The 144,179-nt window shown below is 38.2% G+C and overlaps 6 protein-coding genes across 11 annotated transcripts in view; 3 read left to right on the forward strand and 3 right to left on the reverse strand.

Annotated features, from left to right (window-relative positions):
• Positions 1 to 23,857: 23,857 nt before the first annotated feature.
• LOC106084886 (uncharacterized) lies at positions 23,858 to 24,658 on the reverse strand. The gene has a single exon (XM_013248833.2). It carries the CDS (start codon positions 24,569 to 24,571, stop codon positions 24,203 to 24,205), a length of 369 nt encoding a protein of 122 aa, XP_013104287.1. The 5' UTR covers positions 24,572 to 24,658; the 3' UTR covers positions 23,858 to 24,202.
• Positions 24,659 to 30,352: 5,694 nt separating this feature from the next.
• LOC106084899 (pyruvate kinase-like) lies at positions 30,353 to 35,851 on the forward strand. The gene is made up of 2 exons (XM_013248861.2): positions 30,353 to 31,793; positions 35,432 to 35,851. The coding sequence occupies exons 1-2, from the start codon at positions 30,425 to 30,427 to the stop codon at positions 35,677 to 35,679; spliced, it is 1,617 nt and encodes a 538-aa protein (XP_013104315.2). The 5' UTR covers positions 30,353 to 30,424; the 3' UTR covers positions 35,680 to 35,851.
• LOC106084898 (probable phosphorylase b kinase regulatory subunit beta) lies at positions 35,791 to 67,997 on the reverse strand. Of its 6 annotated transcripts, XM_059364850.1 has the most exons (19): positions 67,765 to 67,997; positions 67,569 to 67,700; positions 67,474 to 67,502; positions 65,546 to 65,964; positions 65,357 to 65,486; positions 65,139 to 65,290; positions 62,809 to 62,981; positions 62,371 to 62,746; positions 62,008 to 62,034; positions 59,433 to 59,447; positions 51,588 to 51,623; positions 51,187 to 51,291; positions 45,120 to 45,549; positions 44,913 to 45,055; positions 44,388 to 44,855; positions 42,346 to 42,494; positions 41,675 to 41,947; positions 41,526 to 41,601; positions 35,791 to 36,439 (listed from the first exon to the last, which is right to left on the reverse strand). In XM_059364850.1, exons 1-19 carry the CDS (start codon positions 67,782 to 67,784, stop codon positions 36,257 to 36,259), a joined length of 3,336 nt encoding a protein of 1,111 aa, XP_059220833.1. In that variant the 5' UTR covers positions 67,785 to 67,997; the 3' UTR covers positions 35,791 to 36,256. The 6 variants fall into 6 exon arrangements, with proteins under 6 accessions (XP_059220833.1, XP_013104311.1, XP_059220834.1 ...); XM_013248857.2 differs by lacking the exon at positions 62,008 to 62,034; XM_059364851.1 differs by lacking the exon at positions 51,588 to 51,623.
• A 1,361-nt stretch (positions 67,998 to 69,358) lies between these two features.
• LOC106084903 (EGF domain-specific O-linked N-acetylglucosamine transferase) lies at positions 69,359 to 75,474 on the forward strand. The gene is made up of 3 exons (XM_013248869.2): positions 69,359 to 71,323; positions 71,385 to 71,599; positions 74,928 to 75,474. The coding sequence occupies exons 1-3, from the start codon at positions 70,313 to 70,315 to the stop codon at positions 75,316 to 75,318; spliced, it is 1,617 nt and encodes a 538-aa protein (XP_013104323.2). The 5' UTR covers positions 69,359 to 70,312; the 3' UTR covers positions 75,319 to 75,474.
• Positions 75,475 to 76,695: 1,221 nt separating this feature from the next.
• LOC106084904 (uncharacterized) lies at positions 76,696 to 102,521 on the forward strand. Its single transcript, XM_013248873.2, has 2 exons — positions 76,696 to 77,875; positions 101,615 to 102,521. The coding sequence occupies exons 1-2, from the start codon at positions 76,939 to 76,941 to the stop codon at positions 102,310 to 102,312; spliced, it is 1,635 nt and encodes a 544-aa protein (XP_013104327.2). The 5' UTR covers positions 76,696 to 76,938; the 3' UTR covers positions 102,313 to 102,521.
• A 41,506-nt stretch (positions 102,522 to 144,027) lies between these two features.
• Positions 144,028 to 144,179, reverse strand: part of LOC106084880 (uncharacterized) — a 673-nt gene continuing 521 nt past the window's right edge. Inside the window, exon 3 of the mRNA XM_013248827.2 lies at positions 144,028 to 144,179. This exon is cut by the window's right edge and continues 10 nt beyond it. Within this exon, the coding sequence (XP_013104281.2) occupies positions 144,028 to 144,179 (152 nt within the window).

The following is a 144,179-nucleotide window of genomic DNA, read 5'->3' on the forward strand; positions in this document are numbered from 1 at the left end:
AATTACATATCAATGTCATTAATAAAAAATATTCTTAATGAAAAGTGATGCTCCGTATAAATTTGATCCAGCATATATGGTCCAATTCGTGTTGAGAAGTCCTCAAAGTTGGGGAAAAATGCATAAAAAAATTTTGACACCGATATGGATCCAGCGTTTTTGTGTCAAATCAAGGAAATGTAGTCCCTAAAAAAGAAACGGAAAAGTCATTTGAATTTTTAACAAAAATTGTGAAATGTCCCCAATCATTGACATCTTTTTTTTGGGATGTTTGGACACTTTTACATTTTCATTGAAATGCAATTTCATTCGAGTGCCATTGAGAAGAATGTCCCCAAATAAAAATGAGTCCATGATCAAGTAAACGAAGAAAACGGTAAAATTATTTTTTTTTCTAAAAATGTCCTCAAACATTTTCACTTTAAATGTTTGAGGACATTCTACATTTTGTGTTAAAATGTATAAAATTTTTTCTACATTAAGTGTTGCTCTTCCCCACTTAATTTGTTGGGCATTGTGCACTTTTGTTTGAGGCTAATTTTTCGCGGACCCCAAATGCTGCAGTACCTGTAAACAACTGTTCATGTAGTTGCCCATCAGTGGTCTTACAACATGGCTGCGCACACATGACCGTATAGCATCTCATGGCATTCCCTGTCTAAACCACATCAATATATATTCAAGGAGAGTCTATTATATGGTGCTTAGGTTAGGTTAGAGTGTGAGTCTGTTTTTTAAACAAACACACAATATTGAAGCGGCAGACTGGGTCTCTGGCAGAAATCGAACACAGCGCACTGGTAATCCGAGCACACAACCAACTCACCTACGCTACCAATTCGTCTCAATCCCATGGCAGCCGGTTATACGTACCTTCCTTCATCGCCAAGGGCTGCCCCATCAGTGTACAATACACTGCTACAAAAACAACAACCAAATCGGCTACACGCAATACATATTCAAATCAGCGATTAGTGCAAACTCTGATTTTGAATATGTTACTTGTTCACGCTACTTTTTGTTGTTTGTATGTTTCTAACTGAAATGTACATACACAACCAAAACTCGTTGAATTCGCTAGAAAAAATTGTTCTCCACTGTTTGTTATACACTACCTGGGTTAATGTCTTGGCTACATTTATGAGTATCAACCTCAAAATATGTATGTGTAGTATTTCGGCGCCCTAAAGTATGCAACTTATGTTATTTTTCTTAACCCATTTCCATTTTTGCACACACAGTGTTTTTTCAAAAAAGAAACTCGAAATTGAAATCATACGAAAAATACCAATAAGAATCAAAGAAAATTATATGCATAATTAATTATATATAAATGTAATAAAAATGTGAACTCATATTCAGGGATTTTTAAGCATTTTTTTGATACAAAACAAAAAAAACAATAAAATCAAAAAAACAAAATAAATGCAAAGAACATGTTTAAGTAGAAAACATTTATAAAATAATACAAACAAACATTAGTTAAACAAATTTGAAATTGTTTAAATAGGCAAGGCTTGTTTTCTGTATTCCACCTAGTCAAAGTTTTTAAATATCGCTTAGGAAAATCGAAGGAAAACTAATATTGAGATAAACTAAACCACTTTGTTTACACAATATGTAGAAAAGGTTAAGAGTGTTCGATAAAAAAAGTTTTGCCACAAAACTTTGGGAAGTGTATATACAAAAAATACAGGCTGACAGCTGACACGGCTCAGAGCAATAGTCAAGGGAAAAGGTGGTCATATGGAGCAAAACTGAATGAATTCTGAAATTTAGATTACTTCCACACATTTTTCCCATTTGAAGCAATAACAACTATTTTCATTTGAATTGCTAACACTTCGTATCAACTACCCTGTATGATTTTTTCAGATAGAATATTTTGTTCCTACTAAAGTAATAACCCAAATCACGAAGTCTTACATTCTCAAGTTCTAATCCATAGCAACTTTAAGACAATGGGTTTTGGGTATTGAAAATAAATCTCATCCATTGTCTTGGTAAATAAAAACGTTTAACCTTAGTTGGAATAATGAAAACATAGCTCTTAGATATTCAAATAAAACAATACGATTTTTTTATTTATATTTTTCTTTAAAAATATTTTTTTAATATTTTTATTTGAGTTTACAACTATTAAGCGTCAAATACTATATGTTACAAGTCACTTAAACTATACTAATTGTACGTAGAGAAGAGAGATTTATCTGAAATCTCTTAAAACGATCTAACTATCCTATCCATCAGTTGAATGTAACAATAATTTACAAATAAAATTTTTATACTGAATTCTCGCTTGCTTCCATGAACCGTCGAAAAACATACAAAACAAAAAGTAAATACAACATTGTACACTTAATGGGGAACAGTTTGCTTGTGGAAACGAAAAGAGTTGGTATAATGAAACTGTTTGAAGAAAATTTATTAATAATATTTTGCTCGTCTCTTTTTCGAAAGTCCAAGATAATGCTCAAAAAATTTATTTTGAGCAAACTTATTTTGCTAACTTGAATGTACACACGCAACCAAAACTCGTTGACAGATAGTGCAATTCGCTAGAAAAAATTGTACTCAGCAGTTTGTTATACAATACCTGGGTTAATGTCTTGGCTACATTTAAGAGTATTAACCTCAAAATATGTATGTGCAGTATTTCAGCGCCCTAAAGTATGCAACTTATGATATTTTTCTTAACCCATTTCCATTTCTGCACGAAAATGTAATAAAAAAATATATTATCAACTGTTTACATATGACTGTTACCTTATTAAGTGTACTCTGTAAATGCAGAAGCAAAATCAAATACACTCACATTTAATTCAGCTTACCGTATTTCGAATTTTTCCTGAAGATGAGCGTTTAACTTAAGCCATATTTTGGATTCTGCAAATATTTTTGGGAAACCACTTGGAAGATAAGATTCGCCTATCATGTAGAATGGTCATCACTTCTAAATGCAGGTAGTAAATAAGCGGATTTATAAGTAGGCGCAAAATCTAATAAGCTTTATGAAACTTTGGGCAAATGCCTGAGCCGGCAACAAGCTTGTTGTGTGCTCTAAATCCAAACGGTATCCATGTAAAGATCTAAGTCAGGAATGGCATGCTGCTCAAAAAATCCCAATCGAGCAAATGCAAATTTTGCCAATGAACATTCTACTAAGGAACAGTTCCTACACCGTTGAATTCGTGAAGAAAATCTCTTTCCTGAAAGGTGGTGGATGAAGCAATACTGAAAAGTGTTCTGTGAAAAACATTGCTAAAACCAAATTTTTTTTGGACGTAAAAATTCAAGGTCGTTTTCAAGACCAAAAACGCTGTAACTCCTTAATTTTTTCGAATTTCGAAAAATTTCCAGCATTCCGCAATTCGAAATTCGAAGAAGATTCGAACAATTAACAAAATTACTGAAAATTTCACATTTTATTTTTTTGCAATTTTTTTGGCAAAGGCTAACCCCTTATGAAAATTTGCAATTTTTGATGCGAAAAAATTTTTCGAGTTGAGTGTACAGTATTGAAGATTATGGCAAAAAATTCGGATTAGTGCAACTCCTATGTTTTTTCTTCAAAAAACAAGCTCAAAATCGCATAATTAATAACCGAGAAATGCAAAAAAAATCAAGGTGAGTTTGAAATTGCTGTAACATCTTTAGTTTTGCGAATTTCAAAATTCTGAGGACACCGTTGGATTCGTGAAGAAAATTTCTTTCCGTAATGGTGCTGGACGAAGCAATACTCTTTTCTGTTTCCTTAAAAAGAGTATTGCTTCAAAAACGCATAATTCATATCCAGAAAATATAAAAAAACCAACGTGAGTTTGCAAGTGCTGTAATTTCATTAGTTTTGCAATCTTCACAATTTTTCAGACACCGTTGGATTCGTGAGGAAAAACTCTTTCCGTAGAGGTGCTGGTAAAGCAATACATTAAAGTTTTCTGGGACAAGCATCGCAAAAACCAATTTTTATTGGGCGTAAAAAGTCAAGGTCGTTTTCCAGGCCGAAAACGCTGTATCTGTTTAATTTTTTCGAATTTCGAAAATTTTCCAGAACTTCGCAATTTATAATTCGAAGAAGATTCGTACAATTAACAAAATTACTTAAAATTTCACATTTTAATTTTTTGCATTTTTTTTAGCAAGGGCTAACCCCTTATGAAAATTTGCAATTTTTGATGCGAAAAAATTTTTCGAGTTGAGTATACAGTATTGAAGATTATGGCAAAAAATTCGGATAAGCGCAACTCCTATGTTTTTTCTTCAAAAAACAAGCTCAAAATCGCATAGTAAATATCCGAAAAATGCTAAAAAAAATTAGGGTGAGATTGAAACTGCTATAACATCCTTTGTTTTGTGAATTTGAAGATTCTGAAGCCACCGTTGGATTCGTAAAGAAAATCTCTTTCCGTAATGGTGCTGGACGAAGCAATACTCTTTTCTGTTTCCATGACAACTTTAGACTATTGTTTCAAAATCGCATAATTCATATCCAAAAACTTCAAAAAAAAAAAAAAAAAAAATACCAACGCGAGTTTGCAGTTGCTGTAACTTCCTTACTTTTGCAAACTTCAGAATTTTTCAGACACCGTTGGTTTCGTGACGAAAATCGCTTTCCGTAGTGGTGCTGAATGAAGCAATACTTTAAAATTATCTGAGAAAAACATCGCTAAAACCAATATTTTTCGATGTAAAAATTCAAGGTCGTTTTCAAGGCCAAAAACGCTGTAACTCCTTCATATTTTCGAGTTTCGAAAATTTTCCTGAAAATTCTGAGGACACCGTTGGATTCGTGAGGAAAAACTCTTTCCGCATCACGTAACAATTCAAGGTCGTTTTCAGGACCAAAAACGCTGTAACTCCTTAATTTTTTCGAATTTCGAAAATTTTCCAGCATTCCGCAATTCGAAATTCGAAGAAGATTCGAACAATTAACAAAATTACTGAAAATTTCACATTTTTATGCCTGAGCCGGCAACAAGCTTGTTGTGTGCTCTAAATCCAAACGGTATCCATGTAAAGATCTAAGTCAGGAATGGCATGCTGCTCAAAAAATCCCAATCGAGCAAATGCAAATTTTGCCAATGAACATTCTACTAAGGAACAGTTCCTACACCGTTGAATTCGTGAAGAAAATCTCTTTCCTGAAAGGTGGTGGATGAAGCAATACTGAAAAGTGTTCTGTGAAAAACATTGCTAAAACCAAATTTTTTTTGGACGTAAAAATTCAAGGTCGTTTTCAAGACCAAAAACGCTGTAACTCCTTAATTTTTTCGAATTTCGAAAAATTTCCAGCATTCCGCAATTCGAAATTCGAAGAAGATTCGAACAATTAACAAAATTACTGAAAATTTCACATTTTATTTTTTTGCAATTTTTTTGGCAAAGGCTAACCCCTTATGAAAATTTGCAATTTTTGATGCGAAAAAATTTTTCGAGTTGAGTGTACAGTATTGAAGATTATGGCAAAAAATTCGGATTAGTGCAACTCCTATGTTTTTTCTTCAAAAAACAAGCTCAAAATCGCATAATTAATAACCGAGAAATGCAAAAAAAATCAAGGTGAGTTTGAAATTGCTGTAACATCTTTAGTTTTGCGAATTTCAAAATTCTGAGGACACCGTTGGATTCGTGAAGAAAATTTCTTTCCGTAATGGTGCTGGACGAAGCAATACTCTTTTCTGTTTCCTTAAAAAGAGTATTGCTTCAAAAACGCATAATTCATATCCAGAAAATATAAAAAAACCAACGTGAGTTTGCAAGTGCTGTAATTTCATTAGTTTTGCAATCTTCACAATTTTTCAGACACCGTTGGATTTGTGAGGAAAAACTCTTTCCGTAGAGGTGCTGGTAAAGCAATACATTAAAGTTTTCTGGGACAAGCATCGCAAAAACCAATTTTTATTGGGCGTAAAAAGTCAAGGTCGTTTTCCAGGCCGAAAACGCTGTAACTGTTTAATTTTTTCGAATTTCGAAAATTTTCCAGCACTTCGCAATTTATAATTCGAAGAAGATTCGTACAATTAACAAAATTACTTAAAATTTCACATTTTAATTTTTTGCATTTTTTTTAGCAAGGGCTAACAGTTTTAGATACAAACTTCTCTTGTGTAAGTTTCAAGTCTAACTGAATCTTTATTTCAAATTTTCCTTAACGCTAGCTTAATAAATAAATGTTTACAATTAGCTGATGAATTCTTCATAGTATATGTTTTCATTATGGCTCGCTATGGGTGGTCAAATGATATTTGCATTGATCTCTGTTTCTCTGTGGCTGGTTGGGGTAAATGGATTTTGTATATACAAAATCCATTTGCGACAATTTCGTTGATCATGGATTTTTGCTAATGCTGCAAAAATCCATAGTCATAATGAATTAAAATTCTGCGGACAGCGTGGGTGGCCCTGTAACTCCCCCAACGCTTGTTTCGGGCTCCGTCCTCGGAGTCGATGATAGATTTAACTTAAATCTTTTTACACTTTGATATGAAATAAGTATAATTATAATTGATATTAACAAATACAGACATGTATAATGGTAATTTGACACTTTTTGATGTTTTTCAATTTTGTTTCTATTTTGGACATTTTTTGTGTCCAATATTTCCATAGTAAGTTCTTCTTTGGTTGTATTTGTAAATGGTATAGCTTTAATAAACTCAGGGTTTAAATAATGGTGTTTAATAGTGTTTTCGACATTTGTAAAAGATTGATTTTTAAGGTATAAAGTACAATTTTTGTATTTAATCCATTTTGTTCCTTCTACAAAAATATTATGACCACAAGTAGTTTTCATTTTGGTTTTATGAAATTTCTGTATTACAATAGAGCCTGGCGTTATAATTTTTATTGTTTCTTCTGCTTTTTTCTTAATTCTAATGCAATTTTTTATTATGGATTTTGTAAAAATATCGATAATACATTCATCATTTAATTTTACAAGATTGCTTGCTTTTTCCGATTTCTCATTAAATTCGTAAACAATACCGTCTTTTAACAATATTTCTTTGTGCTTAAAACTAATTGTTTCATTTTTATCATCCAAAATTTCAAAAAGACGATATTTTTCATATTTTTCTTTTCCGTATTTAGGAATTAATAGAGTAAATATAATAATATTATGCTTATATAGTAATGACACTAAATCAATATTTTTAAATTCTTCGTCAGATTCTATCAGTTTTGTTTCTTGGTCTGTCAAAATATTTCTTGTGAGGATACCTAATCGGCTGGTCAAAATAACGTCCTCTATTGTGTCGATAAAATGAAGTAAAGAATTAATGTCATTGTGTATTTGAAAACATACTTTCAAATAGTAATAATGTTCCCTAATCTGAGTATTTAATACAAGACTTTTTATTTGGCTGGAAATATATCTTTCAATATTCAAAATATTTTTGTTTAGAATTTCTATCTGTTCCTGTAATTCCTTGTTTATTTTAATTTGTTTGTTATTTTCATTAATAAGTTCGGTATTTTCTGTATCTAAATTATGTAATGCATTATAGATTGCTTTTTCATCCTCACTGTCCATGGTTCCTGCAATAACTTTTAATGTTTTCCCTAATAAGTCAATTAATCCTCTTTTATTTCTTATTTTTGGTGTTAAAGCTTTAAGTTTTGTATCCAGTTCCCTAAAATTCCTAAGCAACGTCCTATGTATATAGTCATTTTTTGTGTCACTTGGTAGCGTTTCATTTAACATCTTAATATTAACTTCTATTTGGTTTCTAGCAACTTCTAGTTCTGTTATATTAATTATGTGTAATACTTTCATATTATACTCAATAAGCCGCACTTCATCCACTTTGATTGGTAAATAACCATTGTTGTTGTCTAAATCGATTATTTCGATATTCTCCGCATGAATTCCATATATCAAAATTATTAGTACCAACAAAGTTGTCATTGTGATCTAATAGAATATAAGATCAAGGGAGACCAATTTAGACAATTATAATAATTATTTGTTATTTAGATATATATATATATATATATGTATAAAATTAATGCAGTAATCTTTAAAATTCGATTTTATGCTCCTGTATTGTTGCTACTAATTATTTCGTTTAACAGCATTACCCCTTCTAGTGGTTTGTTGCACTGGGAATCTTACGTTCTGTGCGTTTTGGAATTTCTTTTTCTTTTTAACATGTGTTTTATAATAAATTTGTTTTGAATTTTGGTCTTTTAAATGAGAGTCGTCAATTTTCCTTCCTTCTATTTTCCTGAATTTCTGATAATTTTTGCCTCCTCTAGTCTCTTTGATATAATTGATGCCGTCTTCTAGAATTTTTTTCTCCTATCCTTGATTCATTCAGTTTATTAATTACTTGTTCCTTTTTCTTTAGCATCCTATCATATATATCCGGGTATTGAGATTCATTAATCTTCCCTTGAATAAAATCAATTGGTTTTATATTTGTTGTACTATGTATAGTATGGTTGTAGAAACCATTTATTTGAATCATCTGTTCTTCTATAGAAATGTCAATTTTGCTTTGCTTGAGAATTCTTAAATGTTCATTGATAGTATTATGTAGCCTTTCAATATCGCTATTGCTATTATGATTTAAACTTGATGTAAAGTTAATTTCAATATTCTTTTCTTTTAAGAACTCCATCATTCCATGTGATTTCATTCCGAGTTCGTTATCTGTTACAATTTTTTCAATATTTCCATAAGAGCTTAAATATCTTAAGATGCATTTCCTAAATTCGGGGTCTGATCTATTGGTAACACGAGTTATAAGTGCTACTTTACTAAATTTGTCTATCATGGTAACAAATATACTTTTATTTATGGAATAAAATACATCCATATGGATAATTTCATGTGGTCTTCTAGGGGTTTCAGATATTTTATAAGGAACTAGATCTGGATTCCTTTCGTATTTTGACAGCATACAAACTTCACAATTGTTTATAAATTCCGATACTTTCTTATACAAATATGGGTAATAATATTTATCTTTAATTTCTTTGTAGTTTTCATTGCATCCTCTATGGTTATTTTTCAAATGTTCATTAGAGATTATCTCTTCTAAATACTCCTCGTCGAGGATATCAATTAATTTCTTGAGACATCTGACAATTTTTAGATTACTATAATCTTTAAATAAGATTGATTTTAATTTATTAAATATGTCATCATCTACAAATAGTGCGTTTGTTTTTTCGTGATCAAAATGATTTTCTATAATTGTTTTCAGGAAATCATCGTCAAATTCCTTTGCCTTTATTACTTTTCTTTTGTGGTTATGTATGACTGAGTTTCTAATTGATACAGCGCCTGATATTATTTTTTGAAATATAACTTGATTGTCATAAATATTTATTGGTTTTTGCAATTCCTTAATTGAATTTAGATTTTCATTATTGTTAAAATTTTGATTTGATGATATGGTATTATTAATTTCAATTCTACTAAGACAGTCTGCCACCTTATTTAGGTGTCCTTCTTTATAGTTTATTTCATAATCATACTCTCCTATTTGAAGTCTCCACCGCATTAATTTCGAATTTGGCTCTTTTAAGTTATTTAACCATATTAGTGGTTTGTGGTCAGTAAAAAGTTCAATTTTCCTGCCATAGACATATGGCCTAAATTGTTTTAAACACCATACAATTCCAAGACATTCTTTCTCAATGGTGGAATAGTTTATTTCGTGTTCATTCAAAGTTCGAGATACGTATGCAATCGGTTTATCGTTCTGCGATAGAACTCCTCCAATAGCAACATTGCTCGCATCCGTAGTAATTTCAAAAGGTAAACTGAAGTCGGGATAAACTAATATTGGAGCATGAACCAACTTTTCCTTCAAAATGTTAAATGCATCGATGTAATTTATATCTTTTATATCTAAAATCGAGTCCTTTTTCAAGTATTTAGTCATGGGTTTAGTAATGTGTGCATAATTTTTTATGAATCTTCTATAATAGCCCGTCATTCCCAAGAATCTTTTTATTTCCTTTTCAGTTCTAGGAATTTGTAATTTTCTTATAACTTCAATTTTAGCTTGGTTCGGGGACACGCCTTCTTCATTTACTGTATGACCCAAAAATTCGACTTCTTTCCTGAAAAATTCACATTTATCTAATTGAATTTTGAGCCTTGCATTTCTTAATTTGTTAAGCACTGATTTCAAATTTTTTACATGTTCTTCTAGTCCATTGGAAAATACAATAATATCATCCATATAAACCATACACTCCCTTTTCGAAACATTTTCCCTTAAAATATTATCTACCAATCGTTGAAAAGTGCTCGGTGCATTTTTCAACCCGAATGGCATTCTATTAAATTCATAATGGCCGTTATCTACTGAAAATGCAGTTTTTTGTCTGTCCTTTTCATGGACTTCGATTTGGTGAAAACCGCTTTTGAGGTCAAGAATAGAAAAATAATTCGATTTTCCTAACTTGTCTAATATATCTGTTATATTTGGAATCGGATAATTATCCTCAATGGTTTTATCATTTAATTTTCGATAGTCAATGACTAATCTAAATTTCTTCATGCCCGATGCATCTGATTTCTTTGGTACAACCCAAACAGGACTGTTGTATGGACTACTGCTCGGTGCAATAATTCCATTACTTAACATTTCCAAAATCTGTTTTTGGATTTCATCTTTGTATATATAGGGGTACCGATAAATTTTACTTCTTATTGGTATTTCATCAGTGGTATCTATAGTATGCTTAATTTCGTGGGTAAAAGTCAATTTTCCATTATCAGAAAGTAAAACCTTAAAATCCCTAATTAGTTTCTCCAATTCTAATCTCTCCTTAGAATTAAGGTGTTCGGTTCTAATTTTCTTTAGAACTGAATCAACATCTATAATTTCGCTATTGATTTTTCCACTAATATCATTAATATTATGAATTTCCGAAATTTCTTCATACGTCAAAATCACTCCTGTATCTAAAACAATAGGTTTATTTGATTTATTATTAATCTTTACACACACTTCTCCATTTTCACATTTATAAAGACCTTCATTGAGAATTATTCCATTACCCTGCATAATATTATTAATTAATACGTCTCCATTTTCTAAAGGAAGACATATTTTACAATCTTGCTCTCCCGGTGGAATAGTTATCTTTACTTTCGTCGTTATTTTCTCAGAAAGTAATGGCAGTTTTGAACCATTTAGAAGTAAATACATCCCTTCGTAATTTATAATCGCTTTATTTTTCAATAAAATGTCGTTGCCTATTAATCCTTCAAAATTATTATTAAAATTGTAAACATAAAATTCAAACATTTGATTTGGCAAATTAAATTCCCTGAAAGCCTTCACCACGGCTTTATGTGTAACTATATGTGAATTTTTTAAAGCTAACATTTCCTTTGGTCCTTTTAATTGTACTATTTTACTTTGATGAAAAACATTTGGATTCACTAAGGAGTTTGTGGCTCCTGTATCAATCAAAAATTTGCACTTGTTAATTACTATGTAGGTGAGTTCATTGGAGCTGTCTGACAAAAATTTCCAATATCCATTGGTGTTGGTCTATCACTATCATTTATTGGCTGATTAGTTGAATCACTGCTAACGGTGTTATTTTGAAACGGGTTGTTTCGATTATTACTATCATTCTGTCTCGGAATATAATTTTGATATTGATCCTGATATCTGGTATAATTTTGATTCTGATGTTGATTTTGTCTGTGTCTTTGATTTTGATATTTATAGTTTTGATTTTTATTAAAGTTCGTATTTTGATTCACGCTTTTATTTCTATTGTCATGAGTAGAATTTGTTTCGTTTTTATTTGGAATTGGATTAGGATTATAGAAAGCATAATTCGTATCGTAAAGTATTTTCATCGCATTCTCGATATTATTTGGATTTCTACAAATTATAATGGAACGCATTGGTTCAATTAATTTGTTTTTAAATACGTCCAATGCTACCCTTTTATTAGCTGCAATGAGAGCATTGTAGCCCGCTTCGTTTTGATGTAATGATCGAGTTTTCATGTTAAGTCTTCTGAGATAAGTTATTATCTCGTCATAAAAATTCTTTGCATTAGTTTTAAATTTAACTGATCTTAATTTATCATATAACTGTTCATCTGTTAATCTATCGCCAAAGTTGTTAATAAGGGTTTCTTTTAGCTCTGTCCATCTTGTAAGGTGATTGTTTATTTCGGAAATGTCCTTAGCCGGTCCACTTAGTTTTGACTTAATTATGTCTAAAAATATTCCCTTCGACAAGTCATCATAGGTTTCTAAAATTTGCGTAATTCTGTCAACTAAGTCAATAAAGGTGTAGAGTTCGCTAAAACTACCGTTATAAACCGGTAATTTTGATAAATACTTTATAGGGTCAACCGTGACTGCGTTAAGTGCCATTTTACTATTATTTAAATTTTTTTTGTCTAAATTAAAACTTTTTTCTTTGCTGATTTTTTTTTATCAGAAACAATTTTTTTTTTAGCGTAAAATTTTCACAATTTTTTTTTTCACAATTTCTTAATATTCACTATTATTTTCTTATTAGTTACCATAAATTAGAGTTATCAGAAACAATTTTTTTTTTAGCGTAAATTTTTCACAATTTTTTTTTTTTCACAATTTCTTAATATTCAATATTATTTTCTTATTAGTTACCATAAATTAGAGCTGGTATGTTTCTCCCTCTTTCTTCCTTTATCCGTCGTATGGTTTTTCCTGCTGCCCGGACAAAACCTTTTCCTGGATTCCGAAAGTAAATCCTTTTCGAGGATTTATGTTTTCATCCTTTTTCTTCCTTTATCCGTCGTATGGTTTTTCCTGTTGCCCGGACAAAACCTTTTCCTGGATTCCGAAAGTAAATCCTTTTCGAGGATTTATGTTTTCATCCTTTTCCTGGATGGTGTTGAGTCGTGGATACCTTGTAGGATCCTACCGACTGCGCCAGTTTTAGATACAAACTTCTCTTGTGTAAGTTTCAAGTCTAACTGAATCTTTATTTCAAATTTTCCTTAACGCTAGCTTAATAAATAAATGTTTACAATTAGCTGATGAATTCTTCATAGTATATGTTTTCATTATGGCTCGCTATGGGTGGTCAAATGATATTTGCATTGATCTCTGTTTCTCTGTGGCTGGTTGGGGTAAATGGATTTTGTATATACAAAATCCATTTGCGACAATTTCGTTGATCATGGATTTTTGCTAATGCTGCAAAAATCCATAGTCATAATGAATTAAAATTCTGCGGACAGCGTGGGTGGCCCTGTAACTGCTAACCCCTTATGAAAATTTGCAATTTTTGATGCGAAAAAATTTTTCGAGTTGAGTATACAGTATTGAAGATTATGGCAAAAAATTCGGATTAGCGCAACTCCTATGTTTTTTCTTCAAAAAACAAGCTCAAAATCGCATAGTAAATATCCGAAAAATGCTAAAAAAAATTAGGGTGAGTTTGAAATTGCTGTAACATCTTTAGTTTTGTGAATTTGAAGATTCTGAAGCCACCGTTGGATTCGTAAAGAAAATCTCTTTCCGTAATGGTGCTGGACGAAGCAATACTCTTTTCTGTTTCCATGACAACTTTAGACTATTGTTTCAAAATCGCATGATTCATATCCAAAAACTTCAAAAAAAAAAAAAAAAATACCAACGCGAGTTTGCAGTTGCTGTAACTTCCTTACTTTTGCAAACTTCAGAATTCTTCAGACACCGTTGGTTTCGTGACGAAATCGCTTTCGGTAGTGGTGCTGAATGAAGCAATACTTTAAAATTATCTGAGAAAAACATCGCTAAAACCAATTTTTTTCGATGTAAAAATTCAAGGTCGATTTCAAACGCTGTAACTCCTTCATATTTTCGAATATCGAAAATGTTCCTACTTTCCGCAGTTCGAAATTCGAAGAAGATTCGTACAATAAACAGAATTACTCAAAATATCACATTTTATTTTTTTGCATTTTTTTAGCAAAAATTTGCAATTTTTGATGCAAAAAAATTTTTCGAGTTGAATATACAGTATTGAAGATTATGGCAAAAAATTCGGATTAGTCCAACTCCTACGTTTTTTCTTCAAAAAACCAACTCAAAATCGCATAATTAATATCCAAAAAATTCAAAAAAATCAACATAAGTTTGAAATTGCTGTACCAACTTTTGTTTAACGAATTTCAAATTTCTGAGGACACCGTTGGATTCGTGAGGAAAATCGCTTTCCGTAGTGGAGCTAGATGAAGCAATACCGTAAAGTTTTCTGGGAAAAGCATCGAAATTGCTGTAACTTTCTTAGTTTTCGAACTTCACAATATTTCAGACACCGTTAGATTCGTGAGGAAAATCGCGGTCCGTAGTGGAGCTAGATGAAGCAATACTGTAAAGTTTTCTGTGAAAAACATCGCTTAAACCAAGGTCGTTTTCAAGGCCAACAGCGCTGTAACTCCTTCATATTTTCGGATTTCGAAAATTTGACAGCATTCCGCAGTTGCAAATTCGAAGAAGATTCGTAAAATGAGCAGAATTACTTAAAATTTCACATTTTATTTTTTTGCATTTTTTCAGCAAAGGCAAAAAAATTTTTCGAGTTGAGTATGCAATATTGAAGACTATGTCAAAAAATTCGGATTAGTGCAACTTCTACGTTTTTTCTTCAAAAAAACAAGCTCAAAATCGCATAATTAATACCCGAAAAATGCTACAAAAATCAAGATGAGTTTGAAATTGCTGTAACATCTTTCAGTTTGCGAATTTCAAAAATCTGAGTACACCGTTGGATTCCGTAATGGTGTTGGACAAATCAATACACTTTTCTGTTTCCTTGAAAACTTTTGAGTATTGCTTCAAAATCGCATAATTCATAATAATTCCAAAAAAATTAAAAAAAAACCAACGTGAGTTTGCAATTCCTATAACTTTCTTAGTTTCCGAACTTCACAATATTTCAAACACCGTTGGATTCGTGAGGAAAATCGCGTTCCGTAGTGGAGCTAGATAAAGCAATACTGTAAAGTTTTCTGTGAGAAACATCGCTAAAACTAAGGTCGTTTTCAAGGTCAACAGCGCTGTAACTCCTTCATTTTTTCGAATTTCGAAAATTTGACAGCATTTCACAGTTGCAAATTCGAAGAAGATTCGTAAAATGAGCAGAATTACTTAAAATTTCACATTTTATTTTTTTGCATTTTTTCAGCAAAGGCTAACCCCTTATGAAATTTTGGAATTTTTGATGCCAACAAATTTAATACCCGAAAAATGCTACAAAAACCAAGATGAGTTTCAAATTGCTGTAACATCTTTCAGTTTGCGAATTTCAAAAATTTGAGGACACCGTTGGATTCCGTAATGGTGTTGCACAAATCAATACACTTTTCTGTTTCCTAGAAAACTTTTGAGTATTGCTTCAAAATCGCATAATTTATATCAAAAAAATTAAACCAAATAAACCCGATTTAATGGCTGAATAATCGATAAAAGTACCAAAATATGCAACTGTTTTCAATAATTTTATATGGATATGTGTGATATGCACATTCATGTATACGCATTTACGCTTGTGTATATCATTTGAATCCCCAAAACGCAGTGTAAACGGACAGGATTTGTTTTTGGATTTTGATAAATCCAGATCATAAAAATTTCAATGTAAACGTGATATTTACTAGGCTTTCATTTTCGATACCCTTAACTCGAGCTCCAAATAAATCTGTAGGTCTACGGGTCGGATATCTAGAATAGTCTTTAGTGCCCTAATAGGTGGGTTTTTTTGCTTATATTGGACTGTTTCTAGAGCTGGGAGACTTTCGATAATCACAATATTTGATATTTTCGATATTTCTTATTATAAATGTCGATAGTATCGATATTATCGTAAAATTAAATTAAAGATCGATTTATATAGAAGCAATGTCAATGAACAGACTGAATAAAACCAAATTTAATAAGTCAGTTGGAAATCAGCAGAGAAATCATTGTACAAAATTTTAGCCCAATCAAATGAATATTGCGCCCTCTATAGGCGCAATTTATCTAATAGGCTACATTCAGCGTAGGTTTTGTAAAATTTTCCCAAAAAAAAAAATAACTTTGCAGATAGTATTGATAGGAAAAATATCATTCGATATTTAGGCAAGAAATAAAATACCGATGTTCTTCTTCGATGTCTTCACAGATTCTGCAAAAGTCAGTGCAAGCAACCTTCAGTCTATTAGCATGTTTTCCGATTAGATTAGTGACCCGTCATAACGGACACAATGACTGAGACGTCTGTTCTAGCCAATGACAGCAAAGCAGTAGACCTTTCAAGTCTAGATTAGGCCACATAGTTTTGGTATGCTCACAGCCCCCTCTTTGTGACCATCTATCATTCGTTGTTCTTCGGGCCTGATCCTAAAAACTAAGCTTACATGTCGCTGCAGGCATACCCACAGATTCCAGTGTGCCTGGAATGTGTGGGGTAGTTCCCAGTCTCGCAAGCTCATTCGCTTTACATTTTCCTGGGATATCTCTGTGGCCCGGCACCCAGAACAGGTGAATTTTGAACTGTTCAGACATCTCATTGAGAGATCTGCGACAGTCCGAGGGCGTTTTTTTGTGCAGAAATACGTTCTCCAGGGATTTAATGGCTACCTGGCTGTCTGAGAAGATATTTATGTCAATAGTCGTAATGACATTATATTATAGCCTTTCCACAACTTCCTTAATTGCAAGGATCTCTGATTGATACACACTGCAGTGGTCGGGTAACCTTTTCGATATGACCAGTTCTTGATCTTTAGAGTCCACCCCAAAGCCCACCTAGTTGTTTAGTTTGGAACCATCCGTATAGAAGTCTATATAACTTCTGTTACCAGGGATATCGTAGTTCCAATCGGTTCTATCAGGAATAGTGGTACAGTAATTTTTATCAAAAAGTGGCTCAGGTAGGATGTAATTCACACTGCTTGGAACATTGGATATTGTATCAAGGATAACACAGTGTCCGATGCCATCGAAATTTTGCTAGGTCTCACCTTTAATCCATCGCTGTCCACCATCACACCTGTTAGCGTATCCGTCACGCTCCAGTGTAGCCAGTGGCTTATCCTCGGATTCAGGCCCCATTTTGAGCATAGTTCCTTTGATATTTTGCCAGGTCTAACTTTTCGCCGTCTACCATCCCACCTGTTATCGTATCCGTCACGCTTCAGTATAGCCAGTGGCTTATCCTCGAATTCAGGCCCCATTTTGAGCATAGTGCCATCGATATTTTGCCAGGTCTAACTTTTTCGCCGTCTACCATCTCACCTGTTATCGTATCCGTCACGCTTCAGTATAGCCAGTGGCTTATTCTCGGATTCAGGCCCCATTTTGAGCATAGTGCCATCGATATTTTGCCAGGTCTAACTTTTTCGTTATCGCCGTCTACCATCTCACCTGTTATCGTATCCGTCACGCTCTAGTAGAGCCAGTGACTTATCCTCGAATTCAGGCCGCCTTTTGAGCCTAGTGTCATCGATATTTTGTCAGGTCCTTTTCTTCATCGCCGTCTACCATCACGTTTCTGTAAAGCCATTGAATTATCCTCGGACTCAGACCCTATTTCGAACCTACGGACCCTTTACCTAGTACCCAACATCTATGTGCCTTCTCAATACGCCCCTGGATGTGGCAGTTCCAGTTCAATTTCCAATCCAAGAACTCTCCCAAGTATTTGATCTTGTCGGATATCGAAATCGTTCTATTGAGACAACGTGGCGCCTCAAAATGGCCCACCATCATCTTCCTCCCATACTGGTAGCCTTTAATTGCTGTAAAATCTTCTTTGAAACTCAAGCTTAAGTTAAAAACTCACTTCACCTATGGAAATTCCACAAAAATGACACATTTACTTAAATCGTTAAGCATTTTCATTCTAATTTCCAAAAAAAAAAAATCAAAATCGAAGCCAAAATATTTATTATAAATGCCTTAAATGTTGTAATTTATTAAATAAATGAAAAACCAAAAAAAAATGGAGACACAATAATATACATGCAGTATATAAAAAAATTCAGCTTACACCACAAATCGTTCATTGAAAATAAAAAAAAATAGATAAAAAAATATAAAAAAAATAAAAAATGTCAGTTGCTGAGAGTTGGAGTAAATAAAGTCCTATTCAAATCGGAATTTTATTTTTAATAATAAAATAAGCGCTGAGCAACCATAGCCAATAACATAAAGAAATTCATATCAAAAATTAAAAAAAAAATGCTTTTCCAAACTTGTCGCCACAACCCAATATTAAAAAATTGGCATTTTCAAATTAGATAGACCAAAGCAAAAAAAGAAAAGAAACTGAAATTCAAAATTCAATGTAAATTTGCTACAACACAAAATCAAAAATTTTATTAAAAAAAAGAGCTAAAAAAACAAAAAAAATGTCATATCGCCAATTTAAAACAGCGCAAGATCATAAAATCTCATACCATTTCATACATCTTAACATATTTTTCTAATTGGAATTGAAATTTTTTTCAAAAAAAAATAATTTTTTAAAAACAACAAAATATTTATATACAAGAATAGTAAAATTAAGCAAAATAAAAAAATGAAAAAATTAAGAAAAAAACACAAAAAATTATCCTATTACAAATAAATAATTTTTTGCTTAGTTTTTATGTATTTTTTATATAAAGGAACAATTTTTTATACTTACAAAAAAACAAACAAAATACCAACCAACAAAAATACAAAAATAACTAATAACAAAATACATACATATATAAATTTAAAAAAAAAGGAATTGTTTAAATTAGCAAAAGAGTATAAAAAACGAAACTACGAAAAGAACACAAGAGAACTAAGATTAAATAATAATAATAATAATTATAATAACAATACATGTTTTTTTACCTTTATTAAATTATATTATTAATTACTAAATATAAATCTAAAAAGAAAAGAAAAAACAAATATATATATATAAAAGAAAGGTACCTATTTTAATGTTTAAAATTTAGTGAATTTAAAACAAAGAAAGTAAAACAAAACCTACTACAACCAATAATACAATTTAGATTTGTATTTAATTAATGTAAAATGTAATAAAATATAAAGAAATGTTTGTATTTTTTCAAATAAAATAAAATTTTATTTGTTTTTGATGGAAATGAACGCTTTATAGTATTTTTCATAGGCAAGTATTTTGAGCAAAATGGGGTTATGGGGCTACCATAGTTGGGGCGGCAGCTCGTTAACTATTGGCTGCCGCCTCAGTTTACTTCTTTTGTTCCTTTCTCTCATAAGAAAGACATAATACGGGTGCCTACTTCATATACAACTGATGCGTGCCGGGATTGAAAAGAACTCCGAATCCTTCGATTTATATCGAGCTTTCTCAGAGATCGCACTATACGAGTTGTTGTTATATGGGTTCTCATCATATGGGTATACATCGACCGCAGGTGTGCCACAAGGCTCTGTCCTTTCCCCTTCCCTTTTTATACCCACCACCGAAGGATGGGGTTACATTCAACACATCGAAATATCCATTTCCGACCCTATAAAGTATATATATTCTTGATCAGCGTAAAAATCTAAGACGATCTAGACATATCCGCCCGTCTGTCTGTTGAAATCACGCTACAGTCTTTAAAAAGAGAGATATTGAGCTGAAGCTTTGCCCAGATTCTTTTTTACCCTCCACCATAGGATGGGGGGTATACTAATTTCGTCATTCTGTTTGTAACTACTCGAAATATTCGTCTGAGACCCCATAAAGAATATATATATTCTTGATCATCGTGACATTTTATGTCGATCTAGCCTTGTCCGTCAGAAGGAGTAAAGCTAGCCGCTTGAAATTTTGCACAAATAAAAATACTTATTAGTGTAGGTCGGTTGGTATTGTAAATGGGCCATATCGGTCCATGTTTTGATATAGCTGCCATATAAACCGATCTTGGGTCTTGACTTCTTAAGCCTCTAGAGTGCGCAGTTCTTATCCGATTGAAATGAAATTTTGCACGACGTATTTTGTTATGATACTTAACAACGGTGCCAAGTATGGTGCAAATCGGTCCACAACCTGATATATCTATCATATAAACCGATCTTGGGGCTTGACTTCTTGAGCTTCTAGTGGGCGCAATTCTTATCCGATTTGAATGAATTTTGACACGTAGTATTTTGTTATGATATCCAACAACTGTGCCAAGTATGGTTCAAATCGGTGCATAAACTGATATAGCTGTCATATAAACAGATATGGTACTTGACTTCTTGAGCTTCTAGAGGGCGTAATTCCTATCTGATTTGGCTGAAATTTTACGTGACGTATTTTATTCTTACTTTCAACTACTGTGTCAAATAAGGTTCAAATGGGTTCATAACCTGATATAGCTGTCATATTGGGTTGCCCAAAAAGTAATTGCGGATTTTTTAAAAGAAAGTAAATGCATTTTTAATGAAGCTTAGAATGAACTTTAATCAAATATACAATTGCCATTTTGTTCGATAACCTTTTGTCATCTTCCTGGCAAATTTAGTATTCCACGCTCATAGAACTTCTGCCCTTTATCTGCAAAAAACTGAACCAAGTGCGATTTTATCGCCTCATCATTGACGAAAGTTTTACCATTTAAGGAGTTCTGCAAAGATCAAAATAAATGGTGGTCTGATGGTGCAAGGTCAGGGCTATATGGTGGATGCATCAAAAGTTCCCAGCCAAGCTCACTCAGTTTTTGGCGAGTGACCAAAGATGTGTGCGGTCTAGCGTTGTCCTGGTGAAATATGACACCTTTACGATTGACCAATTCTGGTCGCTTCTCCTTGATGGCTGTATTCAATTTGTCCATTTGTTGACAGTAAACATCCGAATTAACCGTTTGGTTCCTTGGAAGCAGCTCAAAATATACCACACCCTTCCAATCCCACCAAACAGACAGCATAACATTCTTTTGGTGGATATCAGCCTTTGAAGTGGTTTGAGCTGGTTCACCATGCTTGGACCATGATCGTTTTCGACTAACGTTGTTGTAAACAATCCATTTTTCACCTCCAGTTATGATTCGTTTTAAAAACGGATCGAATTCATTGCGTTTAAGGTGCATATCACAAGCGTTGATTCGGTTTGTTAAATGAATTTCTTGCAATACATGTGGTACCCATATTAAAATTGACGCCAAACAAGCAAATGTAATGCAATTACAGAGACACAAGCCGTTGAAAAAATTTGTCAACGCCGACTATATTACTAATATATTACCGACAATTACTTTTTGGGCATCCCAATATGAGAATAGAGCACGTTGCTGATATATTTTCCGGGCTTAGTGATTGGGGGACCACCGCACTCCCCAAAACACCCCTAAATCTGGTATATTTACCGACCATGTCAATGTGGAGCTTAAATGAAAGGAATTGGGGGGTAGAGCAAGAATTGATACCCATTTTCGGGATCAATTTTCTGGGGTCTACCCCTTTCCCAAAATACCCCCCATCGCAATATGGGGCTCAAATAAAGGTATTTGGGAGTAGAAAACGTTTTTAATATCCAAATTTAGGACCATGTATTTAGGGCATCACCCCTTTCCCAAAACACCCCCAAAGGAAAAAAAATTTTCGACCATGTCAATATGTGGCTCAAATGAAAGGTATTTGAGATTAGAAAACGAATTTGATAACCTATTTTGGGGCCATGTTTTTGGGGGACGCCTCATCCTGTAAACTCCTCTTAAGCCAATGGCAATATGGGGTTTAAATTAATGGTATTTGAGAGAAGAGCAATATGCTGTTATTTTTTCAGGGCCAAGTATCTGGGGGACCACCTCTCCCCCGAAAACACCACTAAATCAGACATCATGAGAATATCGGCCTGAAATGAAGTATTTTAAGAATGGAGTACACCTTACATCCAAACTTAAATTCGTAGACCAATAAAGATTATATGGGATTCAGATAAAGGCACTTATATTGTTAAACTGTTTTTGAAGTTTGCATGGTATTTCACTAAAAGATCTTTAATTGTCGAAAATAAATATTGCAAGGAAACTTTTGTTCCACATAAAGAAGGCGCAGCGGAGCGGGCCCGGGTCAGCTATCGTTAATAAAAAAAGAGATATTAAGACAAAACTTTGCGCAGATTTTTCCTTTATACACACCACCATAGGATAGCGCGTATATTCATTTAGTCATTCCGATTTAACGAACGATGTCCGATGTTTAACGATGATGTGTCTGTCCGTCCGTGTTTCCGTCAATTGTAATCACTCTACAGTCTTAAAAAATTGAGATACTCGTATTGAGTTGAAATTTTGAACAGACTCGTATTATTTCTATACGCAAATTAAGTTCTTGGATGGGCCAAATCGGACTATATTTGTAAACGCCACATTTATTGTCCAATTTCGCCGAAATGTGGAACAGTGAGTCGTGTTAGCCCCTTTGACATCATTCTTCAATGGACCAGATCAGCCTATCTCTCGATTTAAGGTCTTTGCCCCATAAAAGACGCATTTATTGAAATTTGGGACAGTGAGTTGTGTTAAGCCACTGGACATCCTACTTAAATTTGGCCCGAGAGGTCCAGATTTGGATATAGCTGTCATATAAACCGATCTCTCGACTTAAGGTCTTGAGCCGTAAATGTGAATTTTCTGGCCGATTTCGCTGAAATTAAGCACAGTGATGTGCCAGTGAAGATGACCCAGATCGGTTCAGATTTGGATATAGGTACCATATAGACCGATGTCTCGATTTAAGTTCTTGGCCCTATAAAAGGTGAATTTATTAACCGATTTTGAAATTTGGCACAGTGACTTATGTACGGCTTTTCGACATTCGTGTCATATATAGCTCAGATCGGCTTATATTTGGATATAGCTGACAAAAGATCAATATTGAACCAAATTGCACAGTGACTTTTATTTAGTATACCACTCAATGTCCGTGCTGAAATTGGTACAAATCGAACCATATTTGGATAAAGCTGCTATGGGTGCATTTTCACTTGTTTGACTTCCAATCTGTATTACTTTTAATCGAATTATAGGAGAGCAAAACCACCGTTGAAAATTTTTTCTGATGGTCTCGCCAGGATTCGAACCCAGGCGTTCAGCGTCATAGGCGGACATGCTAACCTCTGTTCTACGGTGGCCTCCCTAACCTTGGCTGACATTATATCTTCAATCAAAATCTCTTTTTGAAAACTTCACTGTGAACGCCTCGGTTCGAATCCTGTTTGAGTGGTGTTTAGCCATTCACAAATGCTGGAGACATTTGTGTGGTATTTTGCCATGGAAAATTTCTCTCTCAGCGGCACGCCGTTTGGACTCGGCTAAGAAAAGCAGATCCCTTATAATTGAACTTAACTTAAAATCACACAGCACTCATTGATATTGATAATAGACGCTTTTGAAACTCAAAGACTAGAAGAAATTATTAAAGCAATTTTGTCAGTCAGTTGGATATGATGTAGAAGTTGGTATGCCTGCATCCTATCAACGTCCAGTATCCATGATTTTATAGATTTCACATTTATCACAACGTTAAGACAGCAGGCTGAAGTCGTAGATGGATTATATCGGAATTTTCTCTTGAGAAAGCATCTAAATATATGTACCGATCTTTCGATTGGATTCGATGAAATGGACCAAGTTTGGATCACTTTTTTAATCTCCCATATTGTTCGTCCAAATTCGATGCAATTTAATATTGTGGATCACAACTTTTTTCCCGTATTGTTTTTCATGGTGAATCTGATAAAAAAAATCTGATTTTCATAATATTCGGGATGTTGAACACACAAGTAGTAGTATGTTCGTCAACCCTGTCATTTGTCATCACAAAGCTCGAAGAGATGCTTGGTATTATTCATGCCTTTCTCCATTTTTCAATAAAAACTCCTTTTTTTAATCAGTAAATTTCAAGATGACTAAATATTTTCATTTATTTATTTCGAACAAGCAATATTTCACAGACATATATTTTTTAAAATTAAATTAATTTTCGTGTATTTTTCTCATTTAAAGCAAGGATTCCTTTGACATTTAGGCAATATGTAAAAAAGTTTTGTTTCCATAATAAAAACACATTCGTCCTTAAAACATAATAACTATAATAAAACATTGTTCCACTGTTCCACCAAATGCAAACAATCTTCTTCTTCAAATGCAATGTCATAGTAAGTGACACAAATAGCCCTCAGCAAGGACAATTCACACCACTGTCCTTGTGGGCGAAACAAAAGCAAAACCTCATGTTTTCTCCAACATTTCATTGCAATTACGTTATTCTTGTTGAACAATTGCGATAGTAGGCAAACTTTTGTGCTTTCTCTTCGCTCTCGTTATCCACATCCTGACATTGGTAACGTACATCGGGATAAACTTCTTCCCATTCTGGTTGCCGGCGGCTCAGAACCTGACCATTCGAATGTCTTCGTTGTTTGTTGGCAGCCGCCGATGCCGACGAACTGCAGCCCAAGCGATCCTGGGCAGGCAATGGATTATTGAGCATATGCGTAACACTTTTCGATAGACGTGCTGAATGTATGCGATTATAGCCGGAGCAGGCTGGCTTGTAACGTTCCCATTTGGAGGATAATCTTTCCATTTCGTTAGACATCCATTTTTGTACAGCAGTATTAACCATAACGACGCAGTTGTGTTTTTTTTCTCTCTGTATTGTGGCGAAGGCGAAACGAACTTAATAATGACTGGAGGAAAACTAATTTGCTTGCAGCCATGTCACAAAGTTTTTATAGATTTTCCAACGTTTCCAATTTTCTTGTGTGGTAAGTTTTCTATGTGTATGAGAGAGTGTGTATGTGGGTGGATGGTTTCCTTGGCAAGTGTTATCGCCGACAGCATTATGTAAAATGGATTAGTTTTGGTTTTGAGTGAAAAAAATGTTTGTTGCGCCTCTTTTTTATACCCTCCACCATGGGATGGGGGTATACTAATTTCGTCATTCTCTCTGTAACACCTCGAAATATGCGTCTAAGACCCCACAAAGTATATATATTCTTGATCTTCATGACATTCTAAGTCGATCTAGCCCAGTCCGTCCGTCCGTCTGTCTGTCGAAAGCACGCTAACTTTCGAAGGAGAAAAGCTAAGCGCTTGAAATTTTGCACAAATACTTTTTATTAGTGTAAGTCGGATGGGATTGTAAATGGGCCAAATTAGTTCACGTTTTGATATAGCTGCCATATAAACCGATCTTGGGTCTTGACTTTTTGAGCCTCTAGAGGGCGCAATTTTCGTCCGATTTGACTGAAATTTTGCACACTGTGTTTTGGTGTCACTTTCAACAATTGTAATAAATATGGTTCAAATCGGTACATAACCTGGTGTAGCTGCCATAAAAACTGATCTGGGGTCTTGACTTCTTCAGCTTTTAGAGGGCGCCATTCTTATCCGATTTGGCTGCAATGTTGCATGAAGTGTTTTGGTATTACTTCCAACAACTTGGCTAAGCATAGTCTAAATCGGTTCATAACCTGATATAGCTGCCATATAAACCGATCTTGGGTCTTGACTTCTTGAGCCTCTAGAGGGCGCAATTCTCATCCGATTTGGCTGAAATTTTGTATGAGGTGTTTTGTTATAATTCCCAACAACTGCCCTTAGCATTGCTCAAATCGGTATATAACCTAGTACTGCTGCCATATAAACCGATCTGAAATATTGCCTCTAGAGGGCGCAATTCTTATCCGATTTGGCACAAATTTTGTACAAAGGCTTCTCTCATGACCTTCAACATACGTGTCTAATATGGTCTGAATGGATCCATAGCTTGAAACAGCTCCCATATAAACCAATCTCCTGATTTTGCTTCTTGAGCCCCTACAAGGGGACTCAATGCTCTGCAATGTTCAGCATTCATATCATTTATGGTCCGAGTCAGACTATAACTTCATATAGCTCCACTAACATAACAGTTCCAATTCATTATTCTTTACATGCCTTAAAAGAGATACCGCGCAAAAAACTCGACAAATGAGATCCATTTTGGTGGAGGGTATATAAGATTCAGCATGGCCGAACTTAGCACGCTCTTACTTGTTTTTGTTTTTCATCGTTTAATCGATTTGTTTTGCATTGCTGGCATTGTGATAGACGATAGTTAGGGTAGGGCTATGCGGTCAGTGCGGTTTACCACATTATTTTAGTTAATGAAAAATAACATTGACCAGCCAGGTTTACAAGGCGAATGTAATCATTTGAAGAAAAACGACATCAACAAGTTGGTTATAACACCGTTAAGATTATTATTTAATCGCAAAAGTGTTGGGAAATGAATAAACCTTTAAAATAGCTGGGAAAAATCGTAATAGGCCAATGAAATTGAACACTTGTTTTGAAATGTCTTTTAGAAGTCATAACAAAAAGACAATCCTTAACCCACAAGGTATATTTGGAACATAGCCATTAGCAATATATTATTGTCTCTGAAAGAAAAAGGGGTAAAAGTGGTCGCGTATGCCGATGATGTGGCAATTGCGGTTAGGGGAAAGTTTTCCAGCACAAATTGCTAATTTTGCCCATGAACATTCCACTAAGGATCAGGGGCAAACTTCTCACATATCAATGAGTGCAGTCCGATTCAAGTTTAAGCGCAATGTAAAGGTCCTCTTTTCTATAGCCGAGTCCGAACGGCGTGCCGCAGTTCGACACCTCTTTGGAGAGAAGTTTTACATGGCATGGTACCTCACAAATGTAGTCAGCATTAGGAAGGAAAAACCAGCGCTGAAAATTTGTTCTGATGGTCTCGCCAGGATTCGAACCCAGGCATTCCCAGCACTCTAAGAGATATACTTTAGGAAGCTCTACGTGCAACAGCAAAGTGGGCTACCGAAAATAGTCTAGGTATGAATCCGAACAAGACAGAAGTAGTTCCCTTCATCAGGAGATACAAGTTGCCTACAGTGGAACCTGTCTCCTTGGGTGGAGAGAATGTTCCATTTACAGAAAGCGCAAAATAACTAGGTGATTTGCTGGATAGGAAATTGAACTTCAATTCCAATATTTTGGAAAGGGCAAGAAAGGCCACTCTTGCCCTATACACTTGCAAATGAGCCATTGGCAAAAGTTGGGGGTTTAGACCGCGTTTTATACATTTGGTATACACTGCAGTTGTCAGACCCATAATGCTATATGGTGTTGTGGTCTGGGGGACGGCGCTTCAAAAGTCCACCTACTGCTCAATACTTAACCGGAACCAATGGATGGCTTGTTTGTGCATCACAGCCGCACTGAGGACGACACCATCTGATGCACTAAATTTAATGCTACATCTTATGCCTCTAGACATTGTGGCTACCCAAAGTGAAGCCACCACTGCCGCGAGGTTAAGCAAGCTTTCTCATTGGTCATGTGGTGGCTACAGATACTGCGTTATCCTTGATACAATATCCGATGTTCCAGGCAGTGTGGATTACACCCTATCTGAGCCGCTTTTTGATAAAAATTACTGTATCACTAATCCTGATAGAACCGATGGGAACTACGATATCCCTGGTAACAGAAGTTACATAGACTTCTATACGGATGGTTCCAAACTAAACGACCAGGTGGACTTTGGGGTGTACTCTAAAGATCTAGAAAAGGTTACCCAACCACTGCAGTGTGTATCAAACAGAGATCCTTGCAATTAAGGAAGTGGTGGAATGGCTAAGATATAATGTCAGTACGACGATGGAATAAATATCTTTTCGGACAGCCAATTAAATCCCTGGAGAACGTATTTCTGAACACAAAAACCGCCCTCGACTATCGCAGATCTCTCAACCGGTAAACTTATCAATGAGTCTACTTCTCTTCCTTCTGGGTGTAACAAACAAATGTTCTAAGTTATAATATCCTGTACCACAGTAGTGGTGGAGGGTTTAAAAACGAGTGCAAGTTTTTACAGTAGTTACACCCTACACATCAGCGTCTGTTGCTAGCGTCGGATCTTGGAGCCAGAGGCTGGCGACATCGAGGGATACATGTGCGATCCCGCAAAACCCTTGCGGTTGGGGCGCTGGGCCGGTAACCCGCCCCGGAAAACTATAAGAATCACTCTGAGAAACAACAAGTAAAAGTGTGCTAAGTTCAGCCGGGCCGAATTTTATATACCCTCCACCATTGATCGCATTTGTCGAGTTCTTTCCCGGTATCTCTTTTTAGACAAACTACGGATAAAAGAAGAATTGCTATGCTCATTGAATTGAGTGTTGGAGACCACAGTAGAAGTCTATGTGTAAAATTTCAGCCAAATCAAATAAGAATTGGGCCTTTTAGGAGCTCAAGAAGTAAAATAGGGAGATCGGTTTATAGGTGAGCTATATCAGGCTGAAGACCGATTCAGACCATATTTGACACGTATATTGAAGGTCATGGGAGAAGCCGTTGTACAAAATTTCACCCAAATCAGATAATAATTGCGCCCTATAGAGGCTCAAGAAGTCAAGATCCCAAATCGGTTTAAATGACAGGTATATCAGGTTATAGACCGATTTCAACCGTACTTAGTAAAGTTGTTGGAAGTCATAACAAATCACGACATGCAAAATTTCAGTCAAATCGGATAGGAATTGCGCCCTCTGGAGGCTCAAGAAGTCAAGACCCTAGATCGGTTTATATGACAGCTATATCAGGTTATGGACCGATTTAAACCGTACTTGGTACAGTTATTAGACTTCATAACGAAACACATCATGCACAATTTCAGTCAAATTGGATATGAATTGCGTCCTCTAGTGGCTCAAGAAGTCAAGATCCCAGATCGGTTTATATGACAGCTATATCAAAACATGGACCGATATGGCCCATTTACAATCCCAACTGACCTACACTAATAAGAAGTATTTGTGAAAAATTTCAAGCGGATAGCTTTACTCCTTCGATAGTTAGCGTGCTTTCGACAGACAGACGGGCGGACGGACGGACATGGCTAGATCGACTTAAAATATCATGACGATCAAGAATATATATACATTATGGGGTCTAAGACGAATATTTCGAGGAGTTACAAACAGAATGACGAAATTAGTATACCCCATCCTATGGTGGAGGGTATACAAGAATAATTAAAACGGACTCCCCTAACATTGACGACCCACGCAAACGAAAAAAGGACAATGATTTGCGGATATGCACCTGGAATATCCGCACTCTTTATAGAGAAGGTGCAGTATATGCGCTGGCGGATGTACTGGAGAAGTACAAGGCAGATATTATCGACTTACAGGAAGTACGATGAACCGGGAATTGGGTCGCAACAACAAAAACAAACGGTGACGAACTATACTATAGCTGCCAAAACACGAGGTATGAATTTGGCTGTGTATTTGTGGTTAGTCGGAGACTAAAACACCTTGTCTCAAGCTTTACTTCGCATAACAGACAAATTTTTTAACATCAACCTTATTTGTGCCCATGCCCCGGTGAAATACAAGGACGAGCAGACCAAGAATATGTTCTACGAGAGCCTAGAGAGAGAATACGACGCCATAATAATAAAATTTTTCAGGGACATTTGAATGCGAAGATAGGAAAGGAAAACATCTTTGGTCCAACAGTCGGGAAGTTTAGCCTCCACGAGATAACGTCCGATAATGGGTTGAGGCTAGTAGATTTGGTTGTCAACAGCACCGATCCGATAATCGATCCGTGGAGCGAATATAAATTCGGATCATTACCTTGTTGCAGCAAACGTTCGCACCCGCTTGAGCATGGCGAGGAAAGTACGATCTGACACTGCACGGAAGCTGGACATTGAAAAGCTACAAATACAACGGATGGCAACGGCATATTCCACTCGACTAACCCAACTGCTTGATAAAAGCACTCCTTGTTCCGATGATATAATGGAACACATTTTTTTTACCCGATGTGTCGCCTTTTTCGGCGTATTGCTTGACAGATTTTCTCAAAATTTTTCACAATGCCTTCTTTTATGACTTTTGCGTGTTGATTTTGATTGAAATCGGCTTTCTTTAAATAAAATGTTTCCAAAAACAAAATGTCAATAAAATTTTTTTTAAAGCCTAAAATTGTGATAAAATTTTTTCCAAACCCAAAATTTCAATGAATCTTTTTCCAATCACAAAATTTCAATAAAGTTTTGTTAAACAAGATTTTAGAAAATTTTTTTAACATTTTTTAAGACAAATTTTTAATAAAATATTTTATTTTTCAAAAATTAAGGAAAAATGTCAGTGACAAAGAGTCATCTGAAGAATTTGTTAAAGGTTTTTGCCACAAACATTCACAATGACTATTATATTAAAAAGTCGCAAATTCAGGACCAACGTTCTACAGTGCAGGGAAATGTAGCACAGTTACAATGAGAGTAGTACTTCCCCAATGAAACAGATTTGTTTGTCGCTAAGGTATTCCAAACGTTTTATTTTTTTTGCGTGTAATAAATACTTCAAAAATTATTGTTTAGTTTTACACTTTTTAGCAACAATTTCCGTAATAAAAAATTTTCTGTGTTCAAAAAAAAAAATCAAAAATGGACTCTACCCACGTTTCTAAGCCTACATGCCAGCTTAACTTTACAGAACCGGCTTCCCAACAACGTTTGACTACTATTATAGCCACAATATCCCAAGCCTCCCAAAATTTGGAGATACTAAAGAAAATGATATATGCAGGAATGAGAATAGCTCGCTTGAACTGTTCCCAGGATAGCCAAGAGTCGCATGCGAAAACCATCAACTTGCTAAGAGAGGCATGCGATCAATGCTCCCAACAGCTGGGATACACCATTCAAATTGCCTTAGCATTGGAAACTAAAGGCCGGGAAATACGAACTGGCTTCCTAGCTGCGGGGCCCAATACGGAAATCGAATTAAAAGCAAATGACAGTATACGCCTGACCACAAATTCCTATATGATAGACAAGGGCAACAAAGACTCCATCTATGTGGACTACGAGAATATACTCGATATTCTGTTGCCTGGGAACGTGGTCTTTATTAATGATGGGGCTTTGAAACTGGAAGTAAAGAAATTGGGAGCTAATTACCTAACATGTCATGTGTTGCAAGGGGGCATGCTGGGTTCCCACCAAAAGGTTATTCTTGCAGGTGTCAAAGTCGATTTGCCTGTAGTTTCAGAAAAAGATCTCAGTGATATAAAATTCGCTGTGGCACACAATGTAGACATGGTGTTTGCTTCCTCAATGCGTAATGTCGAGAATGTGCAGGAAATACGTTCCCTATTGGGTGAGAGGGCTAAAGACATAAAACTCCTGGCCAAATGTGACAGTCTAGAGGGTCTGGAAAATATCGAAGATTTAGCCTCAGCAGCAGATGGAATTTTATTGGATCGCATTGATATTGGCATGGAGATACCTGCAGCAAAAATATTTTTAGCCCAAAAGGCCATTGCCACATTATGCAATCGCTTAGGCAAACCTTTTGTTATAGCTTCCCAACTATTGGCCTCAATGCGTCATAAATCCCAGCCCTCAAGAACAGAGGTTGCCGATTTAGGCAATGCCATACTAGATGGAGTCGATTGTGTTGTGCTATCAGCAGAAACGGCAGTTGGTAAATATCCAGTGGAATGTGTTGCGGCAATGGATGGAATTATACGTGAATTTGAAATGGCTTTGCCCTATACGAAAGGAAGAAGTAGTGAAGTTTTGTTAAAGAGTCCTGCCATTATTGATGCTGTCCATACCTTAAGCATAAGTGCGGTGGAGGCTGCAAAAACCACCATGGCCACAGCAATTGTGGTTTTAACCACTTCCGGCAGATCGGCTTACTTGTTGGCACATTATCGTCCTAGTTGTCCCATATTGGCAGTGACGCGATGTTCTCGCACCTTTAGACAGTGCTATTTACATAGAGGAGTGATACCAGTACTTTACAAAGGTGAGTACGTTATTTTCTATGCGATGGGAAGGAGACTTAAGACACTTTAGTTGGCACATACTGTTTGGTTTCCTTCTGTAGCCGAATTACTTCATTCTGGTTAGGCGATCTACACAAAAATATCGTCAAACAGTGGGAAGGAAAAAAATTAGTGGAAATAACCCTGCCATTTTTGAATTTTATATGGTTATAGCTGAGGTGTTAATCAAAGTTTGTGCAATATTTTAGAGCCCTAAAATACCCGGGCTCCCGTTGGTGGGCCTTTCAAAATTGGTCACCTTGACATTTATGGTCCGATTTCCAAAATAACAAAAACTTTTCCGCGGCGATCGGACCAATTAGCCAAAACGAGCTTGCTCATCTTGTCGAGGATTGCTACCTCCAAGCGTCTCTGTGCATAGGCTGGGATGAAATGCACCACATGCGAAGGGGTTTCTCTCATTACTGGCCTTTTTATGACCCGATTTTGAAATTTGGTGCAGTGAGGTTTGTTACGTTAGCACACCTAACAAGTGTGGAGAGGGCCACTTTGGTGTTTTCTAATAATTCCGTTCCCACCTCCATTGTGGTTCATCCTGAAAACCTGCACAACCTCGTTGAAGATAAAGTAATCAAAAATTATGGGATTTCTGGTATGGTTTCCACTGATATGGTGGAATGCCATAGGGAAGAGGACGCGTGCGAGAGAGTTCGAGACGGTCCAGAGACTAGCCTGCGTTGGGATCACAGGGGCACTGAGATCCGCATAGCAGGCAGGCCTGGAGGCGATGCTGGATATGCAGCCAATTGGCGTCCATATTTGGATCTGCGCCGCCAGGGTCGCGCTTAGGCTAAGGTAGCTCGGCATGCTGAAGGAGGATGGTTGCGGCCACAGTTCAATTCTGGATGTTATGGATGCGGAGGGTAGACTGAGGAGGATCTCCGACTACCTGGCACCAGTGCCGACTGGAGTGAGAGCATTCACGAGTCGATTTCTTGAGAGGGACGAAAGGAGGGCGAATGGTGTTCTTGAGGAGGATGAGACCTCAATCTACACAGATGGCTCCAAGATGGAGTCAGGGACTGGATTGGGTGTCTACTCTGATGCACTCAATATCAGTATGTCTTTCAGACAGCCGGACGAGTGTACGGTCTTTCAGGCAGAGGTCTGTGCCATTGCAGTGTCTGCAAGAGAAATTCTGATAAAGAATTTAATCGAGAGCGGTAAATTTCTTATCAGAATTTCTCTTGCAAAAACTTCTCCACAAAGAGGTGTAGCCCTGCGGCACGCCGTTCGGACTTGGCTATAAAAAGGAGGCCCCTTATCATAGAGCTCAAAGAGCTTCAATCGGACAGCACTCATGGATATGCGAGAAGTTTGCCCCTGTTCCTTAATTGAATGTTCATGGGCAGATTTGCATTTGCAATTATGACCCTAAGCTATATCTCAAAAACAAATGCTGTTGGCGTAAAACTGTTGCTAGATTTGAAAATAAGGCGCAAATTTGAGTTAGAAAAAAAAAACTAAAATCAGAAGATTCAAAAGTCGATTTGACCTGTGCTATCTATTTCGGAAAAAATTTCCAATAAATTAAATTTCGAAGAAATTTTTATTCAAAATCCACCATATTTCTATTAAAATCAAATTTCACAATTTTTTTGTTTCTCTTTCGAGACAATCTCAATGATCGGTGATGCAAATGGAAAAGGAAAGCCAAAGATAGCAACACACACCAACCACAATGGGACGCGTGTCGTCTTTGGTTAGAAGACTTTTCAACAAAGTAGGTATATTGTATTTGAATCGTATTAATAGTGAAAACGTATCTATGATACAATTACCACATTAACCACACTCGACAACCCTGTCTATTAGCTGTACTTTTCCCAATGCATGTATTTTTATGTAATGACAGACATTCTTTCTGTGACAAATTACACTTTTTCCGTACTACACATGATTTTTGTGCATCTGTTTGAAGTTGTATTGATGGCTTCGAACGCTAAGACAACGACAATGGCTCTCACTGTTGCTCCGTGTGTCCAGGTTCGAATCCTGGCCGGGCTCTACCGAATTTTTAATTTTTCAAACAAAAATTGTAAAATTTAATGATCTTCGCCATAACAAAAAACTTGAAAAATTAAAATCAAATTTCTATGAATTTTAAGCTTCAATACTATATTTTTTATACCCTCCACCATAGGTATACTAATGTCGTCATTGTGTTTGCTACTTCTCGTAATATTTCTCTAAGACCCCTTAAAGTATTTATATTCTAAATCGTCATGATATTTTAAGTCGATCCAGCCATGTCTGTCCGTCCGTCTGTTTGCTAAGCACGCTAACTTTCGAAGGAGTAAAGTTAACCGCTTGAAATTTTGCACAAATACTTCTTATTAGTGTAGGTCGGTTGGGATTGTAAATGGGTCTATAACCTGATATAGCTGTCATATAAACCGATCTGAGGTCTGGACTTCTTGAGCCTCCAGAGGGCGCAATTCCTATCCGATTTGACTGAAATTTTGCATGTCGTGATTTGTTATGACTTCCAAAAACTGTGCTATGTATGGTTCAAATCGGTTCATGTTTTGATATAGCCGCCATATAAACCGATCTGGGATCTTGACTTCTTGAGCCTCTAGAGGGCGCAATTCTTATCCGATTTGGGTAAAATTTAGCATGACGTGTTTTGTTATAACTTTCAACAACTGTGCCAAATATGGTTCAAATCTGTCTATAACCTAATATAGCTGCCCTATTAATCGATCTGGGATCTTGACTTCTTGAGCCTCCAAAGGGCGCAATTCCTATCCGATTTGACTGAAATTTTGCATGTCGCAATTTGTTATGACTTCCAACAACTGCGCTAAGTATGGTTGAAGTCGGTTCATAACCAGATATAGCTGTCATATAAACCGATCTGGGGTCTTGACTTCTTGAGCCTCCACAGGGCGCAATTCCTATCCGATTTGACTGAAATTTTTCATGTCGTGATTTGTTATGACTTCCAACAACTGCACTAAGTGCGGTTGAAATCGGTCTATAACCTGATATAGCTGTCATATAAACCGATCTGGGGTCTTGACTTTTTGAGCCTCTAGAGGGCGCAATTCTTATCCGATTTGGGTAAAATTAAGCATCACGTGTTTTGTTTATGACTTTCAACAACTGTGCCAAATATGGTTCAAATCTGTCTATAACCTGATATAACTGCCGATCTGGGATCTTGAGCCTCTAGAGGGCGCAATTATTATCCAGTTTGACTGAAATTTTGTACAACGGCTTCTCCCATGACCTTCAACATACGTGTCAAATATGTTCTGAAGCGGTCTATAGCCTGATACAACTTCCATATAATCCGTATTTTACTTCTTGAGCCCCTAAAGGCCGCAATTCTTATTCGAATTGGCTGAATGACTTCTACTATGGTCTCCAACATTAAATTCAATTTTTGTCTGAATCGGACCATAACTTGATCTCCAGTAGCATAGCAATTCTTTCCTTTTATCCTTTATTTGCCTAAAAAGAGATACCGAAAAAAAACTCGACAATTGCGATCGATGGTGGAGGGTATATAAGATTCGGCCCGGCCCAACCAAGCACACTTTTACTTGTTTTTTTATATATTCATTCATTTCATGATTTCCTTATTTTTTAGACAAACCAAATACTAATTGGATGGAAAATGTGGATGCCCGTATACAATATGCTTTGAATATAGGAAAGAGCATGCAAATTATTAATACAGGTGATACGGTGTTGATAATGTCACCTTGGAAGGAAGGAGCAGGTTTTGCCAATAATTTAAGGGCGGTTTATGCTTTCTTCGAAGAAGATAAAATGGACTATATGCTTAAAACCGATGGGATGTCTACAAACAAACGTTCACATTCGCTAAAAAGATAAATATAAGAGTTCATAGAGCAAGGTTTATACTTTACCTCTCCTGGAAAGATAAAGAATATCAACACAAAAAATTTTATTTTCCCCATAAGGCTTAACAAAAAAACTTTGAAATTTTTCTAGTTTTATAAATTTGTAAATAAAATTTTATTTGAGTTTAATATTTTTTTTTTAAGTTGTCTCAACTTTTATTGCTAAACATTGACACTTGAATGAATCGGGGGGTTTTGGTGCATGGTGTAGTATGTAAATTGGTTCGAGTAAAGTGAGTTTCGAGTTTGGATTTCTTTTTTCAAATAATTACTAGCCTTAAGGAACTACAAAAAAGCTAAAAAAATAATTTAGAAAAATAATCACAAATTAAAAAAAAAAATCAACGAAAAATGGCAGAGAGTTTTGTAATGTCATGTAACGAATAACAAAATTGAATGAACAAATTTAGAATCATTTGAACAAATAATGGCATGTTGATGGGGAAAATTAATGGATTGATTGATGAAGGAAACAAACAATATTCGAAAAACAGTGGATTTTTTTCTATGCTTTTTCTTTACATTATTACCACTAACTCTAATAGAAACTAAGAAACTTTACAAGTTTCATCATGCATGTTGTCACCATTGAAGTCATCATCTTCTGTTGAAAAGGCTCCGCCTTGTAAGACTTTATTTACAGCAGCTCTGGCCAAATAGCCTGCTGTTACATTGTAACCCAATGCATAGAAAGGTGTCATGTCATTTTTATGATCCTGTATGTTGTTGTCCTAGTAGAAGAAAAGAGATATTCGGTAAACAATTAAAAATTTGAGAAGATATCTTAGTCTAGCTTAGGTTGAAGAAGAGGGCGCTGATTGTTGTGCATTTTATATACCAAAATGTAAAACCGAAGAAATCTATGCCAAGTATTCGGTGCTGCTCAAAAAATGTCTAATATTTCTCCATTCAATGCCACTAAGTTGGCTCAAGTCTGGCACGTATTCTGTGCTGCTCTAAAAATGTCTAATCTTTCTCTATTCAATGCCACTAAGTTGGCTCAAGTCTGGCACCGTTTTCTCCGGAATCTGTTAGCTGCGATAGTTGCCCATGCAAATGCAAATTTGCCCATGAAGGAACAGGGACAAACTTCTGAGAGCTGTCCGATTCAAGTTGAAGGTCAATCATAAGGGGCTTCCTTTATATAGTCGAGTTCAAACGGTGTGCCGCAATGCGACACCTCTTTGGGATGGCATAGTACCTCACAAATACGCCAGCATTAGGAGGGGATAACCACCGGTGAAAAAAAATTTTCTGATGTTCTCACTAGGAATCAAACCCAGACGTTCAGCGTCATAGGCGGCCATGCTTACCTTTGCTCTACGGTGACCTACGCGATAGACGCGCATAAACATAGAAAATGTTCCCATGTCTCGTCGTCTTTTCCACACGCCCTACACACGCTGTCACTTGGTGCACCTATTCTACATAAGTGCGGCCTTAATCCTATACGTCACGTAATGATACCGAAAGACATACTGACCTCCTTCCAATCAGTAATAGTCTTGCGTTCTTACGATCCAAATGCGGCCATAGGATATCCGAGGTCCTATCGACCGATTCACTACTCCACAGTGCCATATGGGCGCTCGTCAGTCAAGCTTTTACCTCTGGCTGCGTCGCCCCGAAAGGCTTCAGGTTAACCAAATTTATTAACGTGAGTCTTCTGGCCATTACAGCAAAGCTTTCTGCTCTCTTATTTCCCCCTTACTCTGATATGGCCCGGCGTTATCTCCTTCTTCATTCCAATATCGTGACCTTACTGTTCTGGTTGTTATAGCCGTAATGGCCAGAGGTCCCATTTTGGCCTACATAGAGCCCAGCATTTGTGAACCTTTTCACTATGCTTCTGTTTGTGACACTTCCAGTTCAGTCTCCTTTCCAAGATCAATTCCAAATATTACACCTTGTCGGGTATTATATGGTTCTATTGAGCAAACGTGGTTTACCTTCACCTCACTCGTAAACAGGCAGATAAAATCTTCTCTGATGTAGACTCTGGTTCTCAGACGTATTCGATTTTCAAGATGCTTTCGATCTACCTGCGAATCCCACCGTAGCGCAGAGGGCTCGAATTCTGGCAAGAAGATTAGAAAAAAATGTCAGGGGTGGTTATCACCTCCTAATGCTGGCAACATTTGTGAGGAACTATGATATTTGAAAAAATGCCATTCATGTTAAAACGACTACCCAAAAAGGTGTCGCACGCCGTTCGGACTCTGCTATAAAAGAGAGTCCCCTTATCATTGAGCTTAAACTTGAATCGGACAGCATTCATTGATATGTGAGAAATTTACGCCTGTTTCTTAATGGAATGTTCGTGGGAAAATTTTCAATTTTACATGATTCGGATTCTAACCACTTAGAAGAATTACAACACTGTCTGCATAGCCGACGGGTTTAAATTCCTAATGGAATCCCAATCCCATGGCAGCCGGTTGTGCGTACCGGATTGACCCGATGGCGTCCTTTGTCGGCAAGGCTGTACAACACACTGCTACAACAACAACAAATTCCTCTTCAGTCAGAATCCGTAGTGGGCTATTTATTGTTGTTGTTGTAGCAGGGAGGCCACCGTAGCGCAGAGGTTAACATGTCCGCCTATGACGCGGAACGCCTGAGTTCGAATCCTGGCGAGTCCATCAGAAAAAATTTTCAGCGGTGGTTTTCCCCTCCTAATGCTGGCAACATTTGTGAGGTACTATGCCATGTAAAACTTCTCTCCAAAGAGGTGTCGCACAGCGGCACGCCGTTCAGACTCTGCTTTAAAAAGGAGGCCCCTTATCATAGAGCTTAAACTTGAATCGGACTGCACTCATTAATATGTGAGAAGTTTGCCCCTGTTCTTTAGTGGATGTTCATGGCAAAATTTGCATTTTTGGTTGTAGCAGTGTGTTGTACACTGAGGCGGCATCCCTTGCCGATGAAAGACTCAATCGGGCCAATCCGGTATGTACAACCGTCTGCCATGGGTTTGGGCTATTTATAGTGGTCACCTAAAGCGGTGGAGATAAATACTTATAATCTATACACAACCTCATGCAGGGAGGCCTCTACCGATCCCCCTTTGACATAGGCATGCTGCCTGTTTTTGAGCAAATCGCTGTGTATTGAACTTTTTGTCATGGTATCCACTGTAAGCTCAAGGTTTTGAGTAGAAAGAACGTAAACCCTGTAGACCTATAGGTCCTTGGTCTTGAATAACTTACCAGGCTTGGGTGTAAACACCAGCCTTGCCTCCTTCCTGGCAGTCGGAATATATGTGAATTCTCGGCCAAGTACCGGCTGGATGTGGCGGCAGGTAGTCTGCTTCCTTCTGCAGTAGTGTCGGAAACATTCCAACAGGTTATGGTGACTTAAATTCCGACCACCAACTATTCCAAAATACTTAGCGTTCCCCCGGCACGGAGAGTCTCGAGAGGGGCGGGTGGCTCCGGCTCTCGCTTAAACATTGAATGCCTTTAATGCTCGATACGACAAGACGAGATATTGGCGCCTTTAAATAACCAATGGTCGTCATGGTTCCGTGTAGATCGGAACGAACTTGCTCACTCATAAGAACTTGAAGAGGATCGCCACCGTCGCATGCGAATGTGGCTACAGTAGGATGCAGACCTGCCAGAAGGCTGCTCTAGAAACTACAACAACTCAGCTTCTCTGCTCCCATGTATACCACTTAAACTCCTTTCTAAGACCACGACATTCGAGATGTGTGTCCCTCTTCTAATCAGAGATCACGTCTTCTGTTTCTATGTCTAGTCAATCGAAAAATGTCTAACAAAACTTGTTAAGTGTAAGAAGAGAAAGGAAATCCTCCCACATGATTCTATTCGAAATTCTAATGGAATTATAACCAGGTTTAAGTTGTGGAATCACTCGACCCATTTTTCAAGCATCGGTTACAACTATAATGGTTAAAGACAAGATAAGGCCCCGGCACGGGATAGCTAAAGTACCACACAGACTGGAACTTTGAAGTCCAATCTGTGGGGTTTACTTCGTTTTTTACGAGAAGCTTAGCTGGGACCTCCCGGGCGCGTCCACAGGTTGCTCACCCACAGGATCGCCTCTCTACTCTACATTAAATTATGGTACCAAAACAACAACAAATTATGACTGTGGTTAGACACTCTACTACTGGTATGTAAAGTTGCTTAACAATCAGCATATACAATTCTACAAGGAACGAAAGCGAATGCTTCTCAATTATTTCAGGGTTTGGGTTATAGTAAACCTTATAGGCTGTTCCAGTCAGCCTTCATACGTTTTTGAATGGGAAGTTCTGAAAATAGAGAGGATTCTGGCGAAATAGGTTTCATCGAATGACATGACGGACTACCGTGTAAATCTATTTAAAAGTTCAGACGATTCGATGGAGATATCTCATGAGATTCTATAATTACTCATGTTCCGTGTACGACGGATCTCAAAAATGTTCACAATTTCATCGAAATCGAATGACAAATCCGCATTTTATGGGTCCAAGACCTAAAATTTTTGTTGTAGTAGTTTGTTGTGTTCTATCTTTGTCGGCTTGATTCTGTTGAGTGTCCAGACCCAGGAACTCTGCGACTTAGATGGGGTGTGTTCACAGGGATCTGGGCCTGAGTCGAGTGGGTCTGGCTGGGCAGTTAAACAGGTGACGTGTATCGTGTGGTCCCTGGTTACAATCCTTGCCGGAAAGTAATTGAGCCAGAACTACTTTGGTTTGCCGGGGAAGGTCAATTTCTTCAAGTGCAATGGGAGGTGGTCGTTCTTCAAGGACTACTTTTACCTGGTAGCTATTTACCCCATCTGCTACCGTGTCTGCATGAATGTTGTCTAGACATGCTTAAATTGTAAAAGTAGTATAAAGGGTGATTTTTTTGAGGTTAGGATTTTCATGCATTAGTATTTGACAGATCACGTGGGATTTCAGACATGGTGTCAAAGAGAAAGATGCTCAGTATGCTTTGACATTTCATCATGAATAGACTTACTAACGAGCAACGCTTGCAAATCATTGAATTTTATTACCAAAATTAGTGTTCGGTTCGAAATGTGTTCATTCACCGTAACGTTGCGTCCAACAGCATCTTTGAAAAAATACGGTCCAATGATTCCACCAGCGTACAAACCACACCAAACAGTGCATTTTTCGGGATGCATGGGCAGTTCTTGAACGGCTTCTGGTTGCTCTTCACTCCAAATGCGGCAATTTTGCTTATTTACGTAGCCATTCAACCAGAAATGAGCCTCATCGCTGAACAAAATTTGAACACATTTCGAACCGAACACTGATTTTGGTAATAAAATTCAATGATTTGCAAGCGTTGCTCGTTAGTAAGTCTATTCATGATGAAATGTCAAAGCATACTGAGCATCTTTCTCTTTGACACCATGTCTGAAATCCCACGTGATCTGTCAAATACTAATGCATGAAAATCCTAACCTCAAAAAATCACCCTTTATATGACATCGATTTATATTCAAATATGATCCGATATGGGCCGTATTAGACATGGGTGTCTAGGGGTTAAAAAATACACTGATACAAGTTTTAGAAAAATCGGATAATAACTGCGCCTTTTATAAGCTCAGGACCCTAAATCGGGTGTTAGTTCTATACGACAGCAATATCCAAATATTTTCCTGTGCAAATATCTCAATATTTAAATTTTAAAATGGTGTAACATGATTACAACTGACGGCGGCTAGACAGACGAACAGATAGTTTGTGGCGTCCAAAAAGGATTTTTCGATGTGTTACAAACGGAATGAGAAAACAAATGCAGTCTCCATTCTATGGTGGTAGGTATAACAAACTTTTTTACTCACCTTACAATACATTATGAAAGCTTCCATAACAATTTCATCCAAATTCAAAGATTGCTTAAAATGCAATTCGGGATTCCTGTTAAAGAAAATTGAAAATAATTGCCAAAAAACCAAAACCTTTAAACACACTTATGTACACTACCACTTACCTATTCAATATGGTTGCAATGATGCACAATAATTCCACTGTTATTTGTCTTCTTTCTGGTCTCTCTATACATATCAATGTCTCCTCGACCAAAAGTGAAAAGTTCAATTCACCCCGACTCATGTTGATTAAGGTCGGCGTGGCGGGCAACAAGTGACCTTGTGTTGATATACCCAAAGGTGTGCGCATTAGAATTTCCCATATCATATTGTAGAAATGTTTGGGTACACGACACAGACACCCTTCCAATTGTCTTCGCTGCAGTGTCGTTAGTCTGTTGGTAAATAATGGGTAAATAATTTCATGTGAAGGTTATGGGAAGGTAAAATATTATGTGTGAAATAAAAATGAAAAAAGAAGAGAAATGAACAAAACTACAAGGGATAATCCTTACAACTAGTAGAATACATGGTGCTTAGCAATGAAATATTATTACATAGCGACTTGGAAAAACAAACATAGCTTTAACAATACAAAATTATTGCAAAGGTTAGGGGAGGCATAGGGGAAAACATGACCAAACAAAAAACATTTCTTATTCAACAATACTTTTTTGGAATTTTTTGAAGGTTCAAGAAATTTGTTAACAAATTTTGTCCAATATAACTCAAGATGTGAAATTCATATGTTGCCTGTTGTATAACTAACCTACTTACAACTATTTAAACTTACCTTTCTTCTGCGGCCCACTCACTAACGGTTAACACCTTTTGCAATAATATGCGCACTTGATAGGGAGAAAGATTTTCTAAATCTATGGACTCTTGTCCAGATATTTGTAAATAAATACGCATAGCTTCCAGGACCCAGCCAATACGGATCTAAAAAAATAATAACAGAAAAAATTAGAGAACATGAGAACATAAAACAGAAGTAACAAAGCTAAATGTGAAAATTTTCCGATGATAAATCGGCCTTTTATGTGCCCAAGAGGTTTTTTTGGGTGATCCGACTTTATACACCTACATCCAAGTACAATTAGTTCAGATAAGGTTCAGACCAATTTGCAGATCCAAATTTCGAAAATTGGTTAATAAATGCGCCATGCATGCCCAAAACTGAACCAATATGCACTATACTCGGCAAAAATATCGAAGGGTATACCAAAAGAGAAACGAATGCATCCTGAACTTTAAATTGAAATATCGGTCTATATGGCAACAATATCGAAATATGGTCTAAATATGGATTATACACAGCACAGATACGAGGGGCTTAATTAAGAACACTCATTATTCCAAACTTCAATTCGATATAAGATTCCTTTTCTACTTTCAAATATATATCACTTGAGTCTCATATTTTCATAATTTATCCATATATATTTTCGGCGGGTTTCGTGGATAGGCGGTCTCCCGAGGCCTCCATTCAAAGTTTGGATACCACATTTTTGTTTTTTAGTTTTTATAAGTTATCAAAAAAAAAATTCGCTGAAATCGCCCCATCGATCTCCGAGATGCGTTTTTGAAAATTAAGGTAAGGGCGAGGGTGGGCCCTCCTTCCGATAGCAAAATTTTTATTACCCCAGTTTACCCACGAAAAGAAAAGAGCCTAACACAACTGACTGTCCCAAATTTCGGCGAAATCAGACAATAAATGCGCCTTTTATAGGGCCAAGACTTAAAATCGAGAGATCGGGCTATATGGCAGCTAAATTCAAATCTTGATTGATCTAGGCCAAATTGCAGAAATATATCGAGGGGATTTACTTAACTCACTGTCCCAAATTTCGGCGACATCAGACAATAAATGCGCCTTGAGGGGTCCAAAACCTTAAATCGAGAGATCGATCTATATGGCAGCTATATCCAAAACTGGACCGATCTGTGCCATATTGCAGAAGAATATCGAAGGCCTTAACTTAACTCACTGTCCCGAATTTCGGCGACATCAGACAATAAATGCGCCTTTACGGGCCCAAAACCTAAAATCGAGAGATCGGTCTGTATGACAGCTATATCCAAATCCGGACCCATCTGGGCCAAATTGAGGAAGGATGTCGAAGGGAATAACACAACTCACTGTCCCAAATATTGGCAAAATCGGACAATAAATGTGGCTTTTATGGGCCTAAGACCCTAACTCGGCGGATCGGTCTATATGGTAGCCATATCCAAATCTGGATGGATCTGGGCCAAATTGAGGAAGGATGTCGAAGGGCCTAACACAACTCACTGTCTCAAATTTTGGCAAAATCGGATAATAAATGTGGCTTTTATGCGCCTAAGACCCTAAATCGGCTGATCGGATGATATAGTCCGATATCTTCCGAATTTAATCTGCTTATGGACAAAAAAAAGAATCTGTGCAAAGTTTCAGCTCCATATCTCCATTTTTTAAGACTGTAGCGTGATTTCAACTGACAAACGGACAGACGGACGGACATGGCTAGATCGTCTTAGATTTATACGCTGATCAAGGGTCGCTTTTTTTACGCTTTATAGGGTCGGAAATGGATATTTCGATATTGTTTAACTTATGCGCGTTGCTTTTGTGTGATTTGTTTGCAGAGTTGCATTTTTAATGCGCGCGCCTTGTATGTAACTCCACCTTAAGAGTGGGCTAACTTATTGTGACAGACCCGAGCGTGCGTTTCTCAGTCTCACTCAAACAATACAAACCTAACTAATTGAACTTTTTTTACAACCATGTTAGCGCGCAGCACACTCCTCCGCATAGTTTGTAACTCTAACTTTAGTTTATCATAAACTTACCTTCAAAATACCACGAAACATTGATGGATTGGTTGCTATTAAACGTCCACAATACAAGACAACTTCCTGTTGCAATACAGCTTGTACCACATTATAGGGCTGTACAGATTTATACATAACATCTTTGATTTCAGCCGGTGTCATGGGTTTATCGAACACAGTTTCCTTTTGCCCTATAACACCTACAGTCAACTCTTTGCCATTGACCAATACCGTAGTGATAAAGGGACTTATAGAGTCTACTATATGATGCAAAAGCGAAGAGCAATAACGCACAGCACGCCAATAGCGCAAAGAACCAGCACGATGGTAAAGTTGCTGCAAAGCCTGCGTTACTGACAAGCCATTCACCTCGAATCCAGGACCCTCTCGATTGAGAATAATACCCCATAATTGGCAAAGACAATAGATGGATTCAGTTCTGCGCAAGGCCTCGATTATTTCATGAGTGGGCTTGTGTTGATAGTGCTAAATAAAAGAGTGTGAATACAGATCTCTAAATTGAAGCATTTTTCAGAAACTTACATCCACCGAAATCTTTTCTTCGCTATATGTTAGGGCCTTGGGAACATCTGTTAGTGATTGATAACCTATATACTCATGATTGATTTGAGCAAACGCATTTTCCTTATCCGACAAATCGCTTTGATTCATAAAATCCAAATGTTCTGCGGAACAGAAAAAAGTTATTAAAAATTTGTCAAATTGCCCATTGGTTATCTATCTACTTACCCATGCAAGAACTGCTTATCAAATTTTGTAATCTACCAATGCGTACCTTCATTCCATCACAATAGCCCTTCTTCAGCATGGCCAATAAATCCAACATTTCCTTAAACTGAGGATCTCTCATATGTTCCTCGCGTATCAGTAAACACACCGTAGGCCTACCAGACAAACGCCAATATTTGCCTACAAATTGTAGTTCAGTTTTTATATCATCTATGAGCAGGGCCATATCTCGATACAAATAGAAATCAGATACTTCGAAGATTAAGGGATAACAAAGCACAGTCATGCCGCACACACGATAAACTTTGCTAGTGCCCAAGGAACCAACAGGGCGAGGTGGACGTCCAGATAGGCCCACTTTGTTGTTGACACCCAAATGCTGATAGACTTTGATGAGCTCGGTTGATGACCAAATTTGCACGGGTTCCACCTGGGAAAGGGAAAAAGCAATAGATTAGTGAGTGAAGAATAACAACCACATTAAGTCCTTCCTTACACCCCTAGTACGATTCACTGTTCCAAATTTCATTAAAATCGGGTAGTGGATGTGCCTATAAAGGACTCGAAATTACTCATTGTTCCCAATTTCTGCGAAATCTGATCAAAAATACATATTTTATGTGCATAATCAGGAGATCGGTTTGGGACTATAACCAAATGTAGTCCGATCTGAACTATACCCGGTACAGATGTCAATGGGCCTCAACTCACTGCGCCAAATTTTAGCGGTTAATAGTTATAATTTTTATGGGGTTATGACCTTTAATCGGTATTGACGGCAGCTTATACACAAATGCAGTTCGATTTGAACGTAAATGGATATTTCGGAGTGACGAAATGCATTACCCCCTTGGGTGGGATCTACTAAGCAAATAGATAATTTTGTATTAAAGACACCAACGCAACTACCTGATGACCAGGACACCACACCTCCAGATGGCACGGGACCCAACACATTCTAACAGCCTATCTCATGATGCGGAGATGTTCTGTGCATTTCCCCACAAATCTCGACGTCATATGATCTCAGGGTGCTTTCAGCCGCCGCCTGACTATCACATAGATCATGAGTGTCTAGCAGGGTAACCGCTATTGCCTCGAATTCGTGACTGAAACCTGTGAGAACGCGAATACCTCCGCCCTAAAAAACACTAGACCCTTAAAGCTGACTATGTGGCTACTTTATTCCTAAGAAATCACAAAGACCCCTGTCCGTGTATTTTGATTTTGCAAACAAAACTTCCTCGCCTAGAAAACGACGTTGAAATCGGCAATGAAGAAGTGTGTTATATGGATGTTCTTTGTCGTATGGCTCATATCTTGCAACTTTGCTGCACCTGTAGTCCTGAACTGAATCAAAGAGTTTCTTACCTCTTCTGGGCACTGATTTCTGATTTCTTAGTCTGAGGACAATATTTTTATATCCCATGATCTTTAGATACTCCTTGCATATTTCTATAAGTCTCGACGTCACACGACTCGAGGCCAGAGACTTCATCGCCGCCTGATTGCCAACATCCTGCGTTCAAAATGCAAAAAATCCTTCAAGCGTCTGCATGACAACTAAACCCATATCAGTATCCCGAGGTCATGTTTCCTCAGCAACACTAAAAGAGATGTCCTCCTCCTAGAGATATTAGGCTACAGAGAAAAGTTCACGTCCATTAGCAAACCACTCCTGGACCGCTCGTAGCCAACCTCATTATCTCCCACTCTCAGATAGACCGGAGACCATAGACTCAGTTCACAACCATTCGCATTTATCGAAAAACCAGTTAAATCTACCAAAGTATCTACACACCTCCACCTTGTGCTAGTTCCCAGACCATCAGGAAAGGCGACAAACGACATTGCCGAAGTGCTGCCGAAGAGATGATTTTTGCTCGAGTTTAGAGCTTATACACGGGGTGCCTGAACCAACCTTTAAAAAAAGGTTTAACACCGGAAAAATTATTTGAGATTCTGAAACTTCAACGTTCATAGACGAGAAAAAAAATCTGTTGACAGATTTTGAAATAAATCCACTTTGAAATTCTTATGAAATCAATAAATATCCACATCTTTCTAAAAAAAAAACAATGTCAAATTTGTAAATGAAAATTTTTCACCTACAACTTTGCAGCACTTGCAGTCTTGAACTTAATAGGGGGTTTCTGAACTGTGAGGGGTGCCAGGTGTGGGGTTACTGATTGCCTGCGTCTAAGGACAATGCTTTCATACCATATGATACTGAGAGGCTCCTTGCATCAACCCACAGACTCCACGCCAAACGCCTCAAGGCCAGAGTTTTTATCGCCATCTAACACAAATCACGATCGTCCAGTAAGTCAAGCGATCCTACCTGGAAATCGATTTAAGAACGCCATATCCCTCATTATGTCTACATGACGCCCCAATTCCTAAGGACTCAATAAAGGACATCGGCCTGGTGTCTCCGTCCAGCTTGAATTCGTCCGTGTATTTTTGGTGACCTTGGAGCACTAAACGTTAACCTTAAATCTGCACCGCTGCGGTGCTCTGCACCTTCTCGGCCAAATTGAAGCCAGCCTTAAGAGAAAATCGGTCTGTAGCAGTAAACCTCAAATGTACCTTTCCCGAGTCTAAGCCTCCATCTCCTACTGGTCAAGTTACGATAGTGATAGATTTCATTAAATCCCCTCTCAAGGACAGTCTTAGGACAATATTCTGTGCATTTAACAAACAAAGACAAAAGCCCCTCCTAATCCGACATTTATGAGGTACTATACCATGCATAGAAGCCATATAAAAACATCTTTACAAAAAAGGTGACGCACTGCAGCACGCCGTTCAGACTCGGCTATAAAAAGGAGGTCTCTCATCCTTAAGCTAAAACTTGAATCAGACAGCACTCATTGATATGTAACAAGTTTGCAAATGCTCCACAATGGAATGTTCACGGGCAAATATACATTTGATCAAAGTCTCAACCCAGCGCTTTTCCCTGCACCCTTTCGATCATTCATCGGAGACTCTCTATACCCAGAGCTCAATGCCGGACCATACACCTATAAGTCAGAATCAGTTGAACTTCAGCAGTAATCATCCAGTGTACCATACCCACCCGCAGCCCCCAAATCTGTTGAGTTACGAATGTAGAGAAGCGCATGAAACACCATTTTGACTCTATTTTAAATGTTTTTTGTGCAATTCAAATTTTTGTCAAGTACAACACCCATGTATTTAAGCACGCGTGATATAAGCAGCTCAAGCCTGGATTTTAATCCAATAATTTGTTCACGAACATTAATTCCACTAGGGAACAGAGAAGAGACTACTCTTATATTTATGAGTGCTTTTATATTCTAGTTTTAGCTCAATGCAAAGGCGTCCTCTTTATAACGGTGGCCAAATGGAGTATCGATGAGCCTTTTAAGAAATCAAAAATTCCACCCACATTAGTGAGGGGACAACCGCCGCGAAAAAAAATTTTGAAAAAATCAATCCCCTAACCAGGATTTGAACCAAATAGTGGAATTCTGTAAAGTGTTTTAACAAATTTCGTTTAGTTAAAATGCGATAACAGAAAAGTTTACGAATTTGGTATTTAGTTTATTTAAATCAGCTGTTTTCACTAACGAATAGAAAATTTTCATCTAAATGACGGAAAATTATTTGGCGTTTACTTTAACGACGAGAAATAAAAGTCATTAATTACAGTGGTTTTTGGATTGACAATTCCGATACCTCTGCACAATTAATTAATGAGTGCGGTAGCGTGCTTTCGTCATAAAGGGTGATTTTTTTGAGGTTAGGATTTTCATGCATTAGTATTTGACAGATCACGTGGGATTTCAGACATGGTGTCAAAGAGAAAGATGCTCAGTATGCTTTGACATTTCATCATGAATAGACTTACTAACGAGCAACGCTTGCAAATCATTGAATTTTATTACCAAAATCAGTGTTCGGTTCGAAATGTGTTCATTCACCGTAACGTTGCGTCCAACAGCATCTTTGAAAAAATACGGTCCAATGATTCCACCAGCGTACAAACCACACCAAACAGTGCATTTTTCGGGATGCATGGGCAGTTCTTGAACGGCTTCTGGTTGCTCTTCACTCCAAATGCGGCAATTTTGCTTATTTATGTAGCCATTCAACCAGAAATGAGCCTCATCGCTGAACAAAATTTGTCAAAATTTGAACACATTTCGAACCGAACACTGATTTTGGTAATAAAATTCAATGATTTGCAAGCGTTGCTCGTTAGTAAGTCTATTCATGATGAAATGTCAAAGCATACTGAGCATCTTTCTCTTTGACACCATGTCTGAAATCCCACGTGATCTGTCAAATACTAATGCATGAAAATCCTAACCTCAAAAAAATCACCCTTTATAAGAGAAAACCCTTAAAATAGCAATAGGTTAGGTTAGGTTGAAAAAAGCGTGTAGATATTAATTAGCCCCATGTCACTATGGACATACACCTAAGCCAGTAATCGGCTTGTAGTGCGCTCTAAATACAATAAAAGTAACCTCGCAAAAGAAAATCTAAGTCAGGAATTCTGCGCTACTTACAAATTTCTTTATTGTTTTCCAAGCCACGCCCCTAAGTTGGTTTATGTCTGGTATTGTGTCTCCACCTAAGTGCCGGTATCTGTTAGACGCAAAAGCCGGGAATTGACAAAGGAAATGATCCAATGTCTAATGCTATCACTTGCCGCATCGATTTTACTTAAGTGAGCTCGTAGTCCTATGTGTGCCGTTATGATACAGAGAGGTATACCTCCTTCTTACTTCCTTTCAGTAATAACCTCGTCTTCTAACGATCTGGATTACCCCATAGGATTTTCGCCGTGCTACCGACCGCTTCGATGTTTCACAGTGTTGCATGCGCATTTATTGCCCACGCCCTTAACTCGGACTGCGTAGACCTGAAAGGCTTAACCAAGTTTATTGACGGCAGTCCTCTGCCATTTCATCATAAATAGCAATAAAACTAGCAAATTTCATTGAAAACAGTGATCGTTTTAAAATTCTGGGAGTTGGGGAAGGGGGATTGCTTAGCCCATCCCCAGAGGTCTTTCTACGCTTATGCTTATAGGACAACATTACAACCCATGCGTCGCGATGGTCTCCCTCCTTTCTGGATTGTTTGCCTTAAAAACTCCAATTGTCCTTCTTCTGTTAAACAGTGTTGGTTGAGTTTTTTTATTTGAGGTTCATGCCAGGCCCATTTTCGTCGCCCTTTAAGACAGCTTCCTGAGTGCATCCTAAACGAAATTCGTAATGTTAAAAAGAAATTTGCCTTCTACCATAATAACAGAGTCACCTGCATAGGCAACAAACAAAAGTCTTCCCTCCTCAAAGCATCTAAGAATCTCATTCAAAATAAATTGAGCCACATCCCCCCACTTTGTTGAGTCACAATTTTCTTAAGTATTTTGCCATACAACATGAGAGACCAGGTTGCGTATGACGTATGATGCATAGTCTTCGAACGATAATTATACGCACCAATGTCCAATACATTTTATAACGAAATTATTTTAAATTATTGCAGCTGTGTTAGAGGATGTCGCCAAATCATGGGTATAGTTAACTTTATGGTATCTCTCTTTCCACTGCACCCTAACCGTAGACATTAGGGTTATGACTTTTTGAGTTTTTTTTTCTCAAAATTATTTTCTGTTGCACGAGTGAGTGAACTTTTGCCTATTAATGACTAAAATATGCACTCCATTTAAATATTGAAAAAGTTCGCGTACATAACCCTTCGAATGAAATTTTGTAAAATTTTTTAAATCCTTTTGTGCGAAAGGTTTTATGTAAGATTTGATATAATCTTACATTTAAACCAGTGTTGGGCACATGAGCTAGTATGCGTAATATTTCCAAGCCCCTGGGCTTACAATCTTGTTCGCGTACACATATATGAGTAATAGTCCACTGATCTAAACTCATCAAAATATGATACAGGGATATGAGGTAGTAAAATAGTCATCACCCATTTCTGACATAAACGCAATTTTCCAATGATAGTTGGTATTTTTTACATATACTCGGTATTTTAATACAGTCTTAAAAGCATTTACAATTCTTACCTCATGTGGAGTTTGTGTCTGAATGCCATAGGTTGCCATCATAGCTTGCAGACGCATTGATTCAGCGATCAGCACAATTTGTACCACCAAATCCGTGGCAGTACCCTAAATGTTGAATGTTAAAATTAATTAGTATTATATATAAAAGATTGCAAGATTAATTGTAACGTAAAAAAACAAAGTGCATTTAAAACCAATTTAGTTTAAAACAAAGTCATGCAGATTTAAAAAAAAACTAAATTGTACACGCATTCACTTAATTTTATAATTTTTGTTAGCATTTCTAAAGATTTAAACCAATACTTAATGTTTATATTTGTTATCTCTTTGCAAAACCAATGGCCAATGTAGACCAAAGAATTGTGTGTCAGTGCAAAAAGGATATCTAATTCAAAAATTACCTCTTTATTATCCTGTATGAAAGGAACTGTACATTTCTAAGCGCAACCATTGCATATTTTGTTTAATAAATAAATTGGAAAGGTATACTTTAAAAAATGTATAGATTTTAAGTTAAAAAACAACATCTAGAACTTGGTATTATCGTTCTACAGGATAAGTATGACATTTATTTGCTGAAGCTGTTACTTGTAGTTATTCGAACTCATTTTATTGTTAAAAGGAAGCCACTGCCGCAAAGCAAAAAGTTATCAAGTCTAGAAGCGAAATAAGCCTAAATAAATAATTGCGAGAAAAAAAATGCGTAAGATTTTGAAAAAAAAATTTGACAACATTTTCCAAAAAAATAAAATTTTGACAAAATTTCCATAGACAAAATTTTCTATAGAAAAAAATTTTGGACAACATTTATTATAGAAAAAAATTTCCATAGACAAAATTTTCTATAGAAATAAAATTTTGACAAAACTTTCTATAGAAATAAAATTTTGACAAAATTTTCATAGAAATAAAATTTTGACAAAATTTTCATAGAAATAAAATTTTGACAAAATTTTCATAGAAATAAAATTTTGACAAAATTTTCTATAGAAATAAAATTTTGACAAAATTTTCTATAGAAATAAAATTTTGACAAAATTTTCTATAGAAATAAAATTTTGACAAAATTTTCTATAGAAATAAAATTTTGACAAAATTTTCTATAGAAATAAAATTTGTACAAAATTTTCTATAGAAATAAAATTTGTACAAAATTTTCTATAGAAATAAAATTTGGACAAAATTTTCTATAGAAATAAAATTTGGACAAAATTTTCTATAAAAATAAAATTTGGACAAAATTTTCTATAGAAATAAAATTTTGACAAAATTTTCTATAGAAATAAAATTTTGACAAAATTTTCTATAGAAATAAAATTTTGACAAAATTTTCTATAGAAATAAAATTTGGACAAAATTTTCTATAGAAATAAAATTTGGACAAAATTTTCTATAGAAATAAAATTTTGACAAAATTTTCTATAGAAATAAAATTTGGACAAAATTTTCTGTAGAAATAAAATTTTGACAAAATTTTCTATAGAAATAAAATTTTGACAAAATTTTCTATAGAAATAAAATTTTGACAAAATTTTCTATAGAAATAAAATTTTGACAAAATTTTCTATAGAAATAAAATTTTGACAAAATTTTCTATAGAAATAAAATTTTGACAAAATTTTCTATAGAAATAAAATTTTGACAAAATTTTCTATAGAAATAAAATTTTGACAAAATTTTCTATAGAAATAAAATTTTGACAAAATTTTCTATAGAAATAAAATTTTGACAAAATTTTCTATAGAAATAAAATTTTGACAAAATTTTCTATAGAAATAAAATTTTGACAAAATTTTCTATAGAAATAAAATTTTGACAAAATTTTCTATAGAAATAAAATTTTGACAAAATTTTCTATAGAAATAAAATTTTGACAAAATTTTCTATAGAAATAAAATTTTGACAAAATTTTCTATAGAAATAAAATTTTGACAAAATTTTCTATAGAAATAAAATTTTGACAAAATTTTCTATAGAAATAAAATTTTGACAAAATTTTCTATAGAAATAAAATTTTGACAAAATTTTCTATAGAAATAAAATTTTGACAAAATTTTCTATAGAAATAAAATTTTGACAAAATTTTCTATAGAAATAAAATTTTGACAAAATTTTCTATAGAAATAAAATTTTAACAAAATTTTCTATAGAAATAAAATTTTAACAAAATTTTCTATAAAAATAAAATTATGACAAAATTTACTCGAGGAAATTAAATTTTGACAAAATTTACTCGAGCAAATTAAATTTTGACAAAATTTACTCGAGGAAATTAAATTTTGACAAAATTTACTCGGGGAAATTAAATTTTGACAAAATTTTCTGTAGAAATAAAATTTTGACAAAATTCCGGCGAATTGCAAAGGCTTGTTGTTTAAGTACCATCTAAATGTTGGTACACGGAGAAACAACATTTTAACAAAATTTTATATAGAAAAATTTTAAAAGAAATAAAAACAAGTTGAAAGGCTTTAAGTTCAGCCGGGCCGAAATTTGGATACCCACCACCACGGATATATATGTAAACCCCCTTTCGTCGCAATCCGATGAAAATTGGATAACTTATGCACCCAAATTCGGCACGGACATTGAGTGGTTTGTATTTCAAATTTCAAAAAAATCGGGTAATAAATAAAGCTTTTATGAGCTTCAGGCGCTTAACCGGCATATCGGTCTATATGACAGATATATCTAAATACTGTCCTATTTTTACCATATTTGGGTCAGATGATGGTAGGCCTAAAACTACTCACTGTTTTAAATTTCACCGACTTCTGATAAAAAATAAAGCTTTTATGGCCTTTATCGGCAGATCGGTCTATTCGGCAGCTATATCTAAATATTGTCTGATCTGAACCATATTTAGTTTCAAAGTTGATAGGCATAAAACTACTCACTGTTTCAAATTTCAGCGAAATTGGGAAATAAATAAAACTTTTATGGGCTTCAAACCCTTTATCGGCAGATCGGTCTATATGGCAGCTATATCTAAATATAGTCCGATCTGAATCATATTTGGGTCAGATATCGGGAAACCTAAAACTACTCACTGTTTCAAATTTGAGCAAAATCGGATAAAAAATTAAGTTTTTATGGGCATTAGAGCCTTTATCGGAAAATCGGTCTATATAGCAACTATATCCAAATATGGTCCGATTTAGCCCGTTCAAGAACTTAACCAGCGTGCATCAAAAAACGTATCTGTGTCAAATTTCAACTCAATATCTCAATTTTTGAAGGCTGTAGAGTGATTACAACAGACGGATGGACAGACGGACGGACAGACGGACAGACACACGGACATCGTTAAATCGTCTTAGAATTTTACGACGATCCGAAATATATATACTTTTTAGGGTCGGAAATTAATATTTCGATGTGTTGCAAACGGAATGATTAAATGAATAGGATCCCTATCCTACGGTGGTGGGTATAAAAATTTTAATAATATTAGCTATAGAATAAATTTTTTTTCAAATTTTCTATAGAAAAAATTCTGATTTTCTATATTCTGATTTTTCTGAATTTTCTATAGAAAATTTCTGAAGAAAAAAAAAAGAGTACGGGCATATTTCTATTCTGGCCTCTGACTATCTGGCAACTAGACCGATTCAGAATTAGATCTTCAGGACTCGCAAGTGAAATGCTGCGAAAGGGGTTGCCGCTTCAAAGGCTGCGTTAAATGCCTTGGATTCGAAAAAGGTGAAGTCGAAGTTCCTGTACCACGAACATTTTGAAAGTCCTGAATAAACACCGGACTCATGACATAGCGCTAACCTGGGTTCCCGTAGACGATAATATACCAGGAAATGAGAAAGCGGACGGAAATTCCAGGAAGTGTTCCTCCTCTGCAAGCGAACTGGTGCCGATCATGTATACGTGTTATTTTTTGGGCTACTTTTATGGGGCACAGACCCTAAATCACGAGATCGGCCAATATGAAGATATATCCAAATATAGACAGAACTAGACAATATTTCGCAAGGATGTGTGTGGAATAAATACTGCTTTTATAACCCTCAGACCTTAAAGGTAAAGATTAATCAAGACCATATTTGGCACGGTTATCGAGGATTTTAACTTAACTCAGTGTACCAAATTTCATTGAAGTCGGTTAATAAATGAGACTTTGAATCCAAGACCTAAAATCGGGAAAGCGGTATGTAGGGGGTCCATATAGTAGAACTTAACCAAGATTGCTCGACTCCGCAGCCCTGGTGGAAGCACTGAGTGATTATTGTGTATGTGAAAAGTGTTCAATATATTCTGCCATTTCATCATGGAGAAACTCACAAATGAGCAATTACTCCAAAACGTTGAAATTTCTTATTAAAATTCGTACTCTGTGACATCAGCTCGATAAAAAATAACTGTTTCATCGAAAAATTGTTTAAAATTTTGCAATGGGACTTTCTGTCGTACCTGGGGTAAGGAGTAACCAAATGCCGTACCAGAGTTACCGATGCGTACAGAAAAACCAACAGTTTAATATGGTTTATGGGCTTGTGGCATCATCGGTCTATTTTTCTTAAAAGACGATTGTGGAGCACCACGCAGTCTGGAACTTTGAGGTCCGATTTGTTTGGTGTTCATCGATGTCACGAGAAGCTCGGCTGCGAGCTACCGGGCGCGCCCACAGGTTGCGAATAGTGGAATGCTCCGGCCGCCGCGGACAATCAGCGGTATCGAGCGGAGTCTCAGTAAGAGGACAGGCGGCACCACCCCTTGCTTAAGTACAGAATACCTATGAAATATGGGGACATTCAGAAGATATATAGACATTTATGGCTACATCCGATCGACAGATCATATCAGCGTGTACTTTTCAGACCGGATCCTAAAAAAACGGTAAAAGATTTTTAACTGAAAAAGGTTACTTTTCGTCTGAATTGCGCGCAGTTTTTGGCAATTCTCACTCTCTTACAACTTGCCTCTGAAACTGAGAACGAATTTCCCAATGTAGCGGAAGCTGTTTCAAATTTCAGAGAAAAAGTTCTGATTTCTGAAACAATAAAGGTTTAATATTGACTATAACTGATACGAGCCAGAGAACTGCATGAGACCCAAAATTTGGCAATAGCCACTTTGACCAAAGCAACTGTCTGTATCGCATGCCACATAAAAACAAAGTTAGGTAGAAATACACGCAAAAACACAATAAAGTGAAATATGCGCGAACGTTTTAGCAAACGTTCAGTGCATGTGATTTTTAATTTGGTCTACGGACATCGTGTGTGGTTTGCAAATGAACACCACTCAGATGAGTGTCATATAAAGGCAAAGCAAGCAGAGGAAGGAGACATCAAGTTTTGTTGAGCGGCATAAAAATACTCCGTTGTTTGTTTGTACTTGGTTTTTTTGGAACAGAATACTGCCTGTCTTCGTCTGTTCAAAAGTGATAGACGAACTTAAATACGACCAGCAATCATTTTTTGCTCATCAGCTAAAACGCTTAGAATAGCTTAACTAATTTAAAGGAGTATTTTATGTTTTGGTCGTTTTATGTTTTTCGTAAGCGTCAGCGATTGCTAAGTGTAAGGTGTGAGCTTGCCATTTGCCGCATGTCTACTATGTGCGCTTTTTATACCCACCACCGAAGGATGGGGGTATATTCATTTTGTCATTCCGTTTCCAACAAATCGAAATATCCATTTCCGACCCTATAAAGTATATATATTCTTGATCAGCGTAAAAAATCTAAGACGATCTAGCCGTGTCCGTCCGTCTGTCTGTTGAAATCACGCTACAGTCTTTAAAAATAGAGATATTGAGTTGAAACACAACTTTGCACAGATTATTTTTTTTCATAAGCAGGTTAAGTTCGAAGATGGGCTAAATCGGTCTATATCTTGATATAGCCCCTATATAGACCAATCCGCCGATTTAGGGTCTTAGGCTCATAAAAGCCACATTTCTTATACGATTTTGCTGAAATTTGGGACAGTGAGATGTGTTAAGCCCCTCGATATCCTTCCTCAATTTAGCCTAGATCGGTCTAGATTGGGATATAGCTGCCATATAGACCGATCTGCCGATTTAGGGTCTTAGGTCCATAAAAGCCACATTTATTATCCGATTTTGCTGAAATATGGGACAACGAGTTGTGTAAGGCCCTTCGACATCCTTCCTCAATATGGCCCAGATCGGTCTAGATTGGGATATAGCTGCCATATAGACCGATCTGCCGATTTAGGGTCTTAGGCCCATAAAAGGCACATTTATTATCCGATTTTGATGAAATTTGGGACAGTGTGTTGTGTTAAGCCCTTTGACATCCTTCTTCAATTTGGCCCAGATCGGTCCAGATTTGGATATAACTGTCATATGGACCGATCTCTCGATTTAAAGTTTTGAGCCCAAAAAGGCGCATTTATTGTCCAATGTCGCCGAAATTTGGGACAGTGAGTTGTGTTAAGACTTTCGACATCATTTTTCAATTTGGCACAGATCGGTCCAGATTTGGATATTGCTGCCATATAGACCGATCTCTCGATTTAAGGTCTAGCACTCATAAAAGGCACATTTATTATCCGATTTTGATGAAATTTGAAACAGTGTGTTGTGTTAAGCCCTTTGACATCCTTCTTCAATTTTGATATAACTCCAGATTTGGATATAACTGCCATATGGACCGATCTCTCGATTTAAAGTCTTGCGCCCATAAAACGTTAACAACTTACTGTTCCAAATTTTGGCAAAATCGGACAATAAATGCGTCCGATTTTGCCAAAATTTGGAATAGTAAGTTGTGTTAGACCCTTCCAGATTTAGATATAGCTGCCATATGGACCGATCTCTCGATTTAAGGTTTTGGGGCCATAAAAGGCGCATTTACTGTCCGATTTGGGGCAGTGAGTTGTGTTAGGCTCTTCGATATTTATCTGCAACTTGGTCCAAATCGGTCCAGATTTGGATATAACTGCCATATAGATCGATATCTCGACTTGGCCCAAAAAAGGCGCATTTATAATCCGATTTCACTGAAATTTCGACATCCGTGTCATATATGGTTCAGATCGGTTTATTTTTAGATATAACTACTAAAATGATAAACACTTCGTTTTACACAATTGAACAATGACTTGTAAGTATTTGGTTCAAATCGGAACATATTTCGATATAGCTGCTATGAGGCATAAGGTATGCATTTTTCCCCGGATTTTGACGAAAGGTGGTTTACATAAATACCCGAGGTGGTGGGTATCCAAAGTTCGACCCGGCCGAACTTAACGCCTTTTTACTAGTTTTAAGGTGACTTGTTGCTGTTCTCTGGTACACTTCAAAATTTCGTAAATTAAGGGTAAAAAATGCGGCTTTTGTGCGTTCAACGCCATCAAACGGCACGTATGGCACCAAAATACAAATCTGGTCGGATCTGGTCTATGTTCGGATGTTGAGGGGTCCATGCAACTCAATGTTACGGCGAAAATGAACAGTAAATGAACATGAATTCTTATCGGGAGATCGGTATAGAAGGCGCCATATCAAGATACAGGTCATTTTCGAACTATAGCCTGTAGAGTTATTTCAACATACAGATGGACTAAAAATAGGTAGATCGTATATGTAACTTATTATTATTACGACGATCTAGAATGTATACTCTATAAGATTGGAAATGTATAAGTTGATGTTTTGCAAATGGAATGACAAAATTACCAACTCTTCAGTTGTTGTAGTAGTAGCAGTGTATGGTACACTAAGGCGCAGCCCTTGTCGATGAAGGAATTCATCGGGTCAATCCGGTACATACAACCGGCTGCCATGCCATGGATTGACCAACTCTTCATTGCTGGGTATAAATAAAAACATATACCGAATTTTTGGCTTGCAGAACATTTGCTAGGTTTTGGTCGGGTTTGGTAGGATTTTCCTAAATTTTGGTAGGAAATAATTTTCTTGAGTGGCAACACTATTGGTTGAAGTAAAAGTACTTGTTATCTTGCTATTATCCGAAGACCATTGAAGCCTTATTCTCTTACGGTTCTAAATTTTTAAATAGCAAAAATAGGAACACAATAAACAAACAACCAACAAAAAACTATGTTAAAAACTAATTATGTACATTTTACGATAATATAACATATAACGCAGTAGCTCAATTAGCGAAATCTTAAAAAAAAAACTTTAAAAATAAGCCAAAAACACAATAACATCCACAAAAATTAAGTAACTGGTAGTCAACTTGAACGACAAACAAAACTTCTATTCTATATAAACTAAGCCCAAAGAGTAAAACTACTTACAGTGCCAGGTTTAGCCTAATGTATTAGAGAAATATGTAAATAAAAAATAAAGAAATATACAATTAAATAGGGATATAAGATGATAAATACATATATATACACAAAAAAAAAACATAAAATTTAAATTTTGAAGAAAGGTGAAGGGACATAAAAACATTGGGAGCGAACATTGAGTAGGCATATAATAAGCTGATACTTCAGGAATACACCATCTTAAACAGAAATAATTTTCCTTTTTACAATTTTTTATAATTTACTAGACTCCTGAATTTTATAAGAAAATTGTGGGAAAAGGTAAGGCCAAAGTGACTGCCACACATTTAACCGAAGCTTTAAACCAATTTCGGTGAGCACAATCAGTTTTTAATTAAATTGGTAAACAAAATCTATTAAATTAATAAAAAACTGTGGAACACGGTTCCCTATGGAATTAGAGAAACATTTTGTAATAATAATCACCATTTAATATTTGTTTCATATCTAAGTGGGTCTGCAAATTGGATAGGAGGCTGAACATTGGTCGAGAATTAGAAAGGCGTTTACGGCATTGTATTTGTGTCATAAGTGAGGTTTAAAGTCCAAGCTTCTCCAGGTTCTCGGCGGTGGTGAGGCCAGTCCTGGTATATGTCTGACATGTCTGGTGAACGGTGAAGGATTTTGCGTCACATGCCCAAAACCTTAATAGGGTGAATAAGATTTGTGTCTGGGGCTATGGGAACAACCGCCCATTGGAGGTTATGTTAGGAATTCACCGCATGGACTTGTTTATAAGGTAGGCAGCGGAGAGGACTCTTCTCAGATTGTCGCAGCTTGACTTGATTCACGGATCACCGGCGAGACATTTGCGAATATTGGATAATACCTTGGCAGTCTCTCAGACAGACTTCCAGATGGCAATCAATGAACGTGGTGGATAAAGGACTGCGAATAAAGATACCTACCCTGATGAAGTGACAGAAAGGGCGGTTTAGGTTTTCAGGTATTAACATTTTTACAGAGGGATCAAAGAGAAAAAGTGGAACAGGGTGTGATATCTATTGTAGCGAACTCGATATCAATGTCGCCTTGTGCATGGGGGATGATTGCAGCATCATCTTTCAAGCAGAGATGTATGCGATGGCTGAAGCAGCGGAACTTGTGTTGTTATGAATATCAAGCGATCAGAAATTCATATCTTCGGCGACAGTCAAGCAACATTGAGGGCGTTGAATAATACGTATGTGGGCGTTGAATAATACGTATGTGGGCCACGGTCGGGAGTTACTGATGCGTCTACAGGAATATCATGCATTGACCCTATGCTGGGTGCTGGCACATAAGGACATAGAGGGAAATGAGCACTCGCTAAGTCTGAAGTGAATCTCCCCCTTGTGTCGGTTATGGATGTGTATCGTTACCTCTCGCAAATATTTTATGATCCCAAAGAGCGCTACAAAGAAACGTGGTTGAATCGCTGGAATGCAAGCGTAGGTTGTGACCAAACAATGCTGATGTGGGACGAACATTCGAAGCAGAACATAGAAGATCTATTGTCAATGGAGAAGATGCATTTAAGTGACATAATTAAGCTAAGTAAACATTTTTTCGCATAGGCATTAGAAATGGATATCATCATGTCACTGGTGTCATGATATAAACGCTACAGAGGATAATTTTCATTTCCTATGTCAATTGCCTGCCGGAGGCCACCGTAGCGCAGAGGTTAGCATGTCCGTCTATGACGCTGAACGCCTGGGTTTGAATCCTAGCGAGACCATCAGAAAAAATGTTCAGCGGTGGTTTTTCCCCTCCCAATGTTGGCAACATTTTGAGGTAAAATTCCATGTTAAAACTTTTCCCCAAAGAGGTGTCGCACTACGGCACGCCGTTCGGACTCGGTTATAAAAAGGAGGCCCCTTATCTTTGTGCTTAAACTTGAATCGGCCTGCACTCATTGATATGTGAGAAGTTTGCTCCTGTTCCTTAGTGGAATGTTCATGGGCAACATTTGCATTTGCATGTCGATTGCCTGCACTATCCCAAAGTAGAAATAAGATACTTGGTTCTTTTTCTTTCAGACATTGGATGAACTCAGAGGCCTTAATCCAGTTAAATACAAGGCCTTCATCGTGCGTTGAGGCCTGTCCACCAGGCAGGTCTAACTGCTGAGAGAAGAGGAATAGTTCATGAGGAATCACAATGGGTCACAAGTTGGCCTACGAGGATGCTAAATCTTGGCGTCATCCACTTCCAACCTAACATAACCTAGGTGGGCCAGTCCACTTTAGCATTAACCTAAATATTTACATATAGCAATAAATTTTAATAATTTTATCATAATTGGGACAAAAATCCTAAATCCTTGCCCCAAAACCCCAAAGGAGTCTGCACTTTCTTATGAAATAGGTATAGTATATTTATTCCCTTATTCTGATTGCAACAAGCCACATTCCCTGTGCATGCTTTCTAACTACTTTATGTGAAATGTGTGTCTGTGTGTGTGTGGGGGTGTACAAAGATGTTGCAACTAAATTAGGTGCAGACTTTGTATGTGTATGCGATGAGGATAACTTGTAACCAATTAAAAAACACTTACGTTGTGCTTTTCATCAAAAGCTTTTCCCTGGATTTGGGGTTAGTGGTGTTGATTTAAAATTTTATTCGAGGATAGCCAATTTGTATTTTTTTTAAATTAATTTCGTGTTCGAAACAGTTTAACCAATAAACATTGGAGCAGAATAACATATACAATAATCGTAGATGTAAGAAATTAAATATAAACAAAGAAAAGAATGGGACAAACAATATATTTCAATTATATTCTGGGGGATATCCATTATTTATTGTGAAAGCCAATTAATTATAAGGACAAATAAATTATAATACAATGCTCAACTATGCCTTAAAAGGCCTAATTTGCCTAATATGCCATTTTCTCAACAATGTTTCCAACACTTACCTGAAAAGCCGAATAGCGGCCAGCTCTTCTTGGCCTATTGTAGCTTGGCAAGTAGCGTCGTATGGGATCCAATTCATTTATATGCAATAGACCACCCGTCAACAGTTGGGCAATAATGAACATAGATTGACCCCATAGGAACAGAGATTGCGAGGGGGCCTTCAAGTAGGAACCTTCACCATCTGGTGCATAATACATTGTAACCACAGGATCACCATGTGCATCGCTATACAGACAACGTCTTAGCTCATTTTGGTATTCTTCTATTTGTTCGTGATTATTTTTGAAAACTCCATCGATAATCATGGAGATAAAGAACAAAGGCCATTCGCATTCATAGCCCTCGAATTCCTTAATTTCACCAGTATGATAATATCTGTAGAAGAAGTGTAAGAAATTAAAACCATTTTTTCAAATGTAGTTTATAAAATAACAAACCTCCGGGTTTTATCTTCAATTTTGCTTAGATAACCATCACGACTGAAACGCTTGAAGCCCTTTCTGCAGCGCAAGCGATTAATAACATTTTGCTTGGTTTGCTCCACCAAGGTTTCTTCGTGTGAAGCGAATGCGGGGAAAGAGAGCGTTAGCAGAAGGGAGGCATCAACACCCTAAAAAATAAAAAAAATATATATATATAAAATATTGGCAGGAGAATTCAAGTAAAACTCAAGAATAAGGAACTAAAAAAATAAAAATATCCTAAAAAATAAAAAAAAATTTAAAGAATATTTGTGCACATTGGCGCAAATTGTTACTGAAAGCCGTTCGCGTACTTTATTTGCCAGCAGAGGGGAGCGGGAGGGTGTGAGAGATCAAACCAAATGTTGAATTTGGTTATTAAGAGCTTGCAAATTTCTACTTGTTCCTATGATACAATGGCGTAGTTGCAAACTATTGCCCACACCATGGAAAATGACGCGAAATCTGTACTTGGGTACCGGAAGCCTCCCCCAAGAAACCCATGGTAAGACCAAGAGTGTCGAGATGCTACTGAAGCCAAGAATGCGGCATATAGAGCAACCCTGCAATCAGTTGCTACGCGCCAGATGAAGGAGAGATATCGGGAGAAAAGAAGAGAGGAGAAACGTCTATTCCGCAGAAAGAAAAAGAAAATGGAAAGGCGTGAGGGTGAGCGAATTGAATTGTACAGGAGCCAGAATGATGTCCGGAAATTTTACCAAAGAATTAAACATCAAACCCATGGCTTTGGTGCAGGCACATCCTCCTGCAGAGACAAAGAAGGAAATCTGGTAACTGACACAGATAACATGCTGAGGATGTGGAAAGAACATTTTAACCAATTGCTAGTGTCCAACGTTGACTACTACTGGTATAGAATATTTACCTCCTAGTCAGAATGAGATCCAGGTAGCAGTGACCCAACTAAAGAGTAACAAGGCAGCAGGCGCCGATGGGTTACCCGCTGAACTATTTAAAACCGGAGGCGACACACTGACAAGGCGTATGCATCAGCTTTTTTCAGTATTCACTCCAGCTTTGCGTTTAACTCTTTTGCTCTCTCTCTCTCTCTCTCGCTCTCTTTGCTTATCTTCAAGGGCATGGTAAAAGTCAGTACTTTTGTACTTTTTCCACACGAAGAGTACATCGGTACCCCCGTGACGGATTTAGTACCCTGTAATGCACTAAGAATTTTTTTAAGTATTTGGATGTTTTCGAGCTTATATTTTTTTTCTGACAAGTAGTTCGTTATTTAGGAAATGCATCACTCTAAAATGGTGATATTAGTTTGTTAGTCATTCGAATTATGTCCGCCCGATTGTTGAATTTGCCGTATCCTTTTGCACGTGTCGCATTATACCACTTATTGAGCCTCTAGAAGGCTTTTGGAGTGGGAAAGACAACTGATACTTGACACCCAATTTCTATATGAGAATCATGTTCTTCTCCTGAATTCCTTTCTTTTGGGTCCCATATTGTACCTATTGGTCTATGTGTCGGTTTGTAGGGTTTTAGGTTGGGCCGTTCCCCTAGGTACTTGACTCAAAATTTGAGTATCTGATATCCGTTTTTAGGTTACTATCAATGTACAATCCGGAGGCCACCGTAGCGCATAGGTTACCATGTCCGTCTATGACCATCAGAAAAAATTTTTAGCGGTGGTTTTCCCCTTCTAATGCTGGAAACATTTGTGAGGTACTATGATATGTAAAACTTCTCTCCAAAGGGATGTCGCAATGAGGCACGCCGTCCGGACACGGCTGTAAAAAGGAGGCCCCTTATCATTGAGCTTAAACTTGAATCGGACTGCACTCATTGATATGTGAGAAGTTTTCCCCTATTCCTTAGCGGAATATTCATGGGCAAAATTTGTTGTTGTTTGCACTCGAATATTTTTGAAATTTTTATGCAAAACATAAAGTACCCTTCCGGACCAAAAAGTGCCTTTTTAGTACTATTTAAAATGTTGTATTTTCCATACCTGACATGTGCGCGTCTATGTGGTGGAGCAATCTCTCCCCTACTTTCAATTTTTTTTCTCTTATTTAATTCCTTTGTAGAACAAACACAATGGACAGAGGGTCCCAAAACAAGCGATTGGCAATCGGAGTTGCCCACCGCTTGTTTCGGAGATTCTGGGAGACTCTGAATCAAACAGCAATGATATGAGAGAAGTTTGCGCTTGTTTCTTAATGAAATTTCCCTTAGCTAATTGGCATTACAAACAGGATAGATATTCACCTGACTGCTTTGATTGAGGGCTTTAATAAATTTCCTAATAAATATAAAGTTGAATTTTCTCGTACCTTGCTGCTTGACTCTCTGGGCAGCATGGTCTCAAAAATGCTGCGATTACGATTGTGAGCATCAATATCTACATATACAACACTCCAGGAAGCACCCTTTTCGCCAAACAAGTTACAACCATTAATGGCTTCCAAAGCAGATTTGGCCATACCTGTAAACAAACCAAAAACAAATTAAATCTCTTCATACATTGCACTACTATACAACATGGAAATACCTATGGACGAGGCATGAATTTCAGGTGTGCCATTATTATATTTTGAACCTCTTTCCCACATACCAAAGTCAGGAGTACGATAGGCACGTTCCACATAGTAGACCAAATTTTGTATAAAGGCTACTTCATCCTGTAATTAAAAAAATATTTTTGATATCTTAATTTTTTACATGTTTTTCTTTTGCTAACCTGCGTATATATTATCTGCAATCCCGATGTTATCATTTGCACCAAAAATATTATATACAACGACACCACATCGATTTGCAAATGATTATAGAGATCATCGGAGTATATTATCTCGCCTGTGTGCAAATGAAATTTGCTGTGCAAGGCATGTTGATTTGATTGTCGCTGTTTGAATAGCTCAACACGTGATGCTTGCTTGATCCAACACTCTAGGATACCACGCATACATTTAACTGTTGATTGTCCAAGTTCATAGGATTTGCCGCGATCATCATCTATGCGCCGATATGCCTGATACAGACTCCAAACAGCTGATGCACAATAAACACTGTCTCGAACACTGCCTACTTCTTGGTCTATGCTCATGACCGGAAAAAGACCAGTTATGGGACTTTGGAAGTGCAGTAATTGGCGTTTGACTAAAAGTAGACAATTTATGCTATTAGAAAAAGAAATATAGTTTTACTTATGTAAATCCTCTAGATCAGCGCTTCCCAACCTCTTGGGGTCGCCAAGACTGGAACCTCTTGGCGGCGCAATGTCATTTCAGGAAGAGCAGGTTTTGACTAATTAAATTTGTTAAAAGAACACAAATTTTAAAATTCAACAAAATGTGAACAAATTATCACAAAAGAACGTACCAACCCAAGTATGAAATGAGTAGAAGTTAAGTGCAAATCAATAATTTGTTGCATGTCTACCATTGTTAACCGTTTACAACCTTTATTGCAACAGTGTGGTGCCTTGTACCTTTTACTCATCATTATTTAAATCCGTCATTCCGTTTGTAACACCTCGAAATATCTATATACGACTCCATAAAGTATATATATATATATATATATATATATATATATATATATATATATATATATATATATATATATATATATATATATATATATATATATATATATATATATATATATATATATATATATATATATATATATATATATAAGCCCAAAACAAGAGCATTTGTTACCCGATGTCGCTGAAATTTGAGCCGAAGACGGAATGGATCGAACCATATTACGATATAGCTGCTATATAGTCCGATCTGCAGCTGTTTTGCATTTTCTCAAAGGAAGGCGGGGTTGGGGGAGGGGATTATTTTGAGCAAATCGAGCGCGAAAAATTTTGGGTGGGCGCAAAGCAAATTGGGCTGGGAAGCCCTGCTCTAGTTGGTACTATACCCCTAAAGAAAATATTGAACATTTTTTCGAACAGAGAGTTGACCAAGAGAGCAATTACAACCAATAAAACCAGGAGCCGTCAATTAAAAGAAAGCAAAATATAGGTCTTAAAGAATTCAAGATTATTTTTGTGTTAAAATACCGACTTAATATTCTACTATCACTTTCACTAAGCATCATTTGGTTAAAAGCGAAATCAAAAATAACAACAAAACTCTTGTTTGTACAAAAATTCTAATCAGCTAGCTTATTATAGCTGTTTATATTTACTTTGACATTTGTAAACATAAACAAACTTTTAGCTCTCTCACACTCTCGATACTCGGACAAAATTTTGGGAGAAGTTATATTCCTATCATATGGAATTGAGACTGACACCAAATCGTTTTCGACAACAGGTTTCTGGGGTTTTGGAAGATAAAATTTTAATAAATCATCATAAAAATACCATAATGCCAGGACCTATAAATTGCCAAACCAAGTTTCTACTGAAGGTCATTATAATTTTAGATTGGCCATACAAAAATTGCCTCTTTAGAGCCCGAAACTTGTATATGCTTGTAATGTTTTTGGCAGAAACATGTGTTGTGGTTGCCGTTCGCAAAAACACACTGCCGCCTCAATAAAAAGTCAAGTATAGTACATCTTCTCAACATCATCAATTAGTTGAAGGTTATATAATTTGCGAACAATTAATAAATGCCCGCAATTTATAATTGATTAATAGCTCACCAATTCCGTAATAAATATCCAATTGTTTCCTATAAAAATTAAAAATGAAAAATTAAAGACTTGTTTAGCAGGAACAAAAGTAAAATCTAACTAACACCGTATCTTCATAGTTGGAGGTTTTTAGAAACGAGTCCAAGTTAATGTCCTCCAGGCTATTCTGTCTTCCCGTAGTAGAGGGAGCTCCAGAATTTGCTCCACTACCCGGAGTATTGATGGTAATACCCAGTCTTAAAAAAAGAAAATATATATTTACCATCAAAATCTGAAAAGTATATGTGCAAATCTATTTACGTTTTAGGTGGATCCCTCATTTCGTCTTTGGATGACTGTCGATATTCTTTAAATGTATTCCTTGTGGGTTTATTTATTCTCCTCGGGGTTCTTGTTTCCTACCTTGGGATATCCAAGCAAATATCTATTTCTTGCTGGAATCCCGCTGGGTAAGAATTTTTAATTTTTTTCTTTTGGTTCTTTTGAAGAATATACAAAATACCCTTCAAGTTGTTGTAAAAGTCAAATATGACATTGAGCTGAAAAACAGCTGATGGTATTTTTGGCCTAAAATTACTAACAGGGTGTTGCATGTCAAATATTTTAGGCATACAGTGAAGAGCAAATAAGGGCGTACACTGCCTCATATAACAATATTTAAATACATATTAAAGATTTTCGGAATGTATGGGTAAACTTGAGTTTGTATCCTTTGCAGTAACCCATGACGAAACAATTAAAGGTGCTCTCATTTGTAGAACAACCACAAATCATACGGTGAAATCCGGCATTAAGCTGATTGACTTTTTGCCAACACACACAATGCAAATTGTGTGCGTGTGTGTATACTTGTGCGTACATGAGCAGAGAATATGCGAGAAAGAAGATAACAACCAAGAGAATGGAAACAAAAATTTGTTTGGCGTGCCGCAGTGCGACACCTTTGGAGTGACAAATGTTGTCAGGGGAAGGGAAAACCACCGCTGGAAATTTTTTTCTGATGGTCTCGCCAGGATTCGAACTCAGTTGTTCTTCGTCATAGGCGGACATACTAACCTCTGCGTTGCAAGCAATTTGCGATAAAATCAAAAGTAGAAACAAGTTCCTCAAGTCACTTGCTGGAATCAATTGGGTTGCTAACAAAGCATCGTTATTGACCACGTACAAAGCAATTGGCCTGTCTGTGGTAAGTTATGTAGCGCCAGTGTGATCTCGTCAGCAATATGAAACGCAGTGGAATAATATTCAGATCTGTCAGAATGCCGTTCTTCGAACAGCGATGGGCTGTGTCCTCAGTTCTCTCGTGGAGCACCTCCATCAAGAGACAAAGATCCTACCATTGCTAAGACATAACTATTGTACATGCTGGCTGCCCAAGCAATAAAATCTGGGCTGTTATCGCAGGGACCATCCAAATCGTGATCTTGTGGATAGTTATCCACCGCCCAGAAGCCTTGAGGTGGATCTGCATGATCTTAAGCGAGAGGTTCTTTTGTGTATGGATTTGGATACCACAAAAATATATATGTTCAATGAGTATGGAGTATTGTGCCAGCTCATACACATTCCACATGCTTCACAATACTCTAGCCACCCTCTATAAATATCGACGAATACACATTTGTTACTGTTCGGCTGGGTACAAATACCTATCTATATATCAAAAAAGGCAAACGCAAATTATTGTCAATGGCTTTTTATTTTGGTTCATTAGGGATGGAATACAATGTGTCAATACACCATAAAGACTTGGGTTATTAATTTTGGTATAAACGAGACGCCCTGTGTTACTTTAAAGCTGGCAAATTTTTTACAACATATGTTTTATGTCATTTGTAAACAACAAATCCCGACCTGTTTGAAAGATAAACACAAGAGCTCTCGTTTTTTTTTTTTGCCAATGGCAGTGGAAGAGGAGAGAGCCCGGTCATAATACCGCTCTCCGTGTTCTCAATAATAAACAAATAGTGAATGGAATATAGCTGAGCAGCCGCTAGCCTAATTGCTAACTTGAAACATAAAGGCAACCATTAAACACCAAACAAATGCCAAATGTGGTACTACCAACAACAAAGAACAATAGCACGACCGAGTAATAAGCAAAATGAAAAGGTAGGTAAACAATACACAGAACCAGAACAGAATGTTAAGGCAGCAGCGTCCACCACCACAGCAACAGAGTACACAAATCAGTGGCGGCAGAAACAAGAAACCAGATTTTCATATCGCACATCGAGCAGCTCTATCATCTATCAGTTGGTAAAGTTAAGCGCATCATAACGTACCATACACCCGTCATTGTTGAGATAATTTTTAGCTGACATAGGCAGCTGAAGACGAAATACTTTTTGATTGATTGACTATGTGGAAAAAGCCGGCTTAGCTTAGCGTGAGCATTAACAAACAAAAGTCTGTCCGAAAAAGCAATAACGCTGACTGTATGTATGTACATTAATGGCGTGTTTAGGCGCGTGTTGGTAGTAAACAAATAATTACAAGCTACACAGCGCCGAGCTGTGTAGAGAAGACAACTTTAAAATCTTCAAATTCAAGTGTGAGGTCATCACGGAATAACCTCCAACGTTATACGGCTGCTGGCGGTAACATTCTAAATCTGTGGTGGCTGGTGCGCTTGCCTCTGCCACACCACAAAAACCAAGGCCAAGTAGTGAGTGTGACTTGGCCGGGAGCAGTGAACCGCATAACAAAAGCAAGCATACACAGACATCATTGTTCACAACAACAAACCACAGCAACGAGTTCTATTCAAATCGTTGTACCTATATGGACTTGCAAAAGAAATTGTATTCCAAATTAGAGAAATCTTCGTGAAGCAATACCATAAACAATGGAGAAACTGCTCCCATTACTCACCCGCTTAGCGATAACGGTGAGCAGCATTTTATTGTTAACACCATTATCATGTTGGTGTAGTTGTGAGACCACAGACCAGAGCCTTACACTGCCGGATTTGCCACTGGAGCATTTGAAGCGCTACTTAAACACATTCGATAAGGTAAAGCAGGAATGTCAAAACAAAACGGAACTGCTGCAGAAGATCTCACAGAAAGATAACAAAGGTTGTTGGGGCCATGAATCGCATTGCACTAAGGAGAATCGTTTTCAGACTCCCATTTGCCCAGGATCTCATACAGGATGGGTGCGCAACAAGGAATCACAAATTGAAACATTCTATCAACAGGCCGACTTTGGCTACATCAAACATCAAATCAATGAAATGAAATTAATGTGTGAACCCAAACTCATAACCGACTCCTCGTTGGAGTGCACTGAATATCTGAGATTTTGTCGAGGCCGCTATCTTATGTTGGATTTTAGAGATTTGGCCAAGCGTCACGAACGCATACGCTATCACATGGATGTCCTGCAAAAGGGACAGATCCAGGGCTATTGTCAGTTGAATGAAACGCGCTTGAAATCTCAAATGGATCACATGGGAGCTTTGCAGTCATGGTCGCCCGAGCTAAGAAATTTCATAGAAGCCACTGAACCCATTGAGGAAAGTAATGAGCAGTGTGATATGTTCATAAATACGCCCACTTTTGCCATGAAAATCGATGCCACCTACAATATGTACCATCATTTTTGCGATTTTTTTAATCTCTATGCCACGCTGTTTGTAAATCAAACTCATAGTTCAGTGTTCGATAGGAATACACAAATTATTGTATGGGAAACGTATCCCTACGATTCACCCTTCAAGGATACCTTTAAGGCATTCAGTGATAATCCCGTGTGGACATTGGATCAGGTTAAAGGCAAACGCATATGTTTTAGAAATATTGTCTTTCCATTGCTGCCGCGTATGATATTTGGCCTGTATTACAATACACCTATTGTAAGTAGAAGATGGAAAGTTGGAAGTTGGCATGGTTTCTAAAGCTATCTTGTTTTTCCAGATCCAAGGATGTGAGAAAAGTGGTTTGTTTAGAGCTTTTTCGGAATTCATACTACATCGTTTGAAAATTCCTTTTGAGGAACCGAAAGACAATAAAATCCGGGTAACATTTCTGTCGCGACGCACCAAATACAGACGTGCCTTGAATGAAGACGAATTGCTGCAGGAAATCAGCAAGAATGAGAATTTTATTATCAAAAAAATCTCCTATGAAAGGTAAGTGGCAAAAAATGCGGTAAAGTCGTGCTTTAAAGTAAGGCAAGTGAGTATTAATGGAATATATGAGACCTCATATCTTGGGAGACCTCATATCTTGAATATGGAAATATGGGTTGTTCAATAAAGCTGAGGTGTACCATAAAAGTATCCCCATCAAATGTCCAGGTGCTACTCGACACTTATGTTAGGTTAGGTTCAACAACACCCGTCTGGCAACCGCAGTTGCAAAACGCTTCATTTGGAGACCTTTGGTCCATTGTGTATCCCAGAAAGAAATGAATTGAGAGAAAGAAAAGAGAGCAGATAGAGAAAGATAAATGAAAAGCCGACTTAGATATCGTAGAAAGTTTCACCGTCTAAAAAGCCGTCCCTTCAGCCATCGCAGGCTATTACAGAAATCCAAAATGAGTCAGCGGTCGAAAGACTAGTGAGCACAGATAAAAGCTGTTCAACCATAATCCTACGCACATTCCCTGCCATCGCGGGGCATTGACACTCCTCCTCATGCCCAAAAACCCTTTAGAAATCCTCATCGTCCCCATCCCATCGCGAGATCAGCGACCTGTTATCGCAATGACCGGTTAGGACTCCCACCAACAAGGTCCAAGATCGCGCTTTCCCAACTCGAGTACTATCGACGTCTTCGTTCCGGAGAACCTCTTTCACAGAGCCTTGGCAGCCTTAAAGCCCCACCGTCAGCCCAAGACAAGTCTATGCATTCGCCGTAGTAGGCATCCTTCACCCCAAACAGCTAGCAAAAAAGGGGTTAACCATCGGCTTCGCACCGACAAAGTCAAAGTCCAAAGTCCATTCAAATCTGACCACCTCGTCTGCCGCTCTTTTCCCGCCACCCCTTGTTGGCCCGGAATACAGCACAATCTGACAGCAGCCCCCAAATGTCGGAGCCGCCTGACTGTCCACATAAATTGTCACAGTCAAAGAGGACCTCCACTTCTGACTCAGGATCACAACCAATCCAATCCCCGAGGACACTACATCCTACTACATAATGCTATGTGACTTCTATTTCCTAGGAATTCAACAAAAATCCCTGCCCTGATTTCCTCATTCAACTTGGACCCATCCCTGGAAAAAAGAGGAACCCAAGAAAGGCGGGACTCTACCAGTTCAAAGCTCCCTCCCCGTGAAGACAACTTCCAGATCGCAATCGAAGAAACATCCACCCGGTACATAGCCCGTCGCGTTGCCAATGCCATGTGTTCGTCCCGAGACAGCGGCCTTTCGCAGAAAAAAAATGTCGAAACCCCGAAGAGCATCACAACTTTGGATCCCTCAGTCTAAGGGCAGTCCATGTACAAGAACAATGGTATTTAATAAAGTATCGCATTCAATGCTGCTCTCGGAGCACTCCTCCTCGCCAGCAATATCAGCGCCGTCGCTGTACCCTGAACCTCTCCCTCACGTGCCCGGTGCCACACAGGCACCCATAGGCGAGGATCGGCCCAACCACAACCGTGTACATCCTGTGGACCGTCCCTAGGATAAGTCTCCAATTCCTACCTATCGGGTTTCGACATGAGTGGAACGTATTCAGTCCCCGTTTGACTCTCTACTTAAAGTCTCTTCTCCAATTCTAATTCTGGGCAAAAATAACGCCAAGGTATTGAGCCTACCGAGAGAGCGGCAGCTCCACTCCATCAAGGACCAGTCCCCTGAACAAGTCATGTTTCTTCCTTCTGGTGAAAGTGGATATCCGTAGAGCGCCCTGAAGTATATTCGTGATGGTAGAGAGAACCGACCGCCAATCAAAATGACAACGTCATAAGCATAGATAACAACCTTCACTTTTTCCTCACCGAAAGAGCTGAGAGCCCCATCCCAGGAATCACTAGAGAGGGTATAAAACCCCTCCCTGTGATGTCCCCCTGGTCACAAACTTTCACACTGAGTCCGCAGCCAGTGATGCATTAGTCACAATCTTCCACACCGAGCTCTCAGCCAGTGATGCATTGATTATTCTGTCGTTCAGCATAACATCAATCCAATTCACTACATGAATGGGGATTCATATACCAACCGGAGAACGACGAATGGACCCCAACTCCATGGTATTAAAAGCCCCTTCTATATCCAAGAATGTCGCCAAAGGGAAGTTGCTTGTCTCTAAGTTCCCCTCGTTGTAACCCACAACGTCGTAGAGGGCACTATCAACTTAACGACCCTTGGTGTAGGCATGCTAGTAGCCGCTTATCAATGATGGGTCGAAAAGATCCCTGATGTACGCGTCAAACAGTCTCTCATGTGTCTTCAAGATGAAATACCGATTGGGCTAAAGTCCTTGGGTAAGGCGTGGCTCGGTTTTCCTGACTTGAGAATGAAAACGACCCTAAACTCCCGTAATACAGTCAGCACAAAGCTAAGCAAAACACAAGCCCTAAGTATCCTTTCCAGAAGCCGGATGGCATACGACCCTGCATTCAGCAGCATGGCAGGCGATAAACCATCGTGTCCGGTCGATTTATAAGGCTCAAACGAAGAAACAGTCCGCATTATAATCTCCTTCATTATCATCCCCTCAACAACCGGCAGCGCCTTAGCACTGCTTTGTATATGAGAGACATCTGTAACGTCGGGAGTCACCAACACTACATCTGAGCGACCCGGATAGTGAATTGTAGCGAAGGGTTCCAGAGTTTCGGAAAAACCTGGACGATTTCCAAACCCATCCGATATGGCTTATGTTCCTACGTGGTGTCGTCTATCGGTTCAGACGAAGAAGGCTCCTAATTTCGTTGATTCTTTGGTTTCCCCATAGGAGACGGCTGGAATCACTTTGGTCTCGTCGCAAAAGATTAGGTCGGCTGTAAAACCTGCAGGAATGCTCTCTTGATTGAGTCCAATATAAGACCTATCTTTCGCCATCTCTACAAAACGCCTTTTTAGCTCGCTGTGTTGCGTGGCTAGCTTCCTATTCAGCATCTCAAGGCCCTCTATCACGGGTAGGTGCCTTCTTTCCTTGTGTCTCGCTCAATTGAAGTCAGATATCCATTATTTGACGGGCAGACCGCGGGCAGGGTAAGTAGGATAAGGATAACCGCCTTGGTGGTTTCACCACCACCTTGGTGGTCTTACCCCCGATTAATCGTTCAACTTTGGTTGTACGTACTGGATTGACTCGATGGATTCCTTCATCGGCAAGGGCTGCCGCCTCAGTGTACAACACACTGCAACCTTAAGCCCTTACTGAGAGTCCCGCTATTTGACTGACCCAACAGAGTTCAGAGGTTTAAAACATTTTCTCCTTTTACTTCTTTTAATGAAAAATAAACTTTTGTTTTTTGATTTTTGTCCCCTTTTCTTTTAGGGACTTAACTTTTCTTCAACAATTGGAAGTTACCCGCAACACTGATATCTTAATAGGCATGCATGGTGCCGGTTTGACTCATCTACTCTTTCTGCCAGAATGGGCGGCCATTTTCGAACTCTACAATTGTGAAGATCCAAATTGTTATAAAGATTTGGCCCGTTTGCGAGGGGTCTATTATGTGACATGGGAGGAACGTGAACTTGTATATCCCGAAGATGAAGGACACCATCCCGAGGGTGGTGCACATGCCAAATTTACCAATTATGCATTTGATGCCAAGGAATTTGCACGTTTGGTATGCAAGGCTGCTACCCATGTAAGAAATCATGAGGAATTCAAAAAATTTCATATGGAAACCTTAACAACAACGAGCAAAGATGAACTGTAAAGGAGACTGTGTCTCTGTGTGTGTGTGTGGTTCACTGAGTGAGCGGCGTTTATAGTATTGAGAAACTTGAGTACTTAAGATAAGTGTAGTATTTTTTTTTTTAATTGTGATTTTATTAAAAATAAAATTGAGATGTTTATTCTGTTTTTTCTAAAAGTTTCTTCTTTTACTTGAAATCAAGTACATATTAACAGCAAAAATTTTTGGTTGGCCATTTAATGGGAGCAATGCACAATAAATTGGATAGATAATGGTTCAATTGTTGCAAATATCAATAATAAATTTTTTATAGCCTTTCTATTTAAATGAATACCAGTTTTTGTCATCATATATAGGCAAGATGGAGCGAAAAACAGGTTTGAAATTTTTTTTCTAGAAGTATACGATAATGCAAAAACAAGAAAAAGGTTATTAAGGAAGGTAAGCGCTATTTTTTATTTGAAAAAAGAAAGAAAATCACAATTATTTTAAAATATGGTGCTTTAAGATCAAAAATGATGCTCCGAAAAGACTCCAATGGCCTCTATTTAAGGGGTTGGCCGGAATCTATGTTTGTTACTCCAGAATTACTCGCAAAGAGGGATAAAATTCTATTTATACCATGTGAGCATGGTCTTACCCCCTAAATGACTGCAATACTGCGCTCGAAATGAACAACTCTAGCTGCTTGCAACTAGTGTTGTTGCTTTCTTTATGCTATGTCTAATTAAAATGCAAATTTGCCCATGAACATTCCATTAAGGAACAGTGGCAAACTTCTCACATATCATAGAGTGCTGTCCGATTCAAGTTTAAGCTCAATGATAAGGGACCTCATTTTTATAGCCGAATCTGAACCGCGTGCCCCAGTGCCACACCTCTTTGGAGAAAAGTTTTTACATGTTTTCTATGCATAGTACCTTACGGATGTCGCCATCTTTAGGTGGGTAAAACCTCCGTTAAAAAATGTTTTCTGCATAGTCTCGTCAGCGTTATAAGCGGACATGTTAACCTCTGCGCTACCGTGGCCTCCGCTCTATGTCTATACTGACTCGTTTCGTTCATTTGGTTTTGAAAAACATGTATACCATGTGAGACTGGTCTTACCCTTTAAATGACTGCAAAGCTGCACTGGAAATGAACAACCCTAGCTGTTTGCAACTAGTGTTGTTGCTGCCTTTAGTCTATGTCTTTACTGAGTCGTTTTGGTCATGTGGTTTTGGATAACATCTCAATCGTTCACACCAGTTGAGATGTTCGCAATATAGCTATTTGAATTGCCATTAAGTAACAGTCTTATAAGTTTTTAATATGGCAACTCTGCGTTGATACGGTACTGCCCGCAGGGGCCGTACTGCCTTTGCATAGTTTATAGAACAGCTGTTTTTGTTTACATCTCAAGTAGTCGTCGTTTTCGTTTTTGGCCGCAATACTAGGCATACGGAAATTATCGGTCTAAAATAAATTGATAAAATACTTATCAATAGCGGCTAATACAAAAAATATTGATTAAATTGCTCAATATTTCTCTCGTAGCAGCGTTTTTGGGTATTAAGACTAACAAACAAAGTTGTTAACTGTTCTTTGGATTGCTGCTGCTGCTGCTGCTCCTCCCACTCCTCAGAAAGCTGCAATCTTATCATGAATGCCATTAACAACTGTGCGGGCATGGGCTGTCAAAGCCATCAACAATATGAGTACTACTCGTCGTCGTACTGCAATGCCCAAACTGAAAAATTTAAATGCCTATCATTTTCCAAACAATTGCTGGCATGTAGACTTCAAGAGGATCCGTCGAGTTTATTTACGGAACATTGCCCCGCCGGAAAGGTAGACGACAATAGACGAATGGATACCTATGACAAGCATTCGGAGGAAACGCTTATACGAATATGGCATATACAATGTACCATAATAATGACGTTGATAGCCATAGCCACGGCGCGGGTGGCAGGTAAATTATTGCCAAATGGTCAGCGGGAATGTAAATCATGGCTCCAGGTGTTTGCTGTTGAATTTGTGATGATCTCATTGCCTGCGGTTGTTAGTGTAAATATAGCCAACAAATATGTGGAATATATATTGGCAGTGGCCATTGCTGTTTTGGCCTTTGTCAGTTGGCGCTCAAAATGTCTTCCCCGTGCCGCGCAGAGAGAATTTGAATTTGGACGCCGTCCTTCTCTATTTACCTTATTACGATCAACTATAAGTCTTTTGACTGTTTTGTGCATATTGGCCATTGATTTTGCAAGCTTTCCCAGGAAATTTCGTAAAAGCAGACGTTATGGTGCCGGTCTCATGGATGTAGGCATTGGCCTATTTGTTTTCTCCATGGCTTTAGTGTCACCAAGGGCAAAGCGTTTGGCGGATTTGCGGAAACAGTTCTTCCCCGTTGGTTGTATGTTGGCCTTGGGTCTGGCGCGTACCATTGTTATAACCAGCATTGATTATCATCAGGATGAGCATGAATATGGCAAACATTTGAATGCTTTCTTCACCTTGGGTTTGACGAAAATGTTTGCAACTATTTTCGGATTATTGGCGAGAAACGATAAATATTTGTTCCCCATGGGCATTGGTAAGTAATAATTTCGATTTTTTTTGTATAAACTATAAAAAAGTTAAATTGCGGTAGGGTCTGAAACATGGGTATTATATTAAGAGAATACCAGAGAGTATGTAAGGCCCCCAAGGCCTCAAGAAGTTCAACAGGGGAGGGGTATGTACCGTTGTATTTATTAAGGGACCAATTATTTGGTTTTAAAGGACTTTAAAGGAACAGTTCGGATGGGATAAACATTAAGGCTTTTAAGGACCCAAGGTTTTAAATTGGAGATCGGTTTATATGGGGCTATGTATATGTATGGGATCTATTCTAACTCAGGGAGTTGGAAATTCCGGTGATTCTCCTCGTGGCAGCTCAGGAGAAACTTTTAGATAGAAGCTAACTTTTGACAAATGACAAATCTAGTTTTTTCCATTGCGTATTGCTCGCTCTTGCTATATACCCAGCCCCCACCTCAAGACACGATTGTGAAAACATAGATCAACAATAGATACGATCAGACTCGTTACGGTCCGGAACGGAATAACTATGAGCACCACACAGGCTGGAACTTTGAGCTCCGATCTTTGTGGTGTTCATCGTTGTCACGAAAAGCTTGACGAAGATTTCCCCCTTCACATGAAAATGTGGCTACAAAAACAAAAAAACAGACTCGTTACGGAGATAGCCAGAATCGCCATTATAGCAAAGGACAGAAGAATAAAGTACAGTGCAGTATAGGTGAGCAAGCTCGTTCCGGTCCAAAGGACCGATCGCCGCGGGTATAGGTTTGGCCATTGGCCATTTAAAGGCGCCAATAACTCGCTCGATACCGCTGATTGTCCGCGATGGCCGTTGAAATTTTTTCCTTATGGAGCATTCCACTGTACGAGACCTGTGGACGCGCCCACCGATACGGGTGTCGTTTCATATATAACCTTTGGAAAGCCAGAAGTTTCTGTACTCGGCCCGTTTCTGTGGAACATTATGTATGACGGTATATTTGGACTTAAATTACTAGAAAAAGCTAGAACTGTTGGATTTGCAGATGACATTGCTATAATAGTCCAGGCAAGTCACTTGGGTGAAGTAGAGCTGTACTCGAGAGAGAGAGAGACAATCAAAATTATTTAAAGACTTGTTAACAATAATGAACCAGCATCTGGCGGAATATTAAACGGAGGCTGTACTCATAATTGGAAAAAAATTATGTAAAAGCGGGTTAAATTCGGCCGTGCCAAGATCATTGAATGATTTTTTCAAATAAATAAGAGCTTTATCAAGTTATTGACCAATTAGGACTGTACTTGCCATTGCTGTTAAAAGTCATAGAAAATTTTCAGGCCAATCGGATAACATTTGCGCCCTCCACAGGTTCAGGAAGTCAAATTAGGAGATCGGTTTATATGGCAGCTATATAAGATTATTATCAGATTACGTCTATACTTGACACCGTTATTGAAAATCAAGACAAAACGCTACGTGCAAAATTTCAGTCAAATCGTATAAGAATTGCGCCCTCTATAGGGTCAAGAAGTCAAATCGGAAGACCGATTTCTATGGCAGCAATATCAGGTTATTGAATGATTTAGACAAAACATGGCACAGTAGTTGAAAGTTATATCAAAAATGTCTGTGCAAAGTCTGAGCCAAATCGGATAAGACTTGCGCCCTCTAGAGGCTAAAGAAATCAAATCGGGAGATCGGTTTATATGACAGTTATATCAGGTTATGGATTGATTAAGACCATACATGGCACAGTTGTTGGAAGTTACACCAAAACGACATATGCAAAGTTTAAGCCAAATCGGATAAGACTTGCGCCTTTAGAGGCTAAAGATGTCAAATCAGGAGATCGGTGTATATCGGTTGGACTGATTAAGAACACACTTGGTACAGTTGTTGTAAGTCTTGCCAAAACAACATGTGAAAAATATCAGCCACATCGGATAAGAATTGCGCCCTTCAATAAATCTAATCGGGAAATTGGTTTATATGGCAGATATATCAAAACATGGACCGAATTGGCCAATTTACTATCCCAGCCGACCTACACTAGTAAGAAGTATTTGTGCAAAATTTTCAAGCGCTTAGCTTTACTCCATCGAAAGTTAATATGCTTTCGACTGACAAACAGACGGAAGGATGGACGGACGGACATGGCTATATCAATTTAAAATATCATGAAGCTCAAAAATATGTATTCGGGGTCTTAGACGGGGTTTTATTACACCTCTTTCGAGGTGTTACAAACAGAATGACGATATTAGTATACCTCAATCCTATGGTGGGGGGTATAAAAAACAAAATCAGACTAATAAAGTAGGTAGAGTGGAGGGATTATTGGAGACCACTGTAGCGCAGAGGTTCGCATTTCCGCCTATGTAGCTGAACGCCTGGGTTCGAATCCTGGCGAAATCATTAGAAAAAAATTTCAGCGGTGGTTATCCTCTCCTAATGCTGGCGACATTTGTGAGGTACTATGCTATGTTCAAACTTCTGCCCAAAGAAGTGTTGCACTGCTGAATGCCGTTCGGCTTTAAGAATGAGACCTCTTAACAATGCGCTTCAATTTGAATCGGACATCATTCACTGATTTGTAAGATTGTTTGACCTAGTTCCTTGGTGGAATGTTTATGGGCAAATTTGCATTTGCAGAGTGGAGATAAAATCAGTCGAAAGTTCGAACTACCTTGGAGTCCTGATAGACAACCGTTAGAAATTCAATCAGCACGTGGAAAAATCTCATGACGGAAGAAACTCCCGTCCCCACGCAAGCACGGATCTTCCTACAGCGGAGATTGTGGCACCCCCCGTCGGAACCATCCTGTTCCCACAACAAACCAGAGGTACGTTCGCAAGTTCACCCAGATCACAGAAGAAACGGCTCCCCAGAAAGGATAGGAGCCTACGTCTCTGCAGACCTGGACAGGAACACAGCTAGTGCTCAATAGTTTCCTCCTCATCCTCATCGAGGCAACTCCTATAGAAGCCATTGTGTGGTATTCCCATGCGCGCTGCCATGCGGCCTATGGCACAGTGTCCAGTTATGACCTTTGTCAAGGTACTCATCGACCTCTTATCGAACGCCAGTAACTCCCTCGTCCTTCTCTGGTCGATTAGTGGCCATAGCGCCTTCGCAGCCATCCACCGAGTCCCACTTCGCCACCGATGCCGCCCTGGCCATCTCATCTATTGTGTTTAATAGCTCGACAAATGGCACGTAGGCAAGACCGATGACTGATCCGCCGCAGACGAACCCCTCCTGGCGCACTCGTGCGCCCTCTCATTTCCTGGAATCCCCTCATGCCCAGGAACCCATACCAGCGTCACACCGTGGGCCCGGAGCCTATGCAGGGATTCTAACAATCCGCCACGCATTTCGACCTCACCATCCTCGACCCTAAGGCCTTGATCGCCGCCATACTGCCCAAATAAATTCTGAGTTTCAAGAGCGGTAAGCCCCTTACCAGAATTTCTCTTGCGGTTACTGCAATGCCACAAACTTCTGCCTGAAAGACCGTACACTCGTCCGGCAGTCTCAGAGATATACTGATATTGAGTGCAGCAGAGTAGACCCCCAATCCAGTCCCTGACTCCATCTTGAAGCCATATGTGTAGATCGAGGTCTCATCCTCCCCAAGTACACCATTCGTCCCTCTTAGGAAATCGAACCGCGAATGCCCTCACTCCAGTCGGCACTGGTGCCAGGTAGTCGGAGATCCTTCTCAGTCTACCTTTCGTATCCACCCGGTAAACGGCACCCAGAATCGAACTGTGGCCGCAACCATCCTGCTTCAGCATGCCGAGCTCCCTCCATCTAAGCGCGACCATGGTGGTGCAGTTCCATATATAGGTCCCAATGGGCTGCATATCCAGTATCGCCTCCAGACCTGCCTGCGGTGCGAATCTCAGTGCCCCTGTGATCCTGACTCAGGCCAGTCTCTGGACCTTCTCGAACTCCCTCGCATGCGTCATCTTCCCTACGGCATTCCACCATACCAGTGCTCCATAGGCCAGTACTGGTCTCACGATGGCCGTATGCATCCAATAAATCATCTTGGGAGTCACCCCCACTTCCTACCGAATATCCTCTTGCAGGAGTAAAAAGCGCACAGGGCCTTTCGGCTTATTTTCTCAGTGTTCCTCTTACAGGACAGTTTCGAATCGAGGACTAGCCTAGGTACTTCGACTCCTTCGACAGCCGCAGGGTGACCCGGTATCTTCTATCTTATCTTCGGTATCTTATACCTGACAATTCTATGTTTCACATAAATTTACTTAAAGGCTCTATAAAGTTTTGTGAATACCGGCCTTAGGCTATGTTGTTTTCCCCTCATAACTGAGGGGATTTACATTTGGTTTAGGACAACCATTCAATTGATTTTGTGGGAGTCATAAAATGTTTAAGAGTCACTATCGACGATAAATAATATTTTGATAGACTTTTTGATTATGTAGGCATGAGGCACTTCGATGTCTTTATAACACTGACCTTGTGTTACTTATTTCCGTAACATACAAGCTGATTCATTATTTAATAATGCCGCACATTCTTTACTACGTCGAAGTTCCTTAACATGAAATACCCTTAAGCAGTTTGATCATATTTCTCCACATGTGCAACGTTTTTTTAGGTTGCTCAGTTTGACATTTTATTGCAATTCGATCAATACTATTGTTTCGAAAAGTCTTAAATCAACAATCTCCATCTGTTTTCGTCGAATTGTTTAGTATTTCCCGGTCATGCAGGGCTAACCAACTTGGATAGCCTAGAACTAGAGCAGTATAGCCTAGTACCCGGTACACGGCAAAAATTTCTCCTTTCGTGCAACGTTTTTTTAGGTTGCTCAGTTTGACATTTTATTGCAATTCGATCAATACTATTGTTTCGAAAAGTCTTAAATCAACAATCTCCATCTGTTTTCGTCGAATTGTTTAGTATTTCCCGGTCATGCAGGGCTAACCAACTTGGATAGCCTAGAACTAGAGCAGTATAGCCTAGTACCCGGTACACGGCAAAAATTTCTCCTTTCGGTAAACTTTGCGTTTACTATAGAAGTTTAAAAGAATAAACACATCTTTGTCATAAAAAGATTGTAAATGCGTATATATTGCTGTGTTTTATATTAGTAGTGTTGAGGGGGGGGCGGACCCTCCCCCTTACCCTAATTTTCAGAAACGCCCGATCTCAGAGATGGGTTGTGCGATTAAAGCGAAATTTGGTGTGCTCTCATATAGTACCCTAAAATTAAAAATTTGGTATCCAAATTTCGGATGGTGTACCTAGGGGGGCTGCCCCACCCTAAAACCTACCAAACATATATTTAGACCAATCACGACAACATGGGACTCAAATGAAAGGTATTTAGGATAAAAAAAACGATTTTGTCGGACCAAGTGCTAGGTGGACCACCCCAAGCCCCAATACACCGCTAAATAGGACATATTTACCGACCATGACAATAAAGGACTCAAGTGAAAGGTATTTGCGAGTAGAATACAAATCTGATATCCAAATGTGGGACCACGTTTCTGGGGGTCAACCCCTTTCCCAAAACACCCCCCAAACAGTACTTATTTACTGACCAAAGCAATATGGGGCTTAAATAAAAGGTATTTAAGTGTAGAATTCGAATCTGATATCCAAATATGGGACCAAGTGCTTGGGGGCCGCGTCTCCCCAAAAACATCCCCCAATGTGGAAAAATTTACGACTATAGCAATATGGGGCTTAAATGAAAGATCTTTGGGAGTAAAGCACGAATCTGATATCAATATTCGGGAAAAGTGTCTATGGGGCCACCTCACCCCCACAACACCACCAAAATAGGAAGTATTTGCTGACTATTGCAATATGAGGCTCAAATAAGTGGGTGTTTAGAGTAGAACACGAATCCGATATATATTTTCAAGGCCAACTCACTGAGTGGCCGCCTAACCCCCCCCCCCAAGCCGGTCATGTTTGCCGATTATGGAAATATGGGGCTCAAATTTAAGGTATTTGCGAGTAGACCACGTATCTGATATCAACATTAGGGACCATCTGTCCCACCACCATAACAACCCCCAAATAAGACGTATTTGCTCACCAAGACAATTTGGGTCCTAAAGAGAGTGGAATTAAATATTTATAGTTTTTAGGGCCAATACCCCAAACCGGGCATATTTGCTGACATTTGCAATAAGGAGTTTAAATGAGATTCGAAAACGAATTTGATATCCAATTTTGAGGCCAATGGCAATATGAGGTTTAAATAAATGATATATAGCTATGTGAGAATAGAGCACGTTGCTGATATATTTTTTCCCGGGTTAGTGTTTGGGGGATCAACCCAATCCCCAAAACACCTCTAAATCGACATATGAGAAGGTATTGGGGGGGTAGAGCAACAATTGAAACCCACTTTCGGGACCAATTTTCTGGAGGTCTACCCCTTTCCCAAAATACCCCACAAACAGCAATTTTTTACTGGCCATCGCAATATGGGGCACAAATAAAGGTTTAAGGTTGACAAATGACAACAATATTGCAAATTAGCCAAAATCTGACGAACATATATATGGAAGCTATATCAAAATTTCAACCGGTTTTGAGCAAAATTCTCAGATATTGTGGCAGTCGTTGAGCAAAGCGTTGTGTAAAATTTTGGCAAGATTGGTCAATAAATGCGCTTGCTGTGGCTCTTGGAGTGAAAATCGGGCGATTTACATATATGACAGCTATATCTAAATCTAAGTCGATTTCTATAAAATTCACCATAAATATCGAGTCAAAAAAAAATCCTTTCTGCCAAATTTCAAGAGAATCGGTTAACAAATGAGCAGTTTATTGCAATATTTCTCAAAATCGGACGAACATATATATGTAAGCTATATCTTAATCTGAACCGATTTGAAGCAAACTTCTAATTGTGTTTGTTTGTTGTTCCGTATAGACTCAAAAACGGCTGAACCGATTACCCATTACCGCCCCAGCCCCAAAACGCCATAAAATAGGTTTATTTGACGATCATGACAATATTGGACTCAAACGAAAGGTATTCAGGAGTAGACTAATAATATGGTCAGGAAGGAGGAATAGGCTCTATAATTTGTTGATATCGGAAGGGGGCGGACTCTCCCCCTTACCCCAAAAACATCACCCAAAACCAAAAGTGGACCGATTGGGGCAATATGGGTATCAAATGAAAGGTATTGGAAAGTAGAATACGAATATGGTATAAAAATTTTAGTCTAAGTACCCATCGAGCCGCCCCAACCCCAAAACTCCCCGTAACAGACGTATTGGACGTTCATGACAGTATGGGGCTTAAATGGAAGGTATTTGGGAATAGATTTCGAATCTGCCATACAAAATCAGATCGAAGTATAGGGGGTCACCCCACCCCTCAAAAACGCTCCAAATGGGCAGAAGACCCATTATGTCTATATGGGACTCGGCTGAACCGATTTTCTTAAAATTTTCACAGATTGTATAGGTTTGTCTGGAAGGAGACATAGCCTATATAATTATTAGATATCGATTGGGGGCGAACCCTCCTCCTTACCCCGAAAACGCTACCCAAAACCAAAAATGGACCGATGGGCATAATATGGGTATCAAATGAATGATATTAAAGATTACAAAACGAATATCGTATTGAAATTTAGGTCCAAGTACCCAGCAGGTTGCCCCAACCACAAAAACTCCTCTAAACAGATATATTAGACGTTCATTTCAATATGGGACTCAAATGAAAAGTATTCGGCTGTAGATTACAAATATGGCATTAAAAATTAGGTCCAAGTAATGGGAGGTTGCCCCACCCCAAATACGCCCAAATAGACATAAAGCCGATCACGGCAATATGGGTCTCAAATGAAAGATATTTTGGAGTAGATTATGAATATGACATTCAAATTTGCGTTCAAGTATATGTGGCGCTTTTCCTCCTAAAAATACGTCAAATAGCTTAATTGACCCATTCTGACAATATGGGAATCAAATGAAAGGTAATTGAGAGTAGAAAACGAATTTAATAAAAAAATTTTTAGCCAAGTAATTGGGGGTACGTCCTTAAGAACGAATTTGATATCTATTTTCAGGGAAAAGTGCCGGATGGCACAAAAACAAAACATGGTTCCTATTATTGGGGTCGGTTGCCTCGGGGGCCGCCCAAAACCCGACAAATGGAGATATTGACCAATCACGACAATTTTGAGCTCAAACAAAAGGTACTTGAGAGAAAAATAACGAATTTGATATCCAATTGAAGAGCCATGTGGTTGGGGAGCCGCCCTACCCCAACATACCTCCCTATTATATAAAAGCTATTTGAGTTGGAAATTGATTGATTTTCTGGAAATTGATAGTCAATTTCGGGACAAAGACCCTGGGGTTCACCCCACCTTTACATTAAAGGCCAAGGCCCAGCCTCGAAGTATCTTTCGTGTTTGCTTGTTGAAATGTACGACTAAAATAAGCTATTTTCTTCGTCTTTATACAAGTAGTGGTCTGATTCCTCCTCCTGTAATTATTAAAGAGTTCAAGTTTTCTAAATTCCGTGCTACTTACAAAATCCTTAATTGTTTTCCACAGTACGGCCTTAATTTGGTTCACGTCTGATATTGTGTCCCCACCGGTCAATTATTTTAAAATATTAAACATATGTAGATCGTTTATACCATTTTTATACCCACCACCATAGGATGGGGGTATACTAATCTAGTCATTATATTTGTAACACTTCGAAATATTGATCTGCTACCCCATAAATTATATATTCTGGATCCTCTCGACATTCTGATTCGAACTAGTCATGTCCGTCCGTCCGTCTATCGAAATCACGATGGAGGTCAAACGTGTTAAGCTAGCCGCTTGAAATTTGGCACAGATACATAATATCGATGTATGTCGTTGGGAATTGCAAATGGGCCATATCGGTTCAAATTTAGATATAGCTCCCACATAAACCGATCTCCCGATTTGACTTCTTGAGTCCCTGGAAGTCGCAATTTTTGTCCGATTTGGGTGAAATTTTTCACATAGTCTTTTGTTATGACTTCCAACAACTTTGCCAAGTACGACCCAAATCGGTCAAGAGCCTGATATAGCTCCCATATAGACCGATCTCCCGATTTGACTTCTCGAGCCCCTGGAAGCCGCAATTTTTGTCCGATTTGGCTAAAATTTTGCACGTGGTGTTCTTTTACGACTTCCAATAACTGTGTGAAGTACATTCAAAATCGGTCTTTAACCTGATATAGCTCCCTTATAAACCGATCTCCCGATTTGACTTCTTGAGCCTCTGGAAGCCCCAATTTTTGTCCGATTTGGCTAAAATTTTGCACGTGGTGTTCTTATAGGACTTCCAATAACTGTGCGAAGTACATTCCAAATCGTTCTTTAACCTGATATAGCTCCCATATAAACCGATCTCCCGATTTGATTTCTTGAACCCCTGGAAGCCCCAATTTTTGTCCGATTTGGCTAAAATTTTGCACGTGGTGTTCTTATAGGACTTCCAATAACTGTGTGGAGTACATTCCAAATCGGTCTTTGGCTTCTTGAACCCCTGGAAGCCGCAATTTTCATCCGATGAGGCTGAATTTTTGTACATGGTGTTCTGATACGACTCCCAACAACTCTGTCAAGTACAGTTAAAATCGGTCAAGAACATGATATAGCTCCCATATAAACCGATCTCCCGATTTGACTTCTTTATTCCTTACAAGCCGCGATTTTTATCCGATTTGGCTGAAATTTTGCATATAGTGTTCTGTTATGACTTTCAACAACAGCGCCAAGTACTGTTCAATTCGGTCCATAAATAGATATAGCTCCCGTATTTTAGCAGAATCCATGGTGGTGGGTTCCCAAGATTCGACCAGGCCTAACTAAGCACGCTTTTACTTGTTCTTGTTAAAGATCTCTTAATTAGTAAGCATTTATTAATTTTTTTTTATTCTTATTAATCACAAAACACCACAATGAGCAGTCCATTATAATTATCGACATCTGCCATTAATGTGGCTTTTTGTTACATAAACCGATCTCCCGATTTGACTTCTTTATTCCTTACAAACCGCGATTTTTATCCGATTTGGCTGAAATTTTGCATATAGTGTTCTGTTATGACTTTCAACAACAGCGCCAAGTACTGTTCAATTCGGTCCATAAATAGACATAGCTCCCGTATTTTAGCAGAATCCATGGTGGTGGGTTCCCAAGATTCGACCAGGCCGAACTAAACACGCTTTTACTTGTTCTTGTTAAAGATCTCTTAATTATTAAGCATTCATTAATTTTTTTTATTCTTATTAATCACAAAACACCACAATGAGCAGTCCATTATATTATTGTCGACATCTGCCATCAATGTGGCTTTTTGTTACATGCTCTGAATGAATAAATAAAAAACAAAAACTGAAAATGGAAATTGGCTTTTCATATATTTTCTAGAGGTTGCAACCACATCCACAAATTAATATAGTCTAACAAATGGTTTTGCTACTGCTAGTTTTTTTTTATCTTGCTATTGTTCAATAGTATAGTCATCGTACACTCACCGCAAAACTGGCATACAGCTGAGAATAGAATTATTACTTCTATAAAGTTTAAAGTTAAGCTTGAAGAAAGAACCGACAAAAACTAATACCAGTGTCCAAATAAGTTCAAGCTTTGGGCAGCTACCAGATACCCCTAACTCTAAGCCTTATGAAGGGATATGAAACGGTGAAAGGTTTCTATGGGATATGATTGGAAAAAATAGTTTCATATAAAGAGATTACTGATATTGTTATTGTAAATTTTGACAGTACACAAAAAAACAAGTAAAAATTTTGCACGTTTCAACTTTACCATACGAATTTTTCTTTCTCCACAAAACTAGTTCGCAAATACGAATATATTTCTTTGAGTGTAACCTAATAAATATGAACAATTTTAATTTCAAGTAATCTTAAGCAAATATAGCCTTATCTTTATTTTGAATGACATTCTATCGTAAGTAGTCTTTTAGGTTGCTTATTGAATTTGTAAATCGTAAATGTCTAAAACACAACTTTAAATTTATTGTTCAGGTGGTTGGAATTATTGAAAATATGCAAGCGCTATTTCTTAAAAAAAAAGTAAAATTGCGAACAGACCATACAAGCTAATAAGTTTTCTTCATGAATGTATTGACTTTCAATCGAATTGGATAACCATTGACCCCTCTAAACGTTGAAGATGTCAATTCGGGGGATTGGTTAGACATAAACCTCATATGGTTGTAAATATACCTTGGGGTAAACTATAGGCGCTAACACTGAAGGGCACATATCAAATTACAGCCAATTCCCATAAAAATGAATTTGCTTCAATGGCCTTCAACGGTGGGAGCCATGTTGGGAGTCATAAAGGCCAAAACAGAAACAGCGCTTCAGCATTGTATTTGAGCATTGCGTTGAAAAAATGCAACTCCGCAAACAAATTTGAAAAAAGCAAAACGCCTTCTGGCCGCTATATTCACCGCTATACAAGCCTGGCATTAGGCAAGGGTTTTATAGTATTATACCCAAGTATAGGCAAGTTTTGCGACACCGAAGGCCTACAGACCTTTAAGCTTTGCGTCCTTTCTATTCAAAACTGTGGAACGTAATGTTTACCATGAAAAAGAATAAGACTTATGGGTGATCACCATAAAAAACGTTATTACTGATGCTGACTGAGGAGGAGTTTGAACTAATCTGCTAAGCATATAATGTACAGTGGGATATAAACGAAAAAACAAACAAATAAAAAGGTGTTAAGTTGGGCCGGGCCGAACTTTGGATACCCACCACCTCGGGTATATATGTAAACCGCCTTTCGTCAAAATCCGGTGAAAAATCCGTACCTTATGCCCCATAGTAGCTATATTGAAATATGTCCGATTTGGAGCAAATACTAATAAGTACAAGTCATTGTTCAATTGTGTATAACAAAATATTGGCCTTTTTAATAGCTATTTCTAAAAATAAGCCGATCTGAACCGAATACGATACGGATGTCGAAAAAAATGCGCCTTTTATGGGGCCAATACTTTAAATCGTGAGATCGGTCTATATGGCAGCAATATCCAAATCTGAACCGATCTGGGCCAAATTAAAGAGGGATGTCGAAGGGCCTAAAACATCTCACTGTCCCAAATTTCGGCGACATCGGACAATAAATGCGCCCTTTATGGCCCCAAAACCTTAAATCGGGAGATCGGTCTATATTCCGGCTATATCCAAATCTGGGCCGATTTGAGCCAAATTGAAGAAAAATGGCGATGGGCCTAACACAACTCACTGTCCCAAATTTCGGCGTCATCGGACAATAAATGCGCTTTTTATGGGCCCAAACCTTAAATCGAGAGATCGGTCTATATGGCAGCAATATCCAATTCTAGACCTATCTAGGCCAAATTGAAGAGGGATGTCGAAGGGCCTAACACAACTCACTGGCCCAAATTTCGGCGACATCGGATAAATTCCCTTTTTATGGGCCCAAAACCTTAAATCGAGAGATCGGTCTATATGGCGGCTACATCCAAATCAGGGCCGATCTGATCCAAGTTTCAGAAAAATATCGAAAAGCTTAACACTGTCCCAAATTTCGGCGACATCGGACAATAAATGCGCTTTTTTATGGGCGCAAGACCTTAAATCGAGAGAAGAAGAAATCGGTCTATATGACAGCTATATCCAAATCTGAATCGATCTGAGCCAAATTGAAGAAAGATGTCAAAGGGCCTAACACAACTCACTTTTCCAAATTTTGGCAAAATCGGGTTATAAATGCCCCTTATATGGGCGCAATACCTTATATCGAGAGATCCGTCTATATTGCAGCAATATCCCAATCTAAACGGATATGGGCCAAATTGAAGAGGGATGTCGAAGGGCCTAACACAACTTACTGTCACACAGCGCCTTTTATGGGAGCAAGACCTTAAATGGAGAGATCGGTCTATATGGCAGCTATATCCAAATCTAGGCCGATCTGGGCCAACCCCACCACCGAAGGATGGGGGTATTTTAATTTTGTCATTCCGTTTGCAACACATTTCCGGCCCTCTAAAGTATATATATTCTTGATCAGATCTAAGACGATCTAGCCATGTCCGTCCGTCTGTTTGTTGAAATTACACTACAGTCTTTAAGTGTAAAGATATTTAGCTGAAACTGTGCACAGATTCTTTGTTTTGTCCATAAGCAGCTTAAGTTCGAAGGTGGGCTATATCGGTATATATATTGCTATAGCCCCCACATAGACCGATCCGCTGATTTAGGGTCAAAAGCCGATAAAGCCACATTTATTATACGATTTTGCTGAAATTTGGGAAAGTAAATTGTGTTAGGTGCTTCGACAATCGTCTGCAATTTGGCTCAGATCGGTCAAGATTTAGATATATCTAGCATATAAACCGATCTCCCGATTTGACTTCTTGAGCCTCTGGAAGCCGCAAATTTTGTCCGATTTGGCTGAAATTTTGCATATAGTGTTCCGTTATAGCTCTCAACAACTGTACCAAGTACATTTCAAACCTGTGTATAACCTGATATAGCTTTCACATAAACCGATCTCCCGATTTGACTTTTTGAGCCCCTGAAAGCCAAATCGGTCTCTCGATCATCCTTGTTCGGTTTCTAGAAGCTTTAATTTTTGCTGGTTTGACAGAAGTTTGTTATGTAGAATAAAATTATGCTGACAAGGCAACCTTGTTGACCACGTACAAATTCATTGAACGGTCAGTGCTAAGTTATGCAGCGCCATTGTGGTCTCGTCAGCTGTGTGATACACACAGGAATAATATTCAGATGTTAGAATGCCGCTCTTCGAATTGTGAAGGGATGTCTCCTCAGTTGCTCCTACGTGTGCGAAGACATAACTACATGCTGTCAAAGCAATAACTTCTGGGTTGTTATTGCAGGGACCATTCAAATCTTCATCTTGTGGATAGGTATCCACGGCGCAGAAGCCTTATGGTAGATCTGCATGGTCTTAAGCGTGAGGTTCAGCGCTACGAGAGAGAACCTCTAGATCAAGTGGGTCTTGACAACATTCATGCAGATACGGCAAATAGCTACCCGGTGAATGTTGTGCTTTGAGAACGAACGCCACCCATCGCACCTGAGGAAATTGACCTCCCCCGGCAAATCAGAGTAGTTCTCGGCAAATTATTAGTTACTAGTAAGTTTTAGATCCAAGAGATTCACAATAGTTTCCTCGGTTGGATTGATATAAATTGCTTTTATCCGAGTAGAGTTTTATAACGATTCGACATTTACTATCTCGACTAACAATCTGTTATTTATCTGGTCCAAACACATAACCAAAACTGTTAGCAAATAAGGCACGCTGTGTATAAAACAAATGATATACAACATTTTATGATTAACGAAATATATTATCGAATTTGAAGTAATAAGTGGTGATAACCACGAGTGATAGGGAAAAATATTGATTACTTCCATTGGCAATTAATCTTTATGACAATTCTTCAAAAACATGCTATTGGAAATTATGTTTGGTGTAGGTAGAGAAAGAAAAAAACACAATTTCAATTGAAAATATGTTTTTTTTTTAAATCATTTTAAATCCAATTTTTTGAAAAAAATTTGGAAAAATTTTATTTTTGTAGGAAATCCAATTTTTTTTTAAAAAAAAATTGTAAAAAAAAATTATAAATTATTTCTATAAAAATTTGTTAAAATTTTATTTCTGTAGAAAATCTTGTCAATGTTTATTCTCATAGTTTTTTCTTTTGTAATTTTTATTGACATGGAACTTCAAAATATATATCTTTAAGAAAATTTGCTTAAAATATTAATTTTATGGAAAATTTTATTAAAATATTACTCAATACACCGCACATCGTTCTCAATCGTCTTTAGGTATGTAGGTCACCTTAATCAATTTGACAAAGGTGTTGATGAATATACATGGCGTATCAGAAATCATGATCCACCAGGCCAGTTAAAGTGTTTTGAATTATAACACACACTTGCTCAACTTTTATACGTTTTTTTTTGCTATGATATTCCTTGAATAAAAAGCATTGAAAATGATTTCGAGCTAGAAGATGTTCGAAACGATCACGATTAAAATATTACTTTAAAAAATAATTTGGCTAAGTTTTATTTATATAGAATAATTTGACTAAGTTTTATTTAGAAGTGGACTTTTTCTCTATAGTAGTCCACCAAACTACTGAGGCGTAAGTAAGTAGACCAATACTTACTTACGCCCCAGTAGTTTGGTGGACTGCTATGGAGAACAAGTAAAAGCGTGCTAAGTTCGGCCGGTTCGATTTACATTGAGAACCCGAGGACTGAAATCTGTTTTAGACTACCTGACCATATTACGGTCCGGCAGGCGGGGATCCGGGCGATCACGGAATGCGTGAAGTGGTGTGGTGCTAACGCGAGGACGTCGATTGTGAACATCTTTACCGACAATAAAATTGCCATAGGGGCAATAACAACCAGGATGGTAAGGGCACGAACAGTTTTGCAGTGTCAGAAGGAGATTAACGCCTTCTCTGAGGATGGGAAAATCCACATCGTTTGGGTGCCGGGCCATAACGGAGTAAGGGGAAATGAAAGGGCAGGCGATTTGGCGGTGAAGGCCAGAGGACTGCCGTCAATAAACTTGGTTAAACCGAAGCCTTTCGGGTCGACGCAGTCCGAGTTAAGGGAGTGGGCGACGAATGCGCATGCAACATTATGGAACAGCGAAACGGTCGGTAGGACGGCGAAAATCCTATGGAGGGATTCAGATTGTGAGAAGACGAGGCTATTATTGAAAGGAAGCAAGAGAAGGTCAGTATAGCTATTAGTATCACAACGGGACACATGGGACTACGAGCTCACTTATGTAAAATCGGTTCGGCAAGTGATAGCATGTGTAGGGCATGCGGGGAAGATGATGAGACGTTGGAGCATTTCCATTGCCCGGCTTTCGCGTCCAACAGATACCGGTACTAAGGTGGAGACACAATATCAGACATGAACCAAATTAGGGATGTGGCAATGAAAACAATAAAGGATTTTGTAAGTAGCACGGAATTCCCAATATACAATTTTCTTTTTAGAGGTTACTTTATAGTTTTTAGAGCGCACAAAAAGCCGATAACTGGCATAGGTGTATGTCTATATTGGCATGGGGCGGATTAATATCTGCACCCTCTTTTCAACCTAACCTAACCCAACCTAAGTTTTATTTATATAGAAAATGTGAAAATTCTATTACCATAAACATTTTTGTCCAAATTAAACACAAGAAGTTTTGAAGAATTAAGCCCATTTTCTTTTAAGAAATCCTTTGCACACATAGCTTTGGAAAAGATTTCAAGCAAGCGATAGAATGTACTTTTATTTTCCGCTAAAAGTTCCTTAATAACAATTCGTATGATGGAAAAAAATTTGTATATACTTTTTATTTATATTACTCATACGGCACATAGTACTGTAAAATATCAAGTATTCTTTTCAATATATTTTGATCAAACTAATTGATATTGAAAAACTTCTAAAGGGGAAAAGTAGTGCGTTCTATTGTTTGCTTGAAATGTATCTTCATAGCTACGTGTGCAATACATTCCCTCAATACTTTCTCTACTGTGGCTTGGATATATATCAAAGAACTTAAATTATGGCTGAAAAATTTACTAAATGTGACCGGCATTTTTAGGGGGATAAGAATCGAAAAAAAGATTTTTAGTTCATTTTAAGTAATATATTTCTATAAAAAATGTGTTCGAATTTTGATTTTTATAAAATATAAACCGAACCGCTCCGCGGCGCCTTCTTTAACACTCTTATTACTTTTACTTGAGCTCTATATTGCAACGGTCGATATATAAGTCCTGTTTTGGTAGAGTTTTAAGATGGGAACGTTTCGCCCCAATGTGAATATTGAATTCGTGTCATTGAAGTGCAGAGGTAAGCAAGTACGCCAATGATGCTAGACGCATAGGTTCCAATCCTGGCGAGAACATTGGAAAAATGTTAAGTGGTGGTTATCCACTTCTAATGTTGGCGACATATGTGAGGTACTATGCCATGTGTATTTTGGGAGTGGCCACCCGACATTTGGCCCTTAAAGTAAATATAAGCTTCGTGCTATTCTCTCAAATACTTTTTATATCAGTCCAAATATGGGTTTCAAATTCCCAAATACCTTTCATTTAAGCCCAAAATTGCCATGGTTGAGAAATATGTACGATTTGGAGGGCGTTTTGGGGCTGTGGCTGGGGCTAGAACTTTGCCCTAAAAATGGGGGCATTTGAGCACCTTTTGATATTTGCCATATTCCTTATTTTTTTTGCCATATTCGTAATCTACTCCGGAATATCTTTCATTTGAGTCCCATATTGACATGAACATCCAATATATTTGTTTGAGGAGTTTTGGCGTTGGGGCGGCCCGCTGGGTATTAAGACTCATATTTTAATACCATATTCGTATTCTACTCTCCAATACCTTTCATTTGATACACATGTTGTTCCGATCGCTCGACTTTTGATTTTGGGCGGTGTTTTTGGATAAGGGGGAGGGTCGGTCCCCCTTCCGTTATCAACAAATTATATAGCCTATGTCTATGTGAAAATTTCAAGGTAATCGGATCTGGCGTTTTTAAGTCTATACGGAGCAAACAAACAAACCGAGTCCCTATAGTCATGCTTGGCTAATATGCCTATTTGGGTCGTTTCGAACCCATTTTATATGCCAGATTCGTTATATACTCCCGAAAAATGGATTTTCCTTTAAGCATTTTTAAGCTGGTAATCAAGACATCAAGACAGACGGGTCTCATCCAGATCCACACTAATTAATTTTTTTTTGTTTTGGTTATCTACTTTCAAAATTATATTTCTACCACTTGCAAATAGCAAATTTTTAAAGATCCGCAGGTTCAAATTTGTGGGCGCAAAGTGTGTTCTACTACAAAATACCTTTTTTTGCTGTCCTATTCAATCTGATCGGCCTTCATACATTAGGGAGGGGGATTGCCCTCTGATACGTGCTTTGTGTATAATATGTTCGCAGTCGTCCTACTTGACAGTTTGATGTTGTTTATATTGGGAGGAGAGGATCGGTCCCCCGAAGCTAAGACCCAAAATACCATTTATTTGACTCCTTTATTGTCGCGATCTACATGTCCTGCTGACATGACCCAGATACTTAGATATTTATATCAACCTTAGTTTCGAACTCTACTGCCATAGACCTTTCTTTTAATTTCCATATTATTCCGATCGAACTGCAGTTCCTATTGAAGGGTATTAAGTGGGTGGGCCGGTCCCAGACTCTGTCAAATGTGTATACCAGATTCGAAGTCAACTCCCAGAAACCTTTCAGTTGATACCCATTTTGTGAGGTTGGACACTCATGCCTTTTTTGGGGGGTTTTAAAGTTGGGGAAGCTCCGTAGGCACTGGGACAAGTTCTTATAACAGATGTGACCTCACCTTCCAAATACCTTTCGTTTGATACCCATATTGCCACAATCGGTAAATATGTCCTTTTGAGGGTTTTTTTTTGGGGACAAATACCAGGGAATACAATTTTATATCAGAATTTTACTCAACTTTTAAATACCTTTCATTTGATACCCATATTGCCTAAAGAGGTAAGAGTGTCCTGTTGGGGGTTTATCGGTGGTAGGGGACCTCCAACCACTTAGGCTGCAATTTGTATACCAAGTTCGTACTCCACTCTTCAATATCTTTCATTTGATACCCATATTGTCCCAATCGGTAAAAATGTTAGTTCGGGTGGGTTTTGGGATGGAGCGTCCCCCCACGCTATTTGACCCCAAACTTTTATACGAATTTCGTGTTTTTGAGTTATCATAAGGTGGCATAAAAACTTCGCTTAAATCAGTGCAACCATCTCCGAGATCTGGTTTTTTTAAAAATCGGGGTAAATGGGAGGGTCTGCCGTTCTATAGAAAATTTTGCAAAAAATTTATGCTTTTCCTGGGAAACGGTGTAATTTCTTCTGATGTCATAAAACAATCTTATCGTTCTTTTTTCAAACCTCCTGACCCCCACCCCCCCAAACACAAATCTAACATCGATAAATAAAAGAACGAATAATGCCCATCGTAAGTTTTTATACTAGCCAAAATTATTTTTGAAATACCTTTGCTTCGAAAATCGATGGTTTATTGAGTTTGGCACACCCGCTCACTGTTTAATCGGTCAACGTTAGTTAGTGTGGTTGCTGATGGCAGTTGCTGAACGTGCAAATGCTCTATAAAATAAATGTTAAAATACGAGATCATCAATTCGCCGGGGACATTGCGTCTAATCGGGTCCATACAATGTACCATTGTGGTGACATTTGTTGCCATTTCATTGGCCCGGGTGGCTCGTCAAACCCTATGGACATCGCAACGTCAAGTGTCATGGAACCGTGTGTTCTTATTGGAATTTGTGATCATCTCTGCACCCGCTGTGTTGAGTGTAAACATTGCGCATCGATATGTGGCACACTTTTTGGCAATAGCCTTGCTCGTTTTGGGGCTAATTTTATGGCGTTCAAAGTGTTTTCATCGGGCAGCTTTTCGGGAATATGAATTCGGTCATCGACCGGCGCTATTCACACTGCTGCGCACCCACGTCAACCTATTGACGGTGCTGTGCATACTTGCTGTGGATTTTGATAGTTTTCCACGAAAGTTTCGTAAACATAGAGCATTTGGCGCTGGACTCATGGATGTTGGCATTGGCCTCTTCGTTTTCTCAATGGCACTGGTTTCTCCGAGATCTAAACGTCTGTCGGATATACGAAAAATGTCATTTACAGTTGGCTGTATGTTGGTATTGGGCTTGGCGCGAACTTTGGTTATAACAGCCATTGACTATCACCAGGATGAGCATGAATACGGCAAACATTTAAATGCCTTCTTTACTTTGGGATTAACGAAATTATTTGGCACTTTATTTGGGGCAGTGGCGAGAAGCAATAAACATTTGTTGTCTTTGGGATTGGGTAAGTACGAACAGATGAATGATTACAATCTGTCTCTAAAGACAAAATTGCAATGCAATTTTCTCTAAAGACAAAATTTCAATGACATTTTCTCTAAAGACAAAATCTCAATGAAATTTTCTCTAAAGACAAAATTTCAATGAAATTTTCTCTTTGTTTTTTATTTGGCACTTTGTTTGGGGCAGTGGCGAGAAGCAATAAACGTTTGATGTCATTCTGATTCGATCTAGCCATGTCCGTCCGTCTGTCGAAATCACGATAGCGGTCGTTGGGGATTGCAAATGGATCATATCGGTACAGATTTGGATATAGCTCCCATATAAACCGATTTGACATCTTGCGCCCCTGGAAGCCACAATTTCGTCCGATTTGGTTGAAATTTTGCATGTAGTGTTCTGTTTTCACCTCCAACAACAGTACGGTCAAAATTGGTCAAGAACATGATATAGCTCCCATATAATCCGATCTCCCGATTTCATTTCTTGAGCCCCTGGAAGCCACAAATTTCGTCCGATTTGGCTGAAATTTTGCACATAGTCTTTTGTTATGACTTCCAACAACCTTCTTCTTCCACATCGGTGAAGAACCTTAGATAGCTCCCATATAAACCGATCTTCCGATTTGACTTATTGAGCCTCTGGAAGCCTCAATTTTTGTCCGACTTGGCTGACATTTGGTATGTGGTGTTCTGTTATGTCTTTCAACAACTGTGCCAAGTACGGTCCAAATCGGTGTATAGCCTGATATAGCTCCCATATAATCCGATCTCCCGATTTAATTTCTTGAGCCCCTGGAAGCCACAAATTTTGCATAACATTTTGCATATTGTGTTTTGTTATGACTCTCAACAACTTTGCCAAGTACAGTCCAAATCGGTCAATAATCAGATGTAGCTGCCATATTTTAGCGCAATCTATGGTGGTGGGTTCCCAAGATTCGGCCCGGCCGAACTTAGCGCGCTTTCACTTGTTCATTTTGGTTATATTTCTATTTGGGACAGCAAAGCATAATAAAAAACACTTTAAACATTTTTAAGCAAGATGTAGTGTCGCAGAATGCTTACAGCAGGCCCAAACAATTTTATTGAAATTTTGACTTAATAAAATTTCAAAGTAGGCTGAAATTCAAAAGTTTGTCTTTGGAAATATAGTCTTTAGAGAAAAAATCATTAAATGTAGTGTTTAGAAAAATGTTTCTTGAAATGTTGTCTTTGGGAAAAATTGTGATGAAGTTTTGTCTTTAAAAATATTACGCAAGAATTTTGTCTTTAGAAAAAATTTCATATAAATTTGTTTAGAAAAAATTACATTAAAATTTTGTTCTTAAGGAATATAAATAATTTAAAGATGGTCCTGGCCTGATCAAAATTTTGTCTTTGAAGTGTATTATAAATTTGAAATTTTGTCATTTAAAAAGTTTTACTAAAATGTTGTGTATAGAATAAGCCCCCTCGCCTCTTTCCTTCCTTGCTACGCTCCTGGCTCCCATATATATATTTTATCGGATATGACCTTTGAAGGCCGCAGTTGCCACAATGTTTGTGAGATCTTAACAAAATTTTGCATGAAATGTTTTATTTTATGTCCAATACGTGTGCAAAATTTCATCAGTATCGGTTCATATTTAGATATAGCTCCCATTCCCATTTTGGGGTCTTATTTCATATGAAACTAAGCCCCAAAAAGCGAAATAAACCCCCAATTATCGTTGTTTTTGTTTAATCTATAAAAGTTTTGGGCCTTATGTCATTTTCCGCTTGGGGCTTTATTGCTGGGGCCTTATTCCATACCGCCGAATGTATACTAGGGTAGTCAAAAATTTTTTGTAGCAAATACACAAATTTTTTTAGAAGATAGATTACGTATGGATTTTGTCGTTAAAAATCGGAACCTAAATTTTTATTTTGGACCTATGATTTCTTGAAAATTCGAAAAAACCAACTTCTACAACGAATTCTAACCTTGCAGAATTTGATTTTTTAGGTCCACACAAATTGACCCACCCTAATGAATATTCATTGGGTCCTAGATAGGGTGTACACTCAATTAATTGTTATTTGATTAATCGATTATTCGTAACCTTTCAAATAATCGATCATTTGAAAATGCCACATTTTGAAACAAACAAATAATCGAATAATTTAGATCGGGTAATCGATTAATCGTTTGGATGTTAAAAAAAAGCTTAAAACATATGAATTGTGTCATTTGTCGGCATTTTTTCTATCATTTGGGCCCTACCTGACAAAATTTCACTCGATTGGGATGATGTTTATACCCTACACCACTACTGTGGTACAGGGTATTATAGATTTGTGCATTTGTTTGCAACGCTAAGAAGGAGAAGAGCTATGCCCATCGATAAGTATACGGATCGGCTTAGAATCACTTCCTGATTCGATTTAGCTATGTCCGTCTGTCTGTCTGTCTGTCCAAGTATTCTTGTAATCAAGGTACAGGTCGCATTTGTTGTCCGATTTTCACAAAATTTTGCATAAGTGTCTCTTTTGGTCCAAGGACGAACGCTATTGATATTGAAAAAAATCGGTCCAGATTTAGATGTAGCTCCCATATATATTTTTCATCCGATGTGCCCTTTTAAAGCTGTAGAAGCCACAATTTTGGTCTTTGGTGAAGTTCCAAACATGTGTGCAAAATTTCATCTAAATCAGTTCAGATTTAGATATAGCTCCCATATATATCTTTCTTCCGATTTGATTTATTAAGGCTGTAGATGGCACAATTTTGATCTAATCTTTACATAATTTGGCACGAAGTGCTTTTTGTGACGTCCCAATATGTGTGCAAAATTTCATCATAATTGGATCAGATTTATATATAGCTCCCATATATATCTTTCATCCGATATGGTCTTTTAAGGCTGTAGCAGGCACAATTTTATTCCGATCTTTACAAAATTTGGCATGGAACGTTTTATTCAACGTCCTCATATGTGTGCAAAATTTCATCATAATTGGATCAGATTTATATATAGCTCCCATATATATTTTTCATCCGATATGGTCTTTTAAGGCTGTAGAAGCCACAATTTTGGTCCGATCTTTACAAAATTTGGCATGGAGCGTTTTATAGTTTCATAAAAATCGGTCCAGATTTAGATATAGCCCCATATATATTTTTTATCCGATATGGCCTTTTAAGGCTGTAGAAGTCACAATTTTGGTCCGATCTCTACAAAATTTTTCAAGAGATGATTTAATTGACATCCCAATACGTATGCAAAATTTCATCAAAATTAGTCTCAGATCAATATTTCGATGAGATACAAATGGCTAAGTATGTGTACCCCCACTCTCATCCTATGGTAGAGGGTATACAAATTTAACCTAAGAACGTTAATAACCATCAGCTTATTTGAAAAATGGCCACCCCCAGACCATATCCCCAAATTTGTGCCAAAGTTTTATCATAGTCATTACCGTATATGGCGTAGCATAAAAAGTGTTCTAAATAAAAACTATTGGGTTGCCCAAAAAGTAATTGCGGATTTTTTAAAAGAAAGTAAATGCATTTTTAATAAAACTTAGAATGAACTTTAATCAAATATACTTTTTTACACTTTTTTTCTAAAGCAAACTAAAATTAACAGCTGATTACTGACAGAAGAAATAATGCAATTACAGAGTCACAAGCTGTGAAAAAATTTGTCAACGCCGACTATATGAAAAATCCGCAATTACTTTTTGGGCAACCCAATATTTTAAATAACCTTTCAAATTTTTATTAAATAATAAAAAAAAATTCTCTTTTTTTCATTTCAGTCATTTTGGTGGTGCATGAAATCACTCTACAATGTGGTCTCTCCGAATATGTCTTGGATCCTGATTTGCAACGTACCGATTTGCTAAGTGCCAACCGCGAAGGACTTTGTTCTCTACCTGGTTTCATAGCCCTCTTTATACTTTCCCAATATTTTGGACAATGGATCAAATCAAAGGATATTTTAAATTATGAGGAAATTAAACAAAAGCTAAAGCATTTAATTATTATAAGCATAGCACTGTGGCTCATTGTCATCTCAAGTACATTGGCGATAGGCATGGCCAGGGTGACATGTAATTTCGCTTATGTCACCTGGATGTTGGCCATATCGGTGACCATGTGTTCATTGTATTTATTTGTATTCGATATAGTTTTAGATACCCTACTGCCAGTGGCCAGTAAGGAAAATCGAATAGCCATGGTGGCAAACCAAATTGAGGCTTCGACGGAAGGAACCCCACTTACCAAAAGTGTCAATGCACTCGGGGAAACCAAGATACCCACATTTATAGAGTCCATAAATTATAATGGCTTATTGTATTTCTTGCTGGGCAATGTCTTAACCGGCATGGTTAATATTTTCCTTGGCACTGATGACAGAAGCGATACCGAAAGTGTGCTAATTTTAATGGCATACATGCTGGTAACCGGCGGTGTCGTGAGTCTGCTATATCGCTACAAAATAAGAATAGCCTAAGGTAGATATGCCAAAAAAAAAACGGAAATATATATGAAATGACATGTACTTGTGATAATTTTTGTATATGTTTTTTAATATGGACCCTCTCCGCCTGCCTCTAGTCGATAGCTGTAGTGATAACTGTCCAACTATTTATTTAGTTTTAGATATGATAAGATAACTAGGCAATGACCAAAACGTTTTTGTTTATTTGTTATAAATATATGTTTTTTAGATACTTTATTTGAAGTGCTTATTACTATTGATGGGAGAAATATTATAAAAAGTGTTTTTGTCTTCATAATATGTAAGTATGGACTTGGTTCGGACAAAACCAATCTACATTGCAGAGGCTATATGTGACAATTTATAAAAAAAAAATCTTTAACAATTCCTATGTTCCGGATGGCTTAAGCAAGGGCTTATAAGTGCGTTTACGGTTGTCCCAAAGAATCAAATTTAAGCAATGTGTATTAAGGGTGTTTCGCAAGAGCTTGACTGGACTGTTATGTATTACGGCAGACAATCGATGTAGTAACGTTCCAAGGAGACAATATTGTGACGGATCTTTACCTCGAACATTGTGTTCGCCCTGTATGAGAGATGAGAAGAAAACAAGTAAGAGCGTGCTAAGTTCGGCCGGGCCGAATCTTATATACCCTCCACCATTGATCGCATTTGTCGCGTTCTTTTAGACAAACATAGAATATTGAATAAGAACTGTTATGCTATTGGAGCTATATCAAGTCATAGTCCTATTCGGACCATAAATAAATGCTGAACATCGTAGAAGTCATGTAGGGACTCAAGAAGCAAAATCGGGAGATAGGTTTATATGGGAGCTATATCAGGTTCTATTCCGATTTACGCCATACTTAGCAGAGTTATTGGAAGTCATAACAAAACACCTCATGCAAAATTTGAGCCAAATCGGATGAGAACTGCGCGCTCTATTGGCTCAAGAAGTCAAAATCCAAGATCGGTTTATATGACAGTTATACCAGATTATGAACCGATTTGAATCAGAATTGCGCCCTCTAGAGGCTCAAGAAGTCAAGACCCAAGATCGGATTATATGGCAGCTATATCAAAACATGGACTGATGTAAACCATACTTAGCATATTTGTTGGAAGTGATACCAAGAAGTCAAGACCCAAGATCGGTTTATATGGCAGCTATATCAAAACATGGACCAATTTGGCCCATTTACCATTCAAACTGACATACACTAATAAAAAGTATTTCAAGCAGCTAGCTTTACTCGTTCGAAAGTTAGCGTGCTTTCGACAGACAGACGGGCGGACAGATGGACGGACATGACTAGATCGACTTAAAATGTCATGACGATCAAGAATATTTAAACTTTATGGGGTCTTAGACGCATATTTCGAGGTGTTACAAACAGAATGACGAAATTAGTATACCCCCATCCTATGGTGGAGGGTATAAAAAAGAAGGCGAAGAATACCGAGAGAGATCCGCCATAGTACTGTTCACATCGGTAGAATTAAACCTGTAAGGAAGGGCAAAAGTCGGGCGATGCCGACTGTATGATACCCTATACCTACCCTATAAGTAAAATGTGGGAGCTATATCTAATTCTGAACCAATTTGGACCTCGGACCTCGGCAAGCAAATATCTTCAAACTGTAATAACTACAGTTGCCAAAGGAGAACACTATTGCAAATTCCCCAAAATCTGACGAACATATATATGGGAGCTATATCTAAATTTGAACCGATTTCGAGCAAACTTCGCAGATACTGTGACAGTCGTCGAGAAAAGCGTTGTACGATGTTTTGGGAAGATTGGTCAGTAAATGCGCTTGCAGTGACTCTAGAAGTGAAAATCGGGCGATATGTATATGAGAGTCATAAAAAAATCCTTCCTGTCAAATTTGAGAATCGTTTAACAAATTACCATTTTTTTGCAGTATTACTGAAAATCGGACGAACATATATATGGGAGCTATATCCAAATCTTAACCGATTTTTTCCAATTTCAATAGACTTTGTCTCTAGGCCGAAAAACATGCCTGAACCAAATTTTAGGAAGATCGGATGAAAATTGCGACCTGTAGTTTGTACACAAATTAACATGGACAGACGGGCAGACAGACAGACGGACATAGTTAAGTCGGATCAGAAAGTGATTCTGAGTCGATTGGTATTATCATCTTTCTCTTCTTTCTGTTACAGACAAATGCACTAAGTTATAATAACCCCTACCACAGTAGTGGTATAGGTTATAAAAATAATGGAAGGGGAACCATCGCACTAGACAAAAACGAGGACAGTGGGATCAGGGAGAAGCTCAGACAGGCTTCTCCAATCGTTCAGATTGACGGGAGGGCTAAATGCCTGGAGGGAATTCAGCCACATAAAGAAGTGTTCTCCCATAATTATATATGTATCTTCTCTACGCAATTGCAGGACAATGATACACAAATATCGTGTTTAACTCAAATGCCTATCATGGCCAAAATCTGCGATGCACAAGGGTGAATACAATGCGTTTACCAACGCCCCCACGCACAGTAACCTGTATATGAGTGCCAATTTGATCCCACGAATTTGGACGTGTTCACATCCTTGGTTAGGAGCGGAGTACGACCTAAAACTCCTTTCGATCTGTAGGTCACGGCCCTGTTAAAAAAAGGGTGAAACTCTACGCCGAACTTGCGGTCTACCCGCGATTTGGGTACATACCACAGCCATCCGATTATCCCTGCTAGGGCTTCATGATTTTTAGGCTGGAACCAAAGTTCCAGGGGCTCTTGACATCCGTCTCCGGTTCGACTTCGTAGTCTTACAAGAATACTACTAGTTAAACCCCAAACAGTTCCACACCGGTCACCTAGGAAAAAGGAATAGTCCTAAGCCGCCCTTATAACCACATACAGAGTATGCACAAAAACAACATACACCGGGACGATATACACAAACAGTGCAGGGTAGTCCTCACGGGCTATGCAACATATTTCAGCTGCAACATTCGTCTCAACAATAAACGCGGCCACCCACATAGATGACCGACCACACCCAAAAAAGCAATGGGAAACAACGAAGGGCAAACGCCGCAGCACCAATATGAGCAAGGCAGGTTGTTGTTTTGTATTATACACTGTGACGGCAGCTCTTGCCGATGCAACCAGCTCCCATATGATTGCAGCAAGTGCCAGGCCTTGTCATGCGCAGCCCAAAATTGCTCGATCGCTCCAGTACAGCAACACCTCATTATAGATACCTAGCGTGTATTCATGCCTTCACTACTTTAAATACCTACTGGGAAAAGGGGGCCAACCTTGCAACAGTCGTATCGTCTTCAAGGGTTCTATTGAAATCCCACAGCACCTCGGTAATCCTTTCCGGGCATTCTGTCAGGACATGTCTGCAGTCCTAAGGTCTCCCACAGTCGCACGAATCTGTCGGCACAAGTTCCTCTGATGCAGGAAAAGATTAATGGAGCCATGTCCCGACCATGTGAAACCCAGACTAAGGTCAAAGCCAAAGTCGCGTCACAAATAAATTCGTAAGTCAATTAATACCTCCTGGGAAAAGGGGGTCAACCTTGCAACAGTCGTCTCTTCTTCAATGGTTCTACTGAAATCCCACACCGCCTCCTTTCCGAGAATTCTGTCAGGACATGTTTGCAGTCCTAAGGTCTCCCACAGTCGCACAAATCTGACGCGCACAAGTTCCTCCGATGCAGGAAAGCATTAAAGTAGCTATGTTCCGTCAGTATGAAACCAAGCCTAAGGTCGAAACCAAAGTCGCGTCACAAATAAATCCGTAAGTCAACCAATACCTCCTGCAAAAAGGGGGCCAACCTTGCAACAGTCATATCGTCTTCAAGGATTCTACTGAAATCCCACACCGCCTCGCTAATCCCTTGCGGGCATTCTATCAGGACATGTCTGCAGTCCTAAGGTGGTACAAATCTGTCGCGCACAAGTTCTTCTGATGCAGGAAAGCATTGAAGGAGCCATGTTCCGTCAGTGTGAAGCAAAGACTAGCGTCGAAGCCAAAGACGCGTCACAAATAAATTCGTAAGTCATGTTCGTCCATTTGGCTTTCCACCTATCATCAAAACATTTCAAAAGAAGCGCGTTGAGTCGCCTAATATCCCTAATATCTGCTAGCTCAAAAATAGTGTGCCAATCCTTTCGTACTAATGGAATTCCCTTTCTCACACAGTAGAGAACAGCCATGTAACTCACGAGTTAATCAAGTGGGGGTGCGCCAAGCATAGAAGGTACTCGACCGCCCCCAATGTGTCCAGCATGACCTTAAAGATCTGAAGTTCCCATTATAGTACGAGGTCATGCTTTCTTAGCCCTAGGATATATGTACGTAACTCGCGATCACGGGGCCATGTGTAACTTGTAACCCGCATCGCTCTCACACGCTACATTCGCGCTGTCGCCATAGTTAGTGCCCATCCTATCAAGGCTACCGTTAAGGGTAGAGTTTAAAGGTTCAGTGGTATTATCAACCAGTTCATCGTCTGTTTCGATCCACAACACCTTCAGATGCCCGAAATCCAACAAAGCCTGACAGCCTATCCAGTATCAATCTCATATGGGCCAACGCTAATCTCGACCGGGCAGCCACTTCTGCATCGACATCGTCTCCAGTGCCTTTAGGACAGCGAAGACTTCTACCTGAAAGAAAATCTCACTTACCTACAAGACTATATGCTTTGGGACCACGCACACTTCCGCTTGATTCCCTATATCGGTACGCTTCTTGGCTTTGTTTGGCTTATATATGGTATGGTATAGCATTTGGTGTTTGACACTCTCCTCGGGATTAATTCACGTTTTAGTTTCATCTTCCCAGGCGCATAATGCTTCTTTTCTCAAATTCCTTATTGTTTGTCAACTGTCAATGGAGATAAAGTCTAATTACTCATGGCAATGGTGGCCTAATGCTTACGGTGATTTCCAGACTGAAGAGAAGAAAAACAAACAATTTCCCTTAATCAGTTCTTAATGTCCACACTTTTTGTGTCTGATTTTCCTTTTCGCATTTAAAGGCAATTACTAAGAATTTTTTTCACACCTTCAAACAGACTTACCGCTTTTCCTTCCCACCTCCTTTCCTCTTTTCCAATGCGATCTCTAGGTTTGTTTGCTAGACCGGAGGGGAGGTTATAAATGAAATATCCTTAGTTTTTTCCTCTTGCTTCCGGTGTTAAGCATCTTAACCTTTTGCTCCTTCCTTCTTACAGCTTTCCACCCAAAAAAGGGGACATTTTCAAACAATGCTGCTAACTGGAAAGGAGTTGGGGACACATTTTCTTTTTCTGTCCTTGGTGATTTTGTCCTTATTTTCTTAATAGAATTTTTATCTATGAAAATAGAAGCATAACGAAAAAAGAAGAGAAAAAGAAGCTTAATGAAGATAATCTATTAAATATCCGATAACGCTGGGCCATACATATGGTAACCGATGCTTTGTTTGGGAAATCATTGTAGTAACATTTGATGTTTGGTGAATGAGTTCATCTATGTATTATAAAAAAAAAAACTAGTAAAAGGGTGCTTAGTTTGGCCGGATCGAATCTTATATACCCTCCACCATGGATCGCATTTGTCAAGTTCTTTGCATAACTTTTTTAAAAATATGTGAGCTACATCAAGCTATTGACGGATATGGACCGAACTCCCACCTCTTAAGTTTTGGCCAAATCGAGAAAAAACTGCGCCCTCCAGTGGCTTAGAGTTGTACAGTTATTGGAAGTCACACGAAAACGATATGTGCAAATTTTCAACCAAATTGGATAGGAATTGCACCCTCTAGAAACTCAAGAAGTCTAATCGGCAGATCGGTTTATATGGGAGCTATATCAGGTTGTGAACAGATTTGGACCATACTCAGCACAGTTGGTGAAAGTCCATACCAAAACACCATGTGCAAAATTTCAGCCGGATAGGATAATAATTGCGCCCTCTAGAAGCTTAAAAAGTCGTATCGGGAGATCGGTTTTTATGGCAGATATATCAGGTTATGGCCTGATTTGGACCATACTTGGCACAGTTGTCGAAAGTCACACCAAAACACCATGCGCAAAATTTCAGCCAAATCGATGGAGAATTGCGCCCTCTAGATGCTCAAGAAGTCTAATCGGGAGATCGGTTTATATGGCCGCTATATCAGGTTTTGTACCGATTTGAACCATACTAGACACAGTTGTTGGAGGCTATACCAAAACACCTAGTGCAAAATTTCAGCCAAATCGGATAAGAGTTGCACCCTCTAGAAGCTCTAGAAGTCAATACCCAAGATCGGATCGCCATATAGGCGGCTATATTTAAACATGGACCGATTTGGTCCATTTACAATCCCAACTGACCTACACTAAGAAGACGTATTTGTGCAAAATTCCAAGCGCCTAGATTTACTACTTCTAAATTTCCGATGAACATTCCATTAAGGAACAGGGAATACTTCTCTCATATCAATGAGTGCAGTCCGATTAAAGTTTAAGCCTAATGGTAAGGGGCCTCCTTTTTCATGCCGAGTCCGAATATCGTGCGCATAGGTACACCACTCGATAGGGAAGTTTTAACATTGCAGCATGCCTTACCAATGTAGCCAGCATTAGTAAGGGGATAACCACAGCTGCAAATGTTGTAGATGTTCATGCCTGGCGGACATGCTGACCTTCCTTCGAAAATGAACGTGCTTTCGACAGACGGACGGACCTAAAATGGGTACGTAAATAAGCAGAATTGTTGATTTTGGAGTAAAGATCAGCCAGAAGCATTGCAAGCGCTACCAATGCACCCAGAAAAGTCACAGTTTGGTGTGGTTTATGGGCTGGTGGCATCATTGGACTGTACTTCTTCAAAGATGATGCGAATGGGAACGTTTATTTGAATTATTTTGGTCGCAAGAAATCATATTGGGGATATCGGTACTTAGGGGGGTCTATATCACCATATTAACCGATTCGAATAAAACTTGGCACGGATGTTCGTAATTCAGCTATATCAGGTGAAAATGTTCGCTTCTTAGGGCTGGAGAAGTCAAATCCGTGGATCGGTTTATATGGGGGCTATATCTGTTTACAGACCGATTCGGATCATACTTGGTATGGAGGATGGAAGTCATAACTCATGTCATTGTCACAGTTTGGTGTGGTTTATGGGCTGGTGGCATCATTGGACCGTACTTCTTCAAAGATGATGCGAATCAGAACGTATATTTGAATTATTTTGGTCGCAAGAAATCACATTGGGGATATCGGTACTTAGGGGGGCCTATATCACCATATTGACCGATTCGAATAAAACTTGGCACGGATGTTGTAATTCGTAATTCAGCTAAATCAGGTGAAAATTTGGGCTTCTTAGGGCTGGAGAAGTCAAATCCGTGGATCGGTTTATATGGGGACTATATCTGTTTACAGACCGATTCGGATCATACTTGGTATGGAGGATGGAAGTCATAACTCATGTCATTGTCACAGTTTGGTGTGGTTTATGGGCTGGTGGCATCATTGGATCGTACTTCTTCAAAGAAGCATATTTTAATTATTTTGGTCGCAAGAAATCACTTTGGGGATATCGGTACTTAGGGGGGCCTATATCACCATATTGACCGATTCGGATAAAACTTGGAACGGATGTTGTAATTCATAATTCAGCTAAATCAGGTGAAAATTTGGGCTTCTAAGGGCTGGAGAAGTCAAATCCGTGGATCGATTTATATGGGGGCTATATCTGTTTACAGACCGATTCGGATCATACTTGGTATGGAAGATGGAAGTCATAACTCATGTCATTGTTTAAAATTTTAGCCAAATCGGGTCTTCTAGATATATGGGGGCGATCAATAAGAAGTATCTATGCAAAATTTCAAGCAGCTAGCTTTAAGCGTTCGATCTCTATCGTGATTTCGACAGACGGACGGACATGGCTAGATAGACTTTGAATGTCCAGACGATCCAGAATATATATACTTTATGGGGTCGCAGATTAATATTTCGAGGTGTTACAAACGGAATGACTAGACTAGTATACCCCCATCCTATGGTGGTGGGTATATAAAAAGTAACCTCGAAAAAGTTCCGTGCTTCTTAAAAATCCTTAATAGTTTTACGTCTTGAAGATGGCTCATGTCTTGTGTCGTTAACATTTTGTATTGAGGGATTTTTATCATCGGTTTAAACGATGATATGAGAAAAGTAATCCCACTGTTCATTGTTGGCAAAATTTGTTGAAAATTTTGCAGTGCATAAATAGATGTGTTATGCTTTCTCCAGTACTATAAAAATTTCTTATGATTTTTTTTCAGTGTCAAAGCTGTCAAAAACAAGATAGGAAAAATTGGCATGAAAGAAGTTCAAAGTTATTTTGATTTTGGAAAATATAAAAAAGTAAAATTTGTTAAGTTATCATTAATGGCAAATTTACGCCATGATTTTCCCAAATCACCAGTTTCTGCACTCAATTGTCCGCTATCGAGGAGACGAGCTAAAGGACCACGATTACCAATCAATACAGCTTTGGGTCCTTTTCCAGATGAACCCATAACCTCATTTTTAGATACGTTTTTGTGTTTACTGGATGGACGTGACTTACAACAAATGAAATCGCCAAACAAAAGTGATAGAAGTAACTCATCTTTAAGCATCATGGATGCAAGTGATTATTGGAAAGAGTACACAAAAAACTTAATCAACCTAAGGAAATTTGGGAAAAGGGAAACTAGCCCCTTACCAACACATAAAGGCAAGAAAAATCTCAATTGTCAGAAATGTGGTACTTATATAGACTCCTCCACTTCAACAAGTCCACACCCTAATTCTGCCAAAAGAAAATTTCAGTTACCGACAAACAAACCGAATGTAGGAGAGCCTGCTGATATGGACAATGGATGTATAAAGAAGTCAGTCTATGCCTTAAAACGTTCTTTCTCTTTGAGTTCTTTAAGATATCGCAAAATCAGAGATAAACTCTTTTTTTAACAAAACACCTAAAGAACCTCCCAAATGGTTGTGGACCAAATGTCAGGATTATTCTGATGGAAGCAAAGTATACGAAGTCTTCACTGAGTCATCTGCTAGTTTGCAACCCATACAATTCGACAAGGATAAAGCATCAAAACTAATTTTTATTATTTTACCATCTGGAATGATATGGCCTTTTGAGACTTACACACATCCTATTTGAGAGAAAATAAATAAGACAATTATATGTAGCGTTTGAAACCATGGCTTGAAGTTTTATTTGGTAGCAAAAGGTTTAGATCTTCAATTATGTAAATTGTAACTATCCTCTGTCATATTCTAAGCAAGATAAGTAACTCAACTTTAACATATTATATCTCAATTACTTTAAGCAGAGCTAAACTTCAATGAGGCCTAATCTGAACGCATTCGAGCTAGGCCTTAAATCATTAAAGAAATAAAACAAAAAAATCCCGTTCAATTGCAAGCCGAGCTATACATAAAGGGTGATTTTTTTGAGGTTAGGATTTTCATGCATTAGTATTTAACAGATCACGTGGGATTTCAGACATGGTGTCAAAGAGAAAGATGCTCAGTATGCTTTGACATTTCATCATGAATAGACTTACTAACGAGCAACGCTTGCAAATCATTGAATTTTATTACCAAAATCAGTGTTCGGTTCGAAATGTGTTCAAATTTTGACAAATTTTGTTCAGCGATGAGGCTCATTTCTGGTTGAATGGCTACGTAAATAAGCAAAATTGCCGCATTTGGAGTGAAGAGCAACCAGAAGCCGTTCAAGAACTGCCCATGCATCCCGAAAAATGCACTGTTTGGTGTGGTTTGTACGCTGGTGGAATCATTGGACCGTATTTTTTCAAAGATGCTGTTGGACGCAACGTTACGGTGAATGAACACATTTCGAACCGAACACTGATTTTGGTAATAAAATTCAATGATTTGCAAGCGTTGCTCGTTAGTAAGTCTATTCATGATGAAATGTCAAAGCATACTGAGCATCTTTCTCTTTGACACCATGTCTGAAATCCCACGTGATCTGTCAAATACTAATGCATGCAAATCCCAGCCTCAAAAAAATCACCCTTTACTTCGGGAGGCTCCCGCAGTATGGTTTTGAAGTAGGCTTCGATGGCCATCCCTTAATTAAAGGCTAACAATATTCTTGAGTATTTGCGACAGACTGAGAACCGCCACCAACAGTCCTTGAGAACCGCCTCAAAAATAGTCCCATACTATGACCATATGCTGGGTGCCGGGACACAAGGATATTGCAAATGCAAATTTGTCCATGAATATTCTATTAAAGAACTAGGGCAAACTTCTCACAAATCAATGAGTACTGTCCGATTAAATTTTAAGCTCAATGATAAGGGACCTCTTTTTAATAGAAGAGTCCGAACGGTACTGAATGTTTACCTCCTAGTCAGGATGAGGTCCAAGTAGCAGTGAGCCGACTAAAGAACAACAAGGCAGCAGGCGCCGACGGGTTACCCGCTGAACTATTTAAGACCGGAGGCGACACGCTGATAAGGCGTATGCATCAGCTTATCTGCGCAATCCGGCTAGAAGAACGCATACCCGATGATTGGAACCTCAGCATACTATGTCCCGTACACAAGAAAGGAGACAAGACGGAATGTGCCAACTTCAGAGGAATAAGTCCCCTCCGCATCGCATACAATATACTCTCGTGCGTACTGTGTGAAAGATTGAAACCTAAATTCAATGAGATAATTGTGCCCTATCAATGCGGATTTAGACCTGGTAAATCCACCCTAGACCAGATATTCACACTGCGCCAAATCCTGGAAAAGACCCGAGAAAGACAAATCAACACCTACCATCTCTTTGTTGACTACAAAGCCGCCTTCGATACTCCTTTACGTTCAAAGGCATTTCAAGCCATGTCTGAGTTTGGTATCCCTGCAAAATTAATAAGACTCTGCAGGATGACACTTGCTGATACGCGTTCCTCAGTAATAATAGGAAAGAATCTCTCCGAACCCTTTAATACCAAACGAGGTTTCAGACAAGGAGACCTATCGTCTGATCTTTTTAATATTGTGCTGGAGAAGATTATACGAGGTGCAGATGTGAATAGATATGGCACACTATTCACAAGAGAACACCTGCTACTCCCCTATGCCGACGACATCGATATCATAGGTCGGTCACCGGAAGTAGTAACTGCAGCCTTTGAAAGAATCGAAAGAGAGTCAGTGAAAATTTGTCAGGCAGTAAATGGAGATAAGACGAAATGAATTGTTTTAACTCCCAAAAAGCCTTGCACAACCGAGCTGATAAAGAAAATGGAGAAAGTTGGGAACCACAACTTTGAGACAGTCAGTAATTTATCCACCTCGGCACCGCCGTAACCGAAGCGAATGACACAAGTTTTGAGATTAAGCGAAGAATAATACTGGCAAACAGATGCTACTTTGGACTAAGTAAGCAGTTTAGAAACAAGGCCATCTCTCGACAGACGAAGATTACACTATACAAGACACTGATACTACCCGTGCTGTTATATGGTCCTGAAACATGGGTACTTGTGAAAGCAGATGAGGCAGTACTTGGAGTATTTGAGAGAAAAATTCTTCGTAAAAAATACGCAGCAGTTGGCGTTAATGGAGAATATAGGCGACGTATGAAATACGAGTTGTAGGAGCTGTATGACGACGATAGCATAGTAACACGCATCAAAATACAACGTCTGCGTTGGCTAGGTCATGTTGTCAGAATGGATAAAGAAGGTCCAGCCAAGAAGTCTTTTGAAGGCAAACACGGTGGTACACGCAAACCGGGAAGACCAAAACCCGATGGAAAGATCAAGTTGTGGGAGACACCTCGAAACTTGGTGTCAGAGATTTTAGAATGAGCGCAGAAGATCGAGGCGCTTGGAACGCTATTCTACGTTCGGCTAGTGGAACAAATATTCTGTCATAGGCAATTAAAGTAAAGTAAAGTAAAGTCCGAACGGCGTGCCGCAGAGCGATACTTCTTTGGGGAGGAGTTTTTACATGGCAAAGTGCCTCACAAATGTCCCCAGCATTAGGAGGGGATACCCACCGCTAAAAAATTTTCTGATGGTCCTGGCAGGATTCGAACCCAGGCGTTCAGCGCCATAAGCGGACATGCTAAACTCTGCGCTACGGTGGCCTCCACACAAGAATATTGTGGGAAATGAAAAGGCCGACGTACATGCTAAGTCTAGAGTCCCCCTTGGAGCAGAGCAGAGCCCTTGTGTCGGTTATGGATGTGTAATGCAAAAGAAGCTTAGATGGGACGAACATTCGATGTAGAACATAGACGCTCTATTGTCAATGGAGAAGATGCAGTGCAGTCATTGGGTTCATAACTAGGCACAAAATGCTAAGTAAACAAAGATCTCGCATAGTCGTTAAAAATGATGATATCTGTCGATGGTGTCACGATATGGACGTTACAGAGGACATTTTTCATTTCCAATGCCAATTTCCTGCCTTACCCCATAATAGAAATAGGATACTTGGGTCTTTTTTCTTTCAGGCACAAGATAAACTCCAAGGCAAATACTAGGCCTTCATAAAGGCGGTAAAATGGTACGAGAAAGTGTATAAAAACCTGTCTTTCAGGCTGGTTTTACTGTTGACAGGAGAGGATCAGTTCACGAGGAATTATGATGGCATACGCGGATGCTAAGGCAACCTAATATAACCAAATACCTTGGTTTTTGCTGTTTGCGTGTAGGAGTTGCTTGCTATAGCTTGCTAGGTTCATTCCGGTACATAAAACGGATCGCTGTGGCATTTTTCAGAAGTTTTAGCAGTGACCCTCTATATCCCATACTGCTACAGCTGGCAAAATATCAATGACACTATCGATGTTTAATTTTTTTTTGAAAATAAATGATCCGACTCTGAATATATCCTTTATGATTCAAATTGCGCCCTCTATAGGGGCAATATAGAGGTTTTACAATTTTGTACAATGATTTCTCTCATGTCTTCCAACTGATTTTATTAAATTTCATTTTATTCGGTCTGTGCTTCTGTGCTTCGATATCCGATTTTTACTTCTCATTTTCTCATTTTAAATAAAGGTGATGGGTGATGGTGATGGAAATTAACGATAATATCGATACTATCGATATTTATTATTAAAAATATCGAAAATATCTAATGTTGCGATTAGCGATAGTTTGCAAGCATTACGCACTACTGCAATCTATTATAAAACAAAAACAAAATCCTAAAATCGTAGGCAGGCAGCACTTGTGGCATGTACACCTATAAAGCGAATAGGCCGACAGGAGTGAGTAATACGCAATGAAGAAACCTGCAGAACTGTCAAGTCTTGAGGACCATCACGGGCTGCCTAGAGATGACAAACATCGACCATCTACTTGAGATTCTTAAAGTAAATGTTCAAAGTCTGAACTTCCAACTCACTGAGCTAAAACCTCCTTGGAGACATGCCAGGAGCACTATCTGAATGCTAAGAGATGCATTTCGTCAAAACATCACCGACCTACTTATAACCTCTTCATGCTGAACGTATACAGAATTCTCACAAAGACACTGTGGCTAAATCGACATCATACTACCAGCCGATATAATCTTCGTTGGCGTGATTTGTGCATGGGATCGAAATCCAATTACGTAGTAGTCCGTGACCATGATTCAATTAAAATTCTGCGTGCGTGAGCATGAGAGAGAAAATCATGCTCACGACATTAATGACGACTCACGAGAAACTCACAAATCAGGAGAAAAATCACGACTTACTAGAAACTCACAACTCAGGTGACATTCACAATTCAATAGATACTCACCACTCACGAGAAAATCACGACTAACGTTTAAACAAGTAAAAGTGTGCTAAGTTCGGCCTGGCTGAATGTAATATACCTTCTACCATGGATCGTATTCGTCGAGTTCTTTACCCGGTATCTCTTTTTAGGAAAACAAAGGATCATAAGAATTGCTATGCTTTTGGAGCTATATCAAGTGATGGTCCGATTAGGAGTACGGTTCCAATCGACCCAAAACTTGATATAGCTTCCATATAAACCGATCCCCTCTATGGTTAGATTTATCTCCTTAATGTTGGGGCTAGGGTGTTGCTGTTGCATATATTGCTGCACAGGTGAAGTCAGAGGGGTCACATAGTCCGACGACGTCGATACTTTGGACCCTTTTAGGTCTCTATGTTCTTATATCGCCTTGCAACATTTTCAGTGCAACTACACTCCCGTAGTGACGTAAGGCCAGAGCAAGATCTGAAATGCATCCACTTTGTGCACCGGTTACACCTCACCTACACTGAAACCCACACTGACACCGACCGATGATGGAGGCGGTTTTGGCAAACCGAACAGAACAAGGATTCTCCTCAATCAAGGCAAGAACGACAATGCGGTACACAGAACCGGTTACCATAGGATTGCAGATTTGTATTTTGAACTGCAATGCCAGATCCCAAATTGAATTGTGTAAACATGGTCTGGGGCGCCTTATGAGTTTCCGGATCAGTGCGGAAATTTCTCATATATCGATGACTTTTGTTAGATTGAAGTTCAGCCGAGCTCAGAAGGCGCCCCAGACCACTTTTACACCATTCAAAAAGTTTTCTATAAGACATTTATCCATTTTTATACCCACCACCGAAGGATGGAGATATATTCATTTTGTGATTCCGTTTGCAACACATCGAAATATCCATCAGCGTAAAAATCTAAGACGATCTAGCCATTTCCGCCCGTCTGTCTGTTGAATTCACGATACAGTCTTTAAAAATTGAGATATTGAACTGAAATTTTGCACAGCTTCTTTTTTTGTCCATAAGCAGGTTAAGTTCGAAGTTCGTTAAGTTTGGGCTTTATCGGACTATATCTTGATATAGCCCCGATATAGACAGATCCCCGATTTAGGGTCTTAGGCCCATAAAAGCCACATTTATTATCCGATTTTGCTAAAAATTGGGACAGTGAGTTGTGTTAGGTCCTTCGACATCTTTCTTGAATTTGGCCCAGATCGGTGCTGATCTGGATATAGATGCCATATAGACCGATCTTTCGATTTGGGGTCTTAGGCCCATAAAAGGCGTATTTATCATCCGATTTTGCTGAAATTTGGAACAGTGAGTTGTTTAGCCTCTCGACATCTTTCTTCAATTTGAATCAGATCGGTTCAGATTTGTATATAGCTGCTATATAGACCGATCTCTCGATTTAAGGTCTTGGGTCCATAACTGGTGCATTTATTGTCCGATATCGCAGAATTTTGGGACAGCGAGTTAAGTTAATCTCCTCGACATACTTCTGAAATATGGTACAGATCGGTAGATATTTGGATATAGCTGCCATATAGACCGATCTCTCGATTTAAGGTTTTAGGCCCATGAAAGGCACATTTATTATCCGATATCGCCGAAATTTGGGACAATAAGTAAAGTTAAGCCCCTCGACATACTTCTGAAATATGGTACAGATCGGTCCAGATTTGGATATAGCTGCCATATAGACCGATCTCTCGATTTAAGGTTTTGGGCCCATGAAAGGCACATTTATTATCCGATATCGCCGAAATTTGGGACGGTAAGTTAAGTAAAGCCCTTCGACATCCTTCTTCAATTTGGCTCCGATCGGTCCAGATTTGGATATAGCTGCCATATAGACCGATCTCTCGATTTAAGGTTTTGGTCCCATTACTGGTGCATTTATTGTCCGATGTCGCCGAAATTTGGGACAGTGAGTTAAGTTAAGCCCCTCAACATACTTCTGAAATATGGTACAGATCGGTCCAGATTTGGTTATAGCTGCCATATAGACCGATCTCTCGATTTATGGTTTTGGGCCCATAACAGGTGCATTTATTGTCCGATGTAGCTGAAATTTTGGATAGTGAATTAAGATAAGCCTCTCGACATACTTCTGAAATATGGGACAGATCGGTCCAGATTTGGATATAGCTGCCATATAGACCAATCTCTCGATTTATGGTTTTGGGCCCATAATATGCGCATTTATTATCCGATATCGCCGAAATTAAGGACAGTAAGTTGTGTTAGGCTTTTCGACATCCTTCTTCAATTTGGCCCATATCGGTTCAGATTTGGATATAGCTGCCATGTAGACCGATCTCGTGATTTAAGGTTTTGGGCCCATAAAAGGTGCATTTGTTGTCCGATTTCGCCGAAATTATGCACAGTGGGTTGTGTTACGCTCTTTGACATTATTCTGAAACTTGGCCCAAATCGGTCCAGATTTGGATATAGCTGCCATATAGACCGATATCTCGATTTAAAGTCTTGGCCCAATAAAAGGCGCGTTTATTGGGTTGCCCAAAAAGTAATTGCGGATTTTTCATATAGTCGGCGTTGACAAATTTTTTCACAGCTTGTGACTCTGTAATTGCATTCTTTCTTCTGTCAGTTATCAGCTGTTACTTTTAGCTTGCTTTAGAAAAAAAGTGCAAAAAAGTATATTTGATTAAAGTTCTATCCAAGTTTTATTAAAAATGCATTTACTTTCTTTTAAAAAATCGCAATTACTTTTTGGGCAACCCAATATAATCCGATTTCACTGAAATTTGAAATAGTGACTTATGTTAGGCTTTTCGACATACGTGCCATATATGGTTCAGATCGGTTTATGTTTAGAAATATTTTGTTATTTACAATTGGACAATGACTTTTACTTGAAGTATTTGGTCCAAATCGAAATATTGTATATTTCGATATATCTTATATGGGGTATAAGGTATGCATTTTTCAACGGATTTTTACGAAAGGTGGTTTACATATATACCCGAGGTGGTGGGTACCCAAAGTTCGGCCTGGCCGAACTTAAGGCCTTTTTACATGTTTTAATGGAAAATTCGTGAATAATTTTTTTTTTTCAAATTTCTATTTAAGCCTTTATTTTGAAATCCTGATGAGTGCAAATATCAAAAATATATTTCCAAAAAATCCTGCTCCTGCTCCAATCCTTCATTAGTCACTAAATACAAAACATTTATCAAAATGATTAATCTCTCAAAATTTTCTTAAAGACTAAAGAAGAAAGAAAATCATTCAACAGCCTAAATTGTCACAAAGAAAAACAAATGAACATTTCGCAAAACAATGTTATCTTGATTTTGGGAATAAAATTTAATTTCCTGTACAATTTCTGGTACATCCTTTTTGTCGTTGTCGCCCTCTCTGCAACCATATATCAAAGTAACCCTTTTTTCTATGAAATTGTGAAACAATGTTTACATGCTTTGTGTTCCGTTTTTGTCTTGTCTTTGGCTTGTGTCCCTTAACAAAGTGACGATTTATATTGAGTTAATAGTTAAAGTCAGCCAAGAGACTGGCAACGAATAATAATCATATTCATTAGCTTCCCCCTTATATATCAGCACATCAGTGGGAGGGAAGCTTTCCCAGCATTGGTGCTAGACGATGTGCATTTATGACAACAACGCCCACCTGTTTCCATGCTGTGAAGGAGAACAATAAAAACATCCACCATCAAAAGGACGGACACTGAGGGTGGTACGGACAACCTTCAACAAAGGTGGGTAATGATTATTTAGATAGATAGGCGATTGGTGATAAGATATGTGTGTGTGTGTCTCCCTTTTTGCTTGGCCCATGGTTATGGAGTTTGCTTTGATGATGGATTATAACTATGGCCATTGTTAGCATTTAATGATGGTTTCTAGCAGGAATATATTTTTTTAACAACACTTGGAAATATTCATATCTGACTGAAAAAAGTATTGATTATTGCAAAAAAATATCGTTTTAGCGATTGCTGGGTGTCTGTCTATTGTAATCACATATTTGAAATGTTGAGGGCACAAACTCGATTTCATGATAACGTGCGAACTGTGTGCGAGAAACACCTAAGTCTCTACTGCATTTGTTTTGGTTATATCATATGTGATGCCCTTTACGAAATACCAATCTTTTGATTTAATTTATTAGTTTAAAGCGTTCTTTAACCAAAATCTGCCAATCTCTCTCCTAAATATGTTGTCAAAACTTCATCAACGTACGGCCCCTTTGAATTTCCCTGCCATTTATCCTTTCGTTATTTCGTTGTTTTGGCTATTTCACTGCATCCACTTCAAAAGCTTAGTTCGGCTATCCTTTGATTTGAATTTTTTCTCTACTTGGATTCGAATACGATTTTCCCAATTTGCAAAAAAGTAAAATAAACTGATAAGGCTTACTCATTTAACATGTGGTAAAAATGGTTATAATGAACGGCTTAAACAAATTTCCCTCGAGACGGACTAAGCCTCTTGAAACTACTCAAACTCTTATATTTTATGTCAGCATACAAACACATACTAACTTCTTTCACACACACACCATCATTGCAAATGCCATGCTTATATCCTACAGGACTAAGCACTCATACCGATATGATGTGTTATGTGCGATGACATCTATCATAACAGCGAAAAGACCAAAAACATTCCCATTCTTCATTCACATAACAAAATATGTGAAATTCCCAAATTGACTGAGGGGGAGGCTCATATCCTTGAACAATACATACGAGTACTGGCATACACTTCAAAGAGAGTAAATTTTGGGAATTTTTGTGATGTTGATGATAAAAATCATCATTTAAGTATTATATATTATATATGGGCCCTAATTCCTATAACAATTTTGCTAAATGCTTTTTTTCAATTTTGTTGGTTAATCGAAAACTTCTCTCTAAAGAGGTTTCGCACTGCGGCACGCCGTTCAGACTCGGCTATAAAAAGGAGGCCCCTTATCATTAAGCTTTAACTTGAATCGGAATGCTCTCATTTATATGTGAGAAGTTTGCCCCTGTTCCTTAGTGGAATGTTCATGCAATCCGAAATTTTTGGGAATGATTGCACTGATTACATGATTTTCCACCCTCCTCCATAACATGGGGTATCCGCACTGTAACGAAGACTTTCCACTTATAACCCCTTGAAATAGCGATCTATGAGCATAAAATATAGATACATTGTCGATAGTATTTACATTCCCTGTCTGTGCAGCCATGCCCGTCCGTCCCACTGTCGAAACCAATATTTGTATGCACAGGGTAGCTGACACGAAGTGTAATAAAGGCTTCAATTCAGAGAAATCCATGCCTTAATGGCAGCCAAATGGCTAAAGATATGAAAATAGCCCTTAAAAGTATGCAACATATATGGAACAAGTATAATGTGCTAAGTTCGGCCGGGCCGAATCTTATATCTCAGCCATGAATCGATAAGTTATTTGCCCGGTATCTCTTTATAGGTAAACAAGGATAATGGATAAGATTTGCTTTGCTTTTGGAACCATATCAGGTTATAGACCGATTTGGACTACAATTGGTTTGAATGTTGAAGACCATAGTAGAAGTCATTATGTAAAATTTCAGTCAAATCGGATAAGAATTGCACCCTATAGAGGCTCAAGTACTCAAACCGGGAGATCGGTTAATATGGGAGCTGTATTAGGTTATAGACCGATTCAGACTATATTTGGCACCTATGTTGAAGGTCATTTGAGAAATTGTTATGAAAATTGTCAGTAAACCCAGATAAGAACTGGTTTATATGGGATCTATATATAAATATTGACTTCATGGCCATTTATAATCTCAGCTGACCTAAACTAGTAGGAACTATTTGTGCAAAATTTTAAGCGCCTTGCTTTACTCCTTCGAAAGTAAGCATTCTTTCCACAGAAAGACAGACGGACATGTCTAAATATTGTCGTGGCGGACTTGGACCAGTATTTCGATGTATTACAAACGGTATGACGATGTTAGTATACTCCCGTCTTATGTGGGAGGCCACTGTAGCGCAGAGGTTAGCATGTCCGCCAATGACCCTTAACGGATGAGTTCGAATCCAAGCGAGAACATCAGAAAAAATTTTCAGCGGTGGTTATCCCCTCCCAATGCTGGTGACATTTGTGAGGTACTATGCCATTTGCAAAATTGTTTGCAGCCATGTAAAAACTACTCCCCAAAGAGGTATTTTACTGCGGCACAGCGTTCGGGCTCGTTTATAAAAAGGAGACCTCTTATCATTGAAACTGGCATGGATGCATGGTTACAACCTAAAATTATTTAAAAAAAAAATTTATGGAGATTGAACGGGAAGTTCCCATTTTTTATACCCTCCACCATGGGATGGGGGCATACTAATTTCGTCATTCCATTTATAACTCCTAGAAATATTCGTCTAAGACCCCATAAAGTACATAAATTTTTCAACGTCATGACATTTTAAGTTAATCTATCTATGCCCGTCTGTCTTTCGAAATTGGCATTTTGCACAAATACTTCTTGCTGGTGTAGGTCAGTTGGGATTGTAAATGGGCCTTATGCATCAAATCGGTCTATATCCTGATATAGCTGTCATATAAACCGATCTGTGATCTTGACTTCATGAACCTCTAGAGGGCGCAATTTTTATCCGATTTGGCTGAAATCTTGGATCTTGACTTCTTGAGCCTCTAGGGGGTGTAATTATAATCCGATTTGCCTGAAATTCTGCATGACATGTTTTGCTATGACTTTTAATAAATGGCTATATATGGACCAAATCGGTCCATAGCCTGATATAGCTGCCATATACTCCGATCTGGGATCTTGGCTTCTTGAACCTCTAAAGGACTCTATTCTTATCCGATTTGGGTGAAATTTTGTTTAATCGGACCATAAATTGATACAGGTCCAAATGCAAAGCAATTCTTATCGATTATACTTTTTTTTTGTCTAAAAGAGATACCGGGTAAAAAATTCGGCAAATGCAATTTATGGTGGAGGGTATGGGGTTAGGTTAGGTAAGGTTAGGTTAAAGAAGGTACAGATATTAATCCGCCTCATGCCACTATGGACGTACATCTAAGCCAGTAATCGGCTTGTTGTGCGCTCTAAATACAAAAAAAGTAACCTCAAAAGAAAACCTATTCTAGGAATTCCTTAATTTTTTTCCATGCTACTTCCCTAAGTTGGTTCATGTCTGATATAGTGCCCCTTAGTGCCTGTAACTGTTAGACCCGAAAGCCGGGCAATGATAAAGGAAATGCTCCAACGTCTCTGTAGGTACATAAAATTCGGCCTTAGCACACTTTTACTTGTTGGCTTGAATGAAAGTTTTACACGAAAAGACCTTTAATTATTTCAAATCTGCCCACACAGTCCATTTGGGTTGCCTCTTTAATGGGAAGGTTGTAGCAGGCCTCAAACACGTGGTCCCAAATGTTAACAATAGAAATGCATTCTTCTCCCTAAGACCTTTTATTTAAGTCCCATTATTTTCCGACCGTCCTTTATGACCGTTTGGGAGGTTTATTTTTGGGCTGGAATGGCCTCCAGACATCAGATATCGGATTCGTACTTTACTCCCAAAGACACATACTTTCATTCTCATATTGTTATCCACTACACATGTTCTTTTGGGGTAGGGCTACTCCCAAGACACTTCTCGCCAAAATTTGATATCAGATTCGTACTCTTCTCCCAAACACCTGATAAGTCCAAAGCCGCTTGACGGCTCCGCAAAATTCCTGTGCAAAATTTAAGGATGACGGGATGAAAATAGCCCCCTGTACTTTGAACACAAATTAACATGGACAGACAGATGGACATAGCTCAATCGATTTAGAAAGTGATTCTATGTCCATCCTCATACTTATCAGTGGGTCTATCTCTGTTTTCTATTTTGGTGCCTAAAACAAATGCACTAAGTAATATATTTATATATACATCAGTGGTGTAGGGTATAATTACTTTTTATAAGTTATCCTATGGACTCTTTAGCCCACGTGTGGAGGGTAGGTATTCCGAGCTTTTGCTGCAAATTAAAAGGTGCCGAGTTTCTGGCTCAAATCAACAGCTTTTAAAACTAGGTTAGATTGGGTTGATAGTTTATCTTTAGTAAATTATTGCGACTGCCTTAGAAGTCCATTTTAGTTTAACATTTACTCATGGTAAATATGTTTTTTTTTCTTAATTTCGTATCTATGAACGCGAAGTCAAAAATTGAGATCATATAATTTTTGGTCATATTGAAGTAATAGTTTAAGTTTGCTTATGCAGTTTATTTGGTCATGCATTTCAGAAAAATTGGCCAACAATGACAAGCTTTACTCATATTAAGTAAGTGCATTCTTATCCCAATGAAATTTGTTAAAGTAAAATAACTCAATCATCCCAATTTAGAATCTATTTAATTTTAATAAAAATGAGAATCTGAAGTAAGTTGTATTATACCTTGACAAAGTAAATTTTCTTAACCTTTAAGAAACTTTGGCTTAGCATAAGTAAAATTTATGAACTAACCTGTTTAATGTTACTAATTTACATTTACGATATGAAAATTTCTGGAGGCCATGGTCACCAGTGGTTTTCCTCTTACTAATGCTGGCGACATTTGTGAGGTATTCGGCCATTTAAAACTTCTCCTTTGAAGAGGTGTCACGGGACGCCGTTTGAACGCACCTCTTAAAAAGGCACTTTAAAGAACAGAACTCAATGAAAGAAGTATTCACTGTTCCTTAATGGAATGTTCATAGAGAAATTTATTTACTAACAAGTTTATTTTCTTACCTTTTAAGAAATTTTAACTTAAGAGCCTGGAACTAACTTATTTTATAAACATAACTAATATTTACAGTAGGTCACCGAGATGCATATGACGCTGAACGCATTTGTTAAAATCCCGGCGAAACTAATGCTGGCGCCATTTGTGAGGTATTCAGTCGTGGCACACCGATCGGACTCGTCTGTGAAAAAATGATCCATGTCATTGAACTAAAACTAAAATCCCCCTGCCCCCTGTTCCTAAATGAAATATTCGATGGAAAATTTTGAATTTTTCTGAATCTCTTAGCGTATTGACAACTGAAATCATGACTGATATCTGCAATACCCAATCTACTACTACTACTACTAAAAATTCCATTAAGGAACAGGGGATACTTCTCTCATGTCAATGAATGCAGTCCGATTAAAGTTTTAAGCTAATGATAATACAATGCAATACCCAATCCATAGTTTATTATTTCATTGTGAATTTTTCATGAGACTAACTTCCCAGACTAACTAATTCATACTCCATTCAATCCCCTTCCTCCCCTTAAGTTGGGCTATCAAAAGATTACCTCTGCAGATAATGCATAATTGTTTAACAAAAATTCCTTGCCGCCTGGTTACCGCACTTATCTATCAATCACATGAATACCATTCGCCTTACTCATACCTATGAGAAAACATTTTTCCGTTGATTAATTTCCTCCAACCCTTGGTGCGCATTGTGGGGTGATTTTAGTGAATCACTATGATGGGTGGGCAAATTGGTTGGCATGTGTATGCCTTTCATTTAAACAAGAATTCTTTTCTTCAAGCCCCTGCTTAATATGACCACAACACAATATAATGCTCAGTTAATAAGGAAGCATATTTTTAATGACTATAATCATGTTGTTCATCCGAATAACTCCATGGGAAGTTAGCGAAAATAAAGCGAAATTAAAAGCGTAACCATTCTTTGGGATACGTGATTGCATCTACCTAATTTCACTGAGATTTATATCAAATTTTTGACTTGGTTCTTTTAAACCTATGCGATGATATTTTCAATGAATATCATGTATCGAAAAAAATTTTACAGAAAATTCGAATTTTAAAAAAATTTCTTGTTTCGAAGGTAAAAATTTTATAAGGAACATCAAGTTGAGTAAAGCATATTGAAAAATGGTATTTTAAATCGAAAAATTTGTCCACATGTGATAGCTGCGATTTGAGATATTTAAAAAGTTTGGTTGACGAATCCGTGACGGTACTAGATTTTAATAAAAGGTACTAGCAACTAGCGCTAGCACTAGTACCATGTATTAGCACATAGTACTAGATCCTAGTTCATGGTACTAAGTATTAGCACATGGTACTAGGTATTAGCACATGGTACTAAGTATTAGCACATAGTACCATCTGGAGGATATCGTAGCGCAGAAGTTAGCATGTCCGCCTATGATGCTGAACACCCGGGTTCGAATCCTGGCGCGACAATCAGAAAAAATTTTCAGTGGTGGCTTTCCCCTCTTAATGCTGGCAACATTTGTGAGGTACTTCGCTATGTAAAATTTTCTCTCCAAAAAGGTGTCGCACTGCGGCACGCCGATCGGGCTCGGCTTTAAAATTGAGGCCCCTTATCATTGAGCTTAAACTTGAATCTGGCTGCACTCATTGATATGTGCGAAGTTTGCCCTTGTTCCTTAGTGGAATGTTCATGGGCAAAATTTGCATTTTACTTGGGACTAATACATGGTACTAGGTAATAGTACATGGTACTAGGTACTAGTACAAGGTACTAGTACATGATACTACGTACTAGTACAAGGTAGTAGGTACTAGTAAAAGCTACTAGGTAATAGTACATGGTAGTAGGTACTAGTACAAGGTACTAGTACAAGGTGCTAGGTACTAGTACAAGGTGCTAGGTACTAGAACAAGGTACTAGGTACTAGTACAAGGTACTAGGTACTAGTACAAGGTGCTAGGTACTAGAACAAGGTACTAGGTACTAGGTTCTAGTACAATGTACTAGGTTCTAGTACATGGTATTAGTTACTAGTAATTGGTACTAGTTACTAGCAATTGGTATAAGGTACTAATAATTGATACTAGGTACTAGTATTTGGTACTAGGTAATAGTAATTGGTACTAGGTAATAGGAATTGGTACTAGGTAATAGTAATTGGTATTAGGTACTAGTAATTGGTACTAGGTACTAGTATTAGCTATTAAGTATTAGAACTGAGGCTAGGCACTACTACAAGGCACTACTACAATACCTAGTACTATGTACGTTGACAATGACGTCGCGAATAATGTTCTTGAGGATTTACACCACTCCAGTAAGGCATGTTTTGCTTGTTGACGCAGCCAGGAATTTAAAAGTGAGCCTCGTTAGTGGAAAAACTACTGCGTCTTCAGACAGTTTGTCAATCAGCATTTTACACGCATTTTGATGGGCAAAAAAATAGAGTTCAGTTAACTCTTGCATAAAACCCAATTTATAGGGATGCAAGTACTTGTACTAGGGTGTAGTACAGGCATTAATACTAGGTATTTGTTCCAGGTACTAGTAGTAGTATATTGTAATTGGTACTACATCTAGATACAATTTACTAGTTATACCCACCACCGAAGGATGGGGGAATATTCATTTTGTCATTCCGTTTGCAACGCATAGAAATATCCAATTCCAACCCTATAAAGTATATATATTCTTGATCAGAGTAAAAATCTAAGACGACCTAGCCATGTCCGTCCGTCTGTCTGTTGAAATCTCGCTACAGTCTTTAAAAATAAAGATATTGAGCTGAAACTTTGCACAGATTCTTTTTTTGTTCATAAGTTCGAAGATGGGCTATATTGGACTATATCTTGATATAGCCCCCATATAGACCGATCCACCGATTTAGGGTCTTAGGCCCATAGAAGCCACATTTATTATACGATTTTGCTGAAATTTGGGACAGTGAGTTGCGTTAGGCCCTTCGACGTCCTTCTTCAATTTGGCTCAGATCGGTCCAGATTTGGATATAGCTACCTTATAGACCTATCTCTCGATTTAGGGGTTTGGGCCCATAAAAGGCACATGTATTGTCCGACGTCGCCGAAATTTGGGACAGTGAGTTTAGTTAAGCCCCTTGACATACTTCTGCAATATGGCACAAATCGATCCAGATTTGGATATAGCTGCCATATAAACCGATCTCTCGGTTTTAAATTTTGGGGCCATGAAAGACGCATTTATTGTCTGATTTCGCCGAAATTTGTGACAGTGCTTTGTATTAGGCTCTTCGACATTTTACTGCATTTTGTCCTAAATCGGTCCAGATTTGATGGACGGACATGAAAAAATCGACCCATTTAAAATCACAACTGACCTGCACTAATAATAAGTATATGTGCAAAATTTGAAGCGCCTAGCTTTACTTCTTCGAAAATTAGCGTGCTTTCGTCAGACAGACAGACGGACGAATGGACGGACGGACAGAGGGACATGAAAAAATCGACTTAGAACGTCAAGACAATCAAGAATATATACACTTTTTGGGTCTCGGATCAATATTTCTATTTCGGCGAAATTAGTATACCCCCATGCTATGGTGGAGGGTATTAACACTATATGTAATGCTTTAACTTCTGTTATTCATTGGTCTCGCAGTAATAACTTCTTATTTCTACTGTTCGTGAATTTCCTTGTTTGCGATTTCTTTTGTATTTTCTTAAAAAAAGTCATAAAGTTGAATGCTTGTTGTTTTAAAACAAACTCAAAATCTAGAACGGAAGTTCAATGAAACGTTACCGTAACGTTAAGAAACAAAAGGAAGGAGAACAATATATCTCCACCAAGGATGTTTTAAGGGTGATGTCATCGATTATGGCAAATGTGCGTTTTTTCCTCGCATCGTCAATGCTCTGTAAAATGAAATGAGTTTTTGTTTTGCTTCATGGCTAGGAGTTTTGCAAAGTGGGTTGAAAACAAAGCTGGGTAGGTGGGTAATGGTTGCGTAAAGGTTTCTTTTGATGCGGTCTACCACCCACAATAAAAAACAACAACAACGAAGCCATTGATATGAATGAAGAAAAAAAAATCTGTGATTGTTGCCACAAAATGTTGTTTTTTTTTGCCTCTTAGATTTTGATTTACTCTCGTAGATTTTTTACTTTATACACCCACACACTCTAAATTTTTCGATCTCCCCCTATGGGGGAACTCTCCCTCCCTTTTCATAGTCTTGGCTAAATGCATTCATGTGTGAAAAGGTACATTTTCTTCCTTTGGGATGGATTTTGTTGATGATATTGAAACCTTTTAAGGGAATTCCTTTTGTTCAGGCTCTTCTCATTTGATGATGGCCGAGACTATCAAGATATCGCTATTCGTAATATTAGGGAATTTTGAATGGAAATGGAATGACAAGATAGTTTAATGTATACACATGTGTAATAAGTTATAAGAAGCTTTTGTAAATGCGGAACATGTATTGTGGGAGATTTAACGATATTCGGATGAAAAAGGGTTAAAATCATTCGCTGGTAACTTTATAGTCTGTCAATTTTATTAATTGCATTTTTCCAATAATGATGTATTTACTTTTAAGATATCTAATAATGGGGTTACACAAATTGCGAAGGAATTTATTTAAAACGCCCTCTAGCGGCTTAGCAACTCAAAATAGTGATATTTATTCATATGGAAGCTATATTTTAAAATGGTCTTGTTTGACTCATTTGCATTGCAAACAAATTCACATCAAAAACAAGTTTTTGTGCATTATTTGGAACAAGTAGTGATTAGAAAGATATTATGCTTTTTTAAGCCATTACAACACTAAAGTGGTGAAGACCAAAAGACACCTCTGGCGCAAATGGAAAAAATTTTGTTCAAATTATGTCTTGAAAAAATTTAGTTCCATGGGGCCCCTGACAAAATTTTGTCTTTAGAGAATATTTAAATAAAATTTTGCCTTTAAAGAAATTTTTTGTGTAGACAAAATTTTGTTCCCATTTTGCATTCAGTAAAAATTTTATTTTTAGAAAAAATTTTCGAGAAGGACCGAACTTGCCTCAGTGTTTATTTTTTGAGAATATTTCATTGGAATTTTGTCTTTAGGAGAAAATTTCATTGAGATTTTGTGTTTAGAGGATATTTCATTGAAATTTTGTACATAGAAAAATAATTTTGGGGAGCCTGGGCCCCCTGGTTGAGTGCAGTCCTATTCAAGATTAAGCTCAATGATAAGGGGCTTCCTTTTTTATAGCCGAGTCCGAACGGCGTGCCGCAGTGCTACACCTCTTTGAAGAGAAACTTCTCTTACACGGCATAGTACCTCACAAATGTTGTCAGCATTAAGAGGGGAAAACTACTGCAGAAAATTTCCGCAAGGATTCGAACCCAGGCCTTCAGCGATATACGCAGACATGCTAACCTCTGCGCTACGGTGGCTTCCACGGAATATAAGTATACACTTTATGGGGTTTTAGACGAATATTTCGAGGTGTTACAAACGGAATGACATAATTAATATATCCACATCCTATGGTGGAGGGAATAATAAGTCAATTCAGGCCTCTATATAACTTCAGAATGACAAGAGGGCTAAGAGTTTTTGGGAAATCCAGGTACGGAAAGAGGTTTTCACCCATTATTCTGCGTCTTTTCCTCGCAATTGTGGGGCCTGTGTTCGACCGAGTCCAACTCCTCCTAGTCATCATACATCCTGCAGAAGTCTGGCTCTGCTCTCACTCAGCGTGACGTCAAAGACCTGACGTTGCAATGACCAGTCCTAAGTGCAATGACCAGTCCTAAGTGCAATGACCAGTCCTAAGTGCAATGAGCAGACCTAAGTGCTTTCCCAACCCTAGAATGAGAGACGTCCTGTTTCGCGAAACAGGCAACATGGCCTTTGACACCTTCTAACCTACAGCACCAGCCTACGTCTTATTCGCGCAGTCATCGTAAAATGCGTCGACCCTACCAAGAATCTCGCATAGGGCAGGGCTTATTGATTCCATAGCAAGGTCTGCGGCAATCAGTGATCCATTTCTGCCAGTTCGTCGATCACTTCGTTCCCTGCCACAACTTGATGGTTTGGGGCCTAGCAGGACCTGACAGCCATTCCCTTGGTTTAAAGAAACCCTTTGTATGTTCTAAACAGTTTCGATCACCCACGAACCGACGCCAGAGTCTTCAGCGTCGCCTAACTGTCCATGTATATCGTGACAGTCTGATCGGGTCCCGCTTCCGCATCAACATCGTCTACAGTGCTTACAGGACCGCGAAGACCTCCTCCTGAAAGACGCTGCACCCCCGTAGATAAGATTAACGGATCCAGCCTGTAGGATTAACTGATTCCAATGAAAATTCCTGCTTTGGTGCCCCCAGAAGGGCGGAGTGCCCCAACCCAGAGCACACGGCCCGACAAAAGACCCTCCAGCGCCGCCTAACTGTCCAAGTATATCGTGGCAGTCTGATCGGGTCCCGCTCCCACATCAACATCGTCTACAGTGCTTTCAGGACCGAGAAGACCTCCTCCTGAAAGACGCTGCACCCCCGTAGATAGGATTAATGAATCCAGTCTATAGGATAAACTGATTCCAATGAAGATTCCTGCTCTAGTGCCCCCAGAAGGGGGGAGTGCAACAACCCAGAGTTTACGGCCCGACGCCAGAGCCTTTAGCGCTTCCTAACTGTCCACGTATATTGTGACAGTCTGATCGGGCCCCGCTCCCTCATTAACATCGTCTACAGTGTTACAGTGCTTTCAGGACCGCGAAGACCTCCGCCTGAAAGACGCCGCACCCCTGTAGGTAGGATTAACGGATCCAGCCTATAGGATAAACTGATTCCAATGAAGATTCCTACTCTAGTGCCCCCAGAAGGGGGGAGTGCCCCAACCCAGAGTTCGCTTTTCGGGAAAACGAGTCTGGCCGCCAATTGACCGGTCCCGAACGTAAAATAAAATGTTTACCGAACTCGCCTCTTGATACGCGTACTGCGTGGCAGGTGGCACCGTTTTGTTGAAACCACATGTCATGCAAGTCAAGTTCTTGCATTTTGGGTAAAAAAAAAAGTTTGATATCATCTCATGGTTGCGCTCACCATTCACAGTTACGTTACGATTCGCATCATCTTTTAAGAAGTACGGTCCAATGATGCCACCAGCCCATCATGCCCATGAAACTGTGACTTTTTCTGGATGATTGGTAGCTCTTGCAATGCTTCTGGCTGATCTTCACTCCAAAATCGACAATTGTGCTCATTTACGTACCCATGGAGCCAAAAATGAGCTTCGTCGCTGAATGGAAGAAGCGCGCGATGGACTTTCTTAACTGAGCACACCTTATTCGTTTGCAAGACTATTGATGGTTAAATTATAGACCAAACTGAAGATGTTTGACAGTGATACAAAATACGAAACGTGCGTGAGCTGTTTAAACCAGTGTTGCCAAACCGATAATAGTTTAAAAATCACCCTTTACCTGACTTCTTGAGTCTCATGGTGATCTTAGTTGCCATACACCCAATATATAGGTGCAAAGCCATAAGATCGAGATGGCATTCAGCGCCGATCTTGGGGAATTTCCGTTTGCCCCAAAAATTAGCACTGCCGCCGTATCCAATAACTTCTCGATCATCCTGCTAAGGGCACAGTTGTCCAGGTGAGAATTGGCCGAACGACCGTCGTAGACATCCAGAGTACCCTCCCCGGCCTTTGCACCCAACTCCGTCTTATTGAGTTGCGACAGGATTCGGTCCCCTTTTGACTCTTTCTTCAACGATTTTTCTCTATCTTAGTTTCTGGCCAAGAATTACGCTCAAATACTTGGCCTCCGAAGAGAGCGATAGCTCCAACTCATCCAGTACAGGAACCTTAAATACACCCAACTTTTAAGGACCCTTAACCTGATATAGCTTCCATATAAACCGATCTCGGATCTTACCTTCTTGAGCCTCTAGATTCATGGTGGAGGGTATTCAAGATTCGGCTCGGCCGAACTTAGCACGCTTTTACTTGTTCATTTTCCTCTTTGGGCAATATCACTGATTCCCTTTCTCATTATTTGGCATTAAAGGCCAAGAATCAACACGGTAGCATCGACAAGAAAATGATTGAGTGGGTGGTTTGATGGATTGACAGTTTGAATCTGGTAAAATCAACAGAAATTTTCCAACAACATCTTCCATACGAGGAAATGTGAGGGCGCACTTGTATGTAAAACCACCGATAGGTGGTTGCAAGATATCAACGTTCATTTCACATGTCTGTCTGACAGACTGACTTGACTGTCTGTTTGTTTGACATACTTCGATGCACATTTGACCTCGGGATGTTTGCTTAAGGATTTTCCCCCCCGTACCTAAAAACAGAATACTGTGTTTCTTTATACTCACACGTATATGGGTGGGTATGTTTGTGTGTTAACTTTGAAGAAAGAGAAAGAAAACAACTTCCTATGATTATTTTTGTTACTCTTATTCCTTAATACACTGTTATTAAAATGAAATATTTGCGAATGGTGACATTTATTTGTTTTGGGATTTCATGCAGAAGGTAAGGAGAATGACAGAGATGCTAGAAGTGAAAATATGCCAATAAAATGCAAAGGTGCATAGTGAAAAGCAATTCTTTGACTAATTTTGGTTTATTGTTTAAATAGTAAGGGGGCCATTGGGTCATTGCCCAAAGAACAACATTATGGGACTACTACGTTCCTCTTTTTTCCAAAAAAAAAAAAACCATTAACCCCTTTCCCCTTTCAATCGCCTCTACCCCCTTTCGTTACATGATTAACTACCGTCACCAACCCAACAAACATTTTTCATTTTCGATTAATGTTCTCACACTTTAGCAGCCACATCACCCTAAACGCATTGCCCACATTAAAAAAAACCCAAAGTGACGTTTTACAAACCAATTGTTGAAATGGATTTTAATGTCTTTCTCTCCATTTCAACACGACATGAAAAATGACACAAAAGCCAAAATGCCAACGTGCGCCCGCCAACGGCCACATTCGAATGGCATGCATATGCTTTTAATACACAAACACTCAAACAATCAAGGCACCAACCTGCAATACAAGCCCGACAAAGGACTAACACCCATGAAAAGGACTCTACCGAAATAATGTTTTATTTCAAGGTAGAATGACTGCACACGGCAGTCAGTCAGTCAGTCAGTCTACATGTAGCATAGCCTTGAAGCATAAACAGTACGGTAGCAGATTTTGTGGTCTAGAGTGCGTGGATGAGAAAGTGTGACTTGTATTTATTTCTTGTAATGCATAAAATGTCCCTTCTTTCTCCCCGCAACCGAAGGAAAGGGGGGTATAATAAAATCGTCTTGCCATTTGTAACTCATTGAGATATCCATCTATAGAAATAAAATTTCTGGAGGCCACCGTAGCGCAGAGGTTTGCATGTCCACCTATGACGCTGAACGCCTAGGTTCGAATCCGAGCGAGAATATCGGAAAAAAATTTTCAACGATGGTTTTCCCCTCTTAATGCTGGCAACATTTGTGAGGTACTATGCCATGTAAAACTTCTCTCCAAAGAGATGTCGCACTGCGACACGCCGTTCGGACTCGGCTATAAAAAGGAGGCCCCTTATCTTTGAGCTTAAAAACTTGAATCGGTCTGCACTCATTGATATGTGAGAAGTTTGCCCCTGTTTCTAAGGGGAATGTTTATGGGCAAAATTTGCAAAAAATAAAATTTCAACTATTTTTCTATAGAAATAAAATATTGAGGGTTCGAATCCTAGCGAGAATATCGGAAAAAATTTTTCAACGATGGTTTTCCCCTCTTAATGCTGGGAACATTTGTGAGGTACTATGCCATGTAAAACTTCTCGCACTGAGGCACGCCGTTCGGACTCGGCTATAAAAAGGGGACCCCTTATCATTGAGCTTAAAAACTTGAATCGGACTTCACTCATTGATATGTGAGAAGTTTGCCCCTGTTCCTAAGGGGAATGTTCATGGGCGAAATTTGAAATATTGAGAGATTTTTAAATTTAAAATATTGTTAATTATTTTCGAGACAATTTTTTTTTATGGGAAAATTACTTTATAATTTTTTTTTTACGAAATAAAATTTACCCAAAATTTACAAACAAACAAATATAGAAATAGAATTTTCTATAGAAATTTCGACCAAGTTTTCTAGAAATTTTTTTTTATTGGGTTGCCCAAAAAGTAATTGCGGATTTTTTAAAGGAAAGTTAATGCATTTTTAATAAAACTTAGAATGAACTTTAATCAAATATACTTTTTTTCACTTTTTTTCTAAAGCAAGCTAAAAGTAACAGCTGATAACTGACAGAAAAGAGAATGCAATTACAAAGTCACAAGCTGTGAAAAAATTTGTCAACGCCGACTATATGAAAAATCCGCAATTACTTTTTGGGCAACCCAATATATCTAGTTACTCCCCATGAAATGTGAGTTTTAACGGGACTAGTCTGGTTCTTTGGGTTACCTATGAAAATGTGTGAAACATAAGAAGAAATAAAGGGTGATTTTTTTGAGGTTAGGATTTTCATGCATTAGTATTTGACAGATCATGTGGGATTTCAGACATGGTGTCAAAGAGAAAGATGCTCAGTATTCTTTGACATTTCATCATGAATAGACTTACTAACGAGCAACGCTTGCAAATCATTGAATTTTATTACCAAAATCAGTGTTCGGTTCGAAATGTGTTCATTCACCGTAACGTTGCGTCCAACAGCATCTTTGAAAAAATACGGTCCAATGATTCCACCAGCGTACAAACCACACCAAACAGTGCATTTTTCGGGATGCATGGGCAGTTCTTGAACGGCTTCTGGTTGCTCTTCACTCCAAATGCGGCAATTTTGCTTATTTACGTAGCCATTCAACCAGAAATGAGCCTCATCGCTGAACGGTGAATGAACACATTTCGAACCGAACACTGATTTTGGTAATAAAATTCAATGATTTGCAAGCGTTGCTCGTTAGTAAGTCTATTCATGATGAAATGTCAAAGCATACTGAGCATCTTTCTCTTTGACACCATGTCTGAAATCCCACGTGATCTGTCAAATACTAATGCATGAAAATTCTAACCTCAAAAAAATCACCCTTTACAACAACGAGCCGAACTTTGGGTATCCACCACCTCGGGTATATATGTTAACCATCTTTCGTCATAATTCGGTGAAAAATCAATAATTAATGTTCTCATAGCAGCTATATAGGAATATGGTTCGATTTGGTCTAAATTCGGCACGGACTTTGAGTGGTCTAATAAGTTCAAGTCACTGTTAAAAATAATGGCCTTTTTGGTTGCTATATCCACTGTCACTGTGTAAAATTTCAGCAAAATCGGATTATAAATGCACCTTTTATGGGGCCAAGACTTTAAATCGAGAGATCGCTCTATATGGCAGCTATATCCAAATCTGGACCGATCCGAGCCACATTGCAAAATTATGTCGAAGGGCCTAACACAACTCATTGCCCAAATTTTCAGAGACATTGGACAATAAATGTGCCTTCTATGGGCCCAAGACCTTTTAATCGAGAGATGGGTCTTTATGGCAGCTACATCCAAATCTGGACCGATCGGTCCCAAATTAAGGAAGGATATCGAGTGGCCAGATTATAAATGTGCCTTTTATGGGGCCAAGACTATGAATGTCAGCTATCGTTTGTATGGCAGCTATCGGTCTATATGAAGAAAGCTATCGAAGGGCCTAACACAACTCACTGTCCCAAGTTTCGGTGAAATCGGATAATAAATGCTCATTTAATGGACCCAAAACCTTATGGCAGCTTTATTCAAATCTGGACCGATCGGGTCGAAATTAAAGAAGGATGTCGAAGGGCACAACTCATTGTCCCAAATTATAGCCAAATCGTATAATAAATGCGGCTTTTATGGGTCTAAGACTTTAAATCGGCTAATCGGTCGGGCATTTATTGTTTGATTTCGCCCAAATTTGGGAAGGTGAGTTGTGTTAGGCCCTTCGATAGCTTTCTTCATATAGACCGATAGCTGCCATACAAACCGGTAGCTGACATTCATAGTCTTGGCCCCATAAAAGGCACATTTATAATCTGATTTCGCTGAAATTTGACATAGTGACTTATGTTAGGCTTTTCGACTGTTAATGGTTCAGATTGGTCTATATCTGAATATGGCTACCAAAAAGACCAATTTTTTAGGGGTGTGAATCGGTCCATATTTTGATATAGCTTCCATATAAACCGATATACCAATTGTATTTATTGAGCCCCTAGAGGGCTCAGTTTTTATCCGATTAGTCTGAAATTTTGCACAACGAAATCTAACAGCTGTGCCAAGTATGGTTTGAATCGGTCCATTACCTGCTATAGCACCCATATAAACCTATCTCTCAATTTGACTTACACCATACTATACAAACTTCTCGTCTGAGCCCCGACTTTGTTCCCGAAAAAAATAATATCTCGAAAAGTTGCAGGTGGTCACAGATGATTCATACCGCAAAACAATCACAAGACAACATAGTAATTTATCAAAAAGAAATTAGATTGAATCCCATTGAAACCCGTAAGTTCTAGTCCTTGGAAATAATAATATACCAAAACTGCAATGTTTTGGTATATGCTACTTTGATATAATTTTTTTCCTCTTACATATGAGCACAAATATATTCTTTTCAAGCTAAAACATACCTCAATCAATGTAAAATCGATTTCTAAGATCAATAAAATGATTGTGATCGATTGGTGTACCATTTTGCCGATTTTAAACAAGTTGAAAGTTGAGTTCCGGGACGTAAAACCGGTCATTTCGCTCAAGATATGGTGATGTTAATAAAAGTGAAACTATCAACCAGGTAATGATACGGATTCCTATTGACAATTGTTTTGTTTTGCTTGAGTAAACATCACGATTTATATGTTATTATTATCTGTTATCGCTTGATATCGATAACTATCCAATAGAACTCTACATTGTAATTCTTCCAATACATCTAATGCTGTGTTTTATTTTAGTACTATACAGGGCAAAACACATTTAATCGGTTTATCTACAATATTATCTAGGGTTGCCCAAAAAGTAATTGCTGATTTTTCATATAGTCGGCGTTGACAAATTTTTTCACAGCTTGTGACTGTGTAATTGCATTCTTTCTTCTGTCAGTTATCAGCTGCTACTTTTAGCTTGCTTTAGAAAAAAAAGTGTAAAAACAAGTATATTTGATTTGATTGAAGTTCATTCTAAGTTTTATTAAAAATGCATTTACTTTCTTTTAAAAAATCCGCAATTACTTTTTGGGCAACCCAATATTATCGCTTGATATCGACATTTTTCCAGTAGTAAGTTACACTACATAGAAATAATGGGTAGGGTATTGAAAATTCTATTTTGCCAAACTAAATCCATTTAAAACTTGTCACTTTATTTTGTGCAACAGAAAAGCAATGCCGATGATGAGGACAATCGTCATCATCACCCCCGTTATATGTTGCTGTCCTCCTTGGTTGTAATGGATGAAATGGGTTTTGGTTGGTTGAACGGTCGCTGTGTGGTGTTATAAACATCACTCTGGAGAAAACGTGCCTTTCTCTTCGGTGGTCACACCGAATTGCATTGCTTGAAAGAGAATTGTTCACACATCATTTAACATGTAATAAATGGAGAATTTTTAAAATTAAGATATTTTTTGGTTTAACAAGGATTGTCTTTTAAAAAAGCATGAAATTAGTTTCTTAGACGTCAGTATGTATACGGTATTGGGGTCTTATAGTAGAGAATATTGAAGTTAACGGCTAATGTTGATATTGAAACTGATATTGTTGAAGACCAAAACTGAAAGTTTGAATATAAGGGACTATTTTGGGGTTATTTGATTTTTATAGCAAACTATCTGGACCGGACCCAACCACAAGGGATGGACCCCCAAAGAAAATAGGGTACTACATTATTTGGTATCCGAAGAGGGGGCGGACTCTCCCCCATACCGTAATTTTCAAAAACGCCAGATCTCGGATACAACTCTTCAATACATTTTATTGCGTTGGTGGGTAATAAGTTCGGTTTGGGCCGTGTTTTTAGGGTTGGGTGACCTTCAGACGTTTGGTCCCAAAGTTGAATATCAATTCCGTGTTCTGCTTCCAAATACACACAAAAAATAATTCGTTTTAAATAAAGGTAATTTTCGACTTTAAACATAAACTTGTTTTGTGAAAAACGTTTTGCAATAAATTTTTCCAAGAATTTGTGACAAACAAAGTTTTTTATTTTACTCTGACAATACCTTTCATTCTTGATATATTGTATAAAACATGTTTTTCGTGGTTTCAACTAGATTTTCCTTATTTATAAATAAACTACCTGGACAAATAAACTAGCTTCTTTCACTCTCTTATTTTTATCTGAGCCCTCTACTGACACGGGCAGGAAATCAGTCCTGTTTTGGGGTACGGCCTTTCATATATTTTGCCCCAATGTGGATATCATTTTCGTGCTCTACTCCCAAATACCTTTCATTTGAGCCTTATATTGCAGTGGTCGGTGAATATATCCGGTATGGGGTATTTTGGGGGGTGAGGTGGACGGCCATATATTAGATTCGTGATCTAGTCTCAAATACCTTTTACTTTAGCCCCATATTGTCAATATTGGTTCATATTTCCATTTGGCGGGTTTTGGAGGTGGAGCGGCCCGCCTAAAAAACCCACCTTAAGGATACCAAATATCTGTTTTTGAGTTATTACAAACAAACCAAATTTTGCTTAAATCACCACAGTCATCATCGAGATCTGACGTTTTTGAAAATAGGGTAAGGGGAGTGTGCGCCCATTAAAGTTTTGATGTTAGATCTACTTCATTCTCTTGGTTTTGGTGGTGGATCAGAGTTGCCAAACTCTTTGTCCCGAAAGTGGATATCAGATTCAAAACCACATTTAAGCTACATATTGCTACTTGAGGTGAGACGTACCTGAAACACTTGGCCATAAAACAGAGAGACAGACTTGATCCCCTTTTTGCCATAATCCACAAAAATGTAGAGTGGAGCGGCCACCCACGCACTTAGCTCGGAAAAAATATCAGCATCGTGGTCTAATCTCAAATTTCTTTTTTTAGCCCCAATTGCCATTGGTTTAGGGGGAGTTTAGTTTGTTTGTTTGGCCCTATAATGTCAAGCATATTGAAGGTGGCTATCAAGATATTCAGGGCAACGGGTCTCGTACAGATCCACACTAATTAGTATTTTGTTGTTGTTTTGGTCTCTTGGGATACCAAATTTTAAAAGATCCGTAGGTCCTCCTTTGTCTATTCCAATTTAAGGGTAAAAAGTGTACTCTACTACCAAAGGCCTTTTATTGCTGTCCTATTCTTTCCTGATCGGCCTTCATATATTATTTTTAACTCCTTTTTTTCGTGTAGGATGGGAGGAGGTGAATTGCCCTCTGATATGTGCTTTCATTTGTGTACAATATATCCTCGGTCATCCTACATGACAGTTTGGTGATGTTTTTATTGAAGGGAGAGGGACGTCCAGCCGTCCTGACGTTCTGCTGAACGTAACCCAGATTCTTGAATCCTTATATCATAGATCTTTCTTTTAATGCACATATTTTCCTGCTAGAAAAACACGTCCTATTTAATGGTATTAAGTGGGTTGGTCGGTCACAGACTCTATCCCAAATATGTATACCAGATTCGTAGTCATTTGACACCCATTTTGTGACGTTGGACATTTATGCCCGTTTAAGGGGAGGCCCCCTAGACACCTTGGATCAAATTCTTATAACAGATGTGCACTCAACTTCCAAACACCTTTCATTTGATATCCATATTGTCCCATTTGGTAAATAAGCTCTGTTGGCTGGTTTTGGTGGTGGGGAGGCGTCTCAGATACCAAGGAATACATTTTAATGTCAGATTTGCACCCTACTTTTAAATACCTTTTATTTGGTGTCCATATTGTCTCAATTGGAAAATATACCCAGCGGAGAGGTTGTGGGGGTATGAAGGCCCCTTAGACACAAAGGAATAAATTTTTATGTCAGATTTGTACTCTACTTTTAAATACGTACTCTTTAATAACTTTCGTTTGATACCCATATTGTACCAATCGGTAAACATGTCCGTGCGGGGGGTTGGGGCGGCCCTCAGACAGCAAGGAATACATTTTTATGTCAGATTTGTACTCTACTTTAAAATACCTTTCATTTGATACCCATACTGCCCAAAGCGGTAAAAGAGTCCTGTTGGGGTTTTTTTCGGGAGGAGGTCCCCTCGAATACTTTGGGCGAAATTGTATATCAAGTTCGTACTCTATTCTTAAATACCTTTCATTTGATACCCATATTGTCACAATCGGCAAATATGACAGTCCTGGTGGATTTTAGGTCGGGGCGTACGTCCAGATTATTTGACCCACCAATTTTATACCAATATCGTGTTTTTGCGGTACAATAAGGTGGCAGATGGTGGCCTCAGTTGGAGGCCACCATAGCGCAGAGGATAGCATGACCGCCTATGACGCTGAACGCTTGGGTTCGAATCCTGGTGAGACCACCAGAAAAAATTTTAAGCGGAGGTTTTCCCGTCCTAACTCTGCAACATTGCCACTATGCCATGTAAAACTTCTCTTCAAAGAGGTGTCGCACTGCGGCACACCTTTCGGACTCGGCTATAAAAAGGAGGTCCCTTATCGTTGAGCTTATACTTGAATCGGACAGCACTCATTGATATGTGAGAAGTTTGCCCCTGTTCCTTAGTGGAATGTTCATGGGCAAAATTTGCATTTGCAGTTGGTACTTCAAATCTTGTTAGAGTTTATTTGAAATTATTTCTACGTTATGATATACAATTATAATCAAAGCCTTCCATTTTCGCACAACTCTCTTAAGGTTTTGCATTATGAACTGTTGTATTCGTTACGCTATAAAAAAAATATCTATGCGAGTTGTTGTGGTGAATGGACATTTCAATATCATGTAAATGTTGCCAAAAAATGTATGTGTTTTTCTGTACCTGGCAGCCATTTGTCTATTGCTCTAATGATTTTTGTCATAGGACATAAAATCATTTTTATACCCACCACCATAGGATGGGGGTATACTCACCTAATCATTCAGTTTGTAACACCCCGAAATATTCGTTTAAGACCGCATAAAGTATATATATTCTTGATCGTCTCGACGATCTGAGTCGATCTAGCCATATCCGTCTGTCTGTCGAAATCACAATAGAGGTCCAACGCGTAAAGGTAGCCGCTTAAAATTTTACACAGATACTTAATATCGACGTAGGTCGTTGGGAACTGCAAATGGGCAATATTGGTTCAGATTTAGATATAGCTCCCATATAAACCGATCTTTTGAATTCTTGAGCTCCTGGAAGCCGCAATTTTTGTCCGATTTGGTTGAAATTGAGCACGAATTGTTATATTATGATTTTCAACAACTGTGTCAAGTAGGGTTCAAAACAGTCTATAAACCGATTCCCCGATTTGATTTCTTGAGCCCCTGAAAGCCACCATTTTCGTCCGATTTGGCTGAAATTTTGCACGTGGTCTTCTATTATAGCTTCCAATAACTGTACCAGTAACGGTCCAAATCGGTCTATAACGTGATGAAGCTTCAATATAAACCGATCTTCCGATTTGATTTCTTGAGCCCCTAGAAGCCGCAATTTTTTTCTGATTTGGCTGAAATTTTGCGCCTGGTGTTCTGTTATGACTTCCAATAACTGTGCCAATAACGGTCCAATTCGGTCTATAACCTTATATAGCACCCATATAAACCGATCTCCCGAATTGACTTCTTGAGCCCTTACAGGGCTGAAATGGAGCATGTAGTGGTTTGTTATGACTTCCAATAACTGTGCCAAGTACGGTCTAAATTGGCCTTTAACCTTATATAGCTCCTATGTAAACCGGTCTCTCGATAATCCTTGTTTGGTTCCTAGAACCTAGAATAAAATTATGCCCTACAACTTAATTTATTTTGTATAAATTTTCAGCAGAATCTTGGGAACCCACCACCATGGAGCGTTCCCAAGATTCGGCCCGGCCGAACTTAGCATGCTTTTACTTATTGTATCTAAGGCGAAACGTTAAAATTGATCACTTTAAGAATTTACCATGCGCACTCGACCGAGCTACTTAATATACCGACTGCTCTTTGCTCAGTCAAAGAAAAAATGAAATGTATGTTGTGTGTTAGAATGCGTTTATACCAGTGATGAGCACACAATCGCAATTATGTGCAAGCCCATGGGCTTGTTTGGGATTATTATCTTATTTACGTGTGTGCAATAGTGTGAGTAGTTTTGCCATTCATTGGTATATACGCTCAAATACTCACCCTGTCTGTCAGGGTGCGGGTGAGAGCGTGTCGTGGTGAGACGGGGGAGTATGTAAAAGATATTTTAAAACAAATAAATCACCCGTGATTATGTTTTTTCTTTAAACAAAGGGTTGTCTTTATTAGTGTGCGATATTTCAATACAGTCGATAGTCCCCTAAAAGACAAGGGGTGAGAGGTGCGCGATGTTTGCGCTGTGAGACTTAGATATCGAGGCGTCGTTTTGATATTGGAAGTCTCTCTCCCTACATCCGAACTAGGCGAACACACTCCTAAGAGAGTTGTAGAGAGAGAAAGTGATCTTAATAAATCTTCCTACAGTCCGAAAGAGTGAACAAGGCCAAGGAGAGGTTGTAGAGGAATTTCCGCGAATGGGAAAAATCCCTCTACGATCCGAGCTAGCGAACAAGCTCCATGGTAGGTTGTAGGAAAATTATAAAAGCTCCTCCCACTACGCCCAGCTATGTGAACAAGCTCAAAAGAGGGGGGTAGAGAAAGGAACAAGCCACTCGTTTGAACTTAAACACTGTCTCTCTAGTAGAAGAGACACAAGAGAATAAATATAGGTCCCGCAAACGAATAATCGTTTGCGACTATAGAAACACTTTTGCCATTAAAAAGTTTTTGGGTTTACAACAAAGGAAGTTCTTTTTAACGTAGGGGAAGCTGCTAGAGGTTTTCAAAACAACTCCAAATCCATGTCATTCCGTTGTGGCCTTATGAAAGACCGACTTACATTGGAAGATTCAGGTCGTAAAAATAGATTTTATTGTACCATCAAAAACATTTATTTTCCATAAATTCACAAGTTTTAAACTAGCAACGGAATATGCAAAAATATTTAGGTAGACTTGATATTCCCGCTTTATAATTAAGGCATTAATGAATCTTTCCGAAACAAAATAACTTCGGTTGTAGCCTTGAGGTCGTTATAGGCAAACACTTTCAACTTAAACATGTATTCACCTTCAGGAAGAGGTAAAAGCCGAAACATATTCTCATTAAGCACTAGATCCTTGACCA

The sequence above is a fragment of the Stomoxys calcitrans genome, chromosome 3 (genome assembly GCF_963082655.1).
Source record: "Stomoxys calcitrans chromosome 3, idStoCalc2.1, whole genome shotgun sequence".
In the NCBI taxonomy this organism is placed as follows: Eukaryota; Metazoa; Arthropoda; class Insecta; order Diptera; family Muscidae; genus Stomoxys; species Stomoxys calcitrans.

What these genes read in the sequence shown, in the direction of transcription:
- LOC106084886 (XM_013248833.2), bottom strand. Translation starts at nt 24,571, where the DNA reads ATGGTTAATACTGCTGTACAAAAATGGATGTCTAACGAAATGGAAAGA.
- LOC106084899 (XM_013248861.2), top strand. Translation starts at nt 30,425, where the DNA reads ATGGACTCTACCCACGTTTCTAAGCCTACATGCCAGCTTAACTTTACA. An exon ending in GATACCAGTACTTTACAAAG is followed by an intron (nt 31,794 to 35,431) that starts GTGAGTACGTTA and finishes CTTATTTTTTAG; the next exon opens with ACAAACCAAATACTAATTGG.
- LOC106084898 (XM_059364850.1), bottom strand. Translation starts at nt 67,784, where the DNA reads ATGAGGGATCCACCTAAAAC. An exon ending in ATGAGGGATCCACCTAAAAC is followed by an intron (nt 67,701 to 67,764) that starts GTAAATAGATTT and finishes TCTTTTTTTAAG; the next exon opens with ACTGGGTATTACCATCAATA. An exon ending in GATAAGCAGTTCTTGCATGG is followed by an intron (nt 45,056 to 45,119) that starts GTAAGTAGATAG and finishes TCTGTTCCGCAG; the next exon opens with AACATTTGGATTTTATGAAT.
- LOC106084903 (XM_013248869.2), top strand. Translation starts at nt 70,313, where the DNA reads ATGGAGAAACTGCTCCCATTACTCACCCGCTTAGCGATAACGGTGAGC. An exon ending in TGTATTACAATACACCTATT is followed by an intron (nt 71,324 to 71,384) that starts GTAAGTAGAAGA and finishes TTGTTTTTCCAG; the next exon opens with ATCCAAGGATGTGAGAAAAG. An exon ending in AAAAAAATCTCCTATGAAAG is followed by an intron (nt 71,600 to 74,927) that starts GTAAGTGGCAAA and finishes CTTTTCTTTTAG; the next exon opens with GGACTTAACTTTTCTTCAAC.
- LOC106084904 (XM_013248873.2), top strand. Translation starts at nt 76,939, where the DNA reads ATGAATGCCATTAACAACTGTGCGGGCATGGGCTGTCAAAGCCATCAA. An exon ending in TTTGTTCCCCATGGGCATTG is followed by an intron (nt 77,876 to 101,614) that starts GTAAGTAATAAT and finishes TTTTCATTTCAG; the next exon opens with TCATTTTGGTGGTGCATGAA.